The 130,774-nt window shown below is 41.4% G+C and overlaps 5 protein-coding genes across 6 annotated transcripts; 2 read left to right on the top strand and 3 right to left on the bottom strand.

Annotated features, from left to right (window-relative positions):
- Positions 1–11,531: 11,531 nt before the first annotated feature.
- On the top strand, positions 11,532–58,608 carry stag1a (STAG1 cohesin complex component a). Of its 2 annotated transcripts, none has more exons than XM_030044328.1 (32): positions 11,532–11,702; positions 36,063–36,292; positions 37,239–37,359; positions 37,550–37,705; positions 38,554–38,650; positions 38,807–38,883; positions 39,578–39,782; positions 40,981–41,132; positions 41,515–41,588; positions 42,230–42,353; positions 42,584–42,682; positions 42,899–42,978; positions 43,117–43,224; positions 43,400–43,514; positions 44,057–44,174; positions 44,557–44,660; positions 45,190–45,282; positions 45,738–46,031; positions 47,540–47,610; positions 47,886–48,054; positions 50,150–50,242; positions 51,148–51,322; positions 51,808–51,947; positions 52,624–52,725; positions 53,018–53,166; positions 54,029–54,157; positions 54,379–54,581; positions 55,052–55,220; positions 55,395–55,511; positions 55,780–55,894; positions 56,004–56,084; positions 56,889–58,608. In XM_030044328.1, the coding sequence occupies exons 2-32, from the start codon at positions 36,264–36,266 to the stop codon at positions 56,910–56,912; spliced, it is 3,783 nt and encodes a 1,260-aa protein (XP_029900188.1). In that variant the 5' UTR covers positions 11,532–11,702; positions 36,063–36,263; the 3' UTR covers positions 56,913–58,608. The 2 variants fall into 2 exon arrangements, with proteins under 2 accessions (XP_029900188.1, XP_029900189.1); XM_030044329.1 differs by lacking the exon at positions 11,532–11,702 and having other exon boundaries at positions 36,264–36,292; positions 56,889–56,923; positions 57,059–58,608.
- Positions 58,609–59,434: 826 nt separating this feature from the next.
- On the bottom strand, positions 59,435–66,253 carry pccb (propionyl-CoA carboxylase subunit beta). Its single transcript, XM_030045061.1, has 15 exons — positions 65,989–66,253; positions 65,256–65,375; positions 65,066–65,134; positions 64,926–64,982; positions 64,637–64,750; positions 64,322–64,432; positions 63,797–63,905; positions 63,470–63,590; positions 63,276–63,357; positions 63,036–63,159; positions 62,525–62,632; positions 61,954–62,054; positions 61,278–61,376; positions 60,993–61,092; positions 59,435–60,269 (listed from the first exon to the last, which is right to left on the bottom strand). Exons 1-15 carry the CDS (start codon positions 66,217–66,219, stop codon positions 60,148–60,150), a joined length of 1,668 nt encoding a protein of 555 aa, XP_029900921.1. The 5' UTR covers positions 66,220–66,253; the 3' UTR covers positions 59,435–60,147.
- A 1,410-nt stretch (positions 66,254–67,663) lies between these two features.
- Positions 67,664–73,637, top strand: LOC115354380 (E3 ubiquitin-protein ligase MSL2-like). The gene is made up of 3 exons (XM_030044756.1): positions 67,664–68,685; positions 69,217–70,631; positions 71,562–73,637. Exons 1-3 carry the CDS (start codon positions 68,544–68,546, stop codon positions 71,862–71,864), a joined length of 1,860 nt encoding a protein of 619 aa, XP_029900616.1. The 5' UTR covers positions 67,664–68,543; the 3' UTR covers positions 71,865–73,637.
- A 135-nt stretch (positions 73,638–73,772) lies between these two features.
- Positions 73,773–80,859, bottom strand: LOC115354290 (tumor necrosis factor ligand superfamily member 10-like). Its single transcript, XM_030044614.1, has 6 exons — positions 80,549–80,859; positions 79,395–79,538; positions 78,542–78,587; positions 78,276–78,383; positions 75,808–76,049; positions 73,773–75,142 (listed from the first exon to the last, which is right to left on the bottom strand). Exons 1-6 carry the CDS (start codon positions 80,660–80,662, stop codon positions 74,933–74,935), a joined length of 864 nt encoding a protein of 287 aa, XP_029900474.1. The 5' UTR covers positions 80,663–80,859; the 3' UTR covers positions 73,773–74,932.
- Positions 80,860–85,756: 4,897 nt separating this feature from the next.
- Positions 85,757–93,997, bottom strand: nceh1a (neutral cholesterol ester hydrolase 1a). Its single transcript, XM_030081727.1, has 5 exons — positions 93,801–93,997; positions 90,903–91,158; positions 90,296–90,365; positions 89,359–89,530; positions 85,757–88,542 (listed from the first exon to the last, which is right to left on the bottom strand). Exons 1-5 carry the CDS (start codon positions 93,939–93,941, stop codon positions 87,922–87,924), a joined length of 1,260 nt encoding a protein of 419 aa, XP_029937587.1. The 5' UTR covers positions 93,942–93,997; the 3' UTR covers positions 85,757–87,921.
- Between the last annotated feature and the right edge of the window lie 36,777 nt (positions 93,998–130,774).

Genomic DNA, 130,774 nt, shown 5'->3' with positions numbered 1-130,774 from the left:
AGCTCTACTTAGAACCTTCTTAAGATCCAACAGTGCAAAATGTAAATTCTTGCAATTTCTCAACTGGTCTTAAGATTTTGATCAGGAGTGTATATACCTTTCATCATAAATAAACTTTTGTTTATATGCGGTTGCAGCAGCACTATGGACAACAACACAGACAACGTGGTTGATTATTGATTGCGCAACGCGGCCATTCACCGGTAATTGCGCAGCGCGCATTAAACGATTTTGCATGATTTACGTTGTATCCACGTTTGCGCGCTGCATGCGTGACCGTGCATGTGCTCGTGCATGAAAGCTCGTACCGTGCTGGAGCACACCCCTTCCAACCGTGCCAGAGCGGGGGAAGTGCCTACTGTATTCAAGCACGGAACATATGCAAGTACAATACATGTGTATTTACTTAGACCTCCAATATTAGACGAGGGCATTTTTTCAGGGCATTTTCAATGGAAAAAATATTGTCGTATATTTGGATCAATACGGTATTAGCTTTGAAAAAAGTTCCAATGAAAAATGAAGCACAAGCATTAAAAAATTAAAGTCCATTAAGCTGATTATCTTACTGTATTTTGATATTTTTCGCATGACAATGTGTTTTTCAGTATTAATCTTAAGAATTTCCATCTGTGTTCCTTCAGTGACAAAATCTGTGACGCTATCAGTATAAATCAGAGTAAGCGGTTTTTCGTTTCAAAATTCTTTTTCCTTATTACAACCACGTCTGTTTCTGGAACTAAGGCGCTTCGCTATGTTTTTCAATTCTCCGTATCACTTTTTTAACCTTATAAATTACACCCAATTTCTACTAAAAAAGAATCAATGAATTTAGTAACGAATGTTATTCAACAGCGTCTACACACTCAAGAATAATATGAGACACTACTTTTGCTGAAATAAGATTGGAAAAGAGAATATGATTAGCCTTGATAAGCCGACGTGTAATTCATAAAATTCATTAAAATTCATAAAAGGCAGAATATGGAGTTATAACTGGCACGTCTGACAATTGTAAAATTGTGTGGAGTTAAATATAATCACCCTAATGTGTTCTTTAGCCAATTTAATAGTGAACTGATGTGCGTAACGGCACTGGCCAGTAAGAAAGGTTCACCAGAGTTTCACGTCTGTAATTAGCAGATAGGCTACTGTCAGTATCACCAACATTCATTTGAAGCTAGCAAGCTAGCTGAGAGATGTCATGTCAGCTGTTTTGTGCACATATAAAGAATAGCTGTGTCATAGGCAGAGCTGTGCTAGTGTTTGGTTCCATAAGATTTTGAGAGGAAAACTTTTTCTTGCTGTGTAAAAAAGAAAAATTATTTGACTTGATGATGAGTAGTGTGTGTGTTTTTTGTAGTTGTATATCAGCTTTTATTTGCATGGAGCGCTAGCTTGCATGGAACGCTAAGGATGTTTTGAGTAAAATTCTGTTCACTTAAATATGTTATTTTTTTCTATTAGACAAGTAATGTTTAAATCAAACAATATGTCTCATTTAATTTACAGATATTCATCTCTGTTGGCTGTGAGATCTGGTGTTCTCCTCCTTTGGCTGCTTTCAGACGCGATCGACCTGCGAGCTACCTGCCTTGGACCTGCTATTACCTGCACTACATCTGTGATCCTCGGATCCAGAACAAGTTTACACACACATTTATTCCATTTAAAAAAACACACATAATTAACACTAATTGTTAATCCACACACATGCTCCTTCTCCACACAAGCACACAGACACACAAACACACACACACACACACACACAAACACATACACAATTTGTTGATTTCCCACTGCCAAGGTAAGTTGAAACATTTGTGTACTTGAAGGCTGACTTTGTCTAGTAAAGCATTGTTTGTAAGTATGATTGGCACAGATTCACTTTGATTTTTAAAGTTTGTCTGTGAACTTTGAAAAAAAAAAAATATTTTTTTTTTGGTTGTCATTCTTATACCCCTTTTCCACCAGGGCTGGTTCGGAGCCAGTGCCTGACTTAGCACCAGTTTTTTGGTTTTCCACCGCCCAAGCAGGGGCCAAACTGGTGCCAAACTGGTTCCAAACTGGTGCTAGGCAAGCACCGACTCCGAGCAGGGGCTAAACAGGAGCCAGAGAAAGAACCGATGACGCGGCCCACCGCGTCATTGGTGGGCGGACTTACAGACTCAAATGGGAGCAGCGATCACTATAAACGTAAAGCTAAACATACTCACCGTTCGTTCCGACCACGAATACGACGGGTAGCCGGCAATAATTGCGTTTTTCGCCTCTGGACCGCAACGTAGGCTTGTAAACACACGAGCAGTATTTGCATCGCTACGGTGGGTCGTCCATGTTTGTTGTTGTGATTCCAAGCGAGCGTCTCGCACACCCACGTGATCACGTTTTACGATGACGTAATGATGTGGCTCTAACTTGGCTCCGCTTGGCTGTTGGCCGGTGGAAAAGCAAACCGGTTCTTTGTTGGCACCAGTTAAGCACTGGCTCTAGCACCAGCTCCGAACTAGCACCAGGTGTTTTTTGGTGGAAAAGGGGCATTAGATGCCCCGTGCCAAGTCCCACCGTCGTGCCCAGGCCCTGAAGTGGAGGATGGCGCAGCTGCAGCCATGGACCCCCTAGCCGCCTGTCCCCAAGTTTGTTGAGCGTAAGTATGAAACAGTTTTTTTTTTTTTTTAATGTTTAACTGACACAGTGTAAATGTAATGTAAAGATGTACAAATTTTGTGTCATCGTCCTTAACTTTGTTTTTTGTTGTTTGTGTCATCCACACAGGGCGCGGTACCGGTTACCGCCATCACGTGCATGTCTGCATGTCTGTGCGTGTGTAGGTGTTTGTGCTGGATTTCCCTCCACGCCTGAACATCGAGCCCGGCTTGCAGGAGCTGTTTCCCCATGAGTTCTGCCGCATCGCAGCACGCATGGGTACATTTTAGTTTTGGTCGTCTGCGCAATTATAACTGACATATCGTGAAATTAACCTCATATGTTTTACATGAGTGTAATTATTACCAGAAAGTATGATGTTTCTCACTTTTGCGGCAGGCCTCCCGTACGTGTCTGTGGCAGAGCACCTCCCTCTGGATCGGTTGGAGCTGTGGAGTCGTGACGGTGTAAGTACAGCATACTTTGTTGTTGTGACATGACACATAGAGGAGTTGAAGGATTCCATTTTCGATACACAAGTTGAGAGCAATGTGCTCTGCGTTTGACTGTTTTCCAGGTGCACCTCAGCGACAGCGATGGAACGCCGATATCTTGGTCCAGGTCCTGTGGGACGCCGCTGTCCGCCAGCTGGCACCTCCTCCTCCGCCTGTGCCTTCGGTTTGTCTTTGTTTAAATATAATATGTGAGTTCTTATTATGAGAGGTAGCAGGGAAATGGCTCTCCTGTTTTCTTATTTCATAAAACCTTGTTTTTGATTTTTGTGTCAGGTGGAGTCGACAGCCCAGGAGTCGGCCAGCGCGGTGCCAGGGGTGGTCGTCGGGAGGGAGGGAGTAAACAGCATTTCAATTCATAAAAAATAAGCCTCACTGCAGCTCAGTGAGGGTTATTTTTGGTGTCCTAACACAGCATTGTCATCTTAGTATGCATGGTGTTCAAAAGCTCAATTTAGCCGAGGTCTCGGGACTCGTCTTCTTTACCTAGTCTTTATTGATGTATACAACTCATGAGGCAAAAGTTGTATTACTGTGAAAAATAACTTTGATTAGAAATCTTTGAGTTGGGATTTTAATCTCCCCTGTTCTTCTTAAGCAAATGAGTTTTGATGTGACATGACTTCAAAATTACTTACCTCTACGTTCTTCACCTACAAGAATCAAAGTAACAGTGACATCTCATGTTGATGTAAGTGAGTAGCTTTTTTGCTTACTTCTACATTTACGAGTATTTTACATCCATGATTTTACTTTTACTGAAGTATCTTTTTTCTGAAGTTTTGTACTTCATACATTACACAGTTCAAATTTTGCTGGGCCTCCATAAGCGTCATAAACCTGACCGTCATAAACTGGCCAGTTTGTGGAGCCAGAGCAGTCACTCAGCACACAAGAGAATCTGCTTTTGGTTTGCACACTTCATTTTGTGAATTCAGATTTGTTGAGTTAAACCAAGCGCCTGAGGAACCGTGTGGAAAAGATCCCATGTGATACTGCTCTCTTTCAGAAAAAGTAACTCTCTGAATACATTAGCTACTAAGTAAATCAGCTACTTTTTGCTTTTATGTAAAAGGACTTTTTATACCAGTACATTCACTTTTATTGAGTTATTGAGTAAAAGAGCAAGTGATGAGACCTCTAGTTGAGTAGTATGTTCTAATACCATTACTAAACAATTGTTCATCCATTGATTTGCATAGATTGCTGCAGCATAATGCCAGTATATGTAGAATAATGTATGTATAGTGATATTTAGCTATCTTTTTATAATCATAATCATAAAAAAACTGTACACAGACAAACAAACCCAGGCTTAAACATCACTAACCAGCAACACATAAATAGAAGGTGCATATTTGATTGTATAACGGCTGGGACAAAGATTAACATTTTATAGTAAAGCACATTATTGTATGAACATTATTGCATGCACATAATATGGTCTGCTAACATGAACTGGAAAACCATGCAGCCTGCTGTAGTTAACAGATGAGGGCAGCTGGTCAACAAGGGAGCCAAAGTGAGGAGCAATTAATAATTCATTAGGTCTGAATGCCGTTACCACATGTGTGCTGTTGGACTGTGCAGAATCTGCTCTTTAATTCAACTGCAAACCCCAGCAAAACTCGAAAAGTTACTTAGCTAATTGAGGAGACAGAAGTCGAGCTAATTCTCAGGAGCACTACTCCCCCGAAAGATCAAGAGCGGAATATGGAAATCACTCTGTAAATCTGTGTTGTTTATTTATAACCAGTGCGTCACAATTCTTTTATGAGGGTTTGTCTTCTCTTTTTTTTTTTTTTATTATTAAACAATGGAATTATGTTTTCATGTAATTGCCCTGAAACTGCAGCCTGAAGGCACCACCTAAAATTAGTTCATTGTGGACAAAAAGAACGCCCTGGTGGAAAAAAAAAAAAAAAAAAAAAAATTAATTTCCTCATGTATTGGTTTGTAATGGGCCTGTACTGAGGCTTTTACCAAAGGGAGCCGGGCGCTCCTCAGAGAGATGCAGGATGGTGGAGACTGACAAGAGGTCAAAGGCACCTGAATATTTTAGGTTGTGGGAAACTGCCTGCAGAATTTTCTTTTCTTTTCTTTCTTTCTTTCTTTCTTTCTTTCTTTCTTTCTTTTCTTTTCTTTCTTACTTACTTACTTACTTACTTTCTTTCTTTCTTTCTTTCTCTCTTTCTTTCTTTCATGCATGCCTATGCTTCAGGCTCTTTCTCCGAGGAAGCGGAGGAATATGCAGCGTTGCCATGGTTACAGAAAATAAAAGTACACCAGGCCCCAGCTATTTAGGGCAGTGTTTAATCCCATCAAGTGCTCGCCGGCCAGGTTTTGGGACTACGTTCCCATCCAGACTCTCAGGCTCAGCCTCTGGGGAGAGGTTGGTGACTTCCTGCGATGAGAATATGCTAAGGAAAGCAAAGCTGAGAGGAGGGGAGGAAAGGGAAGAGGAAGAGGAGGAGACATACAAGTAGAAATGGAGTATGAGAGCAGTGTAGTGGATAGAAGAGAGGGTGATGGAGTGGTGGAGAGAGTGGGTAGGATAGAGAGGTTTTCGGCGAGTTCAAAATAGAAGTTCTTTTTATTGTCAAGCCTCTCTTGCTTGTTCTCTCTCTCCTGTCAAGATGAAATGAATTATAGAATATGTTGAAGGACAGAGTGGGCCTGAAAGGGAATATGAAGTTAAATGCTTTGGACTTGGGGTTTTCTAGAAGTTTTTTTTTTTTTTTTTTCATTTTTTTCATGCTGCTGCCTCATCTGCACTTTCTTACCTGCAGTCTTTCTCTAACACACACTCTCTGTCTCTCTCTGTCTCTCTCTCTCTCTCTCTCTCTCTCTCTCTCTCTCACACACACACACACACACACTCACACACACACGTACTGTATAAACACAAGCCGGTCAGGATGTTTCTCTGCCACTTTCATGCTTGTTTGGCTCCTGAGAGGTCATCATTTTGAGTCTGAAGCTGTCAGTTGAACCGATCATTGTTCATAGACAGTAAATTTGCTAACCAACAGTTTAACAACCTCCATAATAAATAAACATGGATTGCTCTCTCCCATCAGTCAATACTATATCATAATTACTAGTCTCTATGTTTTCCCCTTCCTTTTCAGCCTCTCTCTCTCTCTCTCTCTCTCTCTGTCTCTCTCTCTCTCTCTTTCTCTCTCCCTCTCTCTCCAGGGGTTTTGATAAATGTGTCTTTGGGCATTAAGTGTTTTCTGAACTATAAACAGCACGTCGTTATTCAAACCTCAGGTCCTTGGCTGTCTGAATGCTCATTCTCATTACAAGAGGAGCCGATGAGAACAGGAGCAACTGAACCACAACCACAGACGGGGCTCATTCATCACCAGGCCTCCGCTGTGGAGGGTAGAAGCAAAGGAGTCACAAGAGAGAGAGCGAGAGAGGGAGAGAGAGAGAGAAAAGAAACCCCGCTGAGATTAGGATGGGGATAAGATGAGGATCTACCCCATGTGGCAGAGCAAAAGAGAGACCAGACTGCTGAATAAAACACACTCTGCAGCAAAAAACCTTGAGCTCTGTCATCACTCTGTGTGTGTGTGTGTGTGTGTGTGTGTGTGTGTGTGTGTGTGTGTGTGTGTGTGTGTGTGTGTGTGTGTGTGTGTGATTTGGGCATATTGTAATTTCATGCATGTGTGTGATCGAGGGAGGTGGGTGTGATGGACGATGACTGCCTGTTTCAGGAGTGCAGCTGTGATCGACTGTAATGCTCTCTGCCTGCTAATATAGCACTCTACCTCTCATACATTTTACATTACCTCGGTGGTGGAAAGAGAAGAGGGAGAGAAGGGAGGGAAAGGGCAGAAAGGGACAGAGGAAGGGGAGAAGAGATAGAGGGAGAAGAGGGAGCAAGGGAGATGGGAGAGGAAAGAGAGAGAGAGAGAGAGAGAGGAAGCGCAAGAGATGGGGTGTCAAAGAGATAGCGGGCGAAGAACTGTGAGAACACCAAAGGGAAAAAAAAAACAAAAAACAAAGGCCTTGCAAGTGAAACACTTCAAGCAAGGTCAAAGGGAAATAAAAATAGAGCAGTCAGAGCGGTGTACAGCCTCTGTGTTAGTCAGCAGCCCTCTGGAGATGGAGCAGAGAGCAAAACAGACCTTTGTTGCGTAACTCTCCATACGTCAAATGATACTGTACGCTTTGGCCTAAACAGCCGAGGAGGATTTAAATTGACCCTCATCAGCCCTTGTGAAGCCACCAGCCTGTAGCATCCCGCAGGCTCAGATGTCTGACAGTGCCACTGATCGCCTTGGGAGTGATAACCTGTGATTTCCTTGGCAGTTTAAAAGGGGCGCACCACCGATGCCCATCCACACGGCCTCTGTTTCCATGGTTACAGCGACAGGAAAAGTTGTTAGATGGCGGAGGACTGCTGTGATTGTGTGTAAACATGTGTGCACCCAAGTGTGGCCACGTTTGCCCGTGTTTTCCTATGTGTACATGTGCTACATTGTCATGTTATGCACTGCAGTTTCCCAGAGTCTGATTCAAAACACAAAAATTAAATGGCTCCACAAACTCTGATGAACATACCATGAAAATCTAGTGCTTGTGCAATTGAAAAGTTGCACCTAAGTGCCTCAAAAGGGAAGATTATCCAAATGAAATCCCTGCAGGCACTTAAAAGCTGGGTAGATTTGAGATGGATTAATCCCTGCAATTACCTGCAAAACTGGTTTAAGATGGCGAGACTGATTATTTTGAAATTTTTGGTCCGCAGAAAAGAAAATAAAGATTGAAATCCACAGCAGAACACTGCAATATACACTGCAGCACACTGCACATACTGCCCCTGTTGTCTGGGTTCGTCTGAGCATGGCTGGAGGAAAGCCATCTACAAGACAAGAGGATAATCACAGACAGCCAGACAGCTTCTCGTAAGGGGTGGAGTGTGTGTGTAGTTCATGTGTACAGTGTGTGTCTCTGTGTGTGGGTGTTTGTATGCATGCATGTGCCTGTGCTAATGGGTTTTAAGGTTGGATTGCCTAATGGCACATATCTGAGAGAGGGGAGGGTGGCAGCGTTTCAAGATTTAATCAGCAGTTATGCATTTTCCATTGCAGCTGTATTATTTATCAGAGTTATAAATGTATTTGTCCATAAATTATCACTGTTATGAGTTACTGGAGTTTATTTGGAGGGGGTGGTAGTAAACGGTGTCCCTCTTGTTAACTGTGTTTCTTAAATACATCATCTTTCTTAAGGGTTTAATAAAGATAAAGAGCTTCAATTTGAACACATTTATTGAGAGGTAAGTTCTGTAAAGTGATCCACTGCATCATACACAACAGGGTAAAATGGTATTGTTCAAAAACCTGAAATAAGTTGCGATGAAAGTACTGTACATATATGAGTACAGTATTCGATAGTATAGTATTGTGTTCTATAACACTGTACATGCACATGTACAGTACTGAGACTGCGACACAAACTCAGTATCTTGCAGGAAATGTATCACTTCCAAAATGAATTTTCTGTGATTTGACTCAGCACCAGGGTCAAGAACCATTTCCTGCATGTGGGAGTCATTGCCAGCAGTTATTGTAAACAAAATGGAAAGGATTGTGATGCCGGAGGAGCACAGACAATACAAATATAAATAAACTGCCTTCCCTCCAGCGCCATCCACCCTCTGAGGCTTTTTGTGTGTATGTGTGTGTGTGAGGTTCAGATGAGAGATGCTCTGCCTGCCTTGTGAAATAAAAGATGTCTCTATATCTCTGCCTGTCACTTGCGTCTTTTCTTTTTAGGACACAGGAGTATTTGCTACTTGCTGTTGTCTGGATGCTGCTTTTTTGAACTATGCACCCTTTACCATTGGCTGTAATTCTGGCATATATGCTCCTGATGCACTCGATGTAACCTGCTCTTGAAAATGGTATCAACTTAAAAAAAGCAACATGAATGTAAATATCAGCATTTCCTCACCACTACCTTTAGAGAGCTAGTTGGACTAAAAGAGAGGAGTGCAGAAGCGAATCAAGTTGGCCCACTTATCAGCTGGCCCTCCTCTCCAACATTAGCACCAGCAGGCAACTCTTAATCCGCCGCTTCATCAGCCTCATTATGAAGATGGCAGATTTAGTGCAGCGTCTTCCCACTGACCCTCCAGGGCTCGACTTGATAACTGCGTCTGCATTTCCTCCCCGGTGCTGTCTTCAGTCAAGATTATTCATGATTATTCAAGATGACATGAAGCACGATTGAAAATGTAAAAAATGTATAGCTCAAGCTTACATCTGCCCTGCTGAAGTGTCCCTACCAGCTCCAGTGGTGCTCCTCTGACCTTTGACCTCCACATGGAGACACTAGAGAGAGGGTGGGATTGATAAACTTTATGAGATTGAGTTTAAATCCAGCTGACACCGAGTGAGAAAATCAGCATGTCGGAGGTGAATCTATAATGCTTCCTCTCTTCCTCACAGATAAGTGCCCTTGAGCAAGGCAATTAGTAAAGATCAGTGGGACTGCTCAGTGGCCAGCAGTAGAAGACTGTAGTCACACCAGGCAGCTCCTGGCTCTTAATGAGTTTAACTATGTGAGCAGAGCAGAGCTGAAACTGGACATGATTGTGTGCTCTAAAATGTTTCCTATGGGGAAGATAAAGATTAGCAAATAAGGAGAGGAATATATCTTGTTTGGGGGGGATGGCATTCAAAAGCAGAGCGAAAATGACAGTTTAATTGCCTTCTCCTCTCTAACAAAACAACCATAATTGTTGATATTCTCACAGAGTAAGAGGCGCAAGAGAGAAGCAGTTTTCACTAATTACAGCTTATAGCACCTGTGGAATGCCTCGTTACACCGGTCATTAGAGAATGTTAATGTTAATATTTGCGTATGTCTCTGTGCCTGTGTGTGTGTGTGTGTGTGTGTGTGTGTGTGTGTGTGTGTGTGCGTGTGGGCATGAGTGTGTGTGTGTGTGCGTGTGTGTGTGTGTGCATGTGTGTGTGCTCATGAAATAACCCTGAAAGGATCTGGCTGCAGCTTTTATGGGCAGCAAGACGTGCTGTTGCTACGGACAACAACAGCGTGTCCATCAGATGAAACACCACCTGGTGTATGTGCATGTGTGTGCATGTGCGTTTATTTGTGTGTGTGTGTATATGTGTGTGTACACAATTCCATTCTTCATTCCATGGAGATAGAAAAAGGTGCACAAATTATTATTATTATTATTATTATTATTATTATTATTATTATATCAGCCTCCATGTTGTCTTATTCCCTGTCACACTCACGTACAGACTGTACACACACATCCTTTAGCAGGTGTTTGATATGAACTCAGAGAATCTCAAAAAAGACTAATGGGTTCAAGTGAAGGCCCTACCTCCCTCTCTCTCTCTCTCTCTCTCTCTCTCTCTCCCTCTCTCTCTCTCTCTCTCTCTCCCTCTCTCTCTCTCTCTCTCTCTCTCTCTCTCTCTCTCTCTCTCTCTCCCTGTGTTTCCCTGGCAGTATCAGGCCACAATAAGCAGCGGTGAGTAATGTGAGTACATCTGGGCTGTGTAATTGGGTTTATGCATGTCCAATTCCAGCCCATGGATCTCATAAAGACAAATGGCGGAGAGGTTCAGCGAGTCTACCCTCTCTCTATCGCTCTCCCTACCTCTCTCTGTCTATCTCTCCCTGTGGAGAAACTTTTAAACATAACCTGAGGCCCAAAGCCATTAAAGCATTAAGTATGCTGCCTAAGCTGCTTGGCCCTTACTGTCCTTTAAAATGTTTTGCTTAACCACATGTTGTCAATTTAGGAATTATTACCGTAATTAGCAATCTCTAATATCCCTATAGAGATCTTCCAGTGTGTTTATGGTACTCAGAAGTGATTTTAGTAACCTTAGCATGATAAATTGCATGTTTTTAAATCTCCAGTGGCATCACTAAGGCATTATGTGCTGGCCTACATATTTTTCATCTGAAGTAGCTGGAAATATATGTGAAAATCTCAAGATTTGTGATGTATCTTTCTAAAAGCTGCAAGATTACAGAAGTTGTAGTTGATGTCAGTGATCATGCAGCCTATTATTGTATAGTACATCTCCAAGCCAAATTTCAGGAAGGTTTGAATGCATGTTTAAATAGATCTGTACTTTTACATTGTGTATACTTCTTTTGGGAATACTGTTGCTCTGATAAACAATCGCTGAATTGGGAGAGGGAGGAGGAGGGGCTCTCCACGCTCGTGTGCGCGTCCCCGCGAGTGCTATGTTTGCGGGGTCTTGCGGTCCCTCCCTTCCGCTGCTCGCCCCCTGAGGCGCGTGTCCGCCGCGGCGCGGAGTGTCCGCCAGGGGGCAGCTGTGTCTCGGTCTGAGGCTGCGCCGCTCCCGCTGCATTACAGAGAGGAAAATACCACCAGATGGCGGTTTAGGATTGCTGCTCTTCTCTCAAGGCGCGGTTCCGCTCGCACGGCCAATTTTCAATATTAAAATACGCACAATATTAAAACGAAAATCGATTTATTATTTCGGAAGGTGATAATCGATTCGGCGATGGTCGTTAAAGGTGAGTGTCTTGTGTTTTGGTCGTGTTTTGTGCGGTGGGAAGGGAGACGGAGCACAGATTAAAGATGGTGGACACAGACAGGGAAGACTGGTTGGTTGGGGGATGGGCGCTAGCGGCTAACGGGGGTGAATGTGCTTTCTCTCTTCCTCAGTTACATTATAGCTGAGCCATTAGCTTGCGAGCTAGCTTCAATATTTCGGCAAGACAACTTGCGAGAAGGGCGAGTGGTTGCTGCAGCGCTGCCCTCTTTGCCACAAATCTCCATCAGGCGCTGGAGTTTGGCTTGTCAACAAATAAAGAGCCATGCGGTGTGACGTGTTTTCTTGCTCTTTGCAAGGCAGTGAAGTGCAGGTTTCAGAGCATCACCTTCTCCTCTCATTTGCACACCCGTATTATGATTGTACAGTGTTGCCCTCCCTGCCGTGCCTCGCTTTCTTGGCTTATTGTCATCAACGCCAGTGATACGTGTCACGTTGTTTTTCCACTTTATTGTTCTTAACCTGTGGCAGTTCTGCTAATTGCATATTCATTGATGCCCAGTGTGTGATGTGAATCTCTTCTTGTTGGATGCTACTTTTTTTTTTTTTTGTATCAACATCCCAGCTCTTGCTTGTTTTCAAGTTTTCACACTAGTGGTAGCTTCCTAACACCAGTAATGAACATGTTGCTTATTTCATGAATGGCAGCATGGTGATGACTTTTCAATCTGACGTTTGCTTGGTGAACTTGTCCATGAGTAGCAACATTATTATGGCGCTTCTTTCCCCTTCCCGCCCCCTTCTGTGCGGGAAGCAGGCAACATTGCGCGGGGAAACGTGAGTCACATTGGGGGGATGGGCTCCACAAGCCAGCCTGGGTTAGTGTTCAACCCTTCAGGTTTAAACAGGCTCATGGCCAAGCCTCCTTTCCCATACTGAGGTATGATAAGTATAAGTAAACACTGAGGCGTGATGGTAGTTGGGGATAGCTGATACTGGGTCAGAGTGCCTTCTTGCAGTGAGCATGGATCTCAAGATTGTTGCATAACTGCTTTGTTTACAATCAGAGCCATGTGATTTTTTCACCCTGGCTGCCTTGGATTGCTGTCTAGAGCCTGCTTGCCTGCCAAGTTGTCTTTGATAATCACTTAATGCCTCCAGTCCATACTGCACAAGTTACATCTATTATATACTTAAGAACATGATAAGAAGTATACTTCAAAACATTAAATCTAATTTGCAGGCGGGACTTGTGTATAGATGGCATTCATTCAGGTTGTATTTTGGGCACAGTGCACTATTTTCCTCCTGTTGCACTGCTGATAACATCCACCTGCAAGTGAATCAAAAGTGTACTCGGGCCACCCGAAATATATTTTGGATTGTGGTCAAAATATATTTTGAATAAACATCATTTAAAAATACAAAAGTGCCTTCTGGGCAGTTTTAATATACTTTGAAATGTCTCTGTAAACATTGTGAAATGTGTTTGTATCTGTATGAGAGGAGGCTTTGGCTTAGCAAATGACCTGAGGAATCATTTTCTTTTTCATTTAGTGATTGTTTTTGAATATGTAGTGTCTCACATTTGATGCTTAGCATTTAAGTGTGGTTTGGTTGTTGAAAAATTTGTTTGATATATCTCCTAAGAATCTGTCACACGGGTAAAATAGACTCATTCGAAATGATTTGACCTCTTGTAAACACTACCAGTCTAAATCTAACCTATCAGGATGCAGTGCATTAATTTTGAGTTAATGTATGACTTTCTTGCTAATGTTTTACAGTCAGTCGAGTGCAACAGACCAACAGCTACAGGCCCTGCTTACCCGTAATTGCCACTGGTCTGGTGTACAGTATTTTTTGTGACTACAATTTGAGTGCTCTCATTTTACAGTTAATTGTTTGTGCCTTATCAGCATCCATCACCCAGGTTTCTCTGACCCTTTGACCTCACTGCATGCCTTGTAGGAGGCATGTCAAGAAGTCCCGTGCCATATAATTACAGTGTTATTTGAGACACTGCTTCACCACCCACTGGTGACCCTTGACCCTCCCTCATGCATGGTGAAGAGGCTTAGCTGGTGTTTTGATGCAGAGGCACCGGGCAGTTGAGCTTCGAGTTATTCTGGTTTTCAGCAAGAAACCTAAATAGAATAAATGTGCTCTCACTTTTGGACCCAGACTCAATCAAACACATCAGCTCAACTGGCATCCATCAGAAAGGAGACACAGTTTGCTTTTCAGCTATCAGCTACCCCTGTGTAAATAGAGGAATGTATAGTTTGGCCGTTGTGCAACAGGAACTGCTTTTTAAAAACTGCTGTGTGTGTTTTCGCCTGTGCTGGGAAATCCTCTGTACACAAAATATTGTTAAATACGGTTATCCGTGAAGGAGAATACCACTCAGTTTCTGAATTTCTGCATCGTTTTCATGTCTTTTTAGAGAGTACAGTGGTTGTTCACAGATTCACACCCGGGTCTCTTTTTGGTATGGGAAGAAAAATGTTTGAAGCTGACTTAAAGTGGCATTTCTTGCATTTTAAGGGTGAATAATTATACTTGAGAATTTGGTTGTTTAAGGCGTCAGAATAATATTCAGGTTTAACAGACATGAAAAACATTGTTTGCTTCCCTCTAAAGGGTATCATACAATGTTATGTAATGGCAAAAAAGTTTAGGGTCAGTTTCAATGCACTGATGTGTATTAATAAGCAAAAAAATGACACAACAGCCCCCAGTTTTCTGTCATGTTGTGGGTGTTTGTATTGAGGAATCGATTTTTAAGCGTCCATATGTTGCACAGCTCAGTGCATTTAAATACATGAAATGTACTGAAGAGAGTATTGTTTTGTATCAGATATCAATGAGCAAAACTGGATTCTCTGTGATGAATTGTGCTGTGTGATAGCAACCTTGCCTGAGGCCTTCACAGCTCAGCTGCAGCATACTTTTCGTTACAGCCATATGCTTGTAACAACATACCTCAGGAGATTATGTAATGGCTTTGACATTTGTCAGGGCTTGTTACATGGTGACCTTAATTCAAGATGCTGGTTATAGCCAGAACAATATTTCCTGCTGCTAAAGAGACTAGATATCATTGCAGGCTACCTTCATTAGTCTGTGTGTTTGTCTATTAATCTGTCAATGTATTTATAACTATGCACCTATAAATACAGCACACATATGAGATCATCTTTTAACAATGAAGCGGACTGGAGAAAAGAACAGGATATGAAACTGCTCCGTTCAGCACAGGATCAAACCAAGTTGTTTTTATTTTTTTTAATTTATATATATGTATGTATTTTTATTCATAGTTAAGTCAGTTTGCAAAATATTTTATTAGATTAAAGCAGCTACATAGGCACTAAAAGGTTAAAATTGTGTTTTTAGAAGTAACTTTTTCACCCCAAGCTGCTTTAAAGCTTTCCTGATAATTTGGCCTCTTGTGTAATTATTAGTTGTACTGTTAGTGACACATTGACTGTCACATTTCCGCGAAGGGCAGCTCAGCGAGAGGAATGGCGTCAGCATTTGAATAATGGCTTGGTGGTAAATCAGTCACACAGTGGTGTGTGATTTTTGTTTCTGGCTGCAGCTGTGGCAGTCAGCGTGGCTGGACTCAGACTGACACACATAGCAGGGCAGCTGACACTCTGTAACAGGCTCACTCACCACATAAAAGGCAGCCATAACTCTTTCACTTGTCACTTGGTCTTGCAACAGTTTATATAGTAAACGGTAGACCTTTTAATGGATAGATATTTTGTAGCTGTCAGAAATATCAAATTCAAAACTTAATCCTGATCTTGTTTCTGTAATAGAAATAAGATTCTGTATTTTTTTTTTTCTACTATCTCAATAACCCATATTCAGATTTAACAGTGTTAGAAGGCCACACAGGCCTGTGAATCAGTTTACCTTGGCTTTCTACAGTAGCAGAAAAACACACCTAATTAGACAAATGAAAAAACACATTTCATTTGTTCAGAATCAAGATCTGTGAACATAATTAAAAAGAAATCCATCATGACTTGGAACATCATGTTGCTGCTTTTTCATTTTTTATTGTTGCTCAAATGGACTAGGAGCATATACCTCTAAAATTGTATCACCGTGCAGCACTATTTGTTACGCTGTTTTTTTCTACTTTCTCAGTAGAAATAAAGACTTCTGCAGCCTATGTACAGTTCTTTGGCCATACATAAGCTCCTAGTAATCAATGTGGCTTCAGTACACAGACATTAGAGGTTTGATCCTAACCTTTTCAGTGGCACTTTAACAAAAAACTCCAACGTGGCATTAAGTTAATATTGATTGCTAGGAAATGTCACACACAGTCTAGTATGATTATCTAATGTGAGGGTGGCAGTATATAAAGAGCTGCTGTCCAAGGAGTAAATTGCATCAATTCTGTTTGTAGGGTGGTGTTGTCTTTTTTAAGTAATTGGATTTGATATTATTGGTTGTTCCAAAGTAAATTTGGCTTTCAAAAGGCTGTACAGAAAAAAAACCCAAAACTAAATGAGTCATCAGCCCAGTCACTTTGTTAGTGCATGAGTACTGGGCAGCAGCAAAATGTAAAATATATTTTTTTTCAGATATGCAGTAGATTTCTGTAGTTTGAGTAAAATAAAGTATGGCAGCAGCTGGTTTCCAAAGCACTGGCTCAAAAGTTTCCTTCCAAACAAGTGTACACAAATTTAAAAATTGAGAACATGGGGAAAGACATTACTGACTAGTTCCTACCTCAAGAGTTTGTATTTCTAGCTGATAAAGTGTGCTGGCTGTGGTTTCCAGGAGTTATCAGTGTGGCTGTGGCGCATCTTCTATCAAGTCCCACTCGCTGGGCTGAAATAGAGCCATAATGCAAAGTATCATATTACTGGGTTTATAATAACGGAAATAGATAGGCTGATTGGAAAGGAAAATTGCATGCTGTCAGATAACCGTAATACTATGTTGGCATAATGATACGTCAAGTGGCATAGGGACAGCAGATCTTCTTTGGAAAATCCAAAAGGGACAAAAAGTAGCATTTAGAGGATATATGCTGTGTAATGCTCTTCAGCTGTCAGATTGAGAAGTAATGAGACTGTGTGTCATGTTGTTGTGCATATGAGACTGTGTGTGTATGTATTGGTGGTTCGTGCTCTCACTCCACACTCCCACATGGCTCAGTGGTTGCTAGGCTGAGCAGGCTGTTTTTACCTGCAGCTGATGTGTGAGTGTGGTTGCGGATGCATCCAAGCTCTACCGGCCGATGGTGGCTATCACCACATACCTGTCATAGTTTTTTAAAGAGCAAAGAACTTGAAAACAAAAACAGAGTCAGGCTTTCCTCTTCCAAAGCCAGGACACTACACTTTTTTCAGACTGCTGTTTAAATGTAAAATTGTGGCTCACTCTGGCTGTGAGTGAAACATGCTCTACTGTACTTCTACTTTTAGTGCAATTATGGGTTTCAGTGTCATGAGCTTCCTTCCTGCATTTTCAGCTTCACTGAAGGCGTAACAACAACTGAATTAAAATGAGCTATCTCCCCTTGATTATCTGTAGTAAGATAGCTTTTTGTCCATAATGAATCCTTGACTCATGTCCTTTTCCTGCATTACATTTCATCTTTTAGCATGCATGCTGTATCTCAGTATGAGAGTTTTGGGACAGTTAAGCTCTAGTACTCAACGTAAATGCAAGTAAATAGACATAATGTTACTGTGGTCTGTGTTCATGTTCAATGCCTGCCCTCAGCCAGGATCAAACCACAAACTTGTACACTCACCAGCCACATGATGGGGAAAACTGCCTTGTCTTTGCCATCCCTTGAATTGGATCCAATTAAAACAGTGAAGGGCTGCTATTTTAACTTGCTAATGGTTTTACAACAGGATGATGTCATTGCAGGTGTCAGCCCAGCAGCATCAGGACTGTGGCCCTTTTCATACCTGGCATTAAAATGCGTCTTGGGCGATCAGACCACAAATGGACACCTCTAAGTACAGGAAGCATTGGGATCTGATCACTCAGCCCACATTTGGAGGTGGTGTGGGCCACATTCTTTATGTATTGTGTACGTGAATGTGTCCTGGGCCACACTGAAGCACTGCCTATTCAGCTGACACTCATTCATACACACTCATTCGCGCACCAACGGCATCATATTAAACTGCGAAACAAGACGAAGTACACGCAAAACACGTCTGATTTCCATTTGGGACAAAGAGTCAGTACAGCGGCATGGGAAGCGCGGTGCTGCCTTACACCGGTTAAAAAACAACAATGCATTTGGTTTTTGCAAGCAGAAATGATGTACGTGTTCATTTGCAAATAGAGTTGGGAAGTGGTCAAGTGGTCACTCAAAACACATGTGGAGACGCATTCTGTGAACATGGAAACAAGTAAATTGCAATAATACGCATGCATTCAGCATAACGTATGGTAGCTGAATGGATAGTCACTTAAGTACAGCAAGCCAACATGCTTAAAACTGAAAATGTTCTACCAAATAAAAACATTGCTTATAAACTCAAGTTAGATAATACAAAATATTGAAAGTGGCGAATTTTGAGTTCCAGTGAAAATACTATTCTCCCTATTAGCTGAATGTGTTTGTGTCATTAACAAAAAAGTTAAAAAAAAAAAAACAAATAACTCACACTTGCATCATTTTGTGATGACCCATTTCAGATGCAACCCATTTCACAAGCTCCAGATTTGTTTGTGCACTTGTGCGGCTCTAATCCCAACAAATAATGGCATCTGTGAAAAAGAGCAGTTTTGCAGCTTGTCTATTGACTTTTTTTTTTTTTTTCCTCTGCTTCATTTTCTCACAAGTAAAAGTTACACTATGCAATGAAACATTGGAGAATGTCTTTGATTTTCTCTAGGAGGGCCAAAATCAGCCATAATCACAGCCAACATTGGAGGAAAATCACTTGGAGGGATTATGTGTTATTTGTGGACATTTCGGTGTATGGCAGCCCTGTAGCTAAACGTCTTATGCCTTCTGCTGATGGTCAGAAAATATTGCTACTGCCTGTGTTTGGGTAGCTGCTCTGTTGACACTGACAGCAGTTGATCCTGCATTTTACATCAGCGCAGTAAAGTGGAGCTTTGTAGACTGGAACACCTTATTAAAGACTCAGACCGGCGGCTCAAAGAAAAGCCTGCTACCACCGCTTTGCTCAGATTGAATACAGCAGAGAGCATGAGCTTGTGTGAATAGTGAGTCTGTGTGTGCACTAAAGCAAAGCTCTCAGGGCACAGGACTCTCACTATTCACATTGTAGGCATTTGGCTGACACTTATCCAGAGCGACGTACAATGTGAAACTGTAGAGGACAATGCAGCATTAGAATATGCTTCAAATCCTGTATCGCCAAGAATACAAAGCTACAAGTAGGAAGGAGTGTAAGGGTCACAGCACTGTACCAGTGTATTTTCTACAAGTAAGGCATTGAAAGTGGAAAAAAGTAGGAGGTTGCCGTGCATCCCAGAGAGGTTCAATTATATGGAGTAAACCCGTTTTTGATTTTGAGAAGATTTTTTGCTCCCTTTTGCGTAGCCTTGTATAGCAGGTTGCAAAAACAATAGAGTTCACAGCACTTGTACATATAACACACTCCTTTATCTAATTATTGGTAAGCTTTTAAAAGATATTTTAACAACGGGTGACCGCCACATTTCAGCTCCTTCAGTGAAACCAAATACATGAGACAGATTTGATCTTTGCTTGTTGGGTTATAAAAAAAAAAATCTCATCTGTGCATTGCTTTGGGTAAAAGCGTCTGCCAAATGTGAATTGAGGCAGGAAATGATGACATAAGATGTACATTTTTTCAATTGTTGAAGCTGAAGGAATTCCCTCCTTTGAGCAAGGGCTAAAACTCGAACAGCATTGTAAAAACCAGGCTGGCTGTACTTAAACCTTCGCCGTTGGAGGTGAGTTGTATCACTTTCTCCAGCAGTGCAGTCCACGGTTTATATGAATGGGAGGGGTAGGTGATGATACATTATTGATCCCCTTGTGGGGCATTAAAGTTTGCTTCCAGTTGCAGAGGCACAGATTGATAACCTGCTTACACACAGACTCCAAGAAGCTGATGTCTGGGAGATAGTAATGTCTTTCTCGCCTTGGGTTGAGAGGCGAAATTATTTGGTTTTATGTTCTGGGAGTCTGGATCTCAATTGGCCCCAGACCAAACCCACAAATCCTTCAGGTGTCATTTGTACAGAGGAGGTTAACAACATCAGGAACCACCTCCTCAGCTCTGGCAGTGGCCGAGTGTGTTTGAGCTGTCAGAGCTATTTGCACAACCTTGCTTAATATTGATTCTTAAGCCCGTGCCAAGTCCACTCTCTGGCCATTCAGAATAGGAATGAAATGGTCGCAAAAAGGACAGAAATTTCCGAGTGGTGAGCTATTAGGCAGGATTCCCACTTGGGTCCGGAAAATATGCAAAAAAAAAAAAGTGCCAGGCCTTCAAAGGATTAGGAAAAACAAACATCAAGAAGTTTATTTTCTCCATACAAATTGACAGCCTGGTAACAATCTCTACATAAAACAGGATTTATTCTGCAGCAGTAGCCTTAAATTAAAGCTGTGAAACAGTGTTTGAAAACTTGAAGTGTAGAAAAGTATGGCATCTTAAATTTAAAAAAAAAAAAAAAAATTGTGGTAACAGTGATTATTGGTTAGGTTTGATGCAGGGAGCTTCATTGTTTGTGGCAGTCAAGCTGCGTTAGTTATCCAAGTCTTCGGATTTCCATTGATTTCATTTGTTCAGGTGAATTCCCATTGAGCTCTCTTGCAAGCGGAGCTGTGACTGGCTAGATTTACTGAGGCGCTCATCAGGCTATTGTCTCCTTGGCTTTGTTCGCTGCGTGCACCGAGAGATTATCACATCTGTGTTTCTATCACTCAGACCCCATCTGCTCTGCTGGTCTGTGTATGAGGGATTAAGCGGTTTCACTGCCTCCACTAACTGTACATTACCAGATTATCTGTTCTTAAAACTCCTTCCCCATTGACCGCTTATTATCCTACCCGCAACACATTCAAAACCACAGCCTAGCAATGTATCAGAAAGACCTGCTGTATTAGCTACCTCAGACCAATAAGATGACATAATCAGGGTAGGAAGCAAATCTTTTTGGGGTTGGAAGATTCAGGGATTGCCATTGTTTTACTTGTCAGGAATTATCGTCACAAGAGGACAGGACCTTTGAACGATGGCTGTTTGGTAATCTGTAAAATGTCAAGCAGAAAAGGCAAACTTACCACCAAAATCCCACCACCATCCGGGATCAGCTGAGTGTAAATGGGTCATTTCCTGCAACCGTCCTGGGTAATTACCCCCCTTTGGCTCTGACCAGCAGAGGTATAAAGAAGTCAGCTACTAATTTGTGACCGGTGTAGATGCAGTGATACAGGACATGCTCTACAGTTTAGGCAGGCCGACCTAACCTCAATGTGACTTTAATCTGTGTAGTTTGATAAATTACCAACAAATCGCATGTTTTTTCTTTGGATTCGAATTACATTCACCGAGAAAATGCTGTGTTGCAGCCAGTTTGGCAGATTGTGACACCAGTTAACCTGTAGGTGAAATTTTTATTTTTTTTTAGCAGGTAGTCCTGTTTGGTATAAAAGTGGCTCTGCAGTCAGAGTTTACCAGCGTTTGGCTGGTGGCTAATTTTCCATTCAAGTTTTATTATTGGATTGAATGGGTGCTTTCAACCCACTTTGATTCAGTGCTGCCTGCCGCCACCACAAATTACATAAGAACCTATGGAGGACGCGGCTTTACAATGAAATTCTGAAACATCTCTGCTGTAATGCTCTCTCTCTGGTTTATTTATTTTCTGTAACACGTTGACCCCCCACTCTCTATTAGCATGCATCCTTCAGGAAGGTGTTTTCTGTTGAATAAACCTCTTGCTATGAACTCACTGTTTGCTTTGTGATCTGTTTCTGTTTCACTGTGTTGCCGCTTGTGTCAAACACCTGACTGGGATTTGCATGCCCTCCCTCCTCAAAGCAGTGTTTTAAATCAGTTGTCTGCTTCAGTCAAAGCTCACCAGCCTCGCTCTGCTCTCCGGTTCCCTCACCAGCCTATATCTGGACTGTTATTATCCCCCCCCTTAGCTGTACATTATCGCTACATAACAGTCATTTATTTTTTTATGCTTTGACATCCGTCGGCTCACATTAGCAGGCTGCTCCTGCTCCTGTGAAATCTTCCAAGTGCCGTCAGGTCATTAGGAAGTAATAATGGGTGTGGGGACTAATAGCCTCCGCAAGGGGTGTGTGTTAGTGTGTGTGTGTGTGTGTTTGTGTGTGTGTGTGTGTCCCCTTCCCCATCTTCCCTCTCCCTCGCTCTATTAGCAGTGAATAGCAGGCAGAGTGAAAATCTGGGCCAAGGTGAGAGAGAGCACAGACGGATGAGAGAAGAACAAATGAGTCTCTCTTTTTCTTTTTCTCTTGTCCCTTTGCCTCCGTCTCCTCTCCTCTGCTCCCCTTCTGTGCTGCTGTCACTTTATCTCTTTTGCTCTCCCTCTCTCTTTACTACCCCTCCCTCGCTCATTTTACCCCCATCCTACCCTCCCTCCTGTTCTCGCGGCTCCATTTTGCGTCAGCTGCAGTCAAGCAGGCAGCCATTGCACACAGAGAGAGACACATTGCCTATTCTGTGCTGGTTCTCTCGCTTTCATCTGATTCTCTCATATTGCCTTTTTTCTCTTCTCCTTATCTATTTATCCTTTATTCATTGAGGTAGTTCTCAGGAGATTAAAAAAATATTTTTTTCAGCAGTGATCTTGTCAGTTTTCTGCAGTTCACACACACAGCATCGCTCCCCCTCCCTTCTCCTTTCCCTCCCCTTTGCTAAGCTCAGGCTTTGTATGGAGCAGAGAATGAGCGTACAGTAGTTTGTAGGAATAACAGATGGCTGTGTGTGTGTGTGTGTGTGTGTGTGTGTGTGTGTGTGTGTGTGTGTGTGTGTGTGTGTGTGTGTGTGTGTACAGGAACCTGCCTATGTATGTTCAGCCTGTTCACTCCCTGTGTTTGATTCTCTGTCTGAGAGTTTGTGCATTAGATGGATGATCTCATTATTCCTGTGTGACATAATCCTAATCTGGTTAAAGCGGACTGCCACAGTTGGCCTGAAGGCTGCTCTAGATTATAAGGCCAAAGCTCTTTGCTCTCACTTCTTATGTATGGAGGCTGGCAGCAACATAAAGCGCAATTATTGTCTCGGTGGTTTAGTTCCTCGCTGCGGCCCAAAGGGACTGGTTGCGGTTTGAGCTCAGTATTGGGGATCTGCTTGGCCTTCAGTCGCTTCCTGTTGGTTTTGAAGGCTGGAGAACGCCTTGATTCCTTCTCCCTACTCTTTTGGGTTTTTATTGCATTCTTGCTGTTTATATATTTAACAGGAGAATGAGAGTACAATGCATTTGGGGCAACGGGAAGGTGTAGTTAGTAGGGATGTGGTCTTTCAGCTGAGGGGCTGCTGAGGACAGTCCTGTTAACTGCTGCAGGGTCGATACTGTCGTTACTATTTAAAGAATGATCTAATTAATTACTGGCTATATTGCAACTTAAAACTTGGCCTTTGCCCCATTATTTCGACCTGGGCAATACATTGATAATCAGTTGACACCTTGGTATGAAGACCAGATATCGTCTGGGACCTCGTTTTGTAATATGATATGGTGTTAATGTTGTCTCTCCCAGGTATTAGAGGTTGCATTACAGCAAAGGGACACAGTTTTCTGAAGTTAGTAAATTGTTGTGTCTGTATGTCATTTGCCTCTACCTTCTTGGTTTCATACTCACATTACTTAGGCTATTATTGTTTATCAAAAATCATCAAACAATCATCCCTACCATATCATCACAGTATTGATACCGAAGTAGCTGGCCAAACATGTCGTATCACGCAACGCTACCCTGTGATGCTTCCTTGAATAATAAAACGATAAAATCAATCTGTACCTGCATTTGAAACAGGAATAACTAAACTCAAGGGTGTGTTAGTATTATTGTTTACCTGTTAGCCAGTTTCCTCCCATGTATGAATTACATTTGGGCCACGCATTGACTCTGTTGGAGCTGTGCCAAAGTGAAGCACATGTAATTCAGTGATCTGTTTTGCCTCCGCTTCCTTACATTATAAGTTTGGTTGGACGTCTTAATATTAGTAATAAATAATATGTGTATATATATTTACATTGCTGAACTTTTAACTCGTGTTCTTACATACTAAGTTCACTGCATGATCTGACTGAAATCCATTCATCAAACAGTTAAAGAGCTTGATTGCCTACTGAGTGAGACCAAATGGTTTTTGGGAAGGGCAGAACTACAGCAGTTTGGAGCAGAGCTGTACCAGCTCTAGTGCAGAAACAAGTGGATTGATGGATTAGTTGATAAATAGAAAATTAGTCAATTCTAATTTTGTTAACTGATGAATTGTTGGCATTTTTAATTGATTTATTGTTCATCTGTCATTAATTGTTCATTTATCCAGTAATAATGCCAAGCACCAAACATTTGGTGATTAGAGCATCACAAAGATCCCTGAAATGCTAAAAAAAAAAAAAAAAATACAAACCGAAGACATAGCTTGTGAGTGATGCCTGCTGTCGGCCTGCTGAGTCACACAAACGCCCAAACTTCCTGTTTCTTGTGGGTTATTGGTGCAGCATGTACAGGTCCTGCAATGCTTCATTTTCTTTGTTTTTATCACAGGCAGACATGCTGCTGATCTGTGGTGTCTGATCAGCTAGTATCTCTCTCTCTCCCTCTCTGTCCCTGCCTCTCTCCTTGACTGCCTCTCTTTCTTTGTTTTATGTCTCTCTAATTTTCTCCCTCTGCATCTCTTCTCAGTTTTCCTCTTTCAGTGTGAAACCTTGCTGCACACAAGATGCTAATGCTTTTTTTTTCTTTTTCATTGCTATTTGTTCCTGTTTCTTTCACTTTTAATTTTTTTCCCTCCTCTGATGTGTTTTGCAGATTTGAGCTGTGAGACAGCCTGTCTGTTGAAATCAAACACCAGCATGTTTGACTAATCACCAGCCTATCTGATGCAGTTGGATTTTTGCTAAAACCTTCTTGGTAAAGCTGGTATTGGGAATGTCAAGCAGGATGGCCTGGGATAGCTGAAATATTTAAAGTTAACGGTTTCCTCCTCGTTCCACTGAAGGGACCCCGTTGGCCCTGTAGCCTCAGAATTTAAAAAAATGAGTAGCTTATTCAGCGTTGAACTGTTGACTACATGTTGGCTATCTGCCAAAGTGCTTTGTACAGCAGAGAAAGATGCTCACATTTACCAGTTTTCCAGCATTGTGGTTTGCAATTTCTGGTACTGCTTTAGCATTTTTTAATCGTAATAGAACATCATATATTAATTGCATGCTGTCAACTACCACCACTTTTTCATTTCAGGATAAATAAGACAGTAATGCCTTGATTGCCCTTGACAGACTACCTAATTAAGATAGTTGCTTGTGACCATTGCTGAAAATGCAAACACCAAACTGCTGCAAATATCTCAAATCAGCAACAGTTGGAACTGGGAATTTTTCTGAAAAGGCAGCAAGCGTAAAACTAGCTTCAGTCGGGATAACTCAGAATTTAGAAAGAAAAAATTAGAGGACGGTACTGTCGTGACCAGTGAAAAAGGAGGTGACAACATGTAATGGGCTGTGACGAAATTGTTTCCCCTCGTACATTCCCTTAAAACCAACATTTGAAGCTGTCTTGTGTAATTGCAGGCTATTGGTCTTAATTACTGCCATTGTGATGCTTTATGTCTGGTGTGCTGTATGGAGCCAGGTGGTTAAATATACTCATCCTCATTTATTTTTAGTGTTTGCCTTTGCCTCGTTAGTTTATAATAACGATTTTTTTTCCCTCTTTTTAAATTTTGAATCACTTGACACTATATTACACACTTTGAAACTGGTAGTTTTTTTCCCCACAAAGCCCAGTGAGACACAGGCAGGCCTGCATATGAGTTTAGTTCCAAAATGAAATATTCACCAAAAAAAAAAAAAGACTCCCACACTCCTATAAAGATTGCTGGCATGAGAGTTAAGCACTTCATGGGTTAGTATTGAAGTTAGGAGTCTTCCTGAGACATTTTCTCATAAAATTTGTTCATTTTGAAGACTGAAAAAAATTTGTTTTTCAAATTAGGCCCGGTGATTTTTCATGCAGCAAGAGAAGAGGAGTAGAAATGGATAAATAGCTTTCAAAATCTTTCATAGGGGTCTGGAGTCTTGTGTCAGCTTGACCTGGGTTTGATGATTGAAGCTGTGACCTTCCACTTGTGGATTGATTCCTCTGAATACCAGGTGAACCATTCAGAAAGATAAATTAATTAGCTGAAAATGATCTTCCCACCACCACGCAGCTGTCACCCCTGACACCTCTCTTGTCGGCTTCAGGGACAAGGCAGAGGAGAGGTGCATCACTCTGCCTCCCCCACCTGACATCTTAACATCGGCATGACGTGTTGAAAACCACATTGAGAAAACCAGAGTCTGCTCTCATTTTAACATGCACGGGCTGAGACGAGAGACACCATATGGTTTATACTTGCAGATTGTTAACAGTAGCTGAGGCTGTTTTTGGGTCTAATCTTCCCTAAGCTGAAAGCGTCATGACAGATAATGGTGTGAGAAAATAATGGACAAGAAAGGGGGAAAAAATGACTTAATTTGAGATCTGTGCTGCATTGGTTGCTACGGTAACAGCCCTAGGGAGTAGGGCTTTGAAAGGGTTAAAATCCATTTATGTGGGGAAGAAGTTTGACCAGTTTGTAATGTCTGATTTGGCCAATTAGGGGCTGAGTGATACAACGATATTATATTCATACCATGTTATGATGTATATTATAATATTGTGACATATACTGGAATATTGTGTTATAATCATTTCCTGGCTTTAAAGCCTGCATTACAGTAAAGGGACACAATTTTCTGTACTTACAAGACTGTTCTAGTTTTGCTGCTATTTGCTTCTACCTTCTTGGTTATCATATCCACATTGCTAATGATTGTTTACCAGAAATCTCCTTAGTGTAATTATTGATTATTGTAAGATATTGTTATATTTGATTTTGGCCCTGCTGCCAACTTTGTACTCCCACCGCTTTTGAATATAGCCACTGAGAGAGGCAGAGAGAAAGGCAGAGCGAGGGATATCTCGATGGTGCAGGGTTAATCCGCATCAGTCTGAGCCAGATGCAGCACCAGCAGGGCTGGTCGGTGGCTGTGGCGTACAGAGACAGGAGAGACAAAGTTAAGTAGCTTTAGCTTGTGCCAGTCAATTAGAGCTCTACAGAGCAGTACATTCGCTAAGCCTGTTGCTGTAATAGAGAGAGAGAAGGTCGTCCCTACTGTCTCTCCCCAACTGTATTACCTTAAGCACTGTCTTGTTGATTTATGAACCTGTCAACATTTTATTAAGTAATAAACTGGGCATTCTTCTCTCTCTGTGGTGGCTTTTGCTCTTACCCTGCTCTTGTGAATAGATGACGGGTATCAGAGCCTCAACATTTCTTTATAGTTATGGTAGCATGAAAGGCAAAGTCATATCTGTGGAAAAAAGCTGATACTTAACCTCAAAACCAGTGTTACTAATTCAGAAAAACACTGCTTACAAATATGAGTTGGACTCAGAATACATTTAGAAATAAATTGACGTTACTGCCACATGAAGAACGCCAAATCACAGCCGAGAGCTAAAGTGAAGCTTAAGTAGATGTGTTGAAGTGCTGGTATTACAAATCCTGTTTGCAACTTTAGCTAAGCAAATTGCTGGTGATACTTGACAACACTGGTCCCCTTGACCTCAGTTTTTGAATTAGATTTAGATATCTAGCAAACATCAGCTCAAGTCTGCCTGTCATGCCGTTGCTTCTCAGAGAACTGAAGTAAATTTAAGATGATGGAAACACACTGCCTATGGCACACAGTGGAGCAATGTAATTGCTAATGGTTGTATTTTGTATTATTTCTGCCGCTTCCTCTGAAGAGACTGTTTAGAGCAAATGCAAATATTATCATATTATCAGCATAGTTGTTAACCACAGTGTCTGGTAAAAACCTAAATGAACCAGTTGTTTTCACTACTTTATCAGCCAAGTAGATTTTCAGAAAACATAAGGGTCAGTAAGCAATGCCTGTCGACCTGCCAAGTGACTGGCAGAATACATGAAGACAAATTTCCACCAGTGCATAATAAAGATCTGTTCTATTCTATTTTCTTTTCTATTACACGTATTTGGCGGGTGACTGGTGTTAATTTCCTTTGCTGATTACGCCCTCTTTTATATCACACATTTCCTGTCATGCAAACAAAAGGGTACAGCTGGAGATGGTGAATTTTTTCTGTGTGGGACCCAAACTGACAAAATATGGTGTCTCTCTGTGAGACCGGCTCATTAAAGCAGATAGTAACACCCTTGTCATGTGGGAACAAATCAAAAGCCCTCTGGTCTCTGCTCTGTCCTGCATCTCCCAGCCTCCCTGTGGGCTGTGGGAGCGGCTGCCAGGGGAGCACTCTGAGACAAATTGGGCTAAAACGGGGCAAGCCGGAACCGTACAGTTTAAATTTTCACATAATTATTAGCTATCTTGTTGGCTCTTGAGGCAATAGAAGCCACTGCTGGAGCAGTGCTTCTCTCTGCCTTGTGAAAGCCCACAAATTTTACTCTGAAAATGCACCTTTTTCTAGTTAGGCTTTTATCAACTAACTCTGTAGCTTGGATCAATAACCTCCATTTGATTTGAGGAATTCATTTGTCATTGTGACTGAAGAAAATGTGCTTACCACTAGGCTGAGCAGGGGCTGTGTTGTAATGTTTTGTTCCAGGTAGCAGATGGATTTGATTCAGTTTCATTAAGAAGTGCAGAAATAAAATCACCTGCAAAAAATTATCAAGAGTGCTCATCTCTACGTCTTTTGAGCTCTTTTTCTTTTAACCAAGTACACTTTGGATTTTAGGAGCATATTTTGCTAAAACTGTAGACATAAGTTTTGGTTGGGTGTGCTTCCCTGCATCTCTACTGAAATGGTTTCTAAGCTCTGACTCTTCTGGGGTTCACACCGCTTCATACTTTAACCAGCAGCTCGATTTTAAATTCCTGTTGACACTGGACCACCTCTCTATACCTGAGGCAACACAGACACTGGTAAAACAGTCTAAATTTGTCTTGTTGCTTTGCTAGCATATCGGTAAAGCAACTGACCTGCACACAACCTATAATTGTTAGACAAATGCTTCTAAAATAGACTACAGGCACATTTTATTCCCTCAGCCTCTAGACTCCAGTGTGGTGCAGCATGAATCACATTAATAAAACTTAATGGACTTTGCAGCATGAGCACATATCTCTCTCTGTTACATTGTCTTGTGTGGTTTGCATTTCCAACCCTACATGCTATTTCCATGGAAATGGATAATAAATAATACAAGAGTGTTTTTTTTCTTTTTTTTTTTTCCTTTTTCCAGACTTGTTCCCCAAGATTTTATTCTTTCAGCTCGTCCCTCCCACTCATTTGTCGGAGATTTAGTTTTTCTGCTTTTCACCCTTTTTTCCTATCATTTTAATCACATCACTACAGTATAATAAACTCATATTTTGTTAGATTAGGTAGCACAAATAAAGCTCAAGCTCTTTACCCACTCATCAGGGTAGAAACACTCTCTCATATCCTGAAATATCGCAGCTGAGCTATTAGATCAATTTAAGTAAACTGAAATAGCAAGAGAGCCCAGGCTGTCTTTATTGATGTTGGTGTATAGCATATGTATCTGGATCTTTTCCTTTTCTCTCCATGCTGATGATGTTAGTGGAGAATCCAGCCTCGTGTTTCGGTGGTTCGAAGACGGCATTTCTTGCCCACAGTGTTGAAAACATGGGCTCACTACACTCTGTCTCTGGAGATAATGGCCAATTATAGCAGATGCATTACAGGTTATAGTTGTTGGAGGAATCAGCCAACAGGGACCACAGTGGCAGGAGTGTTTGTGCTCGTGCGTGTGTGTATACACTAGCTGTGCATAATATTAGAAACACCAGCTCTTTCCATGGAGCAGACTAAGCAGGTGAATCCAGTGATGATTGCCTTATTGTTTTCACCTGTTAAATCCTCCTCAGTCATTGAGGGAATTTTAATTCTTGAGACAGTTGAAGCACAGATTGCACAAAAGGAGGAGAAACAACTTGATATTAGGAAAGTATTCAAAATAATGAGTTGTGCGTATGATCAGGGCTGCTGCTGCTGCACAGTTAGGTCTAATCATTACTAATGTCAACACAATTTGTAAGTGTAGACTACTTGCACGTCTGCAAGATTAAAACATTTACTTTTGCTGTAAATGGTGACAGTGTCGAATAAAATTGCAACAGGAAGCGCATGTTTCAGCTAGAGGATGTGGGTTTAGGTTCTGCCGTCTGCAGCAGGAATCTGTCTTGTTGTAGTGCTCTTGAGCAAGACACTGAATCTTTACCAGCTCCTGTGTTGCTGAGCCATCTGACCTGTGAAGGGGGAGGAGGGTTCGCTGCACAGTCATGGCAAATATTCTACATAAAGTTTTTAAAAGAACGAGATTCGGGGTTTGTATTCTCAAAATATATATAGACAAATGCATCATATTTCGATAAAGTGAAGGTTTGCAAATTTGTACATGTTGTATTTATGGTTTTCTAGGCCAAAGGGGAAAAAATTATTCAAAATGCTGAATATTGCATTTACAGTATGAATTGCAATGCGGTATACAGATGCCGGTTTTTCAATATTTTAGATTTTTAATCAAACATGGATGCTGCTCATTGTTTGCTGTGTTAAAATGTAATTCATAGTCTACTACTTGGACTCAGCACCATAGTGCCATGTTTAGGAGTCCATTTTTGAGCACCCACCACTCTGATTTAAAAAAATAAATAAATAAATTAAAAAAATACTATTAATACTGCTGCTGATGATGATGATGATGATGATGATAATAGTAGCCTAATAATTGCTGCCCTTTGTGATGTATATCACAAAGGGCATGTATAAGTATCACATGGTAAAAATCCTCAAATCATTAATGCCAAAGGTTGTGACGAATAATTATGATCATAACACGTCTGAAAACAAATGGGGTTGTTTGGCCTACATTGAGTGCGGTGCTGTTCTGAGGTGTGTAATTGGCTGTTTAAGGGGCAAAGCCTGTCAGGCTCCACGGAGGCCTGATTGGATCTATAACTGGTCCTGTTATGTTCTGCTCTCCCCTCTCAGTGTGGTCCCTCCTGTCTGCACTCAGCCAATCAAATATGCCGTCACCGCCGGGCTTATGACCCACACCAGTTGCTATAGCAACGCCGGCCTGCCTCCTGGAGAACATGTCATGCATGTTAAGTGGTTCTCGGATGCTCACTCGTTGTCTCTCTCTATCTCTCACACTCTCTCTTAAGTAGACACACACACACACACACACACACACACACACAGTTAAGTGACTGGGCAGACCACAGATGGTAAACATGAGGGTTTGTTTTAGTGTTTCTGAAGCAGTGCTCATAACTACACTGCTTACCCTGGAGTTTGTTTGCTCTGTGTTGGGGAATGAGTGGTTGCGATTACATGCAGAATACATTTCCCTCTTGAATGAATTTCCTACGACTGAAGTTTCCAAACAAACAGTTTCCATGTATGCAAAATAAAGAGGTTTGTTAAGTGTGTGGAATAAAACGTTCTTGATGCACACTGTTGAGAAATCCCACGCCCTAGCAAACCAAGATGGACCAGGTGATAGGGTAATTTGTATTTTAGCTGTTTTTAAGCAGCAGTCTCAGCAGAGGATGTTACTTCTGCAGTAGTTACTCAAAATTATTCAGACGTGCATGTCAAAAAAGTTTGTATGCAGTTGGAGCCAATGTGTTTGATCCTCTGAACCGTCGATCCTCTGAACCAGTCTTGAATCTCTGAAAGCCTCCACTTGCCTCTCGTTAAAAACTGGTTCACAGGCAACACAAAATTCCAGAAACTTGTTCATATTGAGCGTTTTTGGACAAAGTGAGTGACTATACACAGAAATGTTATGAGTTCCAGTGAAAGAAAATGGTCTGTTTAAAAGTTTATGTGGTTATTATCCGCTAATGTTCTCATATTAAACACATTGTGAAAAGTTTATATCAAATTTTATATAAAATGAAACTTAAATAGGCTATGCTTTTCTGTTTTAGTTCATTACATGAGATGTTTTATTCTGGTTTGGCTCTCAATTTAGATTGCTGGTGGCATATTTTTGTTTTTTTTTTGGTTTGGTATCTTTGGTTTGTTAAAAAAGGGGGGAAATACCTGCAAACACTTGCAAACACACAATACTGTGTGTTCCCAAAGGTGATTTATATAAACCTTGGTGAAGTTCCTGAACAACTTTATTACAATACATGTTAAATTGGTCCCTTGATCCTGTTGGACACCCTCTAAGACAAAATGCTCTTACACACATGCACACACACACACACACACACACACACACACACACACTCTCCATTGCAACACCTGGATTCTCAGGGTGAGTGTTTTGAAATGCTGGCTGCAGAGAAACAGCAAGTCTGCTGGCCTCTAACCAGGCACCGGCCTTCGCTTATAACGCTCTGCCTTCCCACTGCCAGAAATAAGCTTCTGCACTGGTGTGTGTGTGTGCGTGCGTGCGGGTGTGCACGCGTGCACGTATATGAGTGTGTGTGTGTGTTTGTATATGTGTGTATGTGTGAGTGTGATAGAGAGCAAGAGAGAGGTGCAAAGTGAATACAGTTGGCAGCTTCTCTCTTATCCTCCAAAATTGAGGAATAGTTCAGGAGACATCCTGCAAATTATTCATAGCCTCCTGTCGAAGCTGCTATGCCCTGTGTGTGTGTGTGTATGTGTGTACACGTGTGTGTGTGTGTGTGCGTGAGAGAGTGAGACAGAGAGAGCCAGTGTGTAGAGAAAACGAGGAAAGCTGGTGTTCATTGAGGATTATTTAGTTGTTGGCCGATAATGCGTCAGGCAGACACCCAGCTAATGTGCGAGTTCACACACACACACACACACACACACACACACACACACTCAAACACTCTTTTCCCCTGATCTTTCTCTCACTCTCTCTCGGCATGTTTGGAACAAGAAAACACTCAAGACGCAACCACTGACTCAAAGTAAATCAGCTGTTGTCCCTTTTGAGAGAGGGAGAAATTGATGTTGAGTGGGACAGAGAGGGATGATGGGGAAGGGGGAAGTGAAAGTGCATTTCAGCGAGCAGCTGAGATATAATGATCCATGAAGAGCAGCGGGATGATGGAGGGGGAGGGTGGGACATCTTTAGTAGTGGAGGGGAGTATTAGTAGCAGGCAGGGCGGGGCGGGGTGGGATTGAAATTACATAATCGGACCAGTCATGCTTCTTTTGTCTTTCGCCTGGCCGGTCACATCAAGCTGCTCGTGATTGTTGTGGCAGATGATGTGATTGCTTATTATGAATCAATTATGAATGTATTGATTCCTAGTCCCAGTGATTTGAAGAACAAAATCAGTTCACCGCACTTCCGGCATCTTCCAACAACGTCTGAGCTATTTTTAACTTAATTTAATTATCTGAACTGCAGTGCAAGTTATAAATGGCTCTAGATGGTTAGACGAGATGGAATGATTCAATTATATAATAATAATAAAAAAAACAGAATCTTTGTCCTTTTCCCTGTCAAACACAGCCAAGGTAACTGGGTTTATTCAAACCCCAGTTCCTCATAGAGCAGGTATAAGTTAGGCTTCTCTCACCACTGTTGTGATTTTTATGTTAAATTTTTTTTCGTCGAAGATTTTTCTAGCATTTAGGTCTTAATGGGTACTTAATGTGTAATCTCTAATATTTTTTTGTTACATCTGGATGATATGATCAGTAGGCCAAGGTATCTCTGTAGCATCATAATACTTCATTTATAATAGTACTTTGTTACACAATTTACCTTTTTATTGAATTTATTTTAAATAAATAAATTAATAAATTAAAATAAATAAATAAATGAGCTCCTGCAACTGTATTTGTATGGTACATCACAGCCAGGACCAGTATTGTTATTATCTCTCAGGTCATCTTGACTAAAAATGTAGGCGTACTCTTGGTACTGTATGACCCAGACACTCACTAAAATTGCATTTAGTTAATACTATTTACCAGTGATTTTTTTTTTTCTTTTTCTCCCTGCCAGGGTTTAAAGCGACAGCGTTCCTGCTCCAGTCTATGTAGATGTGCCCTGTTTTTGTATTTCTATGCCAGTTTCCTGTGCTTTTGCAAAGTTTTTTTTTTTTTTTTTTTTTTTATTGTTTATGAATGTTTCCCCGGGTTGTGGAAGTGGCAAATGGTTGGTGAGGCTGTTTTTGCTAGGGATGATTTTATCCCCTCTTCAGAGTTTGTTTTCCCTAGGTGTCAGTTTTATACATACATTCCCAGTCCATCTCATTAGGAGGTTTTCTTCTAAAGCTGGGGAAGAGCCTACATGCACAGACAACTGGCTGTAGATAATAAAGGATGATCAAATAATAAAACAAGTATTGCAGGAGGTATTTGTTAACTGTTAATGTATCATCATGCCATATTTTCCTGCCTGTTTACATTGTCCATCTGCGTATTGAAATCCCTGCACAACTAAGATCATTTACTCTACATTTTTGTGTGTAGCCCTGTCAGCAGAATCAGGCCTTTCTAGCGTTTTTAGATCTGATGTCAGTAGCAGCGGGAATATCAGGTCCTCACATCGATCTGTAGCTGGTGTGGATCACAGTGTGCAGGTCAAATCGCAGCCCCGAACTCCAGCTGGCCTCTGTGGCCACTTTCTTTGAAATTTCATTTGGCTTTGGAAGTAGCCAGGTACTGATTTAATGTGATATTATTGTTGTCAACTAACTCAACATCAGATTATTATTTCATATGAATACACTTGATGCATGCTTTGACTGGAGTTTTGATTCACCTGCAGGCTCTTTCTCACACTGACTGACTGAGAGCACTGTGCCACACAGAGATGGTTGTAGTGTGTATGTGCATGTGTGTGTGTGTGTGTGTGTGTGTGTAGTGTGAAACAGAGGGCTCTCCTGCCTGTGCTATTCCTCAGTATAAACACTGTGTGGAAGCGAGTATTTAAATACACACTCTCTTAGCCTGCCCCCTACTGTTGCCCAGACCTAGTTTCAAACACACACGTACACACTCACACACACGCAGGGGAAAATACACCCTTAAGACACTTTGAAAATCAACAAAACTGGACTTAAACTCTGCTCTTAGTCAATTAGGGGTTAGGTAATTTTTCTAAGGCTGCTTTCCCCTGTTAAAATCCAATTAAGGAGTCTGGAGATAGACTTAGGGCAGAGGACTTTGTGGATCATACTGCCTCTGGTGGAGAAGTGCGGTACTGCTCCAACTCAGTTTTTGGCTCTCATTTGCATGTGAACAGGTACTCAACCAATATTTTAATTAACTTAGCTGCCAGTCATCTTAATGAGCACTGACCCACAGGGTCAGCTCCGGCTGCAAGGCACTTTGGGATTGTTTTGTTGAGCCTGCATCACTGCTGCCTACTGGGTTTCTCCACTATTTGAACCACATATTGCTAGAAATCGTATTTACCTCCCAAAATTTTTCTAACAAAGAGTTTTTCTCCCTGGAGATGCAAGGCTTCTGCATCTCCTTACTTTCCCAAACTTTGAAATTGTAGTTCAGTCACAAATACACAGCAGCTTTGAGTTGATATATTGCTCGAAATATGCAAAGGAAGTTTCTCAAGTTTTGAACTATGGCATGTTTTTGGTTGTTATTTTTGTGCAAGTTTCATGCATGTTGCTACAATTATTCGCCACGTTCCTGAGTGTGAGCAGATCCACTGTACATGGACCTCACAATATTTTGCTGTTGTAGTTCTCAAAGTGGCCAGTTGGTGTCTTCCTCTCCCCGTTCACCCCCCTTCTTTTGCTCCAGAGTGAAAGATTGAGCTGTTTCTCTCGTTTGCGTTTTCATTGACATTTTACAGACATTAACTTCCTCCTTCCTTTGGACACTCAGACTTTAGACTTCACTCAAACTGTGGGCAAAAATTTATGTTGAAGTCATGTTGAGAAGTTGTTTGTTAGGGCTCAATTTAACAAAACCTGAGGTACTCAGTCACTCCATAATGCCAGTGATAACCTTTCTCTAATGTTTTAACAATGTCTCTACTTTGCGCCTTCTAAGGACATCAATTAACTGCGTATTTTACAAGTTTCTACCCACTTATAATACTCAATTATGTGGATTTATCATGAATTCCTCCTGTTTCTCTCTGTTGTTGTTTAGGGGCCAAAGAGTTTTGAGTGCCAGTGTGTTGAGTGCTGTCAGTCCTGGAGCCTCTCCTCCCTCCCTGCCCTCAGAGACCTCAGCCCCTCGGAGCCGGCGCCCCGTGCCTCTGCCTTCGGGCATCACACACACACACACAGCCAGTCCTGAAGACACACACACGGACACTTGCACACCTCACCGCCACCCTCACCAATCAGGATGATCACCTCGGAGCTCCCTGTCCTACAGTGAGTACAGATTATCTGTGCCGCTGGGTGGCATTTCTCTCTGGAAGAAGTCATGTTCTCTCAAAGTGAAACATTTGGAGCACACTAAGTGGAAATCTGGTGCAATAAGTGCTAATACTTTTTTAAAAAATCCTCAGTTAAACAAAAAATGAAAGAAATATATAGGACTTCACACAAAATTAAGTATTTATTCCAGCAGGACAATAAAGCCGCTGATGCTCAAGTAATGGCTTTACATAAACATGTAAGTAATTATAAATATGCAGGTAATAACATTATAAAAACAGACACGCGTAATCTTGTATATAGTAATATTATCTGCATGTTTTATGCATCACTGCTTATTATGCAGTTTTTTGGTGCCATAAGAGCTTGGATAAAATGTTGATGATTTGCAGGGTGCTTCCAGTCTCTTTCATTTTTGGTGACTATATTCTGTGTTTTCTTTTATGTGAAGCCACAGTTGCACATCTGCTTCAAAACAATTACTTTTACAAGAGGGTGCTGCAACAAAGGTAGAACTGTAGGGCCCTTGTTCTGGAAATAGTGAGTGGAAGCCCATGTGTGTGAGAGATTACACAGATTGAAACGTCGCCTGGTTTAAAGTCTTTTGAATGACTCACATTTGCAGTCTCAGTTTTGACGGTTGAATCTGAAGGGCTCAGTTCTGAAACTAAATTTCATTGTTCAGTAGCAGTTTTGATATCTGAAATATTTCAGCTCTATTAAACCTTTTTTTTTTTTGGCTGTAATGTCAGGGTGAGCGTACCAACCTCTAGCAGGATCAATTTCAATACCCATGTTATGTCACATTGTTGCAAAGCATCATCTCTCACTCCCTGTAATAAAACCTTTGCTTTGATATTGAATGAATGCAGAGAATATTGCTGCCTTTGAACAGTTGAATCTCTGTTATTCAACTTGTTTTTTGTGTTTTGTGTCTCAGGGACTCGTCCAACGAGTCCGGGGCAACAGACACGGTGGGCTTGAGCATGAGCATGAGTGAGATGGAGGACCCAGAGGGAAAAGGCAAGAAGAAGAGAGGGAGACCTGGGAAACAACCACCGGTAGGAGTGTGTATCTTTGTGTGTGTGTGTTTGTATGTGAAAAAGAAGTGGGGAAAAAAGCCCTTTTAATTAATTGGACTGTGTGTGTCTGTTTTTGTGTGTGTGTGTGTGTGTGTCTACACGTTTCTACGTGGACAAGTGTTCCTGGTTCCTTCCTGTATAATTGAATTCGTCTGCCCCCTGTCCGCAGACATCCAATAAAAAGCCTCGGAAGTCACCGACTGACAAAGGTGTGGCCTTGGCCCGAGGGCGAGGGAAAGCAAACGGTGTGGCTCAGCATAACGGAGAAGGCGGAGACCCTGTGACGCTGTTCGAGGTGGTCAAACTGGGCAAGAGTGCCATGCAGGTGGGCACACACTGACAGGGATCTTCACTCACCTGCTTGTTTATGCAGTAGAATGGAATCTACCACAGCAAGTCAGCATATCTTTGGTTTTGTTTCTCTCTTTTAACATAATTGTTCATACTCTGAAAAATACATGTATTCAATGAATCGGCCTGTAGCTGCTACCTGTCCGACTGGCATTTTGATTTTTTTTTTCTCTTAAGTCAGCATTTCAGCATGGTTAAATATGATGAAATTCCCTCATGTAAACTTTCACTTGGGCTCATGTTAGGATATGGTTTAAGTTGTCTGACTAAAGCCTTCTTAACCAATGAGTTATTTTAACATCATCATCATATTTTAATCTCATTACTTTGAACATTTTTGTCACTGTTCAAGTGGGACATTCAAACAATTTAACTCTTAACACAAACCGAAAATCAAAGCACCTGCACGGGGCCCAAAGCTTAATAGAAGTTGACTTCAGGGTCCAGATGATGATTTTTTTTTTGTTTTTTGTTTTTTTAAACTCTGCCTTAAATAAAATTTCCCACCATGAAATTTCCCACATGAAATTGAGAAATGAACAACGGGTTAGTTTTATATTAGTCATTGAAACAAAGCAATTCAGCATTCAGTCATCTGTAAATAATTGGTGCATCTAGAAATGAAAAATATGTAACAATACAACAACTATTTAAAGTGTATGTAAAAATGTGCACCTGCTGTTGAAACACCCAGTGCGTATGACTGTGTGATTCAGATTCATGCTGTTGTGCATCAGGAAGACCTGAGGGATGCAGAGGGAGACTGTTGTTTAACTATGTTTGTGCTTGTGTGTGTGTGTGTGTGTGTGTGTGTGTCTGCAGTCTGTGGTAGATGATTGGATTGAGTCATATAAACAGGACAGAGACATTGCTCTTCTGGACCTCATCAATTTCTTCATTCAGTGTTCGGGTTGCAAGGGTAAGACGACTAAAATGATCACATCTCAGTTCAGTCAAAATCCTCTCCTGAAACTCGTTGTCCTGAGTAAATGTGTTAACATTAGAATAGTGATTTTTTTGTTTTCCTGTTAGCACTATTATCTTATATGATTTTTTTTTTTTTTTCGGTGATCAGGCACGGTGAGGATCGAGATGTTCAGGAACATGCAGAACGCTGAGATCATCCGTAAAATGACTGAGGAGTTTGATGAGGTAACGACCTGCTTCATGCAGTCTTAAATTTGATTTTATAAATATTTGGCCTGAAAAGACATTAGTCTTATGTTTGAACTTATGTGGTCTTAATTTCAGCATAAACATTGTATGTAGTTTCACTTATCCACCTGTAGGAAAAGTCGTGGTGTTTGCACTTATTTCTTTTTGTTAGACAGAGTGACATTCTACATTGGAGTCAACATTTCTTTATTCTGACCTGCTGCACCAACCTGCCTATTGTTGATTAGCCCAACTCACTTTATACTTACCTATTGAGAAACCCCTGAAAATGCTTGTACTTACCTGTCCCAGGTACTGTGGGGGAAAAAAGTCCTGATTAGATTTATTACTGTAGCACCTTGTTATCTAAACGTCAGGAAACTGTTCATACAATCATCTGACACATCCTAACATAACTTACCTCTCCACTGAGCTGTATATACAACTCTTACCTTTATAGTGTCCTGCAATGCTTTTTTAAGTAAGAAAAGAGTCTTACATTTCGTTAAAAATTGACTTAAAAGGTTTTAACAAGCATTACATTGAACTTGCCCTTGTGATTCCTGTAGACACCCTGGTTTAAGTACAAAATATTGTTGTGAGCATATTTGGATGAATGGGTTGCCATATGATTGATTGGCATATGGATACAGATCAGTAAATATATCACCTTCTTGTTTTTGTCAAACAGGACAGCGGAGATTATCCTCTCACCATGCCGGGGCCTCTCTGGAAGAAGTTCCGCTACAACTTCTGCGAGTTCATCTGCGTTTTGATCCGCCAGTGTCAGTACAGCATCATCTACGACGAGTACATGATGGACACGGTCATCTCCCTCCTCACCGGGCTGTCCGACTCCCAGGTCCGAGCCTTCAGACACACCTCCACCCTGGCAGGTAGGCACAACAAAAGTTTGTGAAGCACTTTAAAAAGCCGGTGCTAAATGCATTGATGTAATGACGAGAAGTTTATTTATACAGCAATTTGCAAAGTAGTTATTAGATGCTTTACAGCAATGACAGTATGTTTATTTGTATAGCACTTTGAAAAGCAGTTATTAAGTGCACAACAGACACCACTTTGGCAGGTAATGAATGATAATTGCAGTGGCGTGGTAATGATAGTACCACACCTCCACACTGGCAGGTAATGACAGATAATTTATTTGTGCAGCCCTTTTCAACAAAGGCCCTTAGTGCTTTAAAAACAATAACCCTAAAAGCCAGTAAGATAAACAGTAAAATTGCCAGTTTAGTGCCTGCAGTGTTTTGATAGGAAGTGACATGTCACTATTTGAGATGAGCGCTCTCACATCCTCATGCTCTGATGTATTTGCGTTTGAGAATTTTGTGTTTGCTGCTGACAAGTAGAGCTTGAAACAGCCATGATATTTTCAACCAACCCAACTAAAGTCCAAGAAAACTCTACCTGAACCCAACCACCAAAAGCCAGAGCCTCAATAAAACCCAACATTTATAGTATAGAAATTTACTTTTCTCTTTAGATGTAGTCTTTGTGTAGTGCCTTTTACTTTCAGATTGAATTTAATGGATAGAAAATAAAAAAGTTATATTAGGCAAGTCAATCCAAATTTAAGTTTAACACCTTTAACTCTAATTTTCCTTGAAATTTTTCTTTAAATTTAGAAAAACATTGTTTTTCGATATTGTACAACAATGTCACATACATATTCTGTATCTGCTGCTACAGTGCTTCGCTGAAGCTACATCACACTGTAGTGAAATTTTGCAAACCTAAGATACCAGATGTTTTATGGCTGAACCATTATATCAGATATATAAATCTACATGTCTTGTGCATCACTTTATGCACATTTCTCTGTAATGCATCAGGACATATTTGGTATCTTTGGTAACCTTGGACTCTCCACTAGAATTCAAAGTAAAGCTCTGTGTTCAAACTCACCCATGAACATGGCAGAGTCGAAGAGTTAATGACTTCCGGCATCATTTCATGCCTTAAAACAGTGATTGTCCACTGGCGGCCCAGCATGCCTCCTATCTCCTCTGCAGAATATTAATGAATTAGGAAAACCTTATTGATATATATATGTGTGTCTTTCTGTCTGTGTAGCGATGAAGCTGATGACAGCGTTGGTGAACGTGGCGCTGAACCTGAGCATCCACCAGGACAACACGCAGCGACAGTACGAGACTGAGAGGAACAAGATGGCCGGCAAACGAGCCAATGAGAAGCTGGAGCTGCTGTTACAGAAGAGGAAGGAGGTAGGCTGGTGGTTGACCTCTGACCTTTGATTATGAAAGCATAATTGAATTCTGATAAATGCTATGTTGAAGTATGTATTGGTTTAACAGCCACATTTAAAAAAACTCGACAACAACAATTTTGAAACACTTTTATTTTGTTTAGAAGGTCTTGTGTTATTGAAAACTCAAGATGCCGATGACAGATGCCAAAGTGCATGAAGAACACTTTTATTCCTCAAATTATAGAGGTTGATTATCATGGTTAAGAGCTGCGATCACAGTGTCGGTTCAGCTGTAAACATTTAACTCAAGCTGACAGCTTGTGTTTTGGCGGCCTCCTGGCTCTGTGTGTGAGGCAGGATCAAGTTGTTGACTGAAACTTTGTGGTTTCTCTGTGCAGCTCCAGGAAAACCAGGATGAGATTGAGAACATGATGAACTCCATCTTTAAGGGTATATTTGTGCACCGCTACAGGTAAACCGGCTTACCACCTGGCTTATTAATGTGACAGTGTTGCTATCGCTGCCTCTTTGTAATGTAATAATGTTACTTCTGTTTGTTGTGGTGATGGTGAAAGTCTTATTTAGGAGGAAAACACTATACCAGTTTGGATTTTGCCTTTGTCTTCTGAAGGAGATTATGAATTATACTTGATATACTTTTATATTTAATGTATAGTTAGAATTTTATATGTTAAGTTCTTTTCTTTACTGGTGCTTATTTAGTAACTTTTTTGATTGGTTTGTTTCATCTAGGTGTGATAATCTTATAAACTTCTTGGCATTTTTAATCTCCCCCTCACAATTTGTTGCATTTTGGGTCTTTGTTCCTTATTGTTTCAATTGAAATAAGTAAATTTCATTACAAATAAATAAATAAAATATATATGTATAGACAAAGCATATTGGTCTTCTGTTTGGGGAAACATTGCTTTGTAATTAAATAAATGCCTTTTGAATAAGTTGATAATGACCTCACTTCTTAATAGTGTCAGTAATTAAGTATCACAGTTTCTGTGAAATGCCAAATGTCCTCTCTCCTCTGTGGATTTTAGAGGCATGATTGTGATAATGATAATGATGATTATGCTGATTGTGCTTCCCTTTTTTTCCCAGGGATGCAATTGCTGAGATCAGAGCCATCTGTATTGAAGAGATCGGAGTGTGGATGAAGATGTACAGCGATGCCTTTCTCAATGACAGCTACCTGAAATACGTTGGCTGGACGTTGCACGACAGGGTGAGCCGACACACACAAACTGTAACTCTGAAACAAATATGAATATATATGTAACAGCTCAAGTTATCGCAGGTTGTAGAACTAAACTGTTCTCATTTGGATGTTTTTATGTATTCAGAATACATATGATAATTTGAAAGCGCCTTGCTTTTTGTTTGGCGGGAGATGCCTTTTTCCCAAAATACCACATATTCATTCCTCGCTCAGCTTGGCCTGTCTCGATTTTGCAGCAAGGTGAAGTGCGTCTGAAGTGTCTGAAGGCTCTGCAGAACCTGTACACCAACAGAGAGCTATTCCCCAAGCTGGAGCTCTTCACCAACCGCTTCAAGGTAACACCAGGAATTATAATAATACTAATATGAATACTAATTATAACAACAAGAACGGTAATAATAAAATGTGGTTTTCAAGGCACTAAATCACAATTAGTGGAGAGAAAAAATACTCAAAACAAAAGTATTATCTCTTCGATCTGTTGTATTTAAGTCCAGCATGGTGATCGTTTTCATGTTTGACTGTATTTTTTGTTTTTTATATTTTTACAGGACCGTATCGTGTCCATGACTCTGGATAAGGAGTACGATGTGGCTGTGGAGGCCATCAGGCTGGTCACACTCATCTTGCAGTGAGTAACTCGGACACGTTCTGTACGTCTTCAGCACACACACACACGCACACACAGTAATCCTATTTTGACCAGCATTGTTTAATATCATTAGAAACTGATGTACAGAGTGTAACCTTTTCTTATTGGCTGTTCCAGGGGCAGTGAAGACGCCTTGTCCAATGAGGACTGTGAGAATGTGTACCACCTGGTTTACTCCGCCCACCGGCCAGTGGCTGTCGCTGCCGGAGAGTTTCTGCACAGGAAGTGAGTCCATCTTGACATCCTGGCAGTGTAAAATAGCTGTTGACTCGAAATCACTTTAATTAACTTTACTGTATATGAAATTAGATGGATGTTTGGAAGGCAGTTGAGTTTTATTGATTTTTTTTTCATCGCTCCCTATTTCCCTCCTGATTTTCTCTCTCTCTCTGTGTCTCAGATTGTTTAGTCGTCATGACCCGCAGGCAGAAGAGGCTCTGGCTAAGCGCAGAGGGAGGAGCAGTCCCAATGGAAACCTCATCCGCATGCTGGTGCTCTTCTTCCTGGAGAGTGAGGTAGCACACACACACACACACACACACACACACAGTCACTCACAAACCACCACGCATACAAGATATGTCTCCACACATATACACAACTGTTCTACATTTAACTCTATAAAGCCTGAACTATGAAAGAATTGGCAGAAAATTCCAATTTTTTGAAATTGAACCCTTTATTTAGTCCTATAACAATATATATATATATATATATATATATATATATATATATATATATATAAAAATTCAAAAAATATGTTATTACACGATCTTTCTGTTGTATGATATATGATACGTACTTGAAGTGCCAATGGTATGGTCCGGGGTGAACAGGGGAAGTGTTCAAAGGTATACAACAGTATTTTTAAATGTGTATCATATATGATACAAATGGCTTTATAGGCTTAAGTGTTTACACAACTATGATTGACTTCCACACAAATAGTGATTTTCTCTCTCTCTCTCTCTCTCTCTCTCCCTCTGTGTGTGTGTGTCTGTGTGTGTGTGTGTGTGTGTGTGCTTGTGTGCTTGTGTGTGTGTGCGCACTCACTCAGCTCCATGAGCATGCGGCCTACCTGGTGGACTCGTTGTGGGAAAGCTCTCAGGAGCTGCTGAAGGACTGGGAGTGTATGACTGAGCTGCTGCTGGAGGAGCCTGTACAGGGAGAGGAAGGTAAGGGTGTCACTGTTTGTCACCACACATCTAAAGTTCATTCAGCCATGGCTTGCAGAATCTCGTTTTTAGGTTTCAGTACAAAACCGTTACCCCCCGTTTGCACACACTTTTTCTTGCTCACTTTCTCTTATAATCAGTGAAAAATCTTCAACCTGCTTCATGTCAAGCACATCTGAATTCCTTTTTGAAGAGATGATGCAATAAAATCCAGTTCCTTTAAACCCCTCTTGGCAGCCGTGGTTTGTGATCTGATCGTCTCTCTTTGTGTGTTTCTGTATCTTTCTCTGACACTGTTTTTGCTTGTCTGTCTGTCTGTCTGTCTGTCTCTCGTCTCTCTGCTCCCTCTTTGTCCTCTGCCTTCTTGTCTGTCTCTATGCAGTGCTGTCAGACAGGCAGGAGAGTGCGCTGATAGAGCTGACGGTGTGCACCATACGACAGGCGGCAGAGGCACATCCGCCTGTTGGCAGAGGCACCGGCAAACGGGTAAGACAAACACATACACTCAGTACACACTTTGGTTATATGATATTGGAGCTCCAATAGAATGAGAAGCAGGGCAACCAGATGGCCTGGTGTTAAGAGACACCGTCTCTTGGGCCCTGTTTGGGCTTGATCTCATCACAAGTGGACAGCCAAGACAGACCACTGTTTACACCTGGCATTATAATGCAACTCCTGTAAACTACTTGCAGTCAGATTTGTGATCGACCTCTGATTCGTCAGAATTACTTCTTTTCTTTCTTTTCTTACTCTGATTCCTCTGTACCTTACTCCGACTCCCTCCTCCTCACGTCCCTTCTTTCTCTTCACTTTTTGTATTCCATTCTATTGCTGTGCCCACCCTCTCTATTTTTTTGATTACTTGACAAAGACACCATCATTTCACCACAAAAACAAACTTCAGACAAATTTGAATTCCACATATCTCGGTATTACTTCCTTTTCCCCTGCCCTTTTTTGCTCCTGAACACCTCCTTGCATGTAGCATTGATGTTTGAATCTGTTTATGCAGGTGCTTACAGCCAAGGAGAGGAAGACCCAGATCGATGACAAGAACAAACTGACAGAGCACTTCATCATGGCTCTGCCCATGCTGCTGTCCAAGGTAAGACCCTCATAGCTCCAGTCGGCAGCCGGTATCCGGTCAGCAACAGGGAGGCCAGCAGCACTGGTTAATGAGCCAGCTGGGTGATTGTTGTCTGATTTGTTCGGCAAAACTGTTGAGTGATGTGTACAACGGGTGGCTTTGAATAAACTGTGGGAAGTGTTATCGATTGACAGTGTATTTCCTTGAATAAGTGTGCTGACTCAATGCCTTAACCGTAATTGACCATTTGACTGACTAATGGAGGATAAATGCAGTTACTTAAGAATGAGAAACAGAAAGAATCAACTTATAGAGAGAATGAGCAATGGACAGATTTTGATGCACTTTTCTTTTTTTGTCTTTATTTCCCCATATCTATTGGCTCTCTGCCATGTATATCCTCTGTCTTCTTTTTGTCTTTTTATCTCTCCATCACTCTCTTCTCTGTCGTTATCCTCTGTCCTTCCCCACAGTATCAGGCGGATTCCGAAAAGGTAGCCAACCTGCTGCAGATACCGCAGTACTTTGACCTGGATGTTTACAGCGCCGGGCGCATGGAGAAGCACCTGGACGCCTTGCTGAAGCAGATCCGGCTGGTGGTGGAGAAGCACATCGAGACAGACGTGCTGGAGGCCTGCAGCAAGACCTACAGCATCCTCTGCTCCGAGGAGTACACCATCATGAACCGCGTGGACATCGCCCGCTCACAGCTCATCGACGAGATGACGGACCGTTTTGCGCACTCAGTTGAAGAGCTGCTGCAAGAGGTACAGCAGGAAGGACAGTGGGTGTGGGTGTATATGGGATGGAAGTGATGGAAAGTGTGTGTTCCTTTCTGTGTCTGTGATCCACGGCGTCTGTTAGGAGGCATCCAGCGTTCAGCAGATGGGGCTTTATAAGACTGATCCGGATTCTGATATTTGTTTTAAGAGGCCACTCACACTGGCAAGTTTGATCCGCACCCAAGCACGATTGCCCTTAAAATCCGGATTCTTTGACCAGTGTGATCGCTCCGTATCGTGCTTGAATACAGTACACTTCCCCCGCTCTGGCACGGTTGGAAGGGGTGTGCTTCTGCACGGTACAGGCGTGTACATGAGCACATGCACGGTCACGCACGCAGTGCGCGGACGTAAATCATGCAACTTTCCTCCTGCCTCTGCAAAACTGTTTAATGTGCGCAGCGCGATTACCGTCGAATGGCCGCGTTGCGCAATCAATAATCAACCATGTTGTCTGTGTCGGTGTCCGTTGTGCTGCTGCAACCGCGTATAAACAAAAGTCGGTTTATAATGAAAGTACAGCAGTCTGTGTGCGGAGATCCGGCAGACCTGGTGCTGGCCGGCACCGCGTCGGCACCGGCCGGCACTGGCCGCGGCACCGCGCGGTGTGCGGCCACCCGGTCACCCGGTCTGCCGGATCTGACAGGTGCCGCTCCAGCTGTCAGTTGGACCTTTCTGAAGAAGGAGGAAGTTACCTCCGAAACTGTCAAGGTAAATAAACATCCCATGTCTGATTAAAAGGACCAAAAAGCGTTTTTTAGTTAAAAGGAAGACATGATGTATTTGAACTACATTGATTTATGATGACGTCGGGCCATGCCTGTTGTTGTCGTATTTCAACGTGATGACGCGCACACCGGGGGCAATCGTGCTTGGGCGCGTTTGGGAAAAAGGTAATGTGAGTGCAGGCCAGCCGGGGACTGGGGAGGGGGGGATTTTGGCTTTAGCACGATACGGGCTCAAACTTGCCAATGTGAGTGGGCCCTAAATGACAAATTTTTCATCATGTAAGTCCTATGAAACTTTGCCATGGAAGTTACGGAAAGTCTTGAAAAAGTGACAGATGACTTTCATCAGGGTAACAATGGAAACCCTGTCATATGTTTTTAATCCTATTTGTGTTTTTAAAAATAGCTCAGAATCCACTGGCATTCCGCCATCTTTACCCAAAACGGTGTCAGGAGCAAGCAGCAGTAGAATTGCTTTGGGAAAATGGAAGCAGTGGCAAAAATTGGCTTTGGTCATCACTAATTAAACAGACAGGATCCATTTAGGATGGATGTCAAGGACGTGATTTATGTTTTTCCATTTTTCCGGGTCCAAGTGTCCCCACAGGAATAAAAATCCGACATAACTTCAGTCCAAGCAGGCTTATTGTTTAAAAACTGGAAACAGTTACGTGTAAATGTGATAATTGGGGACAGATGTGTATTTTGTGTGTATAATGAAATACATCAGCTCTTTGTGTACTAACTGTTTTTGTTGTGTTTCAGGCTGAGGAGGCTGATGATGACGATATCTACAATGTTCTGTCAACACTTAAGAGACTCACTGCTTTTCACAAGTAAGACTCTCTCTCTTTTCCTCTTAATTTCCATTGATTTATAGAAAACAGCGTTAGGATGACAGAAGATGAATAGATTAAACATGCTTCTGTGTAGCTGAGTGCTTTGAGTGTGGCAATAACACTGCCAGGTTGGCTTTGGATTCTTCTGCCAATGCGGCCGCCCACCCACATTAAAAATATAATATGCACGGAAAGTAAAGGATATATTATGTTTAAAATACCTTGTTAGCATTTGATTGAACTTTCTCAGAGAAACCTGATGTGTGTTCCAGTGCCCATGATCTGACGCGGTGGGATCTGTTTGGGAACTGCTACCGGCTGCTGAAGGCGGGCATCGAGCAGGGGTCCATGCCGGAGCAGATAGCTGTCCAGGCCCTGCAGTGCTCCCACTACTCCATCCTCTGGCAGCTGGTCAAGATCACGGAGGGAGCTCCCAGCAAGGTGCTGCACTCACCACGCAGACAGTGCCTTCACGCTGCACGCTCAGATCCCAGGGAGGGTTGTACTTAGTCCAGGAATGTCACAACACCAGTATTAGCAAAATTCCACGATTCTCGATTTCCTAATTCAATAACACTGCAAAAAAAAGAAAAGATATCCTGTCTACTACACATTCGTTTGTATAAAAAATTTCATGTCAACAGGAAATTAATGTTTTAAAGTATAGGCGATGTTAGAATAAGAACACGGAGTTACAAGTGCAACATTTTCCTGTAGCCTTCAAATGGACACACAAAGCAGCCCATCAAAATACTAGGTAGAGTATTATGATGATGTGTTCTCGTTTTTGATTTACAGTCATGTAAGCATGACCGCGGTTTCAAGTGTTGCAGTGTGTAAACATGCAGGCTAAGACTGCATTAGAATGACAGCACTGAGTTACAGAACGGGGGATCATGTGTCAATATTAACAAGCACAAAACCGCCCAGACCTACAGTGCACCTGCGCACGTCCAATTAAATGTCTCTACTAATACCGACTCTGCTCAGCTCTACTCTGCTCGACTATACTTGCTTTACTTTTCTGGATTTTGTTTCCCACTGCAGACAGCACCCCCTCACGGTGCTGTGAAGCCCCACTGGTCGCTTGTGGGCATGTTGACTTGTTTTTCCTTCCCTACCAACACACAAGTGTCCAGAACATCAACAAGATGAACTCGTAATGGCTACTTCACATGAATTAGTGTAACTAAGAGATTCAAGTGTCGCTGACCTTTGCTGGGTGTTCTGTGCAAGCGTCCCACTAAACGTCCCTGCAAGTTGTCCGTGAGGGAATGAGTGAGTGAGTGACCACAGTTTGCCATGTATAGCACATGGTGGCAGTACTGCGCGCTCTGTGGGAAAAACACAAGAATTAGTGCTGTTTTCAAAATGTTGATATGCCGCTTGGTATCTAAGCGTCATTTCTTTTGACATCCCTAGTCTTGGTGAAGAGCTGAAGATGCCTGGTCTTAGCCAAGGCAGCCCAGAGGGACAGGAGCTTATCTCTTATTTCTGTGGTGTTGAGCAGCTTCAAAGCACAAATGCCCTTTACAGTGACTTTTCCCTGATCCGTCTCTTTTTAACGCTCAGTGTCAAGCAGAGGTAACACGTCTTGAGTGCTCCTTGGCTGTGGACCAAATCTCAAACCTCCACAAGACATTTTAACCCCTAATCTACTGCTGTGGCCATTGCTGCTGCAAACGTTGCCCCTTTTCATGTTCCACTGTTTAAACTAAAGAGGCAGCAGGGCAGCCAGAAGTCCTGGTCCACCTCAGCAGCTTTCCACCCCGCTTTGACGTGCTGTTCTGTAGCTGACCTCTTCCTCTGACCTCACACAAAAAAAAAGTTTCCTGATGTGAATCAATTAAGTATTATTATGATACTATAATGAAGGGCTCCTGGCTCCTGCAGCATGAGTGATGGTGTTACACTAGAAACAGGGAGCCAAGGGTTAAAAGGTCCAAAACTGTAGTTACCCCTGAGGGAAGAGCTGTGTGAAAAGCTTGTATACTGTACAGTGGTGCAGTACCCTGTCAGTATATTAAATATTTGTCCTACAAAAGCAACAAACTCAAATGGTGTGAGCACTAAAACTAAAAAAAAAAAAACTTCTTTATCTCTCCTACTGGTACAGAAATAGATTTTTATAGTATTACCCAACATATGGCACACCTAACTAAGTTTTACATGTAGCCTCCTCTGAGTTGACCGCGAGTCTAGAAAGAAAAAATATAAATTCATTAGCAGATCGGCGTGCTCTGGCCCTTGGTGCTCTCTGACAGAGTGAACTGGCAGCGACGCAAGTGCATTGATTTTCCAGCCTCAATTACTTTAATGATTCATGATTAAAATCATTAAAGTTTGATTACTTTAACGATCCAATTACCCAGAGCCCAGCAAGGCACTTAACCAGACTGACACTCCGACAGTTTAAAAATGATTACTGTTAAAGTGCTAATGGTCATTATTTGTGGCAGTTACTCATTATGTGTGTGTACTGTGTGTGTGTGTGTGTGTGTGTGTGTGTGTGTGTGTGTGTGTGTGGTGTGTGCAGGATGATTTGGTGGCTCTAAGGAGAGTGGTGAAGTCCTTCCTGGCGGTGTGCCAGCAGTGTCTGTCTAACGTCAACACACCAGTCAAAGAACAGGTAACACACACACACACCTGATCTCACCTGATCTCACATTCACACACTCTGACTTCACGCTCAATAACAACCTGAATCAAAAGCAATGTTCTGATGATTTATTCTGACTGTATGCAAGATTTTTTTTTTTCTTGTCAAGACAAAAATTGCAAGTGTCTCTCTAGCAATTAGTCATGATCAGCCCAGTGTCTGTTACAATGATGACAGCTTGGCTGCTAAAGCAGTGAACAGATTTCCTGTGCAGTTCTAAAAAAAAAACTGTATTAAAATGAAATTACTTTTATTTCTGGAAAAGTTTTCTAAATGTCCAAAATGTGGGGGGAAAGCTGTGACTACGTGTTCATACTTTGTGTATTCTTCAGGTCATTTTACTTTAGCAGAAGCCGATTCTTCACAGCAACAAAGTGACTGGGCCTGCTCACATTGACCAGCCACAATAAACATCCATCACATTTAATTCTGATCAAAAATTTCTAACCTAGAGTGAAGTGAAGGTTGGGGAAAATACTATTGATGAGTTGACAAGTCAAATTATTATCCTAAGATTATTTTGGAAGTAAAATTTTGAAGAACAATATACAGGATGAATTATCTCATCATAGCCTCAAGGATTTATGACAAGCAACGGTAATAAACAGTTTTGAATATGAGACAGCCATCGTTTTAAAAAATGTGACCCACACTGTGACAAAGCAGTTATTGACAAGAAAGTAAAACAAATTATTTCTGTTACAGTATTCTATTGTCTTAAAAACTAGTTAAATTATATAGAGTGTATCCAGTGTATCTTTATTTTCTTAGTAACATCAGGTAACACTTTTTATGTATTCAAAAATTGGGTAACTACCATTTTATTTATTTATTTATTTACTGTAAATTAACCCTTCGTTGGTGCTCTGGTTCAGGCGTTCATGCTGCTCTGCGACCTGCTGATGATCTTCAGTCACCAGTTGGTTTCTGGCGGCAGGGAGGGCCTCCAGCCTCTGGTCTTCAACCCGGACAGCACCCTGCAGAACGAGCTGCTCAACTTCGTCCTGGACCACGTCTTCATCGACCAGGACGATGAGAGCCAGAGCATGGGTAAGACAGAGAGAGCAGAGGAGGGATTTTTTTTCCAGCCCCGGGAACTCTCTCTAATTTCTCTCCAGCAGCAAGATCCTGTGACCTTTTTCCAAATTACTGCTTGTTTTATTAATCTGGATCCAAATTGCGAGTGTTAGCTAAATAACTAAGAAAAATATTGTTTTTAGCTTGCCTGAATAATATCCATTATATAGATTACATAATTGGTTTTGAGAGGGTTCCATATACCCAGAAATTCTAGCATATTTTTCAGTTTCACAGTATTTTTCTACCAGTAGCGAATCTTGTAATCTTTTAGCTGAAGATGCAAATCACCAAAACTGGAGTTATGATATAACTTGCATGATCACATCAGTGAACATCGGCATTTATATCTGCTTTTCTTGTCATTTTGATCACTGACACAATCAGCGGCTGTATTCATTCAGTTTTCCCCTCCCTTTCTCCTTCTTTCTCCTCCTTTTCTTTCTGTGTGTCTGTAGAGGGAGACGAGGAAGACGAGGCCAACAAGATCGAGGCTCTCCACAAGAGGAGAAACCTGCTGGCGGCTTTCAGCAAACTCATCATCTACGACATCGTGGACATGCCTGCTGCTGCCGACATCTTCAAACACTACATGAAGGTGGCTGTCTGGGGCCTTTTACTCGCCTGCTGTTCTTGATTTGACATATAAGATAAAAGATAAACATTGGGATACTCAGTCAAAAGAAAATGGAAAAAGAGCAGTTAACAGAGAAAGTGGATAAAAACGATACCCGAGTACTGTGAATCTTTAAAATTCAGGTGACCTAAAAGATGATGAATTGTCTAAGTTAGGGCCCTGATGGCAAAAACACAGTTACGTTATGATTTGTCCAGAAAACACTTTAATCACAGTATCTTTAAAAATACCTGTGAATTGATAACTCAGTTTTAGCCTGCTGTCATACTTGTTTGTGTTTGCATGCAAGAGTGATGCAATAACTTTGAACTGAAAAGCATAGTTGGGTATAGATTTGTTCATTTTAGAAACAGAGATAAAATAGAAGTGAGGTGATAAAAGTGATTACAATAGAAAAATAAAACAGAAGAGGAAAAAATGATAAATGTGTAGGTGAGATAAAAACAAAAATGAGTCTCACCTTAAAACAAACAATCAAAAATATAAGTCTGGCAGATACATAGAAGGGTTTTCATTCACTTCAGCTTTAGTTGCAGTGGTAATAATAAATTGAAAAGCTCCTCAAAGATTCAACTTGAGACTGAATTAAATGAATTTTGTTGTGTTTGATGTTGTGACACTTGTTTCCCTCCCTCAGTACTATAATGATTACGGTGACATCATCAAGGAGACGCTGAGTAAAACCAGACAGACGGACAAGATCCTCTGTGCCAAGACACTCATCCTCAGTCTGCAGCAGGTGAGACGATGATGCACAGGCTCCTCACACAGCTCTTTGGCTTGAAATAAGATATATCACTCCCATATGTATGTAAACACACATCTTTGAACTGTAACTCCCTCTCCTGTGTGTGTTCAGTAGCTTGCGAAAGCCCAAATTCATTCTGACACACACTCACACACATTTTAAACCTGAACTCTGTCTTTATCTGTGTGTTTCAGATTGAAATAGTGTACATCTTTTGTTATCTGTAAGAGCGAACATGCTCACATGTTGTCATCTGTCTCCTGTGTGTGTGTGTGTGTTACAGCTGTTCAACGAGCTGCTTCAGGATCAGGGTCCCAACCTGGACCGCACCTCGTCTCACGTCAGCGGCATCAAGGAGCTGGCCCGGCGCTTCGCCCTCACCTTCGGCCTGGACCAGATCAAGACCAGGGAGGCGGTGGCCACGCTGCACAAGTAAGACCCTGACTGCTCTGACCTCTAGGGGGCGCTAAACAGGAATCAGGCAGGGATGAGGTCAAGACCACTTCAGCAGAGTTTCAAGACAGCTCTATGTCTGGGGTAGTTTAGTGTATTCTTAATATACAATAATTACATTAAGAAATGACATAAGGAGAAATTTTAGGAACTTACCATCCTCTCAGAATAGAGTCAGAATTAATTTTGGTTTGCAAACTGGAGGCTTACATATATTAAAGCTTGAAGACTGGGTGTATATTTCCATTAATTAAAATTAGCTTTGTTTGTCGATATTTATGCTGTTTTTTCAGATAGTTAAACATATTTTGAGAACATCTTTTTTTCATGGCTTAATTCAGCAAAAATTTCACTATGGAAGATTTTTTTTCCCCATAAGAATGTTTTGTTTTGGGTGGAAACCAAGTTAGACAGACTAGAGCAAACCCTGCTCAATGCCAAGACAAAAACCGGCATGAAAGATTCCTGTAGAGTTCTTCTGAAAATGCAAAACTAGTAATTAAGGAGTTTCTTAAGGATGAACAGAGATTTGGATGTATCTGGAAGTCTGCTCAGTTGTCAACCTTTACTCATCAGCATTTATAAGTTGTAAGATGATTACACACACGTTTCAGCAAGTGAAATCCTGAAGGGAAAATTAACCAAACATCAGTAAAATGACAGGTTTTTTTACTCAAGAAAAATTCTGCATCACAACAGCCATGCAGTGTCACAAAGAGTCCAAAAGTTTCACAAAGTCAAAACTTTGTGTATTCTTTCGTCCGTCTTTTTCCTCACTCTCTGTATCTCTTTCTTTTTTTTCTGCCTCTTTCTCTCACTATCTTTTTCTTTTGTCTGTCAGGGATGGAATAGAGTTTGCATTTAAATACCAGAATCCGCGAGGGCCCGAGTTCCCTCCCATCAATCTCGCCTTTTTGGAGGTCCTCAGTGAATTCTCTTCCAAACTACTCCGGCAAGACAAAAAGACTGTGTAAGTATTCTCTCACATCTTTTTTATCTTAAACCTCCCAGTCTCCTAAACAATGTCAACTTGATCTTCTCCATAGCATATAATCATCACTTTTTTTCATTTTCAACCTTATTTTTCCATTGTTGAATGTAAAATGTGAAATGTTTTAAAATGTTTATGTTGAAACCCCATAGTAAAATTATGTAAGACTGAACATACCAACATGCTGCATCTCTCCTCAGCCACTCGTACCTGGAGAAGTTCATGTCAGAGTCCATGTCGGAGCGTCGGGAGGACGTGTGGCTCCCGCTGATCTCCTACAGGAACAGCCTACTGACGGGAGGAGATGAGGACCGCATGTCTGTCACCTCAGGCTCCAGCAGCAAGACGGGCTCGGTCCGCAGCAAGAAGGGACGGCCGCCGCTGCACAAGAAACGCATCGAAGGTGAGCCAGCAGGCCCACATGAACACGTATAGGTAGAAAGTAAGGTTACCCCAGTGTGTGTGGGTTGGTTTAGCTGTGCAAATGATGATGCAGTTTTTGCAATCATTCAGGCTCCCCACAGCTCAAAAGAAAGTAAATACAAGTAAGATTCATGCCTTTGGGTTGGCCCTAGAGGCGAACTATAACCCAAATGACCTCAAACCCCTCACTATTACAAACTATTCGATAGTTCAGGGAGCGCATAGTAAGCAAGATTGTGCAAGCATGTATTGGATTCCTTTCAACTGTTGTGCCTCCTGTTGAATGTGATGAAATGCGTACGAGGAAGAATACAAAATGTTTAGAGGAGTGTTGAGATACAACGTGACTGCAAATGAGTCGTTTTTTTGTCTCTGCCCAGTCAGTTTTCTCACTTATTTTGATCATTTGCCTGTTTTGTCTTGCCGACGTTTCCCTTTGTGCATTTCCAGAGGAGAGTAGTGTGGAAGGCTCGTGGATGATGCGTAATGACACCCTACAGACACCGGGGGCGCTGCAGACCCCTCAGCTTACATCCACTGTGCTCAGAGAGAACAGACCGGCAGAACACATGCCAGACCCAGACTCGGAGCCCGGATCAGAAAACGACTATGTACACAAGTGAGTGCACGTATACTTACACACGTACTTCCCATAGGCGCAAACAAGTTGAGACTTAAAAAGTAAAAACATATTCAGGCACATTACCCACACTCCCATACGACACACAGAAAAAGGATTCAGTGTATGAATCAAAGTGGAGTGTGTTCACCATGTGTCTGTGTTTGTCCTCAGTCCTCAGATGCAGATGTCGTGGCTCGGCCAGCAGAAAATGGAGGAGGTGAACAGGAAGGACCGGACGGGCATCAACTACATCAAGTCACGCAGCAACCAGGGCGTCAGACAGACTGTGTAAGAGTGTGTGTGTGTGTGTGTGTCTGTGGTTGTGTAGTTTTAACTCGATTCCAGTGTAGACAATCATGGGGAGTCAACAGGCCTCAGAGCAACTTTTGTCCTACGCTTTGCTGTTATCTCTTAAAAAATAAAAATGAAATGCCACTGAAATTGTTTCTGACAAAAAAACTGATAAGAAAAGAAATGAAATGCACATGGACGTGATTCTCATTGTGACTGTTTTTATCTTTTTTCCCCACGTGTGTTTTTTTTGTCCTTCCTCCAGTCGTGGGCTGATGGAGGATGACGCAGAGCCCATCTTTGAGGACGTGATGATGTCATCGCGGGGCCAGCTGGAGGACATGAACGAGGAGTTTGAGGACACTATGGTGATTGACCTGGTGAGTGACATCACTTTCTTTTGCCCCCGCACTCGGGCCCGTTAATTTGTCCCAGTTGTCCGGTTTCTTCTTTATTCTGTCTCTCACTCCGGTGTTTTGTCCTTCTCAGCCACCGTCAAGGAACAGACGTGAGAGAGCGGAGTTGAGACCGGACTTCTTCGATTCAGCGGCAATGATTGAGGACGAATCAGTAAGTAAATGACATGAGGAACTGAGTTGGTAAAACCACAATGAACTCTATTTACACCTTAACATTGATCTTCAAATCGAATATTTAGGTTACAGTGAAGATAAATATTATTAAACCACATTGCAGTCTAGTAAGCAGTGCTCTCAAATATGTCAGCGCTTAAATTACCATAGAATTGGGACTTTTTTGTATGTCAAGATGCTTGAGCCAAAATTTCAAACAACCTTTTGCTTTGTAAAGATACATGGTACTCAGTGTTTGTAATGGCTTGACACTGAACCATCACCACTTTATGTTACTTGAATGTAACAGAAAGCTTTTGCATTGATGCCATTCCTGTCCCGTGCTTTTAGTGCCATACATAATGCATAAAACTGGCTGTGCTGCTGATTGCACTTTATCTTTGTGATTCTACTGCAGCAGAGTGGCCAGCTTGTTTTTGTTTTGTTTTGTTTCAGCTTTGTGAATTACTCAGCAAGAAACTCTGGTCTTAAAATTTAAAGGTATCCAGTGTAATTTCCCTTTTTGCCAGTAGTGTAACTGTCCAGCCTCAAAACTCATTTGCATAGCCTTGTTTTGGAATATTTTGAAAGTTTCATGTGTAAAATGTGGCCACCATGTTCATTGTGTGCACGTGATGTAAAGAAAATGGGGACCCGGTTTTCTGACGGTGCACCATAGTGCCACCAGTGGTCACAAACTCCACTGGGTGCCTTTTCAAGTTTGTTTTTTTTTCTTCCTGGAAAGTTCACCACATGACTGGAGCATTGAGTCTGACCTTGTCTCTCCTTTCTGTTGTTCCAGGGATTCAGCATGCCCATGTTCTGATCTGGGACGAGGTAAAGTTCCTGAGACCAGGATCCAAATCAGGAGCAAAGGGAGGGGGGGTTGGGATGTCTAACCCGAATCGCCTGCCAATCAGACTTTTGAGAAGAAAAAACACAATGTCGAAGTACTTTTTCTCTTTCTATAAGACATGATGGGAGGATGTTTGCGGAGCGGGTCCAATGACGGATCGTGGATCGGCTGGATCTCGCCCCGGAGCGTCAAAGCACGGATCCGCCGTCTTCTTTCAGGCCGGCCGGAGGATCCAGCCCAGCACTCACAACGTCCTACAGAGTCAACTCACGACTATCAAAAAGAGATGGTTGCTCCTCTTCTTCTTCCTCCTCCTCCTCCTCAGTCCGTCGGATCAGCTCTGTTAGCGGGCGCTGGCGGTGCTCTGGCTAATCTTGCAGCCGGCTGATTAGCGCCCGTGTGTCCGGTGTGTCAGGTTTTACGGTCCCCTTTTTTCCCACAGATGTACAGTTGTTTGGTTCCGCCCCCTGTCGGCAGCACAGAGCAGCGCAGCACTCTGTACAGGCCCCCCCTCTTTTGGTGTCACACTCAGATCCGTCTGGCTGTGCTCAGCTCAGAGGATCTCAGTACAATATTAAATGTTATACTGTATATCTTTCCTCTTATTCCCCCAAACCAACCCCACCTCCTCTCTGTATGCCATCGGAGTTCATGTACGTGGTGCCTGTGGTGTGTATACTGTGTTGGTCAAGGTGGTTGATTAGATGCTTGCACACACACACACACACACACACACTGACTGACTTTAGACTGACGTGGAGGAAGTGATGTAATTGTGTTGTGCGTGAAGTCGGTGAAAAGCGAGCGTTGTCATTTGACGGTTGTTTGACAGGCAGGCAGTGAGCCACACCCCCAACCTCGGACAGAAAAAAGCCCCGTCCTCTCAGTACTGCACACACCACCGAATCACGGCTTTTTAAAGTAAAACGGTTGAAAAAAAAAAAAAAAAAAAAAGAAATAAAAAAGAAATAAACATATTTTGAACTCTGTAGCTTTAGTACGAAAATTTTAAATCAAGTGTGTTTTTTTGTTTTTGTCTGATGTTTGTACAGCTCTTTCTTGAATATGTATCTCGTTCGTTGCCAAATTGTGGCCTACTTATATTCCGGTCCCGATCCCCCTCCTTCCTCTTCCGTAACTCATAATCTGATGATGAGCAAGCCAAGACTGTTGCTATGGGTTATGAGCTTAATTGTTAGATGGTTCAGTGTTACAGCAGATTGTGTGTACGGTTCAGTCGCCCACTGTGGTTCCTTCCTGAGGGAAGCCCGCTCACTTTTACAGGTCAAACTAAGTCTTTTAGGTCGTACACCCACAAATAGCGTTAACGGATCCAGAAAACAACCCAGTTGAAGATTTATCGTCAGTGTTTCATATCCAGTGCAGCGATGGATCTGTACTGCTGTCTTGTGGGATGGATTTGTCAGCTGGTTCGAATGTGTCCAGCCGTCGGCCGCAGCCCCGCGTCGGCTGCTCGCCTCCTCCAGCAGTCACTCTCAAGTTTTCCCTTCAGCTGGGGTTGGCAGTCCTGTAAATATCAGAGACAATTGGATCTATTCCGCGGTGCAGTTGACATCACTTGCCCTTAAATGCTCTAAAAGCCTGTTTTGTTTTGTTTTTTTCTGTGAACTTAAATTCTTTTTAATAAAATAAAATCTGTAATCGATTTATGGATAGGCTACGGCTTTTTTGTGCTTTTACTTTCGCTACCTAATGTGTCTTGTCTATTTTTGTTCATGTCAAAATGTCAAATTCTCAACTTTAAAACATTCTCACGCCAAAATGTAATGGTGGACACAAAGCTCACAATGTCGTGATATCCTAAAATGTCCCATAGGTTATTTAATACAAATACCCCTTCATGAGGATTCAGTTCCTGTGAATCCTCTTCAGTCAATGTCGACAGGCATCAGAGAGTTCACTTTAGTGCTTTCTAAGACATTTTAAAGTCAAATCTTAATGAAATTTGAGGCAGATTTTTGGACAAATCATTTGTCTTAATTGAACATTGCAGGTTAAGTTTCTTCAGGTTTTATAACATTAGAATTGTGACTTTGATGTAGAATGACTCATTTTGACAAAACTAGACTGAGAAATGAAATACATATGATTGACTTAAAGACCAATACCTATAAAATTGAATTTTAAGACTTTTGAAAATGGTTTGTGGTATTTATTACCAAACAACATACAACTTAGTCTTCGACTGCAATGGGATTTGGTAAAAGAAGCTTATGTCCACATAATCACACACAAAACACAGGCAAGTTACTTTAAAAAAATGTAATTTTATTGATACTGTGGGGACTGCATCATTTATACTTGTCAAATCAATTCAAAAATACCACAGACAAAGAAGGGGAGGTTACCTACAGCTTAGAAGTTATTGCATCTGCAGAGGTAAATAAAACACACATTACGCTTTAGAGTCCATGATTTATTTTACAAACGGCAGCACAGGGCCTGCCAAAGAGAAAAGGCACAGTTCCAGGTTTTGCTTTTTGCTCGACCTCAACAGGACAAATGCTCCCATACAAGGAGTGTGTCTGAAAGCTCATACAGTGGGCATTGAAAGTGGAGAACCAAAGGAAAATTCAGGTCAAAAACTAACATCACAGAGGAAAGTAACATTTGAGTTTATCATATTTAACATGTTTGAGTTTTGCACTAAAACCAGAATGTTGATACCAGTCTTTTATTTTATTTACTATATATGTGACATAATCACCTGTCCTTTCAGATACAACCTTGTTCTCAGTGTTGGAGCGTACTAACATTTATGACCAATATGGCCACCGTGGGACATGGCAAGCATTTTATATTTGCTGCAGCATTGTATTATGCCATCCAGGTTCTGTGTGCATGTGTGTGTGTGTGTGAGGATCCTCCTGCTGACATCCTGCAGTCATATCAATGGTAAACATGGTGGTACTCGGATGTTTTCCAGTGGAGTGGTGAACGACATTTTACAAGCAACAGCAAAGAGAAATAATGTGATGTGACCCACCGCTAGTAGAGGCTACCAAACTCAGCACCAATAGATATCCTCACATTTTGACTGCAACGTCAATTTAATGAAAAATCCCACACCGAGAACCTTTAAATAGTGTTTTTCGGTATACAATGTGTGTGTGTGTGTGTGTGTGTGTGTGTGTGTGTGTGTGTGTGTGTGTGTGTGTGTGTGTGTGATTGTTTTGTTTTGTTTTTACAGAGGAATGTTGGCATGTTTCTTCCAGGGGTTGACCTGCTTCTTGCTGGCCAGCACCTCCAGGTCTCTGCAGATCCTCTTGCGAGTGGTCGACGGCTCGATGATGTCATCCACAAAACCTGATACACACACACACACACACACACACACACAAAGTCTGTTAGGGGGGCGGGTGCATCATCTAAAGACAATCATAATCATGGCATGTCATCGGTATTGGCCGATTTAGGCTTTAAAATGAAATCTTGGTATCCCTTAAAAAGGAAATTTCTGCCGATTCATGAAATAAGTCATTTTGCCCTGGTTGTGGCTGATGTCAGGATCGTCTCATAGGATCAATCATACAATTTTGTTTGGAAGAAAGTGTTATACAAAAATAAATATGGCATGTTTTACATAACCTAAGTAGTCTTCTTATTTTGGCCAGTGAAGGTGTACATCTTGAAAACCATTTTTTTTTTTTATGTCTGCATCTGCCGGTAGGCCATCACGATAAGAGTAGGCATAATAAAATGTTAAGAAGAGATTTGATTGTCTCTGTAATTAGGTGGAACAAAAATATGTGCATATATTGGTATTGACATTGGGCAAAAGAGTTAGAAAATATTGGCAAACAATCCATCGTCTTGCATCCCTAATCACAATGGCTGTGTGTCGTGTTGTGTGTGTGTGAGGAAAGTTAATGAGGAACGGTGGGCTCTACTTTCTCCCGTACACTCTGTTCACAACATATCTGGGGGACTACAAACAAGTGTAGCTGTCCTGTGTCCCTGCTGATAAGTGTCTCTTAAAAACAGGTGAGGATGGTGACAAATTCAGAGAGAGTGAGAGAGAGTGTTTACCTCGAACAGCAGCAGGGAAGGGATTAGCGAACTTTTCCACATATTCAGCCTCCGCCTCAGCTTGGTTCTCCTTCCCTCTGAAAATAATCTGAACGGCACCCTGAGAGAGAAAAAACACACCGTGCATGCGCTTATGATTATTTTATTCATTTTCACCAAAATAACAAATGCTTATAGAAAGTTAACAGAGCCTAAAGTGGAGTCTTCAGATTCCTTGTTGAACCAAATCAGAAAGAGAGTCTTGGAGAGAGAAAGATGCAGACAGAAACACTTGGATGTTTGTACCTTGGCGCCCATGACAGCGACCTCGGCGGTGGGCCAGGCGTAGTTCATATCTCCTCTCAAGTGTTTGGAGCTCATGACATCATAGGCTCCTCCGTACGCCTGAAAAAAAGACATGTTTGTATTTCTACGTCTGCCAGGACCTTCTTGGACTGCTTTCATACAGGTCCTTAAAGGCTCATTTATACTTTGTCACATTAAACTTTGAACAGATGTCTCTGAGCAAAAAGATGCGATGCTGCGCACATGAAGGGAAAAAAACAATATGATGCTCTTTGTAAACTTGCTCGTCCAACAGATTCTTCCATGTGTGTTTGACTCTAATATGCAAAATATTCAGTGTTGGTAAACTCTTGCCAAGGCCATCTGTGCGTCTCTGTACTGTTTATAGACGAAGAAACATACAAATGATGATATTTTCTCACTTATTTTGCCAATCCTTCCTCTATTCCATGCATGTTGCTGTTGGTTGTTAATAACCAGCTGTTTATGGAGGTGCAAAGCTTCACTTTGGCAACAAATGTCCACTCGCTCTGCGGGACGACTGAGTGGCAACATGGCAAACTCGCAGATGTGCGCAACATCTTTTTGCTGAAAACGAGAGACGGCTGCCGACAAAGTCCAATTCAGCCTTAACACTCGTGTCCTTGCCAAGGCCATCTGGTCCACACACACCTACCTTCCTGGTGATGATGGTGATTTTAGGGACGGTGGCCTCTGCAAAGGCAAACAGCAGTTTGGCTCCGTGTCGGATGATGCCTCCATATTCCTGAGCCGTTCCTGTTGAAGGCCATCACAACCATAGTACTGAGTGTGAGTGAGTGAGCAACTGTCTTAACTGAGTATTGTTCTCTTCTGAATTGTTTCTCTCTCAATAATCTGAGTACATGCGTTCTCTGGTTATGAGAAACCTGGTCAAGGTGCTTGCCTTTGACACACTTTGGTTAGTATGGCAGACATACATCCTACTCTCTTTGCTCTTTTGTCTTTGCAAACTCATTTGTACGTTTTGATGTCAACAAAAAGATCATAGCAGTGAGTAGTATTTGCCACTCCTGCAATCGTCATTTCTTTCCCCGATGTGCTAACACTCAAAGAGGAGACAGCAACTGGCATCTGTGCCTTTTAACCCTGTTCTGCAGGCAGGAGGATATGTCTGTAGACAGAACAGGTAAACTGGTGATTCATGTCAACAGGGATACTTAATAGCTAATAGCTAGAGTCCATTCACTAGGAGAATAACAGAATACCTGGCAGGAAGCCCGGCACGTCCACAAAGGTGATGATGGGGATGTTGAAAGCATCACAGAAGCGTACGAAGCGGGCTCCTTTCACTGAGGAGTTGATGTCCAAACAGCCTGAAGAGCGAGGCAGAGAGGACAACAGACTGACTTCAAAAACATGTCAGAGTGGAAAATAAAACGGAAAACAAATCAGCAGTCAACGATGCCCTCTTTTCTTTGCTTATTTTCTTCCGCCGGGTTATGATTAGATGATTAAAACTGACAAAAGAGAAAGAATACAAACTGTGCAGGTGAGATAAAGAAAACTCCAAGGATATCATCAAATAACTGCACACCAAGAGGAAATAACACAAGATATACAAAGAGCTTATCAAACTCTGTCCAAACCCAAGGATGAAAATGGTACAAAACAAAAACAACCAAATGCAAAAACAAAATGAAATTAAAATCCTAATGCAAAAAATAATAATATAATGTGTACAGTGACCGTTTCCTCTTTCCCTCTTACTTTACTCACCAGATGCCACTTTGGGCTGGTTACCCACAATGCCCACAGTGCGTCCATTCATGCGAGCGAATCCCACCACAATGTTCTTGGCATAGTTGGGCATGATCTCAAAGAAATCCCTCTCATCCACTATCTAGAGGTTTTTATATGAACAAAAGAGGACAGTTTTACAAGCAGAAGAAATTAGATTTTGCGTAACTACACATATGCAAGTGTGTGGGTGTGTGTGTGTATGTGTGTTTGTCATACCCCATGAATAATGTCTAACATGTCGTAGGCTTTAGTTGACTCCATGGGAACGATGGTGTCCAGCCCGGGTACCAGACGATCACTGTGAGAGGAGGAAAAGCACCAAAGAGTTTAATAAAGCAAAGAGGTGCTCCCACTTCCATGAGGAGAACTGATTGGTTGTTCAGGACGGTCGATGTTGTGTGATTGGGTACCTGGGGTCGTGGCACTCGATGACGGGGGAGGCATCCTTGTTGCTAAGCGGCAGGAAGTTGAAGAAGTCTCGGAGGTTGAGCAGGGCGTCGATGTCGTTCTCAAATGCGCGGTGGGCCACGCCTGAGGACATGAGATAAAACAGTTTAAAACCCTCAAACCACCTCAGTCTCTCTGAGTTAAAGTATTTTTTTATTTGTTGTTTTTTAATCTCCTTATTCTTTTACGTCATGTGTCGTGTGAATAAATAAACCTAAAACCATTAAAAAAAAAAAAAAAAAAAAAAAAAAAAAAATCAAACAATAATTGAAAAAAAGACACAAACTGACCAGACACTGCTGTGTGTGTCTTGGCTCCGCCAAGCTCCTCTTGAGTCACATCTTCATTGGTGACTGACTTCACAACATCAGGCCCTGTGATAAACAGGTATGATGTGTCCTACAGACACACACACACACACACACACACACACACACACACACACACACACACACACACTCAATTACTTTAGCTTTCATCTTTGATTTCAGGCTTAAAAAATCCTAGAATCCAAGAAGTAGCAATGCACAATAATCAGTATATTGTAATATGTTACGCCTTTAGTTTCCACATTAATTATAGAAGACCGACAAGTAAACAACACTGAGACTCGTTATTCAAAATATAAAGTCTAAATTCTCTAAAATGTCTTTGGTCTAATTTCTGTGATAAGGCAAAAGACGCCAAGAGTGTAGTCAAACAATTTTGTTCCTGACATCCTCACACTAATGACTGCAGTTGATAAAATGCAGTGAAACCATCAGGATTTCTGTTCTAGCCCCGGCTGAGCGTCCCACCCTGGCAGGCCTCCGTACCTTGACCATGAAGGTGAAGTCTGTGAGGGCGGGGGAGTAGACGGCCCCTCCTGCACAGGGACCCATGATGAGGGAGATCTGAGGGACGACGCCTGAGGCCGTCACATTCCTCTGTCGATGGAGATTTTGTTTACTTTTGATGCACAACCACGCAACACAACTGTACATTCTGCACACAAACATACTGTACATGCTGTTATACCACAACTGCAGGGATAAAGGACTATTTTTTTATAGTGAGGTGAAAACTTTACCTCCATAATGATAATATTGTGATTAAATGTACAGCCCTATTACAAAGTGGACGAAACCTACCAGGAATATATCTGCATATCCGGCTAGAGACTCCACTCCCTCCTGGATGCGAGCGCCTCCAGAGTCATTGAGCCCGATGACCGGGGCTCCCACCATCACGGCCTGGTCCATGATCTGAGCAGATAAATTATGTATCCAAAGGAAAATTTTTATATGTTAAGAATCGAAAAGATATAACACTTCATAGGTATCTTCTTTGTTTTTCCCCACTAGTTCATGCTCCCCATGCATGTGCGTGCTCACAGGATATGAAACTGCAATAACACTCCTGACGAGTCCACCTGCCTACCTTGCAGATCTTCTGTGCGTGAGCTCCAGACAGACTGCCTCCAAACACTGTGAAGTCCTGCGAAAAACAGGTAGAATATTACAATTTAAAGTTTTATGTTTAAAATGTTTGATCCCCCACAGTTTGGCTGCATGTTGTACCTGACTGAAAACGTAGACCAGTCTGCCGTTGATCCTGCCTTGTCCCGTCACGACGCTGTCACCTGGGAACTAGGACAGAGACAGAACAGACATACTTTGTATAACAAAAAAAAAAAAAACAATATCTCAAGGAAGGATTAGTATCTCATCTCAGGTGACGTGATGACATAAGAATGAGGCTGCTCGTTACCTTGTTTCGGTCCTGCTCCATTCCAAAGTCGGAGCAGCGATGCTCCACAAACATGTCATACTCCACGAAGGAGTTGGGGTCCAGCAGCAGCTCCACCCGCTCCCGGGCTGTCAGTTTACCCTGCGACAGACATGCCATGTGAACTCAAGCAGCACAGTGACTTTGATATGCAGACTACGCTGTCCTCTCTCACTGTGTAACATCACATCTGCACATCTCTACACAGCCGGTCCGGCTACAGATGACTAAATTTATTTATTCTTTGCAGATCCCAGGAATGTGAAATTAAGCCTGTGCCTCCATGTAAGCCAGAGCGTAGGTTCAGCTACAGAACCTGCCTCTGGAGTTGGGATTCAGTGACTTGCTCAAAGGCACGAGAGCGACAAAAAGGTCACTGAAGAAAGTTCAACAAGGTAACCTTACTATTGGTGACAGCTTAGGTTAGAGGAAGGTTGGATGTTCAAATCCCATGATGAACTCACTGACTGCAATAATAATGTGTATGACTTCATATGACTGTTAGCTGACCACTGTCTCAACAGGCTGTCCCCCTGCATACTGTCTCCCCTCAGCAGCAACTGTCGAGGTGCCCTTGAGCAAGGCTGTTTCCTCCCAGCTGCTTCACTCGAGGTTGTGTTGTGTTAGGAAACTATGAGTGCTAAATCTAGAATCCCCAAGTACAGAGAGGCCGAGGAAACTAAAGAGCCAGAGCATGAATGTTAGCAAACGATACCCTCTTGTGCTGTGCATCAATTCTCTTCTGACCTCCCCCGACCAGCGCCGCCTTCCGTTTCTTGTCAATTCTCTCCTGCACGGACAGGTGACTGACAGAATACCAGCGGCAGTCCAGCGGCAGGCTCGTTTGCGCCACTGCGCCATGTTTAACTTGCGCCAAACTCCGGAAAGATGCCCTCAATCCGCTGACGAGCCCGCAGCTGCTCCGTGCCACCGTGAACGCCGCCATTGCTGTGCCTGTTCTCGAATGACGGTGGGCGGGGATTGAAAGACTGAGATTCGAGCCAATGGCGAGCGGACGAGATCTCCCTCAGCCAATCAGAAAGAAGGAACTCGCGCAGAGGGGCGGAACTTGGACAGCAATCAGGATTTTTTTGTAGTTCGTGGTTTGTGAGCTGAATGTCACTGAAGTAAACTACATTTCCCAGCTTTTCACACGTGAATGAGCTGTTGAACCGTGCAAAAAAACAAATTCAGAGGACTTTACAACCACGAACGTGAAACCTGAGGCATTCAGAGGATGTCTGGTTTTCCAGGTTTATTGACAATAAAGGACAGTTGCTCGACATCCAATCGCCAAAAAATGTCATTCTTACAGAAAATCTCCAAATGTAAAACGTTTTCACACCAAATCAAAGCATGTATTTTTCTATGGTGTTCATCAAGGTCTTGGTGTCCTAATGTGGTATGTTGGAAGGAATTTTGACAATTTTTATTCATTTTCAAGTGGACAAAAACGGTTAAATTTTGCACCAAATCTGTGTAATAAATGGTATCAACAAAAAATTGCTGCAACATCCTATGACACATAAGCAAGCACGGAAATGGCCATCATATACTCCTGTCATAATGTTATACCCTTTATACCGTATTCTCTCAATAAAAAAAAAAAGGATGAATGAGTGTCTAACCAAAACGCAATGTTTATTACAGATTTATGACTAACAGTGCTGAGCTGCATCTCAAATCAATATTGAGGCTCCCAGCTTTCAGATGATGTTCACCAGTTCTGTGTGGCATCTACTGGTGACCTTTTATTTCTCCCTAAAGCAGAGAGCTCCTCTCCCGTGAGGAGCTCTCTGCTTTAGGGAGGCTCTTGTGCAGATTTTTATTTTCAGTTCAGTGAAGTCGCAGTTAGTTTCCAGAGTGGTTTTGCTCATTTCAGTTTTATTTTTTATTGTTTTGAAATGTTTAATTTTAGTTTAGTTTTTATTAGTTTCAGTTTAGTTTTAGTTGTTGTTGTTGTTATTATTGTTGTTTTTGTTGTTGTTATTATTATTATTATCATTATTATTATTATTTTCAAGTACATGAAGTGTACATGTTACATAAGTTTTTTGTTTAAAAAGTTACTGTAAATATACTTCATTATAAATAATAATAATAAAAAAAAATCACAATGAACCCAATGAATTACAATGAACAACAAATAACAAAATGTAGGGAAGGAGGAAGGAATGGAGGAAAGAAATAGTGATATAATAATAATTTACAAACATTACATGTGACAGGACAGTGTCTGTGTACAATCTTAAACCGCTTTATTTGGGGTTACATTTATGAGGTTTCTATTGTTTTCTATTTAAATAAACCCACCTGTAAACTCACTTATGGGAGCTGCAACCATCCTGTCAAACTCAGCGGCACCCACGGTAACCAGGGTAACTGCCGGAGATCTCGCGTGATCACGCTCGACGAGAGCGCTTGATGAGGGAAAAGTGGAAAATCGAATGATTGATGCCTTTGTAAAACGGCTAGCTAGCTATGTTTCGACCAGCGTTCCCCAAGCGTTCTCGCAGAAACCTCTCACAAACGCAAATTTGCAATTTACAGCTTACACTTGACGCCGATGCGTGAGGAATAAGACGGCCCCCGGGGCTTTGGTGCGACGGTTTAACATCTCGATAGCTAAATTTGGCTAGCTATGCTAACGTTAGCCAGCTAGCTTTGTTTACATCGAGTGCGCGGGTGGGATGTAATAACTAACCATATTTTACAGTCTCAGCTGCAGTTCACTATTTTACCAGTCATCGGCAAGGAAACGGGTTTGGGTGTTGAAAAGGCTCAGTAGTTAGGGCCGGCTCATTTTTCTGCGCTAACATTTGATTGATTCCATAAGCTAAAGCTAGCCGGGGTAACCTTTTCATAATGGATCTCTTAGTCGTTTAATTTGATGCTAGAGGGTGGCGTTCAGGATAATGTGTCTGTATAGGTAAGGGTCTCGTCTAAGCTAGCAATGACTTTAATTGTGATCGAGGAAAACGAAAAAAAGAACCGGTGATGCTAACGTCAACTAGCTCGTTAGCTAGCTAACGTTACCTGTCAAGCTAACGTTTTTGCGCGTTTAGTGATAGCGTTTCACCATGCTCGTTCTGGCTGATTATCTATTTATCTGTCTGTCTTCATTGATACAGCCGATGACTGGTTCTGCTCTTTGACTGAATTAAGCCACATCAGTTTTTTCTCCACCCACCCCCGACCTGGCTAGCTCAGTCTCAGCGAGTGGCTGGATTTTCCCCAGGCCTCGCCTCCCCGAGGCTGCGGAGTACCGATATGAACCCCGTCAACGCAACCGCTCTGTACGTGTCCGCCAGCCGGGCCGTGCTCCAGTGTGACCCGCGGCAGCCCCACACCTTTGCAGAGATGTACAAGCTACTGCCTTTCTTCCGCCAGTCCCTCGCATGCCTTGTCTGTGGTGAGTAATAAATTGTATAGCATGCGTTGGTATTATTTTTCCACCTCAACTAACGGGTACTCGTGTAATGCTTATAACGTTACTGCAGGTAACGTTACTGACAAAAGAATCAGCACAACGGTGTGTGTGTGTGTGTGTGTGTGTGTGTGTGTGTGTGTGTGTGTGTGTGTGTGTGTGTGTGTGTGGTCGCAGCAGTTGACACGATGTGACTGGTTCGCTACCATAGTCTCCTTGGCAACCAGGCTGAGCCCCAGCAGCAGCTGTCCCTCGTTGGTGCTAAGCAGAACTTGCTGCTCCATCCTGACAAGGGGACAGATGACTCCTGTTGCTGTGCCTGTTGCATGGCCATGTGTATACTCTTCATGACTTATTCACTTAACTCAGCATGTGGAGTATTGACACAGACAGGGCTCTTATTGCGCCTGACACCGCGGACAGCTGTATCTTCAGAAACAATGTATAGCCAAATAGAAGTCCACAGATGATGGGTGAACAGATGGATTAATAGCTCCCTCTTGTTTTTTGTCTAAGGTAAACTGCTCCAGGACCCCATCGCCCCTACAAATTCAGAGTGTCAGCATTATGTTTGCTTGGGTTGTAAAGGCCAGAAGATGCAGATGAAGCCAGCATGCAGCTGGTGTAAGGACTATGCCTGCTTCCAGGAGAACAAACAGCTCTCCTTGCTGGTTCAGTGCTATAGGAGGCTCTGCTTGTACATCACTCATTCCCCATTGCTGCAGCCAATCAGCAGTCAGGTGGGAGGGTCCCCAGAGGTTATGGCCTTATTGGAAGAGGTGCTGATGTCACATCCAGAGGAGATGGAGACAGAGGCAGAGGAGCCAAGCCCAGCTCAGGAGGAGGTAAATCCCTCTGCTCCAGAGTCCCTTACACCGACAGAAGCACCACCCGTCCCTTCAGAACTCTCAGCTGACCCCCAGAGCTCTTGTTCTAACGCTCCCTGTTCCAACGGACCCCACGAATGCAATGGACCTGTGCTGGAGGACCTGGCTCCCTCTTCCCCAGAGCTGGAGGTGTGTGAGCTGGTAGAGGAGCAGGCACAGGAGAGTCTCTCAGTGTCTGATGCTGGATGTGGTGGACTAGAACTGAGTCTGGCCTCCAGACCTTTAGACCCGACTCCTGGCATTGTGTGTTCACTCAGGGATGGGGAATCTAGCAGCAAGGAGCTGGAGGAGGGGGAGGTGTTACTCCTCAGTGTGGAGGAGGTGTTACAGACTTTAGATCCCCTCCAACCCGGTAGAGACTCTTCTCACATTCGTCCCGACAGGACACACACTCACACACACATACCTGCGGACAGAGCACACACTCAAATGTACATACAGCTGGACACGGCACACAACTACACACAGGTTCAGACGGACAGGACTAACACAGTTGCAAGCCATGGTGCTCACACACACATGTCCTCCTTGAATCCTCCCCCTGCCCCAAAGCCTCCGCCAGTCCGCCTTAACCGTAAGCGATCTCGTTCAGAGAGTGACAGGGAGAGGGTTAAGCCCCTTCCCATCTCCTCCATCCTGCAGGGCACCACCTCACATTTACACACTCCTGCTCCACCTCACACACTGCATACACAACCGCTCATGCCCTCATCAACTGTTCCAGCACATACATACTCATCCCTCACTAATGGAGCACCTCCTAAGCCCAGCCGCCCCACTCCGAATCACAATAAAGGCGCCAGGAAACACATTGAACAAGGCCCCAAGAAGCCCCATGCTAAGGCCCGCGGTGGAGGCTCCAAGTCCAAAGACCGAAGCAAAGACCAACGGCTGCTATCAGGCTGCCTGGTGCCGCCCACACCTGCCAAGCCCCCATATAAGAAGCCTGTGGAAAAGAAAGGTTGTAAGTGTGGCAGGGCTACCCAGAATCCCTCAGTGTTGACTTGCCGAGGGCAGCGCTGTCCCTGCTACTCCAACCGGAAGGTGAGATCCAAGACCGTAACAGCCATCATGCTCTATATCATCACCATGTTTTCACTGTATTTGCCTATTCCAGTTCCTACTAAAGGCAGGTTTTCTCAGCTACATTTTCTCATTGGAAAAAAATCCTGTCTGCATTGCCCACCATAACGCATCTATTTGAAATATTGACTGTATAAATGCATATCCCTATCTCAGATTGAGAGCAGTGCCCTCTAGTGGGTGAACAGTCTGGCCAGATAGGCATGAATTTTTGCTTTTGAAGTTCCTGAGCAGAAACACCTCCATCTCCCATTTCCATGGTGTGTTTCTCTCTGTCATACAGCAACAGAGACAACATAAACATGGAGCTTATGGCCAGCATTTTCAACCAATTTCTGTCACAATTTTCCATTCTGTTGCACTCTAGCTATGTGTTTAAGGTGTTGATTAGAAAGTGTTTTTTCCATGCCTTCTGACTGGTTTGGGCACAAGTGCTTTGTCAAACACGGCCTAATGCATGTTCTCAGTAAAGACTTACCGCAGCAGTGGCTGGGAGATGTCATTGTTTTAGTCAACACTTTCAATCTTATTAGGAGGTGAAATTACTCAGAGGAGGATATACTTAGGGCAAATTGGTTTCTAAAATATTTTAGTACAAGTTTACACAGCCAGTGCATGTTCCTGTTGAAAGCCCACCTAAGTTTCATGCCTCACCCACTTGTGATATGACAAAGCATTTCACTGTCAGGATATGCTGGTCCCACCCTTTATGCAGCCAAGAACACACACTGCTATGTACTAGTTTATTTTCAATGCTAACTTTAATCATCAAGTGACATGTGGTGAGATCAGAGGCATTTACACTTAAAAGCTGTTATGTGACAGTGCAGACAGAGAGTTTTGAGTAATGTTCTTTGACTGAATCTGATTGGTTGCTGGTGTTTTTCCCAGGCATGCTTGGATTGTATCTGCCGTGGGTGCCAGAACTCCTACATGGCCAATGGTGAGAAGAAGCTGGAGGCCTTTGCTGTGCCAGAGAAGGCCTTGGAGCAGACACGGCTCACACTTGGCATCAATCTCACCAGCATCACAGCAGCTGCAGCCCTCCGCAACCCGGCAACCACCAGCATCCACGGCAACACACTCCTCAATGTCGCCACGGCAACAGGAACCCCTGTGGCCACCGCCTTCCTGTCCCCCAGTCCCCCACAAGAACCCACGTATGAGGACAGCCTGGAGCTGCTGATTGGATGAGAAACTGGGATTTGTGATTTCCCCAATTTGGGGATGATACAGACAGCTTGGTGCTGATTGAATGTGACAACTGATCAGTGCGTCTGTCAAATGACGTGTACCTCTCTTCCAGAAGGGAGGCAATCTAAGGCAGCTATGGGTCTGTCCTGTTCTACTCTGTTCTTTTGTACTCTGCCCTTTTCTGTGTCGGAGAATGCTGAGTAGTAAGACTAGCATGGGTGTGCCAAAGCCTCTTGTTTTGAGCCTGGGTGCCAGTGTGTACTCTTGACTGTCTGAGGGGAAAACCCATGAATTTGTTTCCTAGGCAGTTCTGTTCTACAGAGGTGCTTCTTGTTAATAGACCACAGACATAAGAGGCAATAGGAACTCATAACCAGGTTTCATCTTTGTTAGAGTGTGTGAGTGTGTGTGTGCGTGTGTGTGTGTGTGTGCAGTAATGGATGTATGTGTTAAGCCTGGGCAGTAAATGGTGCATAATGAAGACAATATTTGCATTATCATATCTAAACTGTCAAAGCATTCTCCACAATTTAAGTATTACTCTATGTATGTTTGATTAAGAAGGTCACCGGTATCATGAGGACCCTTACTAAACCATAATTCTGTATGTATTCACACTTTTATTGGGAATGAACTTCATAACTAATCTGTGGAGATTTTCTGTCTCAGACCAGACTGTATGCCTTCTTTCCATATTTATCTCTTTCGGGCTATCATGCGCTCCTTCAATCCAAGTACTGTCAACAACTCATGAATTTTTCTGATGAACCTGACTGATTCAGGCACTGTACAGGCCACAAGATTGTGTCAGAGCACTTGTCTGGCTCTGTGATTTGTGTGTGTGTGTGTGCGTGTGCGTGTGCGTGCGCAGGCCTGCTGAGATTTACTGTAATGCCAGTGGGAAGGTAGATGGTGGAATATAAGCACTTAGACTGATTGATTGGCCAAATTACAACTGGAACCGTTGTTGGTTACCATAGCAATAGCAGCACCACGGGCTGAACCCATTACAAGGAGCCTTCCAACTCTCGTGCACACACCGTTTACAGTATTGCCATTTATAGACTGTAATTGTCTGTCTTCAAAGATATGACACTATTATGTTTCAATTATGGGATTGTATGTGATCTTGTGTGTGTTTGTGTGTGTGTGTGTGTGTGTGTAGATCAACTGAAGCCATAGGTTGTTGTTATCAAGCAGAATATCCTCTGCGTGACCATTATTCCCCCCGATTGTAGTGTTCCAACTGATCAGAGACCAACTCAGAGACTATTTTTGATACTGAGAGTTTTGAGATTTGGCACCATGTTTTGTTTTTATTTTATATCTTTTTATGTCTGTCTTGGTTAAAGCACCTTGAAGCCCTTGTATAACGCAAGAGGGTGTGTATTGTCTGTGTTTGATTTTACTGTCTCAGCTGTATCTATTAACACGTTTGTCAGTCCGGTTATGGCGACCAAAAAGAGATTGGAGCAGAAATGACTCAGGCTGACCAAACACATTGGTTCTCCATTCATAGACCAGGAAGTAGTGGGCAAATTTACGGTATGACTAGCAAATATGATCTATCTGTCTTGTGTGTGTGTTTAAAAAAAGTTCTTTTGGGCATTACTTGAACCCTAATTAGTTTTTGGTATTGTTTTTTTTTTTGTTTGTTTTTTATGTAAAAACTTGACTCCTGTTTCAGGGGAGATTGTTATCGCTGAAATGTTCACTGCCACAATATGGAAACGTTATACAACATGAATTAAATGATAGTTTTTTACTTTTTCAGTTTTGTGTGTTTTTGTGTGGGTATCTGACTTAATTTTGCTTAAGTATTTTGCAGCTGGAGGGTACACCGTTCAGTTTTAGGTTATGACTCAAATGAATTCTTGTAGGCTCAACACCAGCTCCAGGTGAATTAAATTTATTTTTTATACCTGAAAACACACAGCAGTGGATAAAAAGTTGCGCCTGTGCATATTGAAAAAAATAAGGAAGAACTAAGTTTGGTGATTTCCAAAGCACACATTTTTGGAATACTACCAAAAAAAAAAAAAAACATTTCAGTCCTGGAAAAAATGTATGACTACCAATTTTACACACTGTAAACACACTGTCGTTTTACATGGTTCACTGGAGTCTGGAAGATAAACAATTCAGACAGCTGTAGCAGCAGAGCAACTAGCCTTTTTGCCTGGCCACCATCACCATTCATGACAGTGAACTCCACCTAAATTCATCAAATTAGGGCAATAAATTAAGAGCAGGGAATAGTAGGAAACTGAATATATCTAGTAGCCCTGTATTGAGACTTGGACAAAAACAAGTTTCCCTATCTAAAAGTGTAGAGTTGAGATAACCTGCCAAGTCCCAGAAACCACTTTAGTTCATATTCATTCTCATAAATCAACACATTGAACACATTGCACAAAGAGGAAATTCAAGCACACATGCTGTAAACATGAACATAAAGAAGCTTGATTCTCATTATCTGGACACAGAAGTCCTGATAAAATCCCGTCGTATGGCAGTTTTTGATAAAGTTTTTGATAAAGGTTAACCGTCAAGTGTCCAACATCACAATGTTTTCCCATGGGCGGCAACCTAAATGTCTGTTCAGACCTGCAGGCCAAACAGCCCACTCTGGGATTCAATACTAGCCATTCACATATCACTGCACAGCATTTAATCTGCATTTAGAGTGCCACCCATTCCACCCATGACTTGCAGATCATGTTTGTGCCATCACATGCTGTCTTAAAAGTAGTTATTTAGATGGTGAGATCCTCCTTACAGAATTGATACCCTGTGTGAGGGTATCAAACACATCAAAATGCTCATCTTTCTCACCACGCTGGGCGACAGTGAGTCTGCTGCTGCAGCTCAGTTATGTCTCTATAACTCCACAGCCCTGAGGAAGCTCCTCTCCACTCCTCACAGTCCATCCTTCCACTACAGCCCATAACCTCGGAAACGGGTCGGGCACACGATCAAGCAAACCCATGACCTCAGGCTCCCACTCTGTCAAATATCCACTTCCAGTCAGGCGCCAGTCCGGGACACCTGTACATGAGGTTCTCTCTTTAGCCCACCAGGAAGGCCCCAAAGTAGCTCGCCCTCCCGTCCATCTCCATGGTGGTGGCGTTGCTGACGGTGATGAAAAGGCGGTCGGCGGGCTGTAGGTGGGCAGTGCCAGCCTGGTGCAGGGAGAAGAGGCCGGGCTCCTGACCCCGAGGCCAGCAGGCACTTCGAGATGATTTCATGAGCAGGATGGGCACCGGGTATGAACTCATCTGCAGGCCACACCACAACACCGACCCGTTAAAAACTCCCTCATTAAGGGAGGTGTTTTTATATCTTGGTGCTATTTGCAATTGATTTCTTAATTTATTAAGCATTATTTAACAGTTTTGTATTTTTGCCAACTAAAAAAAGATACTGTCTGTGTGATTTGGTGAGGTTTCCAGTCTACCCTGTTTCCTCGTACTCCCACACAAAGGGGCTGGATGAGTATTTGTTGAAAAATAAAAAGTTATTTCTCCTTGGGTGGCAGATACGTACAGTTTGCCAGTGTTCTTTGGCAGAAAATAGCTCCCAACAAAACTGTTTGCCTCTGAGGGATTATCTGGATTATGTCCAGTACCCATACAAAGTAATTGTGTTTGGAAAGAGCTTTTGCCGTTGAATTTTACGGATGTATTTTTTTTTTGTTGTTGTTTTTTGACAGTTCGCACTCCATAAAACAATCCAGTGTCACTGTAGCAGGGTAAAGGGAAACAGAGACGATTATGGCACTATGGAAACCTCACCAAGTCACACAGGAACTATCTGGATGGATAGATTGCACTAGGGGTAAGTGGAAAAAATATTTTAGGTGAAGTTTGTCTTTAATATGATAATATGAATGCATCACTTCAGTCTCAGTTATATCTTAATGTTTCCCACCAAAATGCCTCACCTTCTTGTAGATGTACTGGACAAGCTGCGCTCCCTCCTCCTCCTTCGCCTCCCCAGACTCCCCCTCTGTCTCCCCCGTGGAAGGAAGTCTGAAGTAGGTTTGGGCGTAGATGTAGTAGAGGCCTGCCCGGGGCACCAGCAGCTCCCCCCCTCTCAGCTCCATATTCTGCAGGAAAGAGAGACCTCGCTGGCCCTCCCACGCTCTGATACGCTCCCCCAGATACCCCCTGCTGCTCCGCGAACCTGCACACACACAAGAACACACATACACACACACACACACACACACACACACACACACACACACACACAGGAAGGTTTAAGGCCATTCAGTATGATGCAAGCTCTAATGCATTTGAGATTACAGGGTGGAGTATGTTATTGAATTTTAACTATAAACTGTGGATAGTTTGGGCTGGAGCTGCACAAATACTGACACGACTTGACAGACAGCCAAAACTGCATCAGTTAGACAATACCCACTGCTATTCAAATGAAATACAAATGTTTAAGGAACTTCCCCTCTGTAAATAATGCATACAGACATGCTCACACACCAGCAATTGCCCAACACAGGCCTCTTATATAAAGCGTAAAATTCCCAGAAATTCAGATAGGTGTGATGTAGACAAAATAGCTTTTTCTGCAAATGATTTCAAGCACACTGACATCATCCCCGTGTTAAACCAAACAGCATCATGCAGGACAGATGGGATCCAGCCATGCAGAGAGAGAGAGATAGTGGTGTGTGTGGAAAGGAAAAAAAAAACAGACTGACCCTCTTGAACAACTTGCCCGATATTTAATATCCAGAAATATATCCCAAAAAAAAAATAAAAAATCTCATAAGAGAATAAAAATAGATGCATTTGAAACTGGCTAGTGGGAGTCAAACCTCTGAAACCTCAAATCTCTGAGGATAAATAATGATATCGTAAAATACTTTGTCTCAGTGGGAAAAAACCCCAAAACAAAACGTTTTGCTGCTTCCTACTGCTTGCATTGATAAGGTGGTGATAGAGCGAGTGCACTGTATCCAGATCTGCACCTCCATCACCACAGTTGTTTATATGGCAACCTCTGTACAATAGCTGGGAAAACAAGTATATAATGAGCTCATGAAAGCGTATGCAATTGCTGTTCTAAACATCTAGGAGGCCCTCATTCATAGGAAAAATCCAGGAAGTGCTCTGCCTCACATTTACAGAAGCAACAACGCAGCTTTGTTTGGAAAACATACAAAAGTCAATACAGTACAAGTAGCTAGTCTATTAGTCTACTATTTTAATAAGATCAGCCAGTGCCCACATTGACTACAAAAATGACAACTTGTCAGCAACAAAACTGTGTCACCACAATCAAGAAATAAGAGCATCTTGTATCAGTAACTTAGAAACTGAAAAAGGTTACCATAATATTTAAGAAAGACATGAAGATCACACAGTTCACATAGCAATCAAAATGGACATGCATTTCCCAAAAGTTGGTGCTAGAACAGAAAAAAAAAAAGCTTCAAAGCCCAGAATCATACCGAAGTCAGTTGATATTGCTACAGATTGTGTGTACTCAGTATGGGTTCAACTTGTGTAACTGAGACACTGACCAGCCAAACAGAGCACCACTGCAATAGGAAGGAATAAAGTGGGTGTAGATCTGCGTGTCTCGGCAGACACACAGGTATGAAGATATCTGAAAACCTGAGAGCGGCCCGGGACGCCTCTGGGCCTCAAAGCACATTCCTCACCTCTGTCCCTCTGATCTTTGCTCGCCCGATACATATGGGAAAAGCGACACGGTGCTCACTTCAGCCGCACTACAACACAATCGGTGCTTTGAGGCTCTGGTGATCAAGATCCATTTCTGTTATTGTTGTCAGTTATGCTTTCTAGGATTTCCCTACATAGATAATTAGGCTATATTGACAAGGATTACTTTAAACTGCTCTTGGATTATATGAAAGAGCGTCACAGGACTGAATTTAAATGACTTTTTCAACTTGCAAGACTATAGACTTATTGGTAGGTGAATACCAATAAGTACCATTTAGTGTAGATCCTTCTGTAGACTGCACAAAAAAGCTCAAACTTTACACAGGGTTTTAACTTCTTTCACTTTTTTACTAGGTCTGTTTTCAGCATGGGCTGAAACAGACCTGTTTCAGCCCTATGTCTCACTCTGTCCACTTATGAAGGGACAGAGTGAGACATATGCAACTCCAGATTGAAGATGACATATTTTATTTAAAAAATGAAATGCTAAGTTTCAAACTATAACAGGCAAAGAAATGTAAAAACATTTCAGGTATGTTGCTCTGTGGCGACCTAACTGTGTAACAGTTTCAGTCAGCATGTTATTATGCTGACTGCAGTATGAAAGAATGTGTTTTTAAGAAAAGAAAGCTAAAGCGCTCTTTCATATCCACAAATTAAAAAACTTGTTTTGTCAAAGCGGAAATTGTGTGATCCTCACCCTCTGCTGCTGGAGGCTCTCTGGAGGAGGTGATGCCGGTCACATGGGCAGCGACTTCAGGAAGAGGGACCGCAGGGGTCAGGATAGGTAGCACTCCTGTCAACTTGTCTAAGTATAAAGGAAGGATGGATGGAGAGATAAGAGGAGGGGAAAGTGAAATACTAGGAAACACACACCCATCTGTGTAAACTAGACATTTTAAGGTAAAAGGACATCCAATGGCCCATCAGTGGCAACTGGTAACCTAAAGCAAGCATTTTTCTTACTTCGCATAGCAGTGGATATCTCCTTCTGGAACCTGTCCGCCATTGTCTGAAAGAACAGCATTTGAGAGAGAGAGAGAGAGAGAGAGAGAGAGAGAGAGAGAGAGACTGAATGGCCTGTCAGGTGATGATACTGTTTCTGTGTGGCTGAAGCCACTGCGCCTTTTGGATAAATATCATTCTGAATCTTGAATAATGAAATACATTCACACTATCAAACTGTCAGTAGTTTCTTTTATGAACATCCCTTAGACCATAGGTTGTGACAACACTGAACAATATGAGGAATCACCAATTTTGAACAAGTCAGCAGCAACAACACAAATGATGCAGTCTCCCTTTCTGCATAACAAATCTGTAACCTTGTGCTGGAGGCTTACTCCACCCCCAATTTTGGCCAGCCACTGTTACATTTTTTGAGCCACATATTCCCAGTCTGAAAACGATGGAGCGCAATGATGACATGCATCATTAACCCCGGTGTTCATCATAATCAGAGAGCGGTGCTATTGGAGCAATGCGTGTGATGTGACATAGACAAACAAACGAATCATGACGTGGCACCACCCTTGACCTACAGAGGGTCTGTTTTCAAAATGCTGGCTGCAGTTGTGACATGCATCATTCCCCCATGTTTCCACGGAATCTGCTCATTTTTATCTGAGATATTGCACAAGCCAAAGCAATTACTGAAAGATAAATAAACAAACGAAAAAGCCAAGAAATGGAGACCGGCCAAAACCACAGTGCTAAGCTTAACATTTCATCATGGGTGACAATAACAAATAAATTAAATTAAACTAGAAAAAAGTAAATAAAATAACAAGAATATTAATAATAATAATAAAAAAAAAACCTTCTCAATGCGGTAGTGGAGCTGTTGCGTGACTTGCCAGCAGGGGTCGCTCTTCTTCTCATCCTCTGCGGGATATTTAAAATCAGAGCGCAGATTTGCATTCATCAGACAGGACACACTGCTCCGAGAGAAGCTCTCCTGCATCTGTCAATCAATCAATCAGTCAGTCAGTCAATCAGTCAATCAATCAATCAGTACTCGATGCACGAAGTAAACTTGTACAACAAGCTACTAGGAGTAACTGGAAACCAATGGAAACCCGTTTAGCTCATAGAAACTGAACTTGAATTGAACTGAACCCATTCAATTTCAATGGTTTAGCTACTCTCAAATAAAGCACCGCATTAAGTGGCCTATTGCATACAAATTATTATTAGCTTTTTTTTTTTTTTTTTTTTTCCTAAAATCATGAAACAATGATTTAGTGCTTCAGTTAGCGCACGCGGTTACAGGTGTGCCTTTGGGGGGGCTATCAGCCAATCAGAACTGAGCACTGGAGCTCCCTTTGCCTACTTGCGCTCATGTGTGCAGAAATCTGAAATCATTTAGATGTAGGCTGATACAACCCCTCAGTCCCGACTTGTCTCATTTCCTGCTTTTGTTTTAAACGGCCTACTTATCCAACTCTCTCCTATCTTCCATTGTCCGGCGTTATAATGGACGAAGTTCCTCCACAGCTGGGGTTTGCACCCCTCATTGGTAAAGCCATAACCCAAGATCAATCTTAAAACTGTCCAAACGCCAATAAAATATTATCCATATAATATCTCTACAGGAGTGGTTTGTGCTTTTAGGTCACTCAGTGTGTCTCTGATCTTATTGTATTGTATGATGGGTGTGATACTGTTTCTATAATATTTCTATTGGAACTCATTCGTGCCTATAGCACTCAGTAAGTGGTGACTTTTTTTTTTTTTTTTTTTTTACATCTCCCCTAGTTTTACTGTGCCATTACAGTTTCTTTATAAAAACGCTTTACTACAGTTGCAGCTTAACAGATTCCAACACTACTTTTTTTTTTCTTAAGGGAACTTGTAATTCCTCATCAGGACAACGTGTAATCCAGATTAAAACTCCCATTTCCCGGCTGATTCGTCCCATTTCTGCACTGGCTGACTGTTCAAGGTTAATGGCAAGACGAAGGCATTTCTTACCGTGTTCAGGACTTTGTTGAAGTACAGAAAACTGATGGCAACCGCGATGGTCTGGAGGAGGACTGCAGCGAGTATGATGAGTCCCAGACACTGGAGAGAGATAGAAATGGCCATATCAGTGTTTACGATCAACCCAGGGAAACCAAACAAACACTGAGAGCATTTCCAGGAGTTCCCAGCAAACAGGGCAAGTCAGTTCAAGATCTGCAGCATTTCTGCATGGCAAAGAGAGCAGAAGGAGCCCCACAGTTTGTAGGTAGGTGGAGCAGTGGAGAGGTATATGGAGGGAGCACAACAGCCTCAAGATGTCACTGTTATTAGGCGGAAAATAAGCAGGGAGCTTAATGCTGCACATGCAACTTTATGTGCGCTTCAAGCGCCGTCGGAAACACGGGAACTGCGAATTGAGCTCGCTTGAACGCCCCAGCAAAGTGGCCAACACTGCTTGTAAGGTCAGAGCAGAAATACTGTAATTAGGAGCTGTATTGCAAAACTGTGAATACTTTAATGAAAGTCTTAATTTTCACATGGTTTAACTTTTACCCACTTTGATTTTCCTTTCTTCATTCTCCAACCACAGCAAAAGGTAGTGTTGTGTTTCTTTATTCTTAAAGTGAAACTAAATTTAATCCAATAATTAAAAACATCAACCGCTCTCCTGATTCCAGTTTTCTCTCCCTGATCCTGGTGCTGCAGTGTAAAGTAGTGCTTGGCTGTTTGATTTCTACAATAAAACAACACCCACCAAAACCCAAAAAAGTCCACACTGTCATTAAGTGTTCGGCCAAAAAGAGTTTTATGTGCTACAGTCAGATTCAGAAGTAGGAGCTTACGTCAAGCTCGTGAACGCAGCATCAGGCTCACACAATGTAAAGGTTACAGTGTGAGTACAGTGCAAGTAGCATCAGAAAGAAAGGTAAAAAAAAAAAAGGCCCTTTTTTTTGCTCTTTTTCCTGCTATTGTGCGGTGATCTAAAAGAAAGTTAGTCAGTCAGAGCCAAATGACCCACCATTGTGAGAGCCTCAGTGCAGCCCTAAGTAGTATTTGTCACAGGGGAGTCATTCAATCTGCACAACTTAACCTTGAGTGATTCTTAGTGGTTCCTGTGCTTTCATGCCCTCACCTCTCACCTCCCTCCATTGTCAAGACGGGGAAATGAGAGCTGATGGAGTTCTCAGCTCCTGGATATTGATGAGCCTCCTAACAATCAAGACCTGTGTTATTGTACACTCCCATATCAACACAAACACACCCCCCCACACACACGCATGCACCACATTGCACAGCAGGTTCGCATAGCTTTGGGAAGAATAGAGGGGGTTTGTGCCAAATTACCTTGAGCCTGAGGTTTGAGGCCTAATCAAGCACCACACACACACACACACACACACACACTACTATAGTTGTGTTATAGCTGAGGCATGGTAAGCTGCTGCCCTCACTGATTGAAATTCCCAGTGACAGATGAGAGAGTGATAAGAGTTTCCTGTGTTCCTCTAAGTGAGTCAATTCTCAGGCTTGTCAGAGAGAAGGAGGGGAAAAGGTGAGTGATATCTGAAGACTGTCTGGCCTCAGGCGGGGAAGATGACACCCTGAGAGACATGCCTGTCCACAGTCCCATGGCTGACAGATGCAGAGAAAGAGAAGGAGAATGTGTGTGTGTGTGTGTGTGTGTGTGTGTGTGAGAGAGAGAGAGAGAGAGAGAGAGAGAGAGAGAGAGAGAGGAGGGGGGTTCTAGCATGCAATAATGCCAACAAACATGAACCATGTTCACTTGAAAATATTCTGACATTTTCATCCTCCTCTTCCGCTCACACAAGTCAAGTCAATTTTATTTATATAGCCCAATTCCCCCTGCCCCCTTCTGTTATAGAGCCTTAAAGTCCAGTTTCCAGTGACCTTTGACCTCTGCAAGCAGGTCCACGCGCAGCTTATCCCGACTGAACCTGAAATAAGCTGCAAAACAATTGAAAACGGCAATGCATAAACACAACAGCTTCCTAGGAATTTGAAAGGAGCTCGCCCTGGAGCTAAAATAATACCCAGAAGACACATAATGAATCTGCGGGACGGCTGGAGCGGCATCCACTCTCTCTCCTGCCCTCCACTCCCCTCTCCCTCCCCTGGGGCTTCTCCTCCCAACGTTCCTCTTGATAAAGTCATGGAATCTCCCTAAACTCCCGCCTGCGCTCTACAGCTGCTCATTGTGTCTCATTTATATAATTGAGACTGGTGCCCAAAAATGCTACAACAGCACAATGCATGCAACAAGCTGCCTATGACTCAAAATCTGGCAACAATGAACAGTCAGTGTGTGTGTGTTTGCATGTGTGGTATATCTGTGTTTGTTAGCGTATCACTGGAAGGGTGTTTCCCCAGTAGGAAACCATTGAATGTCAGTGTAGAGGCAGAGAAAGTCTTAGGCTTTAGACAGTGAGCGGCATATTTTCCAAACAACGATATCCGCCTCATAAATCTTTTTTTTTTTTTTTTTTTTCAGATTAGACTGTGTGCTCTATCCAAGACTCAGGCTGATCTTCAGGCCACCCAAGACACAATACACACAGTGTGGCTACTTATCTGACAGTCTTCTCATAAATCACTTTTTTTAGCCTGATTAATTGATTAAAAACACATCTTATTTACAGCAGAGCCCTGCGGGAGCAGTCAGGCAGTGAGAGGGCTACACATGATTCAGTGCTACCACAGTCTAACCTGCTCCACTGGAAAAGACTGGTGATCTGTGCCTTGCTCAAGGGCACTTTTTACGGTAGCTGCTTAGGCAGATATGGAGGGCTGGTCATCCCTGTAAAAATTGTTCTGTGGACGTGCCGAAATATGCATCTTCTAAAAATGCATCTTTGCATTTTGATTACATGCCAGAGAAGAAAATAAAGACATTCATTTCTGTTTTCCTGTCACTGGAAAAGCCACCTGGTTCTGTCCGAACGAACAGAGATCCTTCTTGTCTATGATAATGTCATTTCAAATCACAAGTCTTCCTTGATTCCACAAGGAAGTCAGCCTGTAAAACAAGTCTCCCTGAATTTTTTTTTTTTTTCAAAGTACATCTCCCCTAGAATAATTTTCTTTCTACAGTGACAAAATGCCGATGCACATATGACAAGATGAAGACACAGTAACCGATAAACAGCTCCAATTTTGAAAATGGACTACTGTGACAGGAGACTCTTGGTTTTTGGTCAGGATTACAGTTCTCAGGGTTAAAGTCAGGGTTTATGTCCATAGACAGTGTTCAAATTCACAAGGGAGTCTAGTAATATATGAACATGGTTATGAATGTGTGTGATATGTATGTGTGTGTTAGATCGTGGAGGTTTCATGCTGCGTCCGGACCACAAGAGGGGAGTATTGCATTCATTTTTGGTGTTTCAGGAAGCCCCCAAGGAGAGAAGAAAAGTGTGTCTGCTGTTGAAAATCATGTCAAGCTGAAGTCTCTTTGTGCTATTTCTAGTAAACACAGCTGAGTACACACACAAAGTGCCGCAAACGATTTATGCAGTACACTGAACGAGCAATAAAAACAACAGTGTTATTCATGCTTTCGCAGTATATTAACAATGACATCTACTTTATGAATGTGCGTGTATTTAAGTCGGAACCAGAAGACGCCTCTGTACCGAGGAAGTCTCATATTTCATAAATTCATCCTTCCTCACCATGATTTATGAATTATGCAGAGTCTTGACTTCATCTTTTCCTGACCCTCTCTCCTCCACTAATAGCAGAGAAAAATATGAATAAAAAGGCTGGTGAAGAAGGTGAGCAATGTCTACCTTAATGGAAGAAATCCACCTCAAAACAATTTCAAACAGTTGCTGTCTCTGTTAAAACAGCTATTAGTGATACATCTTGCATTCAGGTCCATTTTGCTACTTGGTGTATTTTTGTCAGTACAATAAGTCAGTAAAATCAGGCTGCAATATTTCTAATGCATCGATGCAGCTAGAGTAAGTGATTTTTTAAAAAAATGTCAAACCCTGAGAATGAAAGGGTTTCTTTCTCGAATCACCAATTTTGTCCCAGTGCCCAACAATCATAACCTCCGGGGAGAAATCCATTACAGAAGACAGAGATACCAGTTTCTTCACAGACTGTTGCCTCAGTATTTTATTTGGCAATGCAGCAACAAGATATGCTGTCGTTTTGCATAAGAGATGAGACTCTGAGGCATCATTATTGCCAAGAGGAAGTTGGCAAACTATTTAATATTCCTTTTTGTTCTGGCTTCAGTAACTTGTAAAGCAAAGATGTATAACCATGTTTGTAATTACTGGAAGAATGAGAAAAATTTGCAACCACTGGTCTCAGTATGTGAGAAAATACAACAGAATGGACTGTATCCAGTAATCAGTATCAAAGCAACTTTGTTCTGGTCTCATATGACCCACAAATGGAAACGGTTCATGGCCTTTCTCTGGGGTTTGCCAGGAGTCATTCTGAGAAATGTATAAAATCACTTAGTGAAGCGGAAGCACATGAGGCATGAAATACATCAAAAACGTAAACCACAATAGGGTGTCTACAAGTGTCAGTCTAATTTAATGCTTTTTAAGACTAATTTTAACTAAATTTATGATATTTTTTTTTGTTCAAGCTGTTCAAATTTTCAGCAAAAGGCTGACCACTCTGCAAAGTTAGAGACTTTTTTTTTCTAATTCAAATAAGCATTTCTGAAGTACAAAGGTAAGTGTATATTTGCTTTAGTGCAGAGGTACATGTCAGGCAGGAATATGCCTTCTAAGTATAATAAGTATAATTTAGGTGCTACTGCAATAAATTGACCTATAACAGATTTTTTTTTTTTTTTTCCTGACAGAACTTTTATGTACAATGATTTTCTAGAATTTCTACTGGTAAATATGACAGGTCAGTACAAAGGGAGCATTAGGTTCAGTAGATTTAGAGTTATATAACAAGAAATGTTGACTCAGAAAAACGTGAATAATTCTGACCAAAAGAAACAGATGGATAAATTAAGTCACATATGCCATGTTAGGATTAAGACCTTATAAATTCAAATACAGGACTATTTATGACTTTTAAGGCCTGATATTGGTAAAACTGAATTTAAGACTTTTTAAGGACCTGTGCAAGACTTCAGCACAAAATAATGTCTATGTTGAATTGAGCATTGCAGATTGATGAAAAGTGCAAGAGTATCCACAACATACAGTGCAAGTCGAGTTTGACATTATGGTTTTTATTGCGATCCTTCACAGGTTGCTTGATACATCAGATCGGTGGGCGGAATGAAAAACTCAAGTTTTATTAAGAGGAGAACTGCGCCTCACATAAAACACAAACGTTTTGAATGGACTTCAATACATGGACCCCTGCCGGATTTAAATTCAAAAACAGGTTAAAAAATACCTCAACATTTCTGCACCTCAGATGACATGTCTAAAACCTTTAAAAACACAAAACTTTAGGAGGGTGTCATCGTCTGTGGACATTGTGAAACGACCCATGACATCTTTGAACATTAACAGCAGGTACTGGTAACAGTAGCTGAGATGATAACATGGCCAATGACAAGTGCATGAAACTTACAGTGCCTTTCATAACAAACCAAAGAAATCACATATGGAGAATATACATAGATCCAAACAGAGAACCGGGTCACATTGTATTTCCAAAGAAACATTTGTTACTGAGAAAAATGGTAGTGGTGATGTAAATACTGTAAATGAACTGTATTTGTGTTTCAAATACTGTCCTGTGACTGCCTTCATCCTCTGCTGCTGAAACACTGCTGTCTCATGGGCTGCACTGTGTAAAAGCTTTACTTGTATTTGTAACAGGTAAAACAGTGTACATACTTACAAAGACCACTTTCCAACACCATTTCAGATATTATGTCCTAAACGCACACAATCAGATTGTGCATTTTTGTTAATATACCATTCTTCTTCCTTTTATGTTGTGGCAACATAGGATTGTGTATGCTGCATGCATGTGGGTTTTGTTGTTCATACCAACACTAATGCTGATATCTTTGGAGGCGGCGTGACCATAAACACCATTTCAGATATTATTTACTGAGCATGTGCTGTCAGATGATAGCCTACAGTTTTTTTATGCAACAGAAGTACAGAAATAATTTTTCTTTTTATGTTGAGAGAACATGGAGTTGTTTTCAGTTTCAAATAATACACTGAGGGAAAACTGGGTCTCCCTTGGTAAAAGAGGGTTTTTGAGAAATGCCTGGGCCCCTGTTTTACAACGCTACTGTCTCTAGGGTGTGGATGTGAATCAGAGGAGAGCAGATGTGGCGCCTCCTAGTGGAATGATCACAGAAGCAGCTGGACTTATCCAACAGTGCAAACGAAAGAGCTCAACGGTACAAGTGCCTGTGCTGAGAGCCACAATGAGTCAAGTGCTGCAAAACAGGAGCGCTGATCTGACACCTAATCTGTTACATTATAAACCTGAAGTGAAGAATTTTAAAAATAAAACAGCATGGATTAATGTGTGTAAGTGCATTGATGTAACAGCAGGTTGAAAAAATTTTTACGCCTGCTGCCGGCACTGGGTATTTCACTCAGCTCGCCAAAATGCTATGTTCTGAGATTACAACTGGAATGCCTGTGGCTGATTAAACTGGATTATAGTGTAACAGATTTGTCTTGAACAGACGCTAGTGGTACATTGGCCAGTTGTGACGCCATGATGATTTCAACAGTTCCCATTTAATATGAAGCCAGAGCAAATGTGTCTGTCCTAGAGTTTGACCATACTATACACATGGATATCAATGTGAATTTATTAATTAGAACACATTACAGATTTCTGACAAGTGATGCCAGATCAGCGTTCCTTTGGATACACACAGAGAAGCAGTGGAAATAACTGAAAACTATGTTCGCTCAGTTCCTTTACGTAGTTCTAAATGAGATGAGCCAAATTTTACTTTAATCTAATTTGTATTTATGTTAGTTGGTCATTATCTTTGCCATGCTGATTTGAACTAGTTCATCTCCATTGTTAGCAGAGTGTAACTGTAAAAAACTGATTTGAACTTTGTGAGGCTTATAGGCACAAAGACAGTCTTCTCCTACCTTACATGTAAACCCCCACATGTACCCAGAGGGCCTCCATGTATCTCCAGGTACATATGCCGATATGTACCTGAGCTTAGTTTCTGATCTTACATTAAAAACAAAGAGCAGCTGCAAAAGCCCTCAGCTTGTCAGTGATTCACAAAGCCAAGGCTTGGGCATTTATGCCAGTGCACCCATGGAAACACACTCATACAGTGCATGCATTTGCCCACAAACATGCACACACTTTCACTTACACATCAACATGTGCACACACACACACACACATGCACATAGACACACACACCCTTACAAGTTCTTCTGCAGCCAGCTGAAGTAACCCCTGAGCGCCCTCTTCCCTACATCGAAGTGTGTCGGCCAGAATGAGAAACTAAGGCATCCGTGGAACCCGTCGTCATAGTGATCGCTGGTGACTGTGACACCCGCGTCCTGTAAGCGCCGCGCGTACATGAAACCATCATCCCTCAAAACATCATACTCGCAGGTCAGGATGTACGCTCGCGGGCATTTAGCCAAGATCTCCGGCCCCGCCAGCAGCGGCGCCGCTCGCACGTCCAGCAGCCCCGGCACCTCTTTGACGAGGCCCTCCAATCCCGTTTCCACGACGACAGGTTTGTGGTTCTTCTTGTATTTTGGTGGCAGAAGGACAGTCCAATCTACCCGTGCCCGCAGCTCGGGGGTGATGGCTGACTGGTGTAAGGAGCTGTGGTTGTTGGCTAGCAGCTGAGGCAGCAGGGACGGATCAGCACCAAGGTACTGGAGCCAGAACTGGATCATGAGGGTCCGGTACAGGATGGGCACGCCTTGGTTTTGCTCATAAGAAGGAGTGTTGAAGTCCAGAGCCTGGAGGACTGGGTAGATCAGTGCCTGGACGCTGAATTTCCTGCTCATGCTATCATCTGTGGAAATCTGGGGAAGCAGAGAGGGGGGTTAGTTTGTGTGTGTGTGTGTGTGTGTGTGTGTGTGTGCATGCATTCATTTTTGTTTGTAGACTGAGCACACATGGCGCTTTATTTTAATGGTCGAAGCGCTTGGTCTGAAGATCATGGAGCAAGTGCATTTAGAGTGTGTCCAAGTCCACTTTTGCTATTACAGTGGTGGAAAAAGGGTTGTTGCACCAGGCCCATGGTCCACAAGGGTTATACTTTGTCTTTTCATTAATCATGAGCATGCCTTGGGCGTAACATGCAATAAACTAAACCATTCCCTTTAAAATCCAGGCATGTTTGCACCTTGGTGGACTGCTATTGGTCAGTTGCTCAATTGCTCTCAACAGCCTCACGATATCAATGCGCCAACAATGTACCGGATCACACCTCATTTGAAGACCAATACACACATGGGTGCACACATGGGCATCTTCATATTGGTGTAGGTACACATACAGTATAGACAGATAAAAGTTTTTAAAATAGGAGAAAACATGCAGTCGACTGCCCTGCCTGCAGTATTTTACAGAGCAGAAAGTTATGGCATGACACAGTCTTGATCTCATGATGACCTCTGGACATTTAAGTCAGCTTCTTTAGCTGCTAGGCTGCTGCCACCCTGCCCTTCAGTATTTGTGAGTCTGTGTGTGTGTGTGTGTGTGTGTGTGTGTGTGCACAAGTTGTGAACATGGAAATCTGCCCTGCAGCTCCATGCCATAAACCCTGCACCCTCCCTGCTGCAGATTTAAAACGTACTGACATTCCTGCATGTTTCCTGGATGTTTTGCGTCGTTACCTGTTGTGCGATGGCGGCAGCCAGGTTTCCCCCGGCGCTGTCCCCTGACACGGCCACGCGCTCGGGGTCCACCGAGTACCGAACCAAAACCTCTTGGGACAGGAAGTGTTTAGCGGCAGAGAGGCAGTCCAGATACGGCTGAGGAAAAAGCACCTCTGGGTACATGCGATACCTAAACACACAACAGCTGCAACTGTTGATTCAGTCCAATTTTGAGTTGCACCCTTATGAATAGTCTACATCACCTCCCATTATTTCTATATACACACTGTATCTGATCATATTTGTTTAACAATTCATTGTTTTTTATCATTTTAAATTTACAAACATTTCAATGACAAATCAGCTTCAATTTCACTGCTATTTTTCCACTACCAACTCAGCTAAGACTTATGACTTACTTACTTAAATATATATATAAGATGTGTTAATAACATCTGTAAGAGGACATTAAAGCAGGGCTACTTTCTTGGGCAAACACTTTTCACTCACATTAAAGGAACTTACAGATTACGACATCAACCAAATGAATCTTTTCACAGAACTATTACAACAACGTGTTTACCGTGATTGATTACTTTACTCAGGCATTTTTCAAGTTTGTGGAAGATGCTTTTTCATACCACGGGAAAAAATGAATGGCCAGTGTCTTCTAAATGAAATCGGAAGACACTATGTGCTAAAAATAATCCAAATGACAGATGCACCCGAAAGGATTAGTGCAAACTTAAAATGCTTTTGGAAGTGTAGGATTGTACGTGCACTTTGTACAGTAAACACACTTGCACCGGCTGTTTTTTTTTTTTTTCCTCTTCATTTCACATTCTTTTAAAACTGTACATCTGTGCAAGGATTACATCAGCGATATGCCTCTGCCCCTGTGAGCTGACTGAATGTGGAAATAACGGATGAGTGTTGCAGGAGGAACCACACTTACTCAACAGAGACCACCACGGCGTCAAGCTCATCGGACATCAACTGGGTGATGGCATCGTATGACCCCTTCTCTGAGAGAGCGAGAGAGAGAGGGAGATGAAAGAGGGCAAAGTGGATAAGGATGTGTTGTGGCATTAACCTGCTATAACACCTGACCTCTATCGCACCTCTATTTGAATCGGTACCCCCATCCAAATGGAGAAATTGTACCGTGTTGATTCTAAAACCATTACAAACACCAATGTGGTGTGTAAGCGTAAGTGCTCTTGGTGTACCTGCAGATTTCAAGACCAAATGAGTTTTACGACCTTTTCTAAGTGGTCTTGAATTGAAATGAAGAGCCTTTTAAAAAACAAAATAAAACATACAGCACTGACAAAAACAGTGTGTTTCAAAGTCCAGTTGTGTCTAGTCAAGAAGAAAAAAAATCATAACCTTGTTCAATATTCATGTACAGTAAGAGTCCAAAGGAATATATCATTCTGTGGTGAGAATTAAGCCTTCTAATAACTGTTTACAATGTTTTAAAGACTTTTTCAGACTTTTTAAAAAATGCTACTGCTGATTTGTGGTGTGTCCTCCAGACCAGCAGCAACACTCATACTCACTGGCACTGCCCAGGGCCCAGCCTCCGCCGTGGAAAAACATCACGGCTCTCCTCAGATGCCCCTCCCCTCCGGCTGGGGGCTCATAAACGCGCACCGGGACGCCATCGAAGGTGGTGTCGCTGACCCTCACCCCAGGCTTGACCCCCCAGCCGGACTCAGACCCCACCAGCACCTCCCCCAGATTTTCCATGTTCTCTGTGGAGCTCCTGATCGCCTCGATGAAATGTCCCAGCCCCAGCCACTGGGTCACAACAGCCTGTGGAGAGGCAGGGAGATTAAAGAACAATCGATCACTCTATAACCTATTTTCAACTCGTTACTTACAATGATACTGAAGCGATGACTATCCGTGCCTTCATAAGGTATTTACACACAAGAGATTTTTGATAAACAATCACTAATAATGTGGATTTGATGCAGTCAAATAACGCATTTAAACGGCATCCCTTTCCTGCAATGCAGCTGTTAAAACCAGGACAAGACACATTAATGGCTGCCATATAACAATATTATCACAACCAAGATCTCAGACAATATTTAGTGTTATTTCACAATACTGATATAATTTTTTTGGCAATTTGCTTTGTTCAATAGTGACATTAGAGAGTGAATGTGTGTAATCGTGTGGATAATGTGTAGCAGGATGTCAGCTGATTTCCACAACACATTTCCATGAATAACCTTTATTTATTTTGGAAGTGCAAACTCTTCATTAAAAAGAAGTGAACAAAGAGAGGCCCAGAGAGGTGAAAAGCCTCCAGCACTCACCTGTTTCTATATGCAAAGACAATGTTAGGAACAAGAGCAAAGAATGCAGGTGAAAGAAGTTGGGGAAAAAGAGAGAATGAAATCGGAAGAACATTATTGGTGAAAGACAAAACAAATTAATCTCTTGTCGGTGGATGGCAGACACAATAACAGTACGCCCCGTCTCACCCAGTGACCTCTGCCCTACAATACTAGTGTGTCTCAACTCAGCTAAGGCCAGAAGACACAGCTGCTTGGCAGAAGACCAGCCAGCCTGTGATCAAGCCTGACACTTTGTCACCAGTTTATTTCATAAAACACATTGAAGAGGCGCTGCATGTTGAGCAGACTTTCCCTTCTCTCTCTGTTGATTTTCACTCTTGTCAGGCTCCTGTGAAGAGATTGTGGCTGTGTAATAAAAGCTCTCTGTCTTTGCTGAGGACAAACAAATCTGCCAATCTGCCACACAGCTTGCTTGCCAGCCACCTGCCCCGTCAGACAGCCACACTACAAAAAAATGTCATCTTAACAAATCATTTTGTCTTACACTGTCTTAAAATCATATTCTTGGCATAGGCTAATTCTCAGTTATTTCCCATATTACATGCATTAGAAATATTCAAAAATATAAAAAAAAAAAAAAAAAGTGTCAAAATGTTTAAACAAGGCAGCATATGCCTGATCTGTTAAATTATCTCAACCTGCTGGTAAAAAAAAATAAGATTTTAAGATACAAAAGCAGGTTACATGCACAGTAACCTCCTACATTCGTCACCCAGTAGAGCAACAAGTGACTGGTAGCTTTACCCTTCACCCATAGTGCTTCTTTCAACATGTAGAACAAGGGTGAAGTTCATCGTCCTGACACGGACACACAGGCCCAGAGAGAGAGAAGTAACTCCCTCGAGGCTGTCTCCCACCAGATTAGCATCATGACATTCTCAAAATAAAATGATTACTTTACTGAAAAAGCCCTTTGACAAAGTTTGTACAACTCATCCCGTTGTGGATAATGAGCCTCAGCCAGCACGGGAATGAGAGGACTTCACCCCGTCTCGTAAAGCGAAGCGCTGTAAAAATAATCATCGCCTAAATCCCCTCAGAGTCCGTGATGCTGGGTACATCAGGACAAGACACGCTCCAGATTTCTAATTTTTACTGCTCTGCATGTCATTTAGCTTATATCCTGCTGCAATAAAACACTGGAGCGCACTGTGATCCTGCACTGGCTGCTGTCGATCTCCAGCACAGACGCCGGTTTGTTCAACTTGGGGATTTCAGTTGTTTGTATGAATAGACAGAGTGAGCACGGGAAGGTAGGTCAAAGTGCAAACTTGGAGTGATACTGTATATAAATAACTAATGTAGAGGAGTTGTTACGAGACGTATCTGATATCAGTGCCATGAGTTCTTACTCCTGCATGCATACATACAACTTATACTTAACTTATTTTTTATGGAGGGAGGAGGGAAACAATGTCAAAGTGGGCCTGGGTGCAGGTTATTCCAGAGTTACGGCTTTGTGTGTGTGTGTGTGTGTGTGTGTGTACATTAGCACCTGACACACCTGCAGCAGCTTCTACATCTCACACTGAACTTTCCACCAGTGCATTTCCATTTGCAGAGATGGTGTGTTTGCTGAGTGCAAAGGCAAACTACAGACACTCAGGCTGACACATAACGAACAGTTTATAACACTCACACTACACATGACAGCTGCTACTACTATTACCACTACCACTGTGACCGGCAGGATACTACCATCACATCACTTATTAAGACATTTGCCTCTGCTGCTACTGCCACCCCCACTACTGCTGCAACTACACCTGTTGCAACTTGCCGCTACAAAGACTATGGCTGCTACTAACACTATTAATAACAATACATTACATAATTAACTTTGATTATATAGCCTAGTGCCTTTTTAACAAAGGTTGCAATGAAACATAGAAGGTTATATCCTAATCCTAGGTGCACATGAGATTATCTGCGTGTAGCACACCTGCTACAGCCATCTGATACACACACACACACACACACACACACACACACACACACACACACACACACACTTTGTCATCTGATCAGATGCAGCAAGATGCAGGCCAGTTACTGCCTCTGCTCGGAGGAAACCCGCAGGTTTCTTACCACTTTCATAGTTGCACGGAACCCCGCATCCAGCAGCATCAACTTCCACGGCTCCTGGATGGCATCGGGCAGCGGGATGTAGATGTAGTAAGCGGCCGCCAGAGTGAGCAACACGGTGACAACAACCGGCAGCAGCCTCATCGTGGTCGTGGGTGACAGCTCAGGCTTTACGACAGACGAGAGTCATGAAACAGACGTGCGCACAGAAATGAATGGGAAGGCAGCGCGTCAGTGCCGCTATGTACTTTGACTTTCCACTGGCAGCTGGAGTGGGAGGAGTCAAGTGTCAACAAGCACTTCCGGTGATAATCTTCAAAAAATAAAACCCCATCATTGATGAACTTCCTTCGACGTCGGTGAGGTTTTGGGGGGGCATTGAAGGGAAGGTTTGAGCACACACTTATCGCAATGAGTCCACTGTGTATTCAGGTGCGAGTGTGCTGTTATGCATATCCTGTTATTTGATAAAACATTTTATTTCTCTGTGAGAAATATTATGCTTTTATTTTGAAGGCGAAATTGCTTAGTGGAAGGCAGCGGCAGTGTGTGTGTGTGTGTGTGTGTGTGTGTGTGTGTGTGTGTGTGTGTGTGTGTGTGTGTGTGTGTGTGTGTGTGTGTAAAGTTGTAGTACACACAGATGGCCACGCAGAGGAGCAACAGACCTTTTCATTTCATGCTAAAGGAATGTTGTGAAAAGCCTATAGACCCAGACTGGGATGCAGAGACAACTGTCACAACAGCACAGATACTGTTACCAAAAACAAACAAACAAAAACAAACAAACAAACAAACAAAATCTAGAATACAACTGAGACAAGACAGGAAATTTGGCAACAACATGTAAGCGTTGTCTTGAATGTTCACACAGCAGCTTTGAAAATGCAGATTTAATCACAATTCGAAAGTATCAGCCTCACCTGTTTATTAGTTTAGAGAAGAATTAGAAACAAACAAACAAAAACAGCCTGCCATGTTTGCATTAAACCATAAAAATGTAGAATTTGTCAGAATTTGCCTGTTTTATTGCTCTTAAAACAATGTTCTCCAACTGGGAGCCGGGAATCCTCAAGATTATCATGATTGTTTTTTCATGTGTTGCTCCTTTTCATCACAGTCACATTTCCTAACCCCTCAGAGACTTTCAAAATCTGTACAATTTTGCATAATAATTCCAGTTTTATCTGAATGATGTTATTAAACAAATCAAAATGTTTTTGGGACAAGCCTAAAACTTTTCCTGCTATGCAAAACACAATTGGCCATAAATTTCTCTGCATAGCAAGTATAATGTTATCTGTTATCAATATAAGGCATCCCTGAAGGAATAAATTCTGTAATTATGACTGTACAACATAATCTATTTCATGTACCCAACATGTACTCTGGAACTCCTCCCCATTCTTTTTAAATATCATTTTCTACATGTATAATTTTCATCACTTCAGGTGAGCAACAGTAGTTGATTGATGCAATAATTAATATTTTATTAGGTGACAGTGGATCCAAATCCAAATCTCTGGTTGCTTAATACAAAAACAAGAATTTTAACCTTTGATTTTTTTTTTCCATTTTTGTCTTGAGTTACTCTAATAAGTTGAAGTTGAGGTTTGCACAGGAATATTTATTCTGTCTCTGATAGGTGGAATATTTTGGCATGCTGTACCTGACCCCCACTGGCTATTTGCTGATGTCAGACACTTTTGTTTGGGAAAAGGAAACATAGGCCAAGTGCATCCAGATAGCAATCACAATATGAGGAATCAAAACCACAGAGGAGCCAGAGGGTGGATAGTATCTGAGTCTTTCAAATGGACTTGTACTTGCTTTTGGGAAGTTAGTAAAGTTTAAAAGAGAGAGTTTAAAAACAGAGCTGACACTGCACAAGATAATTACTGACGCCAAGTCATATATTTTCACAATATGAAATGGTCACAGTTCGGACATGTGCAAGTAAAGCAAGACAGGCCTGGAGGTATCATTTGACTGAGTGACTGACACCTCAGTCCTTCAGGTCATCCACAGTAAAGCAGCCGCACAGAGATTTTAGATGGATTCTTCAGCACTGTAATTTCAGCTACACTCCTTTTGGGGAACCTATACATCCACAGGACCCAGTTTAGGGTCTGGGGACAAAAAATAGAAAAGGCCAAATTCAGCAGAGTTCCAGTATGTGAGAATGTAAAGGCAGCGTATGAGAATAACCAAACAAACACTGTCACAGTGAGAGGGCAGGAAGGCCATTAGCAGTGATAGATTAAAAAAATACATTTCGACCCTTGTCAGACCAAACAAATATTACCACCTCATCAACACAGTGTAGCCGGTTTGGTTAAAATGTGTTGTGGGGCTCCAACCCCATTTCAAAAACGAGCCGTTTTCTCTACAGCCGTGAGTCTGTGATGTGAACTGGACATAGGAACGGCCCCTTTGGATTACAATGTAACTTCGGTTGCTCAAACGGAAAACACATGGATAAATGGAGGAATCATGGTGGAAAATGGGATAGTGATTAAGGTACACTGAGACACACTGTTGACCATTAGGTTCTGATGCAGACATGGCTCACACAAACACCAGTAATGATGCAAAATGACTGTTCCCCATGACACTGGTATTGGATTTTTAGGATCTGACCCCAACACCTCCCTAGGCTAAGGGTCATGAGACCTAAAGATTAGCAGGTGTTGGATTCTCTGTTGATTTGACCTTTTTTGGCCTGTATTTTGACAGACGCATTTCGCTAGATATTTCTGTAGACATTGTACATTTACAATAAAATCCAAAAGCACCAAGTTTTTGCTGACTTTGACTGACAGCTTGAACACAGCCCATATGACGGCCTCTTTGCAAGTGGGTGCAGTCAAGATACAAAGGTAGTGATAGTACTTTGTAAAATAGAAATAGAAATAAAATAGAAATAGAAACTCAGCTTTATCATCATTCCACACCACACAGTTAACAGTGAGCACAAGACTTTGTCTCCGCATCAGACAGAGATCCTGGACTGGACAGCACCAGGGGGCAGCAGTCCCACGAGTGGCCAGATGGGGGCGCTTACACACACACACACACACACACACCTCAAAGAGGATGCTGCTGCCTTCATTCATAAGAATCCTGTTAAGAATCTTGTTTCAATCGACTGACCTTAATAAACATTTGTCTGCCTTTGTTAAAAAATAAAAATTCAGGATTTGTTTTTGAGTAATGCTGGTTTATTGGTTTAGAGGCTGTTTTTCTTCTTCAAAGATTGGAGAATGTAGCAGCCAGCCAACAAACCAGCAGTGTGTGTGTGTGTGTGTGTGTGAGAGAGAGAGAGAGGACAGACCTGTTTCCATGAACAGTGGCATGACTTAGAAGCGAATGTTTGAGCCAAATCTAAACTACAAGACAAGAAGGTAAACACCAAGAGTGGGTTTGATTTTTTTTTTTTTTTTTTTTTTTTTTTTTTTATGAATGATTGGAACTGTTCATTACCTGGAGAATCATATTACTGGATCATCATGTAACTGGATTTGCTGAAACTCTCTTGTGGCTTCTGATGCTGAAGATGGCCCTCTTTAAAATCTCTGTTGCCAACCAAGAAATAATGTTCCTCTCCTCATTAACCCTCTCCCAACCTGGGACCAGAGGTATAAACGCTGCATATGCACAGAAATATGCTATTTTCTACACATAAATCGGTATTTATAAAAAAAAGAATGCGTGGTGAGAATGTGTGCATCTTCCCGTATGCTTCACACCATGCGTACGCAGTTTTATGCATCTGGCCCCTGGACTCTCAATCCTCTTCAATACACACTCCAGTTTTGTCAGTTTGAGACTGAATTCCCCATACACACACACTCACACACTCAGTCACACTGGTGTGACTGAGGACTGCTTACAGATAAATAAGGAAACATTGTTACTCTTTGTTTTGATTAAATGTCTTTTTTTGTTTGTTTTTTTGTTTTAATAATGGCTGAATCAACCAAAGTGTGTATGGAAGTGATTTTTGAGGTGGAAATGTTTTGTTAAAAGTTTAGATTGATGTCCTTTGTCCTGAATTTTGGTTGAAAAGCATTTTTTAGAGAATGAATTAAGCTCTGCTCAAAACAACATTTGATTTGGTTATTCTCTTTTTTAATGAGTTTATCCCTTAGAATCATCTCAACATCCTTAATTTATTTTGTATCGTGGGTTACACAGAGAAGTTCGGCCTAGACTGCACCCCTGGGTCAGTGACAGTCTGTCTGGCGTCCTATATTGATTACTATAGTCATTTCAGGCCTTAAATTGTGCTACGGTGTCACCTGTCACCAAAAGAAACATTTCTTCAGCCAAGCCAATTAGAAAAAGTCTAGTTCCACAACAGGCTGGCAAGTTATTGTTGTTATTGTGTGAAACAGCACCACCTATTGGGCATAAAACCCCACAGGGAAGCAGGAATTTTCTGATTTTCTGCATCAGCCAATGGTTCAGTTCAACAGAAGACTTAACCAGATGCTGATTGGATAGTTTACATTTATGATGTGTTTGTATGGTGGTCTCTGGTGGACACCTTTTTTGATCCTGAACCTGCAGTAGATGTGCACTTCTCTAATCTAGTTTTAAGGCCATGTAGCACTGCCGCACATGGGGCACAGGTCCGTTTTCACAAGTCATTTCTGGAATAACATAGCTGGAAAGCACTATCATCAAAGGTTAATATTTACACAAATACTTGCAGCATCTGTTGCTGGATTTCATGGTGCTGGTACAGTACATCGCTAATTGGGTGAGGCCAAAAGTCCAACATGAAAATTTCAACCCCTAGAGGGCGGTGCAGCAAAAGTGTTTTTTTTTTTTTTTTTTTTTTTTTTTTTTTCCATATGCGATTTGTGTTTTACTGTAATAAAACGCACTGCACTAATTATTGTGTTGACAAGAATGTTAATGCAAGGTAAGTTTTATATTAACAGGAAATTAACTATGTGAAAATGATACTGTTACTTTAAAAGTTGTATTACAGTGATGGCTTCTTACCTTAATAATGCTGCACTGTAAAGCTATAAACAACATCTGTTGAAGTCTAAAAGAAGCTTCTGTGCGAGGGTCTTGATGCCTTTTTCTTGTGTAGACATCAATACTGGATGCATTAGTGTTGCATGATGCTGGCCAGAGATCAGATAAGCGCAGTGCAACGTGTACCAGAACCAGGATGTGTTTTTTTCTGCCTGTCCATCGCTCTCAAGATTGAAGATATATGTACTTGCCTTTTGTGGATAAGGTAATGAAGCCAAAATTGTTTTACACACAACCTGCTCATCAAAGATACAAATCAGTGGAGCATCAACTTCAGATTTCCAGACAGATTTCCAAAATTACACCGAATCTACGCTGTTTCCTGATGAGTCACTTTACTGTGAAATAAAGTCACAGAAAGAGCACCATATATAGAATAGAGTTCTATAGAAAACAGTGCAAATGACGCAAAGTCTCTCTCTCTCTCTCTCTCTCTCTCTCACACACACACATACTACTATTTCAATTTCAATTCAATTCAATTTAATTTATTTATATAGCCCAGAATCACAAATTACAAATTTGTCGCAAAGGGCTTTACAGGAAATACAACATCCTCTGTCCTTGGACCCTCACATCAGATGAGGAAGAACTCCCTCAAAAACCCCTTTAACAGGCAGAAAAATAGGAGGAAACCTCAGGGGAGCAACAGAGGAGGGATCCCTCCCCAGGACGGACAGACGTGCAACATTTCTTCCCCATATTTCTTCCCACGCTTTTACTGTCTGTCCCTCGGGGCCCTCTGTAAAAAAAAAAAAAAAAAAAAAAGTAAACTAACATCAGAGCCACTAAGGAGCTGACCCCTGCACTGGGCTGGTTTTCCAAAACACAGCAGCTAGTTCACCAGACCATGTCAGATTAGCCCCTTGCCCCCTTCCCCTGCTTCTACATCCCATAATAACATGGTGCACTGTGAAAATCAGGAGACATGGCAAGGTGGTTGGAGAAAGTCTAAGTAGTATCTTACCTTAGGTGTAGGTACAAGACACAGTATACTGATTATTGATGCTTTATTATCTTTACCTCCTCACCAGGGTCAGCCTCTTTCTTCTAACATCCTTATCTTTCCTATATAGCTTGTAAAAACATTTGCATTTCCTTTTTGAAACTATTTTATGTCTGTCACTTGTGATATGTAGGGTGAATGCAGATGTAGCCTATCGTACTACTTGGCATGAGTTGAAGAGGAAGGGTGTGTGTGTGGGGGGTGGGGGGGTGGGGTATTCTGGTGTCACATCATTATGTGTTTAAGTTTTAAATTTTTCTCAGTGAAAAATAAAATTACAATGAAAATGATCATTCCCACTAAAAACTTGAATCATATCGCAACCTCAACATCTGTTAAAATAACTGAAAAATCTATTTTTTTTTTTAGCCTATATTTTAGCCCCACCCAAGACACTTCCAGAAACACTCACACTCACACACCCTTGCTCACCCTCTTGAGCCAGACACTGAACCCTTACTTGCTGTAACCTGCTCTGGATAAGAGCGTCAGCAGAAATGCTTAAGCTGTAAGCACAAACGGGCTGTATTGCATGCATGTGTGCGAGTGTCCTGTTGTACATTAGAGGTGTACATTAAAACACTCTCTGGTGGAAAATACAGTTAGGTCTGTAAGTATGTGGACAGTGGATTTGAAATGCAGTAATCAAGACGTCATTGAAGTGTAGATTTTCAGCTTTAATTTGAGGGATTGAACAAAAATATGGCATGTTTAGGAATTATGGCCAGTTTTATGCATTCTCATCCCATTTTCAGAGGCTCAAAAGTCATTGGACATTTGACTAAAGAGCAGTTTCATGGCCTGATGTGACCTTTTCCCTCATTAGTCCATGACAAATTAAGAAAATAAAAGGTCTGGGGTTCATTCCAAGTGTTTGCATTTTGTTAGTAGTGTAACTATTTCTTAATACTCTATAGCACGATCTAAAGATTGAATCTCACAGCTGCGTCACCCTCAGTAGTACTAGACCAAACTTTGGTGTACAACATAAGTTTTGCTCAGTCCAGTAAAAAAAAAAAAAAAAAAAATCAAGTAACTGACCACAAATTGCCACAAATCAAAAGTTAAAAATGGCTGTAATGAATGACTAATTGTATAATCATACACATCATACACACCTTTGATTTGTCTTAAGAGTCCTAGTGAGTCCCAGGAGCTCTAAAATGGTGCTAGAACTGTGTCATAATGGTGTTAAGACTCTCAAGAAGCTCTTGAGACTAGAAGTGCGAGCTCCACGGGTACAGCTCAATTCAAATCTGCAGAGCCAAAACCTGTCAATCATCTCTGAATGGGAAAAACTCACAATACTTCTCAGGTAAAGATAATGTGATACAACTTTTGGTTGTATTTTTTCATCACAGGTTTTATTTTTTTTTTTCTGTTGTTAGTCATATATCACTAATCCGTCATCGCTTCACGCTGTGGTATTGTTAAAGGCCCAGGCCAGTGATTTTGAATTTTTGGCCCAAATGTATGACAGTGTAACCATATTTAATACTGCAACCAACCATTTTACAAATAATATGGGAAAACTTAAGTATTCATAACATATAATTAGAAATCCTTGATTTTAAAATTTGAACTTTTGGTTTAAACACCCACCCTATATGGCTGTATTTCTGTGTCTGACAGAGTAGTTTCATGCGAGAAACGGCCATAACTTTATGCTTTGACACTGTGAATATATTTCCAAAATACCCACTCACTTCATGACTTAGTTGATATGCATATGGTAAATTGCATATTGCAGGCTGATACATGGTTGCATGCAACAGCTAAGGAAAAACACTTCACAGGCGATGCTTCGTGCATGATATGATTTTGTGACAGTGACAGAGAGGGGAACAAGATTGCAGAAAAGATTATCAGAAAGTATGTTACCACTTCTGCTGTTTATGAGCTTTGCTGTGTGGTGACCATCATCTGTTTCTCTGGAAAATTATTCAAATGTACGATAAGCTATTACATAAATCAACTCTTAGCTGTTAAACTCTGTGGAACTGCAAAAACGCAGCAGCATTAGTATTTCTTAGCTTTTTGAAAGTGTTCATGAACATTATCAGTGTGTTTTGCCAAGGCCTCCCAACAACCACTTTCAAACTAGTAGCAGAGATGAACATAATAAGTGATTCTGTGTTACATTGCATTAACACATCAGGTTCAGGAGTGTGATGGACAGATAAATGCAGTTTAACATGCTTCAACTGAAATTACAAGAAAAAGCATAATCAAAGTTTTTCCATCCAAAATGTTTCAAATATTTTAAGTGAATAAAGAAAATTCGGCAAAAGAAAAAGAAAATGAATGTGGGGTCTCTATCAATGATAATATGCAAATTATCATGAGAGGGGCTCTGAAATACTATGTAATAAAAAGTAGAGAGCCAAACAGAAGACGGAGAGACTGAATGTCCTCCTTGCTATGTGAAGAGTGGTTAGTTTAGTCCTCATTCAGTTTGATATGGCAGCCACAAGATGCCAGAGAGGGAATGCAATGGCCCGTTTTATGACGGCTGAAATGGCTGATGTTGTGCTGTAGGTCGCCCTCCTGCCACAGAAAGCACATCATTCGACTTCATCAAATCATGTTGGTATTACAAACCTGAGGTCTGGAAGGATTACCTGGACAAGTGTCATGGCTCTTTGGTAGTTGTATGTGAAATGAACTGGGATTTATCAGGGATGGGAGGCATTGTCTTCAATCCACAGCAGCACAGCGGTGCTCAGCAGTTCACAGTTGAGTGTTTCACAGAGCAGCATGGTAGCCTCCTCCACTGTCATGTTTGTTGTCTGGTAGAGAAGAAACTCAGGACAAAGGTCCCTGCTACATCATTGTTATTGTGAATAAAGTGAATCCATCAGCATGAATGTTTCCCACCACGAGACTCCACAACATATCCATCTCAAGGAAGCAAATAAATGTTGATGGTACATTTTATTTTTTGCATATTTCAAGTGTTGGCATTCAGATTTTCTCATGTGCAAATTGAAAATTCATTGAAAAGTTGTTTGATGTTGTCAAAAGAATTTAAAGAAGATGATTATAAGACTTGCTTACAGACAACACACTGAGGGGCTTTGCTCTGCTGTCTCACTAACTACTCATCATCTACACTACTCACAAAAAGTTAGGGATATTTGGCTTTTGGGTGAAATTTATGGAAAATGTAAAATGTTCACGCTACAGTGATATTATATCATGAAAGTAGGACATTTAAGTAGAAGCATACATTGGTGATTTCCTCATCTCAAACAATTTCTTGAAACAAAAGCCAACAACAGTGGTGGATATACCACAACAAATAATGTTAGTGTCAATAACTTGTCATGTGCCCTTAAGCATCAATAACAGCTTGACAACGCCGTCTCATGCTGTTCACAAGTCCACTTATTGTCTGCTGAGGCATGGCATCCCACTCTTCCTGAAGGGTGGCCCTCAGGACATTGAGGTTCTGGGGTACAGAGCTCCGAGCCTCTACACGGCGACTCAGCTGATCCCATAGGTTTTCTATGGGATTCAGGTCTGAGAAAGTGCAGGCCACTCCATTTGAGGTACCCCAGTCTCCAGCAGCCGTTCCCTAATGATACGACCTCGATGAGCTGGAGCATCAAACACCTGATGTGAATTTTGCCGTTAAACTCCTTGTTAGAGAACAGCAACTTGTGCAAAAAGTACTGAAACACTGAACAATTGGACATGTGCATTCAAAAGTTTACAGAAGGTCACATTAAGTTCACCTGTAAAGGTTATAATGCATGTTAGGTTCATCCTGAAATTTCATCCGAAAGCCGAATATCCCTAACTTTTTGTGAGTAGTGTAATTGGAGTGGAGTCCTTCTGGTTTTGATTTTCATCTGACAATCAATTGTTACTTTTCTACTGCAGCACATCTTCCCTTCTCCTTGTGTATTTTGAAGTCTGTCATTCGGCTTTCTGCAAGCTGGGCTTTCCTTCTCCACTGTGTATTTTTAGTGCTGTTAACACTCCTTTGTAGCAAGTCTGTTTCAGCTTTTTAGGTTATGACAGTTTCCTGCTAAACAGAGCCATAGCTTTATGCTGCCACATTGTTACTGTCTTCCACATGAACTTAAACACTTACAGATTGTCTGCATTACCTTGAGTTGGATTATGTGCATGTCAAATTATAAATGATTTCCCTGACTTGTGAGTTTGGAGCTCATATGTGTTGGCCTGCAGCTGATGAGGACGCTGTGTGCATCGCAGGCGATGCTGCGTGCATGATAAGAGTTTGTGATAGTGACAGAGAGGAGAAAAAGATTGCAAAGATGAGTTTCCCAGAAAGTCTGACATCTTATCAGCTCTATGGTTCATTACCTCTGCTGTGTGGTGTTTATCTGTTTATCTGACTCATTTACTGAAAAAAACATATTTAAATTTAAGTTATTTGATATAAGCTGTTAAATTTAAAGCTCATACTGACACTAGTGTTAAAAACTCTGATTTTCACTTTTGAAAGTGTTCATGAACATGATCAGTGTGTTTTGCCAGGTCCTCCCAACACCCACATTCAAACTAGCAGCAGAGATGAACATGATAAGTGATCCTGTAGCAGTGATGTCAAACCCTTTTAGGAAAGTATAAAAATCCTTTCTTAGTCACAACCTGACACAGACACAGAGGCAGAAGGAGCCGGCAGAGAGGATGGCTTCAGTCACAAACATCAGCATTGTACTTGCTCTTCTCCTCACAGCCGTTCACACAGAGGAAGATTTCATTCATTTTGGAGAAGAGAGTGAAGAAATATTTGATTTGCTTCATATAGAAGAAGATGAAATCAAGGAAAGTTACTGTTTGGTCTTCCAGATCAGAGCTGGAGAGGACCGAATGCTGTGGAACTCCTCAGAGCTTTCACCTGACAACGCCACGCTGGAAACTGACCTACGACATCGACTGGAAGTTAAAGATTCAACTCTTGTTATCAGAAATCTCAAAGAGTCAGACTCGGGCCGTTACAGAGTGGATTGTTGGAGAGATGGACAAGTTACACTGCAAAGGAATCTCAGCCTCTTCGTTTGTGGCACGGTGACTTCTTGGCGATATCATGTTACATTAGTTCTGCAGTGTAACAGAGAGAAGAGTGGTGAGAACATTCACTGGTTTTATACAAGATCCTGGTCAGATATGTTACACATAGGAGATCAAGACACACAGACTCGGTTTGCTGAAACTGGCCCCTTTATCAATGTTAGCAAGTTAAATGATGGTTTTTTTAGTTGTTTGGTTCTGGAAGGTGAGCGATGTGTCTATGGTCAGCGCAATCATGCGATGTATACAGGAGCATATTTACTTGGTTCATTAGGAGAGAGTGTATCGCTCCCCTGTTTTGACAATGACCCTAACACGACAGAGATAACTTGGACTATGGGAAGAAATAATCTCCTAACATCACTTAATCCCAATCACTTTGTGGCCAGTCAGAGTCAGATGTACATAATGGATGGACGGAGGTCTGGAAATTACTCTCTTATCATTCCCTCTATAAATATGGACCACAAAGATATGTACAGCTGCAGGAAGAATCCTTCAAATCAGCAGATAGCTGGTTATGGGTTACTGGTCTGTCCCAAATTTGATCCTGTCACAGTTTTCTTCTCACAGGGAGAGTCTGCTGTCCTCAAGTGTAACACTGACATTCATGAAATCAGATATCCCGTGATTTTGTGGTTCAGAAAAACTGCTGAACGAGACTATCAGCCTCTTTTCGACACTGGTCATCGTGTCTTTCCTCTGGATCGGGAAGACATATTAAACACGTCGATGCTCCCCTCCTCACTCATCCTCTCCAATCTCTCCCAGACGGACAGTGGGGAATATCTGTGTGCTGGTATGACTGGGACATTTACCTGTGGATCAGGGATGAAGATCTTGTTGACCTTTGTGGACTCTGACATGCATGGAATCGGCTCCACTTTCTACACAGTGCGGTCTGCTGTATTGAGCAGTGGTCTGCTGGGGATGATCTGCGCTGTGATCGCAGTGAACGTCAGCATCTGCAGAAGAAACCAGGAACACAACCAAGGAGACAACAAGTAGTTTAAAGAGTTGCCCTTTACACCAGGCATTACCATGCATCTCATATCTTGTTTCCTGTATTATATTATCATATGAGATTAATGTAACGCTTTGCTATAGCAGCAACAGCAGTGGTAGATGTAGTATTAATTCAGTTTCTATTTTTTTTTTTTTTTTTTTTTTTTTTTTTTTTTGCGTATTTCAGTATAAACATTTAAATGATATTTCTGTTTGCCTGACATTGGATTTCCTCTCTGGATGTTTGAAGTCTTTTAAATCTGATAGTAAACTCTCTTTATCACATCCCCCAGTGTTCTGATAATCCATTTTTGATAAATATGTTAGAAAAAGAGAGCATCTCTTCTTCTCCTCTCTTGTACATTACAAACCACAGGGTTTGCCTGTCATGTCTCACTGTCTGTTTAGTATTTTATTTTCTCCCTCATGTTTCATGTCTTGCACTTCCTGTTTTATTTTGTGATCACTCACCCCATCTCTGTTCCAGGTTCCTGTCTGCCCCGCCCCCTCCTCGTCTGTGTTCACCTGATCCCTGATTGTGTCTCCCGCACCTGTGTCTAATCACGCCCCATTAGTCCTGCTTATATTCCCTCTTTGTGTCTTCTCTTGTTGCCAGTTCATTATAGCTGTCAGCTCACGTACCAGCGATATTTCACAGTCATAGTCATTGTTTCTGAGTGTATAATCATTGCCTGTATTTTGACCTTGCCTTTTGCCTCACATTTTTTGGACACCTCTGCCTGGTTTGATTGCCTACCCGTGTACCGACCTCTGCCTGGTAATAAACCTGCTTTTTGGATCTCAACCGGTCTTTGTTGTGCATTTGAGTCCTGCTTTCTCTGTGCTATGTTCACGACATTGCCCACCTGTTTGATTTGTGTTGCGTGGTTGATCTGTGTGTAAAACAAGCCCAAATGAATCTGGAAGCAGCTCTGCAGGTGGACCGAGTGACTGAAACTTCATCACATGGATTTCCACCTGGATGCCAAACCTGCCTTTCATCTATCCAGAGACAGTCTGACCACCTAAGATGTTAATGTTGGGTTTAAAAGAGATGGAAATAGATTAAGAAGAGGCTAGAGAGAGAAGTGTGAATATTGCTGGAAACTGAATATTGTCTTGTTTTCAGGTTTGGTGGTTAAAACAGGAGGAAGGGGAGAAGTGAGAGAAATAGATGATGTAGGATCTTCACAAACAACAATAACCTGAAGTTGTTTCATCTGTCTTCCTCCCCAAATTGTTACTGTAATGAAACAACAGATCAAATGTATTTAGTGGTTCATTTCAGGGCTCAGTGCCAGTCTATCTGGGATCATTTACTGTAGTCAGCTGTGAATGGAATGCTTCATCTTAAGCAAATAAAGAAATCAATTTCACAAAAATAATTTGTTCCAGTGTGTTGATTTTTCCAATAGAAATATGTTGAATGATCTCACAGATGGATACAACACACATGCAGGTGTGCACTCATGTTTGCTCCATGTTTGTGCTCCTTCTGCACACAAATACAGAGGAAATTTTAAGAGGAGAAATGAATGTGATGGATTTTAAATGCTAAAAAAATTGCATGACTGTTGCATTTGATAGCTACTTTGGTTATTATTAAACCTATTAAATGTTTTTATTACAGAAGGCCTATTCATTAAAACTAGCCTATGTACTGACCACAACTCAGTGTTGTCAAACACTTTTGAAATTGTACATTAAGTTACTGTGTGATTCAAATATAATATAGTACAGTAGCTCTGCAGCCATTTGTGGCTCTTTGCCATAAGTCATATGGCTTTTGATACAAACTGGTTTCGACAAAGAGCACAAATTAAAACAGTAAAATTCATAATGATTAAGATTTCTCTCTCTCTCTCTCTTTCTGTGACACACACACACACACACACACTCACACACACAGAGAGAGAGAGAGAGAGAGAGAGAGAGAGAGAGAGAGAGAGAGAGCTTATCTTCCTCAGACAAGGGAATATAAATGCTTATGCGAATTTTGAGTTTTTGCAGATTTCCAGTGTTTCCATTCAGATAGTTTAGAGCCATTGACGCACTGCTCCTTTAATCCTACATAGTGGTTTGCTCCAGTGCATGTCCTGTTTTGATTCCTACTGTTTTGTGTGTGTGTGTGTGTGTGTGTGTGTGTGTGTGTGTGTGTGTGTGGTGGCTCACCCACCTCTTGGAAGTAGTCACTCTGCAAAGATAGAACTTTTTAAAAAAGAAGTGACAGACATTGCCCATATTTTGATACTTTTGACACTAAATAAATACATTTTTTGAAGAATATTTTTTATTTAGTTGAGCAACTCAATTCAGTATTTCTCTTTGTCATTAGAACTGTACTCATTTTGAGCTTTATGTTCTTGTAAAGCTACTAATTAGACCAGTGACTCAAATTTACTTTGTACACAAATATAATAGGCAAAGTTATTCACCACTTATTGTGATTATAAAACAACACCCATATGTGGTGTACGATTGCCACCAAATGCACTGGCCATTCAGATAGACTGATAGATAGAGCACTGAGAAAAAACACTGCTGTCAATATAATCCTTTAGACGTTCGAACATGTCGGTGTGACTCTCATCAATGATCTTGTATGAGGTAGTAATAATTATTTCCTCTATATGCAATAGAGATAAATTGACTAGATCAAGAAAGAAATAGATTAGCAAGCAGGAGTGTCTGCACACAGCTTTTGATCACAAAACTGTAAAGGTATGACATCATTTATGGTTATTGTTGAATATAACAAAGTATATATCTCCTCTTCTTGGGCTGTTAGTTCAGTGATTTTGGTGATGAGCCGGACACTGACAGGCCTGTCTGTGGAGTCTCAGCTGTCATGGCTAGCATGCAGCAGCAGATTGCGAATGGTGGAAATGTGACAAATAGGGGGCGCTATGGGCATCACTTTTGGTGTCCCCCAGTAAGAAGTGCTGAGGGGAAATTTTTCTGTCTCTTGTCCACTCCAACAAGGAATTGGAATATCTGCCCTTGCTCACAGACAACACACTGAGGGGCTTTACTCTACTGTCAGTGAAATCAAGTCATTTAATAGGGAATTTAAGCAGGAAGGTTTTCAGGATGGCTCCGCTAGGCGGAAGTGCGGCTGCTATGACACAATTGCCTTAGCAGTCAATATCTTTAAGCAAACAGCCATCGGCAACGGGTACCCACCCCTTTCACTGAAGTCTTGGTTCCCATGGTGACGTGTCTATGCAGCACGTGTCAAACATAAACACAGACAGCTAACTTAATCGCCTTACCTTGCAGAATGTAATAACCTTTATAACATAGGCACTGAATAGGTCATTATAAGGATGTGGTATAGTATAGGAAATTGTGGTAAAACAAAGTAGGCTAACTGTAACCTTTCTGTTCCATTCAACAGGTTCATGAGCGAAGTCAGGGTGTCTGTGGAGTGGATCTTCGGGGACATTGCCAACTATTTTAAGTTTGTCGATTTAAAAAAAACAACAAAACAAAACAAAACATGAAAATTGGAATGAGTTGTGTTGGGAAGCAGTATGTGGTGTCTGCTCTCCAGAGAAACGGACTCGCATGTCTGTATGGCAATCAGACCTCTCAGTTTTTCGGCCTTGACCCTCCACATGTTCGGGACTATTTTGCATAGGCTAGCCTGATTTTCTTTTTTACACTGCCTTCTTTGAACTCACATTTTGTTGGAATTGTTTTAAAATTGAGCCATTGTTGGCCTATGAGTGTGTTTCATTTGAACTTGGCATAGCCTACTTTGGATAGGCTTGCCGCCTAAGTTGAAAAAAAAAAAATGTTGATTCAGCAACAAAATGCTTCAAAACTTGTTGCAAATCTACTTTATATTATACCATTAATATTTGTGCAGCCTTAATATTTGTGAAGTATTTGTGTAGCCTATTATGATAGAAATAGGCCTATGTGAAATTCAATTAAATGCCATATAGGTTATTGGGACTTGGAAAAATAAAAATGAATTTGAATGAATGTTGATTAAACAAAAACATGCTTGAAAGGTTATAAACTACACAATATTATTCCATTAATATTTGTAAACCATTTGTGTAGCTTGTAGGAATCATGACTCAACAGGTCATATTGCATCAATGACTGTTTATTAATAAATGAAACAATGAAGTGAGCAAATAAGATGGTAACAAATACTCTGTTAATATATAAAAAAAAAAAAAAAAAAAGTACATAGCCTATGTACAGAAAAATATTTAAGTCATGAAAAAAAAAATTCAGACATGACAAAACATAACTTGGCTCATTTTTTGACTATCTGACTCATGAGGGCAAGCATAGTCCTTGCTGCTGCTGTTGCTGCATCAACATGGTCAGCATGTTCTGTTGCTGTTGCTGATTCTGCTGCATGGCCCTCATCATGTCAGCCACCTGGCCCTGCTCTGCCTTTCTTAGCTCTATCTCTGACCTCTTTATCTCCATCTCCTCCCACTTTAACTCCAGTTCCCTTTCCCTAATTGCCTTCTCCCCCTCACTTTTCTTTCTCAAATATTCAATAGTTTCATTTCCATTTCTTCTTCTTCTCTTCCCCCCACTCTCCTCATCTTCACCTGTCCTTTTCCTCGTCTCCCCCACCGTTTCCATGGCCCTCTTCCTCACTTCCTCGGCTTTGGAATGGATATCTAAATTGAAGCTATTATTATTATTATTATTATTATTATTGTTATACATGTAAAGAAACATTGAAACATGAATTAGATATTGTAGACAATATTGTGTGTGTGTGCCTGTCTATGTATGTCTTTATGCCATGTTCACATTCACAATTTGTAAATCAGTCTAGCAGTGATACAGCATATGGGTGAGATCTAGGTCGAGTAGGCCTACCTGTTGCTCTGTCGACCAGGGTCTTCCTCTGGTCAGCCCGACCCTCCTCCACAGCCCTCTCCTTCTCCGTGATCTCCTCTAGCCTCCTCCTCGACCTCAGTCAGCTCTGGAGATGTCCCACTGCTCTTCTCCTGCCATTTTCTTCTTGAATTTGTTTTGGATCAGAATGAACCTCTCCCTCACACCCCGCTGAGCAACCTTGAACTTGAGCTCAGTCGAGTTGTTAAGGGAGTCGGCAATCTCCGACCACACTTTCCCCCTATCAGTTGTCTTTTTTTTGTGGATGTAGGGCTCCTTGAACCTCACCTCCCTGCACAGGAGGACATCGTAGGGTTTGGTCCACTCCATTGGAATTAGGTTTCTGGAAACAGATGAAGTGACATATAAATATTTATTTATTTTACCTTTATTTAACCAGGTAAACTGTTTGAGAACCAGTTCTTATTTACAAACATGACCTGGCCGAGGGCCCGGGAGGACTAGCTACATAGAGTCAAACATATGCACATATGAACAATATCGACACAAACATGCAATGGCATGTGGACATACAGTATAAGCACATATTTCAGTGTGATTAGCAGAGTTCATGCAAACAACGCGCCCTAAGTGCAAAAAATCACTCACCTGTTCGCGGCGTTGTGTGGCTACGTCGAAGTGTGCTTTGTGCCGTAGTAGAATGGACTGCTAAGGCAGGCAGATTTATATGTCGAGCGCCGATCCGTTTCCGGTTACTGTAGCGGACTGCCAAAGCGGCCCATGCTTAAATTCGGTATTATCTAATTGGAGTGAAGTCCTCCTGGTTTGAATTTTCATCTGAAAATCAATTGTAACTTTTCTACTGCAACACATCTTCCATTCTCCTTGTCCCTTACGAAACAAAAATATATTGCAGTATACTGGAAAATATCATGTGATATATTAGATAATACATTTCCATATATGGGAACTAGTCTTTATATTTTACAATATATTGAAATATATGCATAGACCATACATGTCTATATATTGATACATATAAAAAAAAATATTGCAATCAAGACCAAAAACGGCACTATATTTTTACATGCAATAGTTTGTCTTTATATGTTCAAATATACTGCAATATATGCATATACCATATATGTATATATATTGCAACATAATATATAAAAAAATATATTGGGATTTTTCTTAACATTGCATATTTTCCAATAAACAACCATAACATATGCATGGACCACGCATGGCATATATTTAGGGTCCGGGCAGCTTAGGACACCAGACACTATTGTATTCCCAGGTCTTCTTTCTTTCTTTCTTTCTTCTTCTTTCTTCCGAGGAAATCATACTTCCCATGGGTGAAAACTCACCAAACTTTGCACAAAGGTCCTGTCCAATGCCAGATTACCTCAGCTGCAAACTCAAGCCTATAGTCCTCATGGTGGCGCTATAGCAAGCCTTTAAAGTTCAAAACTTTGAAAATTCATAACAAATCAACCATATGTGCTACAGCTTCACAACTTTCATCAAACTGTAGCCTCAATATAGAAGAAACATTTTGTACATTTAAACCTATTGAAAATTATGAAGCCATCACTCTGTTTTTTTTTTTTTTTTTTCAAAAACTGCAAAACTTCTTAAACCTATCTCCTCCCACAATTTTTGCTCAAATGTCACCAAACCTGCTACGGAGCATCTTCAGACTGTCCTACACAAACGATGTTCACAGATTTTTGATTTATCAAAAATTAAGCCTACAGTGCATCAAATGTTTTACTGTAAACGCTACTGTAAACATATACCTGCAAAGTCTTGCTAAATAAATCTTCAATGTTCATGAAAAAAATTGACAAAATTCTGGAGCCATGGTCGATGCTGTGTGGCAAATTTCAGAATTGTATCTCAAAAACTGAATTTTTGACAGCATTTTGAATTTTGCTCTCATGTGAACATCAATTTTTCACTTATGGAGCCAATCAATCATTGTTAAAAACAAATTAACATCATCTCCCTGTTGTCTAGATCAGTGTTTCTCAAATGGGGGTACGCGTACGCCTGGGGTAGGCTACTTAGAGGAACTCCAGGGGGTACTTGAGATTTTTTTAAATTATAACACGAGACTACCTTGCGTAGATCCGACCGAGCAATCTGTCAAATGTCTACAAAACTACCTGACAAACACCAGGCAAACAGCTGATTTCTCAACATAAGTAAACAAGAGCTAAACAAGATCCTCCGTGAATTTTAATTTCTATAATAAAGTGCCTCAGTGGAGTCAGCACCACGGACAGTAGGCTACCTGTAAGATTTTCCACGGAGATGTGCGGCTATATATTGTTATCAGTTATTAATTAGCCTATTAATCGTTATTCATTTGTTTAGTCTTTATGAGTTTCCTGGGCCATTTATTTAATTAATTTGTCAGTTTGTTTGCGTCTGTACATTGAAATGAACATTTAATAAATCAACACATCTGTGAAAACTGTCGTCTTTATTTCAGAGGTAAATTGATAACAGCCTGAAAAGGTGATTATATAACTCTGTTCAGCCTTAATGTGGCTGCTTACTGTCCTTACTTTTGCTGCATAGCCACATTAATCGGAGCTGACGTTAAATTGGAATGACACACCCCCCGCTGAAATGAAACATCCAGTTAAAAATGACTGAGAAGTCGGTAGAAGTATAATTATCAGTCCATGAAATTTTTTTTTTTTTTTATTCCAGCAGATATTCTAGTTACAACATGATTGAGCTAGTAGAGCAATTTTATTTTGCTATGTTTGGTATCTATTCATTTTCAGGAAAACACGATGTAACCACTGGCTTAGTCAAATTGTCAAGCTGCTACTGAGCTGCTACCTGCCAATTAGCTCAGGGCGGTAAACGATGGTCTTTGGCTCCAGAGGTTGCAGGTTCAAACCTCGACTGGTGCAGAATCCACATTGTAATGTGAACATCTTAATCATGCGCTCCAAACTGCGTGAGTGTGACTGAGCAGCACCTAAAAATGCCTGGACCCCACCCATCGCTGCACAGCAGCTGGAATTTTACGTATATGTTCCCATATAATTGGAATGTCATAGATCATGTATTTATAAATATATTAACCCAGTGTTCATCACATAAATGTAAATACATTATGGAGGACTTTTATACATATAAAAGTTAATATATGAACACATATATTATATATTTATATTGCAATATATGGCAAATATATGAAATGCACAATTGTTGCTGTATTTTTCCATATATTAACATATATTGCAAAATATTGATGCAATATATAAATATATGCCACATATATGATTCAACTATATATTACACCATTTATTTCTGAGACATTTTCAAATATATAATATATTTCTATACATTGTTGTTCGCATGTTAAATGTAATATATTCTAATACATTACAATACATTGCATTTCATATATTGGTAAATATATTTTCTTTCTGTAAGGGGTGTATTTTGAAGTCTGTCATTAGGCTTTCTGCAAGCTGGGCCTTCCTTCTCCACTGTGTATTTTTAGTGCTGTTAACACATTTATCACTCCTTTGTAGCAAGTCTGTTTCAGCTTTTTCAGGTTATGACAGTTTCCTGCTAAACAGAGCCATAGCTTTATGCTGCCACATTGTTACTGTCTTCCACATGAACTTAAACACTTACAGATTGTCTGCATTGCCTTGAATTGCATTATGTGCATGTCACATTCTAAATGTTCTTACTGAGTTGTGAGTTTGGAGCTCATATGTGTTGGCCTGCAGCTGATGAGGACACTGTGTGCCTCGCAGACAATCCTGTGTGCATGATAAGAGTTTGTGATAGTGACAGGAAGAAGAAAGAATTTGCAAAGGTGACAGTTTCTAAGAAAGTCTGACATCATCTCTATGGTTCATGACCTCTGCTGTGTGGTGTTTATCTGACTGAATTATTGACAAAACACATTTAAGTACAAGTTTTCTAATATAACCTGTTAAACTTGTTAAAAACTTTGATTTTCACTTTTGAAAGTGTTGATGAACATGATCATTGTGTTTTGCCAGGTCCTCCCAACAGCCACATTCAAACTAGTAGCAGAGATGAACATGATAAGTGATCCTGTATCAGTGATGTCAAACCCATTCAGGAAAGTATAAAAATCCTTTCTTAGTCACAACCTGACACAGACAGGGAGGCAGAAGCAGCCAGCAGAGAGGATGGCTTCAGTCGCAAACATCAGCATTGTACTTGCTCTTCTCCTCACAGCCGTTCACGCAGAAGAAGATTTCATTCATTTTGGAGAAGAAGGCGAAGAAAATTTTCATTTGGTCCGTATAAAAGAAGATGAAATCATGGAAAATTACTGTTTGGTCTTCCAGATCAGAGCTGGAGAGGACCGAATGCTGTGGAACTCCTCAGAGCTTTCACCTGACAACGCCACGCTGGAAACTGACCTACGACATCGACTGAGAGTTAAACGTTCAACTCTTGTTATCAGAAATCTCACAGAGTCAGACTCGGGCCGTTACAGAGTGGATTGTTGGAGAGATGGACAAATTACACTGCAAAGGAAACTCACCCTCTTCGTCTGTGGCACGGTGACTACTTTGGAATATCTAGTTACATCAGTTCTGCACTGTAACAGGGAGAAGAGTGGTGAGAACATTCATTGGTTTTATACAAAAAGAAACTGGTCAAATATGTTACGCATAGGAGATCAAGTCACACAGACTCGGTTTGCTGAAACCGGCCCCTTTCTCAATGTTAGCATGTTAAATTATGGTGTTTTTAGTTGTTTGGTTCTGGAAGGTGAGCGATGTGTCCGTGGTCAGCGCATTGATGTTGAATTTACAGGAGCATTTTTACTTGGTTCTGTGAGAGAGAGTGTATCGCTCCCCTGTTTTGACCATGAACCTAACACAACAGTGATAACTTGGACTATGGGAGGAAATAATCTCCTAACATCACTTAATCCCAATCACTCTGTGGCCAGTCAGAGTCAGATGTACATGATGGATGGACAGAGGTCTGGAAATTACTCCCTTGTCATTCCCTCTCTTAATGTGGACCAAACAGAAAGGTACAGCTGCAGGAAGAATCCTTCAAATCAGGTGATAGCTGATTATGGGTTACTGGTCTGTCCCAAATTAAATTCTATCACAGTTTTCTTCTCACAGGGAGAGTCTGCTGTGCTCAAATGTAACACCGACCTCTTTAGTGTGGAAGATGGCTACGTTTTGTGGTTCAGAATGACTGAAAAACGAGACTATAAGCTTCTTTTTGACTCTCGTGATGGCATACTTCCTCTGGATGTGGAAGGCAAATTAAACATGTCGATGCTCCCCTCCTCACTCATCCTCTCGAATTTCTCCCAGACGGACAGTGGGGAATATCTGTGTGCTGTTATGACAGGTGCTCCTTTGTGTCTGTCAGCGACCAAGGCCTTGTTGACCTTTGTGGACTCTGACATGTATGGAAGCGGCTCCACTTTCCACGCAGTGCGGTCTGCTGTATTGAGCAGTGGTCTGCTGGGGATGATCTGCGCCGTGATCGCAGTGAACGTCAGCATCTACAGAAGAAACCAGGAACACAACCAAGGAGACAACAAGTAGTTTAAAGAGTTGCCCTTTACACCAAGCATTACCGTGCATCTCATATCTTGTTTCCAGAACTTTCCTGGATTATATTATCACATGAGATTTAAGTAACGCTTCGCTATAGAAGAAACAGCAGTGGCAGTTGCAGTCTTACTTCAGTTTATATTGTTGTTATATGTGTATTTTAGTATAAACATTTAAATAATATTTCTGTTTGCCTGACATTGGATAAGTATTTTGGAAAAAGAGAGCATCTCTTCTTCTCCTCTCTTGTATGTTACAAACCACAGGGTTTGCCCACCTGTTTAATTTGTGTTGCGTGGTTGATCTGTGTGTAAAACAAGCCTAAATGCATCTGGAAGTAGCTCTGCAGGTGGACTGAGTGACAGAAACTTCATCACATGCATTTCCACCTTGATGCCAAACTTGCTTTTCATCTATCCAGAGACAGTCTGATCGCCGAAGATGTTAATGTTGGGTTTAAAGGAGATGAAGTGTTGAAGTGAGAGAAATAGATCATTTAGATGCTATTACTACGTAATTTTTTGTAACATTTATTGCATATTTTGGCTTGTTTGAAATCAAAAAATCTTTTCAAAGAGAGATCTGTCCTTGAAAACAACATCAACAACGTCAGCGCTGTAAATAACTGTCAATACTGTACTCATAAAATGGCTTCATGTATTTGACTTTGCACAGGGCTGCACAAGTGTGAATATTGCAGGACACTGAATATTGTCTTGTTGTCAAGTTTGATGGTTCAAACAGGAGGACGGGGAGAAGTGAGAGAAATAGATGATGTAGGATCTTCACAAACCACAATAACCTGAAGTTGTTTTGTCTGTCTTCCTCCCCTAATTGTTACTGTAATGAAACAACAGATTAAATGTATTTAGTGGTTCATTTCAGGGCTCAGTGCTTGTCTATTTGAGATCATTTACTATAGTCAGTTGTGTATGGAATGCTTCACCTTAAACAAATAAAGAAAATGATTTCAAAACAAATTTTTTTTCAGTGTGTTGATTTTTCCAATAGAAATATGTTTAAAGATTTCACAGATGGATACAACACACATGCAGGTGTGTACTCATGTTTGCTCCATGCTTGTGCTCCTTCTGCACACAAGCAGAGGAGATTTGAAGAGGAGAAATGAATGTGATGGATTTTAAATACACAAAAAATGATAACCCTAACCCTAACTATGTTGCATTTGATAGCTACTTTTATCATTAAAATTAAATATTAAATATTTGGTAACACTTTACAAGCTCATCGAGAGAATGCCAAGAGTGTGCAAAGCAATAATCAGAACAAAGGGTGGCTATTTTGAAGAAACTAGAATATAAAACATGTTTCCAGTTATTTCACCTTTTTTTGTTAAGTACATAACTCCACGTGTTCATTCATAGTTTTGATTCCTTCAGTTAGAATCTACAATGTAAATAGTCATGAAAATAAAGAAAACGCATTGAATGAGAAGGTGTGTCCAAACTTTTGGCCTATACTGTATATACATAAACACACATGCACACAAACACATGCATACACACAACCTCATGTTTCCTCTTCCCTGTATCTTGCAAAAATAATTTGTTTATATTTGTTTTTAAACTGGTGGATGGTTGGACATTGCTTCAGATCCACACTCAGTCTGTTCCATAGCCGTACTCCATTATTTGTCATGCAGAATTTTTTCTTTGTAGTTCGACATGTCTGGATCTTAAAATTTCATGGCTCGTACTTTCCCTCTCTTTCATGAAACAGTTTCTGTAAGCAGGGGTGGACTGGCCATCGGGCACACCGGACATTTGCCCGGTGGGCCAATGTGCTAAGTGGGTCGACAGTCGCCCGACACTTTATTTTATTTTTTTATTTTTTTTTTTAATTATTATTGAAATAGCTGACCGTAAGATCAGTAGATCAGCGGCCCGATTGACACTGGGCTGGCCCAGTCACATTGCTAAACAACCCCTTTTGCGTAGTTTGGTCCCGCCTGCATAATGATTTCGGCAAATAAAGTCATTGCAACAGTTTGTTTACTCAGCACCGGGCCGGCCCCTGAGACACGCTGCTCTGCGGCCCATTGGTTATTCTTCTTCACTGACACGGGGCTGGCCCAATCATATCACGAGCCTGTGGCCCGGCGCACCGGTGTGCAGTGCAACGCGTTATCTCATAGCATCTACTGAGATGGAGAGAAAACGCAAAAGTGGCGCAGAGAAACTGCGAGAAAAAGCGGCTGTCAATTTTCAAACCGATCGGACTTTTTCGCTGTTTCGTAATTTATCAACATGAATGAAGAACAAGCCCAAACAATGCCAGAGGAATACAATTCCCGATGGTAGAGCGGATAGTACCCCCGTCTGCCATGCAGGAGATCTTCGGTTCAATTCCCCACCCGGACAAAAGGTGGATTTTACTTTATTAGCCTACCTCACTTTGTTGTTAACCATGACAGTGAAGCGATTCTGATTATTCTGCCTGTCACTGGCTAGATGACACACACAGTGGCATTTAGGGTTTCTGTAATTTTCATTTCTGTACTCTTTTTGTGAATTTGTAACCCAGGTGCTAAATTATTATTATCATTATTATTATTGTTATTATTATTTTGCCTTGTTTTGTTTTGGGTTTTTTTGTTGTTGTTGTTGTTGTTGTTTTTTGCCTTTTTTAATGCCTTGTTCTAACTTTATGGGGAGATATCAATCGAATCAGATTCAGATTTAAAGGATTTGTGTGGTATACTTTGTTTGTCGCCATGACCTTCCTATGTGCAGTTTGGGCTCATTCTCCATTCATGCTGATAGGCACCTGCACTTACTGATCTGAAATAGATGCCCAAAAGGTGTTGGCCAGTTGTGGCCTGTTCAATAGAATAAAAAAGTTCAATTCCTATTCATCTATTGTATTTTATTGTTCCACTATAGTACTATAGTCCAGTATGATTGGGGCAGCCAAGTAATTTGACATATTTGAACAATTTTTTAAAAAGTAACGTAATAGTTACTTTTCCTGGTAATTAATTACTTTTTAGTAGAAGTAACTAGTAACTATAATTAATAACTTTTTCAAAGTAACGTGCCCAACACTGCTGATGACAGCTAACTAATTGCATGGCATTATGGTTTTAAAGAGTTGCACAGTTGGTATACACATTTAAGAGAGCAAAAAGACCGGAAAGGTGTGCGTTATCGAATGTGGTGGGCCGGTCTGGTCCAAAATGCCTGGGCCGATTTTTTGTCCCAGTCCGCCCCTGTCTGTAAGTGACTCGGTAATAAATTGTTCCTGGCTTTGTACAGAAGTTGTTCTGTTTGTAATACTACAGTGTCATACAATTTTGTTATTTTAGACTTGATGAGTAATGGATTTGTGTGTTCAAGATAATTATGAATGATTCTGATGGCTCTTTTTTGCAGTACGAATAGTGGCTCTAATGAATTTTATATGTATAGCCCCATAACTCTGTGCAGTAATCTAAGTAAGGTAAGACTAGTGAACAGAACAGAGTGTGGAGTGACTGGGTATCTAAGAAGTGCCTTGCTTTGGCCATTACAGAAATGCTTCTAGATATTTTAGTGCAGATGTATTCAATGTGCAATTTCCAGCAAAGTTTGTCATTGATTAACACCCCCAGAAATTTGATTTTGTGTACTCTTTCTATATTAACTCCTTCTATCTGTACCTGTGCTTGATTATTTATTTTTCTGTTACCAAATATCATAATTTTTGTCTTGCTCAGATTTAATGATAGTGCATGTGCATATGAAATTCTAAGTGATCTCCCTGAGTTGTGAGTTAGGAGTTCATATGTGTTGGCCTGCAGCTGATGAGGACGCTGTGTGCATTGCAGGCGATGCTGCGTGCATGATAAGAGTTTGTGATAGTGACAGAAAGAAGAAAAAAATTGCAAAGATGACAGTTTCCCAGAAAGTCCGACATCTTATCAGCTCGATGGTTCATGAACTTTGCTGTGTGGTGTTTCTGTTTTTTTTTTTTTTTTTGACTAATTTATTGATGAAATCTGTTTAAATTTAAATTATTTGATATTAACTGTTATACTAATGTCTGACACTCTGACTGTTTGTGCTCCTTCTGCACACAAACACAGAGGAGATTTGAAGAGGAGAAATGAATGTGATGGATTTTAAACGCTAAAAATAAAAATGTATAATTGTGTTGCATTTGATTGCTACTTTGGTTATTATTAAACCTATTATTATTATTATTATTATTATTATTATTATTACAGAAGGCCTATTAATTAAAACTAGCCTATGTGCTGACAACAACTCAGTGTTGTCAAACACTTTTGAAATTACACATTAAATTACTGTGTGATTCAAATATAATACAGCACAGTAGCTCTGCAGCCATTTGTGGCTCTTTGCCAGAAGTCATTTGGCTGCTGATACAAACTGGTTTCAAAAACAACAGAAAATAGAAAAATTCAGAATTAGAAATAAATTTATCTCTCTCTATCTCTCTCTTTCTCTGTGACACACACACACACACACACACACACACACACACACACCTTATCTTCCTCTTGCAAGCAAATAAATGTTCATGCAAATTTTAGTTTTTGCAGATTTCCAGTGTTTTCATTCAGATTTTCTTTTTTGGAAATTCTGAATTTGTATAAAAAATTGTTTTATGTTTTGAACTGTGTAACCCATATGTCAAAATATGGTTACTGAACATGTCAACTATGAGTGTAATCTCATGCCCCGCTAGAGAGTGGCGCCACACTCTGTATCTCAGTGTGCTCGGCGCACCCCTTCTGCTGTTTTTTTCTGGTTGACTCATGATCCCAGCATGCAAATACGACAAACATAGTCATAATTCCGTAATAAATCCGCTCATACCAACTACTAATAAGCTGTTGTTGGAATCAACGTTGTGACCGGCCCTGTTTTTGATTATAATTGTGACGGACGGTACGACACTCCAGAGCAGATCCAGCAGTAAGTCTAACCCTCAAAAGACTCAAACAAGAACAAGACAAGCCACAAAATAAAAAGCTCCAACAGTTTCATGTGTCAGAAACAAACCACAGAAGGGGATATATATCAAAACTGGGGAGCCGCATCTGTGATGTTTATTATGGTTGTTAGCGCTAAGCTAACGGCTAACGTTTCAATACTGTTTTAATGTGGATGTTAACACAGTAATGTTGGTGAGGGGATGACAGCATGGTGTAGCATAAAAGTGCCTTACACTCATTTCTGTTGCCCTGTAAGTCAAAGGAGAATGTTAATATTAATGTTGTTGTTTATGTAGTTTATGTTATGTTTATAACACAGATGCAGTATCATATAATTCATTTTCATTATTGGAATGCATGTGCTAATAAGATAATACTGATAATACAGTTCACTTAAATAGTTAAAAAAAAAAAAGGGGATTGTATTCAAAGATAAATGGTTAAAACCAGAATGTTTTGAATGCTATTTTAAAATATAAATAGTAATTTGGAAAGTTAATTGAGCACATTTTATCTTAAGGCTTAAGAGAGATAGCCTACATGATTTCATTTGGTTGTTTAAAGTGGAGATTGTGATGAGAATGTGGTAGAAAATTCTTTTGCACTAAAATACCCTTGTTGTGATGATGCATATCAATTCATTTCACAATGATTGATGTACTGTATATCCCGAGTAATAGGTCATACATTAAGAGATATTTTGAATGATGGAAGTAAGTGAATGAGGTCTAGAGATAAACAGAAAGGGAAGAGAGTAAGGGTGCTTTCAGACCTGTGGCCGTTTGCTTTGGTCCAATTCAGGGGCTAAATCGATACAGTTGTTTCGTTTTTCGTTTGGGGCGTTTGTGTTTACAGGGCAACCGTCTGTAGCGGTACAAAGCTGTAAACAAATGCAATGTGCGAACCAACTGTTCTCTCATTGGTCAGAAATTTCCTCTTCCGTTCTTACCCCGGGAAAAACAAAAACCATGGAGCATCTTCAGCGTGTGTGGCTAGTTTGTTTCTGTGTGTTTCTGTGGTTAATGGACCAGTGTTCTGTAACCGAGGAAAACATCCAGTTCTACTGGGAATCAAGACTGCGCAGGGAAAATAATAATATACTGCATCTACTGAGAAGAAGACGTGCCGCGACAAGGAATCGCAGACGAAGATGGGCTCTGATGCTTGCACAATCTGCACATCACAGTTATGAGTGAGTTCTGTCGGTTGCTGTGTCGATTATGTTCTCACTGCAAACAAAGCGCTCCAGGGCTCGAATGGAAGCGAGCCGAGACCACCTCTTCTAGGCGATCTCGGCCCGCTTGTTTTGTCCCGCATCCGAGCGCGATTGCTGTGTTGACATATGTCCAAACGAACCAATCTTTAGGGGGAAACGCTCCCTGTTTCGGAACAACTGCTCCAAACGGGACAGGTCTGAAAGCACCCTAACTTATGCATTCTGCACTGTGCGTGTAGATTGTTTTTTGTCAGGATTAGATCAATGGAGATCTGATCCTGAGGGTTCAGTGGCGAGCCTACACAGAGACGATCACCTGAGGAGGGACCAGAGGGCATGATCAGCTGTGGGATCCGCCCTCAGAGGACATTAGGACCATCGACCCATTCCATTCATTCCAGATAAGACTAACACATTAAAGCTCCCCGGGTAGTGTTAGGAAACTAATGAACACTGAACACACATTCATTCAAGGAAGCACACACACAACAGGGGGAACTCTCACCTCCTATCCCTTATAGGAGACATGCAACTGAAAGGAGGCGAACGTGAACATTATTTCTTATAAAAATAATTCACAAAGGAGAGACATTTTTGTTGTTTTATTTTATTTTGGGCCCAAGGTAATGTGTGTCTGTGCACTTTAGGAAGCCGGCTTAGGTAGGAAGGGTTTGTATATCATTTTATTTCCTACAATACTTATTTTTCTATTGGTTCTGTGTGACTGTTGCTTCATTGTGTGGTCTCTTTCTCTGTTGATTTCATATTTTGGCTCCTACCATCCTCTGATACTTGCCATGGTTCATCATTATTCCCTTTTAGTTATTATAATTATCTGTAACTGTACTTACTCTCCAATAGTGAGTGTTACAACTGACTTGAAAGAAGCTGATTGGAAGACTTGCTTTCAGACATAAGTGGAAATCCCGAGGTAGGTAATTTAGAGCCATTGACACACCCCCCTTTCATCTTACATAGTGGTGTGTGTGTTTGTGTGTGTGTGTGTGTGTGTGTGTGTGTGTGTGTCTGAGAGTGTGTGTGTGTGTGTGTGTGTGTGGTGGCTCATCCACCTCTTGGAAGTAATCACTCTGCAAAGACAGAACTTTTAAAAAATGAAGTGACAGACATTGTCCATATTTTGATTTGAGAGACACTAAATAAATACAAATTTTGAAGAATATTTTTGATTTAGTTGAGCAACTCAATTAAGTGTTTCTCATGCCTTTAGAACTGTACTCATTTTGAGCTTTATGTTCTCGTAAAGCTACTAATTAGACCCGTGACTCAAATTTACTTTATACACAAATGTAATAGGCAAATTATTCACCACTTATTGTAATTATAAAACAACACCCACATATGGTGTACGATTGCCACCAAATGCACTGGCCATTTAGATAGACAGATAGATAGAACACTGAGAAAAAAAAAACACTCCTGTCAATATAATCCTTTAGATGTTTGAACATGTGGGTGTGACCAGGGGCGCCGCCAGGCATTTTGGGCCCCATGAAAAGAAATCTTATTGGGCCCTTGTATAGCTGGCCAATAGGCCAGCGAAAAATTTTGATGCTGTTTTATATAAAACTATGCATTTTTATGATATTTTGACTATCATTCCCATATTTGTGAAAAGAACAACATGACAGTTACTTGGTTACTGCTCACTGTCTCCCTTGTAGTCCCGCATGCAGGTCTAATTTATCTCCAAAACTGTAGACTCACAGGTGGTGGCACTGGATTTGGGGGGAAAAAATACATATATGAGGCTACATGGTCGCAATTTAATCTTCTGATTTCCAGAAAATGTAAACATTTCTCTGATTGTATTGAGAGCAGTCACTAAGTCTGAATGCACCAGAAATTTTCACCTCTGTTCCTACTGCAAAGCAGGGGGGTGAGAGTCCCAAACTACTGACCAAACATTCTATTTCAGTGATACCTACACAAATCCTTGTTTAAATCCTTGTTTAAATCCGAATGATTGGTATCTATCTATCTACACTATATTACCAAAAGTATTCGCTCACCCATTCAAATGATCAGAATCAGGTGTCCTAATCACTTGGCCTGGCCACAGGTGTATAAAATCAAGCACTCAGGCATGCAGACTGTGAAACAAGACATTTGTGAAAGAATGGGCCGCTCTCAGGAGCTCAGTGAATTCCAGCGTGGAACTGTCATAGGATGCCACCTGTGCAACAAATCCAGTCGTGAAATTTCCTCGCTCCTAAATATTCCACAGTCAACTGTCAGCTCTATTATAACAAAATGGAAGCGTTTGGGAACAACAGCAACTCAGCCACGAAGTGGTAGGCCACGTAAAGTGACGGAGAGGGGTCAGCGGATGCTGAAGCGCATAGTGCAAAGAGGTCGCCGACTTTCTGCACAGTCAATTGCTACAGAGCTACAAACTTCATGTGACCTTCAGATTAGCCCAAGTACAGTACGCAGAGAGCTTCATTGAATGGGTTTCCATGGCCGAGCAGCTGCAGCCAAGCCACACATCACCAAGTGCAATGCAAAGCGTCGGATGCAATGGTGTAAAGCACGCCGCCACTGGCCTCTAGAGCAGTGGAGACGCGTTCTCTGGAGTGATGAATCACGCTTTTCCATCTGGCAATCTGATGGACGAGTCTGGGTTTGGAGGTTGCCAGGAGAACGGTACATTTCAGACTGCATTGTGCCGACTGTGAAATTTGGTGGAGGAGGAATTATGGTGTGGGGTTGTTTTTCAGGAGCTGGGCTTGGCCCCTTAGTTCCAGTGAAAGGAACTTTGAATGCTTCAGGATACCAAAACATTTTGGACAATTCCATGCTCCCAACCTTGTGGGAACAGTTTGGAGCGGGCCCCTTCCTCTTCCAACATGACTGTGCACCAGTGCACAAAGCAAGGTCCATAAAGACATGGATAACAAAGTCTGGTGTGGATGAACTTGACTGGCCTGCACAGAGTCCTGACCTGAACCCGATAGAACACCTTTGGGATGAATTAGAGCGGAGACTGAGAGCCAGGCCTTCTCGACCAACATCAGTGTGTGACCTCACCAATGCGCTTTTGGAAGAATGGTCAAAAATTCCTATAAACACTCTCCTCAACCTTGTGGACAGTCTTCCCAGAAGAGTTGAAGCTGTAATAGCTGCAAAAGGTGGACCGACATCATATTGAACTCTATGGGTTAGGAATGGGATGGCACTTCAGTTCATAGTATGAGTAAAGGCAGGTGAGCGAATACTTTTGGTAATATAGTGTATCTATCTATCTCCCCATAAAGTTAGAACAAGGCATTTAAAAAAGGCAAAAAAAAAAAAACAACAACAAAGCATAATAATAATAATAATAATAATTTAGCACCTGGGTTACAATACAAATTCACAAAAAGAGTACAGAAATGAAAATTACAGAAACCCTAAATGCCACTGTGTGTGTCATCTAGCCAATGACAGGCAGAATACTAAGAATCACTTCACTGTCATGGTTAATAACAAAACGAGGTAATGATGCCCTCTTGTCTGGGTGGAGAATTGAACCCCTGGTCTCCTGCATGGTAGGCGAAAACACTGTCTGCTCTGCCATTGGGGCTTGTGTACTTTGGCTGCAGTTGGGCGGATAGTCCATTCATGTTGGTAACTTACGAAAAACAGCAAAGTCCGATCGGTTTGAAAAGCTAGCACAGCTGCAGAACCAAACCATTTCATGCAGATAGGGGGGGTTTACTTTGTGGTCAATGGGGATTTTTAACTTTTACTGCCAAAAACAAGTAAAAACAAAGAGATCATAATGGAAGTATTATTTTTGAAATATATATATATATTTACTCGATGATGGTTTAATAATTTTATATTAGTTGTTACCTATTTTTGGGGCCCCTGTCAGGCAAGGGCCCTTGGAATTGTCCTAACTTTTCCCCCATATACGGCGCCCCTGGGTGTGAGCCTCATCAATGATCTTGTTTAAGGCAGTAATTATGATTTCCTCTGTATGCAACAGAAAGAAATTGACTAGACCAAGAAATAAATAGATTAGCAATCAGGAGTGTCTGCACACAGCTTTTGATCACAAAACTGTAAAGGTATGACATCATTTATGGTTATTGTTGAATAAAGCAAAGTATATATCTCCTCTTCTTGGGCTGTTAGTTCAGTGATTTTGGTGATGAGCCGGACACTGACAGGCCTGTCTGTGGAGTCTCAGCTGGCATGGCTAGCATGCAGCAGCAGATTGTGAATGGTGGAAATGTGGCAAATAGGGGGCGCTATGGGCATCACTTTTGGGGTCCCCACTAAGAAGTGCTGAGGGGGCATTTTTCTGTCTCTTGTCCACCCCAACAAGAAATTGGAATATCTGCCCTTGCTCACAGACAACACACTGAGGGGCTTTACTCTACTGTCAGTGAAATAAAGTCATACATTTATTGCACTGAAGTCCTCCTGGATTTGATTTTCATCTGAAAATCAATTGTAACTTTTCCACTGCAACACATCTTCCCTTCTCCTTGTGTATTTTGAAGTCTGTCATTAGGCCTTCTGCAAGCTGGGCCTTCCTTCTCCACTGTGTATTTTTAGTGCTGTTAACACATATCACTGATTCTTGGGAATTTGGGTAAAACAGGTTTTAATTTTGAAAAAAAAAAAAGTGTGTTAAATTACAAAATCTGAAGGTATATGATTATAGGCCAAGGTCTTGGCTGTTCAGCAATGTACTGGTGCAACCTCCTCATTTTGCATTTTTTTCATAAAATAGGTTTTTCCAGTTATTAGGCTACTTTGTTTTTGTCAACACCGTCACCGTAATGTTTTTTTTTTTAATTTGAAAAACATATTTTTGTATTAAAGAGACTATTACTTTAATAACTAAACAGCACCAAAGAAACATATTGTAAGCATATTCATTTAAAACAAATATAACTGCCTCTGACGGTGGTGACACTAATCTGACGGTGGTGACAGTCGCCTCATTAAAACATACATTTCCAAAATTTATGCCACTCAAGTCAATGGCTTCTTGCTTAACAACTTTATTTAACTATTTGGTACAAAAAATAAGAATCCTGAGCACTGTTATAAGCATTTTTCAGACTTCAGTCATCACCGTCAGACAGAAAACCTGACGGTGGTGACGTCTGACGGTGGTGACAAAAACCTACTCTTTCACATGATAAGCATGAGTTGTTCACATTAGGCAGCTTGTTTTCGCCCTGTTACTACCTGCATCAGACCTCTTTTTAAAAAGTATACATTTATTCAATAATCTAATTTAATATTTTTTATACAGAAGTGACAGTGTTGACAATTTATGGTTGTGACAGTAGCATTGTCCCAAAATATGAAGAGATTTAAGAGAAAATAGAAAACTTTCAGAAGCCTGAGCGGTCTTGAAGCATGCAGTAGAGCTGAAGGTTTGAAAAGGGCTCCTCAGGAATGTAACTGACCTTGTAGATTTTTTATTATTATTTTTTAAATATATATCTGACGGTGGTGACGAATATCTGGGACACATTTTGAGCAACCACAAAATAATAGTAAATATTGTTCAAAACACATCGTTTTTAATACATATTATGATGTACTCTTTCATTTGGTAAAGATATTATTCAATGAAATTATTACTTTTTGTTGTTTTAATCAAGTTGAAATGATTATCTCCTATCCAAGGACAACTGATTTTGTAGGGCATGGGCCAACACATAATCATTAAATTAATACAAATTAAAAATAAACCTATAAAAGAACCTTACAAATGTGCAAAGGAACCCCTGATTATGCCCTTGATTTTATTCATTAAAATGTTGTAAATTTCCAGCAGAAATAGCATTTTTCTTAGTGGGACATGATTTATCCAAATTCTCAAGAATCAGTGATATATCACGCCTTTGTAGCAAGTCCACGTCAGCTTTTTCAGGTTATGACAGTTTCCTGCTGAACAGTGCCATAGCTTTTTGCTGCCACATTGTTACTGTCTTCCACATGAACTTCAACACCTACAGATTGTCTGCATTACCTTGAATTTCATTATGTGCATGTGAAATTATAAATGGTTTTCCTGAGTTGTGAGTTTGGAGCTCATATGTGTTGAATTGCAGCTGATGAGGACACTGTGTGCATCACAGGCGATGCTGTGTGCATGATAAGAGTTTGTGATAGTGACAGAGAGGAGAAAAAGATTGCAAAGAGGACAGTTTGCCAGAAAGTCCGACATCTTATCTGCTCGATGACCTCATGACCTCATGTGAGTTCATGACCTCTGCTGTGTGCCGTTTATCTGTTCATCTGACTGTTTTATTGATTAAACATATTTAAATATAAGTTTTCTGATATAAGCAGTAAAACTTAAAGCTCATACTAATACTGTCAGAAATACTGTCTGATCTTATTATTGAAAGTGTTCATGAACATGATCAGTGTGTTTTGCCAGGTCCTCCCAACACCCACATTCAAACTAGTAGCACAGATGAACATGATAAGTGATCCTGTATCAGTGATGTCAAACCCGTTTAGGAAAGTATAACAATCCTTTCTTAGTCACAACCTGACACAGACACGGAGGCAGAAGCAGCCAGCAGAGAGGATGGCTTCAGTCACAAACATCAGCATTGTACTTGCTCTTCTCCTCACAGCCGTTCACACAGAGGAACATTTCATTCATTTTGGAGAAGAGGGTGAAGAAAATTTGTATTTGGTTCGTATTAAAGAAGATGACATCAAGGCAAATTACTGTTTGGTCTTCCAGATCAGAGCTGGAGAGGACCGAATGCTGTGGAACTCCTCAGAGCTTTCACCTGACAACGCCACGCTGGAAACTGACCTACGACATCGACTGGAAGTTAAACGTTCAGCTCTTGTTATCAGAAATCTCACAGAGTCAGACTCGGGCCGTTACAGAGTGGATTGTTGGAGAGATGGACAAGTTATACTGCAAAGGAATCTCACCCTCTTCGTCTGTGGCATGGTGACTTCTTTGCGATATCGAGTTACATCAGTTCTGCACTGTAACAGGGAGAAGAGTGGTGAGAACATTCATTGGTTTTATACAAAAAGAAACTGGTCAAATATGTTACGCATAAGAGATCAAGTCACACAGACTCAGTTTGCTGAAACTGGCCCCTTTCTCAATGTTAGTAAATTTACCAACGGTGTCTTTAGTTGTTTGGTTCTGGAAGGTGAGCGATGTGTCCGTGGTCAGCACATTGATGTTGAATCTACAGGAGTGTATTTACTGGGTTCTGTGAGAGAGAGTGTATCACTCCCCTGTTTTGACAATGACCCTAACACAACAGAGATAACTTGGACCATGGGAGAAAATAATCCTCTAACATCACTTAATCCCAATCACTCTGTGGCCAGTCAGAGTCAGATGTACATGTTGGATGGACAGAGGTCTGGAAATTACTCTCTTATCATTCCCTCTCTAACTGTGGACCACACAGAAACGTACAGCTGCACGAAGAATCCTTCAAATCAGTTGATAGCTGATTATTGGTTAGTGGTCTGTCCGAACTTTGATCCTGTCACAGTTTTCTTCTCACAGGGAGAGTCTGCTGTGCTCAAGTGTAACACTGACATTTATGAAATCAGATATAGAGAGATTTTGTGGTTTAGACTGACTGCTGAACGAGAATATCAGCTTCTTTTTGACTCTTATGATATTGTATATCCTCTGGATCTGGAAGGAAAATTAAACACATCGATGCTCCCCTCCTCACTCATCCTCTCCAATCTCTCCCAGACGGACAGTGGGGAATATCTGTGTGCTGTTATGTCTGGGTTTCATTTTGTGTGTGTATCAGGGACCAAGACCTTGTTGACCTTTGTGGACTCTGACATGTATGGAATCGGCTTCACTTTCTACACAGTGTGGTCTGCTGTATTGATCAGTGGTCTGCTGGGGATGATCTGCGCCGTGATCGCAGTGAACGTCAGCATCTGCAGAAGAAACCAGGAACACAACCAAGGAGACAAAAAGTAGTTTAAAGAGTTGCCCTTTACACCAGGCATTACCATGCATCTCATATCTTGTTTCCAGAACTCAGTTTCCTAGATTATATTATCACATGAGATTTAAGTAACGCTTCGCTATGGCAGCAACAGCAGTGGTAGTTGCAGTTTTGCTTCAGTGCATATTGTTGTTATATGTTTATTTGAGTGTTAACATTTAAATGATATTTCTGTGTGCCTGACATTGGATTTCCTCTCTGGATGCTTGAAGTCTTTTAAATCTGATAGTAAACTCTCTTTATCACATCCACCAGTGTT

The sequence above is a fragment of the Myripristis murdjan genome, chromosome 22 (genome assembly GCF_902150065.1).
Source record: "Myripristis murdjan chromosome 22, fMyrMur1.1, whole genome shotgun sequence".
NCBI classification, from domain to species: Eukaryota; Metazoa; Chordata; class Actinopteri; order Holocentriformes; family Holocentridae; genus Myripristis; species Myripristis murdjan.
The sequence above is the reverse complement of the archived record's forward strand: the minus strand, read 5'-3'. Positions and strand labels throughout refer to the sequence as shown.

Excerpts from the sequence above, each read along its gene's own strand:
- stag1a (XM_030044328.1), top strand. The coding sequence starts at position 36,264 with ATGATCACCTCGGAGCTCCCTGTCCTACA. Across the intron at positions 39,783-40,980 it reads ACACACCTCCACCCTGGCAG|CGATGAAGCTGATGACAGCG; the intron begins GTAGGCACAACA and ends CTGTCTGTGTAG. Across the intron at positions 43,225-43,399 it reads GGAGAGTTTCTGCACAGGAA|ATTGTTTAGTCGTCATGACC; the intron begins GTGAGTCCATCT and ends TCTGTGTCTCAG.
- pccb (XM_030045061.1), bottom strand. The coding sequence starts at position 66,219 with ATGGCGGCGTTCACGGTGGCACGGAGCAGCTGCGGGCTCGTCAGCGGA. Across the intron at positions 64,751-64,925 it reads ACGCACAGAAGATCTGCAAG|ATCATGGACCAGGCCGTGAT; the intron begins GTAGGCAGGTGG and ends TTATCTGCTCAG. Across the intron at positions 60,270-60,992 it reads CTTCCCTGCTGCTGTTCGAG|GTTTTGTGGATGACATCATC; the intron begins GTAAACACTCTC and ends TGTGTGTATCAG.
- LOC115354380 (XM_030044756.1), top strand. The coding sequence starts at position 68,544 with ATGAACCCCGTCAACGCAACCGCTCTGTACGTGTCCGCCAGCCGGGCC. Across the intron at positions 68,686-69,216 it reads CCTCGCATGCCTTGTCTGTG|GTAAACTGCTCCAGGACCCC; the intron begins GTGAGTAATAAA and ends TTTTTGTCTAAG. Across the intron at positions 70,632-71,561 it reads CCTGCTACTCCAACCGGAAG|GCATGCTTGGATTGTATCTG; the intron begins GTGAGATCCAAG and ends TGTTTTTCCCAG.
- LOC115354290 (XM_030044614.1), bottom strand. The coding sequence starts at position 80,662 with ATGGCCATTTCTATCTCTCTCCAGTGTCTGGGACTCATCATACTCGCT. Across the intron at positions 78,384-78,541 it reads GATATCCACTGCTATGCGAA|ACAAGTTGACAGGAGTGCTA; the intron begins GTAAGAAAAATG and ends CTTTATACTTAG. Across the intron at positions 75,143-75,807 it reads TCCAGTACATCTACAAGAAG|ATGAGTTCATACCCGGTGCC; the intron begins GTGAGGCATTTT and ends TGTGGCCTGCAG.
- nceh1a (XM_030081727.1), bottom strand. The coding sequence starts at position 93,941 with ATGAGGCTGCTGCCGGTTGTTGTCACCGTGTTGCTCACTCTGGCGGCC. Across the intron at positions 90,366-90,902 it reads CTGGGCCCTGGGCAGTGCCA|AGAAGGGGTCATACGATGCC; the intron begins GTGAGTATGAGT and ends TCGCTCTCTCAG. Across the intron at positions 89,531-90,295 it reads GCCGTGGTGGTCTCTGTTGA|GTATCGCATGTACCCAGAGG; the intron begins GTAAGTGTGGTT and ends TTGTGTGTTTAG.